Here is a 133991-nt window from a genome sequence, read left to right on the forward strand (position 1 = left end):
CACCAGGGGAGACTGTATATTAAACAAAAATAATGTCACTGCTCTGATCAGCAGAAAAATGCACTTCAAGTCGTTTCCTCTCTTCTTCAGATCTCAAAAGAGCTGTAACTGAGTGGAACAAAATTGAGAGCCTGGCAGCTAAAATGCCCGAATTCCACGGAATTCTACAAGATCATGAAGAGCTCCCATAGGAGAACACAAACCAGTTCTCAAATCCAGAATACTATAAAGACAAAGCAGTGGAACACTTCCTCGCCTCTACTTATTGCCGGGGATGACTCTGTTTTATATATATTAACTCCCCAAATCCCCACAATAATGCTGTGAGTTAAATATACCATCATCATTCAACAGATGAGGAGTAAAGGCACAAAGAGGTTACATGACACTTGCCCAAGGCCAGCAGCTAGGAAGTGATGGAGCTGGGATGTGAACCTATGCAGTGTCATTGCAGAGTCTAAGTTACTCTGAATGAAATATGTGCATTTAAATGAAACACGTACATTTAAACAACAAAGAAAGTGCTAATTCTTGGATTGGAGTGGGATTGGATGGATAATAACTGGATGGAGCTTTTCACCCCAAGGTATTCTACCAGTTAAAGACAGAAGCGTTTTGATAGTGCCATCCCTCCATACTTTTAAAGAAGGCTTCATAAAGGCCAGCCACTCCCCCAGAACCAGTCACATCTCCTAGTGACCCCCTGACAGACAGCAGACTGGTGCCCCAGTGCCTGACCCAGAGCACAGTTTTCATGTTCTTGAATGCTGGACACGGAGACAGATCTGCATGGGTCCCTTTATGTATGAGCAAGCTGTATTTTTGACTGGAAAACCACATGATGTAATTAGTACCTCCGGCAGCAGTGTCGCTGGTCCTAGAAGCCTGAAGCCCTAACTTCTAGACTGGACTCTACCAGCTACCGTCCCTTATTTTCTTCATCTGTAAATATTTATTCAGCAAACAATTTTGAGCACCTCTTTAATGCCAAGCACTGTGTGCTAAGCCCTAAAACCACTAAGATGAATTCAATAGTTGCCCCCGAGGAACTCGCTATTTGCTGGCAGAGACAGACCAGCAATGATTATGATGCACTGTGCCCTCCTAGCGTTCCGGAGAACAAGGGAGGGCCCCAAGGGAGGGCCCCAAGGGAGGGCCCCACCCTGTTCCTCCTCCCTGGGAGTTTGCAAGCAGCAGATGAGATCACACAGACGACAGCGCTTTGTAAATAGCAGAAGGTGAGAATGAGGTGCGGAGGTGGCGGGATTGCGGGGTTGGGGAATGGGACACACCTTAAACCCAGGAGCTCTCAGCCATGTCTGGAGACCTCAGGCAGCTGGCCAAGCTAAGTGCTGGGTCTGGGGCTGTGAGCCTGGGCAAGGCCTCCCGGACGTGAGGGGACAAAGCCTGAAGCCCTTGCACTCTTGCAGCAGGCCAAGTCCAAACCTTGCTGCCCTGGCCAGGCTGCTCTGGGCTTGGTCCTGGCAGGAACCTAAACTTGTTACGGTGCTTAGGACTAGGGGCTTTTGCAGCCCTGCGCCACCCACTGACCTCTTCAGGGTCCCAGCTCGAACAGCGACAAAGGCCAGGTCTTCCCACCATTGTGCAGCCTGAGAGGCCCAATTTCCATGAATCCCCTTATATAAATGCTATCCTTGACAAATGGTGGCCCGAGGCGACGCCAGCCACCGCCATTCTCTGTGCTGAAGCGCCACCTAGAGGCCAGTTGTAGCTCAAACGAATGTGGAGGCAAGTTTCAGAATTTGCCTCGGCGGGGGAAACGAGGAAAAGACATGTTCAAAGTATCAAAAGCAAGAAAATGGCAGAGGACCCTTAAGAGCACTCCGTCAGCCCCTTCCCCAGCCCCCTGTGGTTTGCTGATGAGATATTCAAGGACTGAAATGTCTCAGCTTCTCACTGGAACAGGACTTCCTCCATGGCTACGGACCAGTGTGAGAATGTCACTTTCTCACACAACCTAAAAATCCGGATGTGAAGAGCAAGCATGCCAAGAAAACTCTCCAGTTGGCCCTGCAGCCCAGACGCTGCCCCATCTGCTTCTCTTCCCTACTCCAAAGTTCAGACTCTGGGTGCTTGGGAAAACAGTTTTTCAGTGGATAAGGCCTCCTTTTGAGGAGTTTGCTGATTCTGCTTACACATCTGGAATCAGCCGCCTTACACTGAGCATGAACACACATTTATCATGGCCCATTTATTCAGAAGTAGCTGGATGAGTCTACAAAGGCATCAAAGATAAGCCAATAGTTCAAAATCAGCATGGAGTTATTTTTGCCTGAAGAAAATCCAAGCCAGATGGTAGTGGAGTATCAAGAAGAGCAGGCCAAGCTTCCAAACTGAGCAAGAAGTTTTTTAAAAAATACTCTTCCTTTAGGTTTTTCTGTTCATTCCTTTGCCAGGCCAGCAATTTAGCTTCCTACTACTAGACCTATTGAATTCTTAAATATAACTGGAAAACAAGATACATAAAATATTCAAGCCCTCACTGTGCATCAAAGCACCCAGTCCTCGGCAGCTTGGGGGCAGCAGCTGTCCGCAGTCCCCAGGGAGTGCAGAGACAACACGTCCTTGCCTGCCAGGAGCTGCTGGTCCCTCTTCAGACCAACGACAATTCAAACAAGGGGCTCCCTTTAGAGTCAACCCTGAGGAGCCTTGGGAAAACTGGAATGATTTTTCAATCTATTAACAAGCTACCACTGCTCCTCAGGGATAAAATGCAGGCACTGACTGGGCCCAGAGCAAGTGAAGCTGCCATTTCCTTTACCTATATTCCCAAATAAGTTAGATTTACTAAATCTGAAGTGTTTGCTGCTCCCCAGTAGAAACAATCCCACTCGGCGCTCACAGCAATCTTGACGTGAGATCTTGAGATGAGCAGTAGTATCACCACCGTCTTGCAGAAAAGGAAACAGAGGCTAAAAGAAATTGAGTAATTTTCCTGTAAGTAGCCAAGAGTTCCAGTTTTCCCAATGCCATCATCTCCCTTGGCATGAAGCCGACATATTAAGTACTAAAGAGAATATTCTGAGAAGCAATTTAGTTTGCCACAGATTGTTGCAAGAATTCTTACACAATCATTAGGACTACACTGTAAGGTGGAATTTGTGGACCAAGGATGACCCTCATTCAGGAATAATGCTCACTGGAGGTCAGTTCGTACAATCCACCTTCTGGGAGGCTCAAAGCTTCTCACTTAGACAGAAAGTTTTCTCCTTTGTTTCCCACTTCATTCCTTTCATTTAAGCCAGACAGGCTCTTTGTCCCCTATAAAATCCCATGCAAGTGTTTGTAATTATTCTTTTTCTGATAAAGTGAGTTCCCTCCTGGGAAAGTTAAGAAGAACCACTAAACAATGGGAGGAAACAAAGACACAATGGGGACAGTGGGGAGGATGGCTCTCTGTGCCTGAAAAACCTACAGTATTTCAGAGCTGGAAGGGGCCTCCGAGAGCATCCGATGACAGTCCAAATGCTCTCTTGGCAGATGACATCAAGCCCCAGCAATCACGTGACTTTCCAAAATCACACAGTGAGTAAGTGGCAGAGCTGGTCAGAATCCCAGTCCAATTGGCTCCTAGCTGAAGACACTTTTCACTGAATCAGTTTCAGGAGATTGTTTCTTGTTTCTAAATAAAATCCAGCTAGGAACCCAAATCTCCAGGGCTACCCCTGAAATGACTCTTTGGGGGAAACTGCTGACATTCCCCATCTTGAGCTGTTCCAGATACGGAAGGGAAGGGAAAGAGAGCGCTCTATTCTGAGCACCCAGAACAATAGCTAATAGCAGCCAAAATGTATTGAATTCTGTGCTGGACTCTGTGCTTAGTACATACTTTATATGCATTAGCTTGTCTAATCCTCTCAACAACCATAGAAGGTAGACATGATTATTTCCATTTTACAGATAAGGAGAATGAGGCACAAAGCACCTAATGACTGGCTTAAGCTCCCACAATCCATAAGAGGTGGAGATAGGATTGGAGTCCAGCTCTGTTGTACATCAAAGGCAGGGCTCCAAACAACTGACGTTTAAAAATCATAAGGTAAATGCAGGACCCAGGGAAACTCAAATTAAGTTTTGGCTGAGCACAGAGAATCCTCATACACCAGCCAGCTGTCCCTGCAGAAAACTACAGGCCCTGCCTAGTTGAAAAAGGGGACTTCCACCAGGGCTGGCAGATTGGGGGACTTAGGAGTTTAGTTTCTTGCTGCTTCTGCCCAAACTCTTTGAGGGGTCGGGGGAGAGTAGGAAGAACAAGAAGGAAGGAAACATTCAGGACTGGAGGTTTGGCGGGAACAAAGAAAATTGACAACAGGTTTGTTTTTTATTTTATTTTATTTTTTTGAGGAAGATTAGCCCTGAGCTAACATCCGTGCCCATCTTCCTCTACTTTCTATGTGGGACACCTGCCACAGCATGGCGTGCCAAGCGATGCCATATCCGCACCCGGGATCCGAACCAGCAAACTCCAAGCCGCCAAGAAGCGGAACGTGCGAACTTAACCGCTGCGCCACCGGGCCGGCCCCCCCAGGTTTGTTTTTTAAACCAAAGGTATTCTAAAAGCCACACCCTGCCTTTAAGAGCTACAGAAGGATTCTCTGCCATTCTTAGTAAATTCTTCCACCATCCTCAATAACCATTTCACTAACAGGTCTTGCATCAGCTTGAACTTAAATTAGACACAGGAAAGGACTTCTGTGCAAAATGAACCAGTCATCTCTGTAAACTGGGACTTCTCTTCACAGAATCCCTCTGCTGGAGTGAGGAAGGCAATGAACACACCTCCAAATTAGGGCTGCCCAAAGGAACACACACCAAGACTTTCAACAGGGGAGACAAGGGGCTAGTTTTCAAACTTAGTACTTCCGTGGGTATTAAAGTCTTCCATGCCCAAGGGACCCTCAGGAAAAGGTACACACTTGGTAGGTGGAACAGGCCACTAAGGTCTAGAAAGGGTGTGAGAGAAAGCTGGTGCTCGTGGAGGGGTGGGGCCCAGGAGGCAAAACTCCTGCCAACGTGGTGCATTGCTTTTCCCCCAAAGCTGCAATTTAGTGTGCTTTTGTGCTTCTCCAAGTCAAAACTTCTCAACATTATACATTTGAATCTTAACCTTTAGTTCCTTTTCAGTGAGAGTGTATCTGTGTGGTGCCTGAGCCACCCCCACGTCACAAGTATAAGAAAACAGGCCCCTGGAAACAGCAGTAATTGAGTTTGATGACAACTCTATTCCTTCTCCTCACTGTTCTGGGATGGAACAGAGCCCCATGCACTCGTCTCCGGAGCTTGCCCAGAAGAATGAATAATTCAAGCTAACCTCTATCACCGCCGACCTTAACCACATGCCTATTGTTTTTGAGACAGAATTCACATTGGCTTTGATGAAGCATTTAAAAAGAACACAAAATTAAACTACTTGATCTGGCATATAACTCGAGAGCACCCAGTCATTCCACATATGGGATTCTACTTGATTTAAAAACCTGGTTCCTCCTTGGGAGAGAATAAAATAAGAGCTTAAAAGCACTTACTCTTGAATGCTCCAACTACCTTGCTTCTGTGTTCCCAGATGCACTCAACTTACAATCATTTATGCCCTAAACAGATGTTGGTTTCCTGCCTTCTGGCGAGCATCATTCAGGGCTGCAGCCGTCTTTTGTTTGAACTTCTGTGAGGTCGGGGATGTGCAGTGTGTCAGAATTGCACGCATGCCAGCCAGCATGTCCATCAGCTGCATTTCCAGTTTCTCTACAGTGCTTTACACAACGCATCGACTGGGGTCAGAGGACAGTATGGCTCGGTAACACAGGCTTTGGAGCATGTGACCTTAGGCAAATCACATAGCCTGAGTTACCAACCTGGCTGGGTTATTGGAAGACTATTAGTTTGCTCAAGGCTGCCTTAACAAAATACCACAGACTGGGTGGCTTAAACAGCAGAAGTTTATTCTTCCACAGTTCTGGAGGCTAGAAGTCCAAGATTAATGTGTCAGAAGGTCTGGTTTCCTCTGAGGCCTCTCTCTGAGGCCTGGAGATGGACGCCTTCTCGCTGTGTCCTCACATGATCTTTCTTCCGTGCCTTACATCTGGTGTCTGAATTTCCTCTTGTTCTTGTAAGAACATCAGTCAGATCGGATTAGGGCCCACCCTAAAGATCTCATTTTAAGTTAAACAACCTCTTCAAAGACCTTATCTTCAAATGCAGTCACATTCTGAGGCAGTCTAGGTTAGAGCATCAACATATGAATTGGGGGGGACACAATTCAGCCTGTAAGAAAGACCAAATGACAAAGTAGGAGCTTGATAAAGGCTCACACTTTTCCTCTCTTTGGCATAGAGAAAGAACTTGTGCTTTAGAATTGTAAAGCATAATTTCAACTCCTGGTTCTATTGCTTGCTAATTATGCAACAGAGCAAGTTGCTTATCCTCTGTATCTGTAAAATGGGAATAAGAATATCTCCCTCAAAGGGATTGTTTTAAGGATAAAATGCTAAGTACGTGAAGTGCTTAACAGTATCTGGAAGAGGTAGGCAGAATGTATTGGCTATTACTGCATTATTTCTTCCTAGCAGTAATTGTGATTAATGCTTCTTATTTGCCTTTTGTCCAAGTGCTTTGGCAACCAGCCTTGGCGATGGTCTGTGAACTAAATAAACAAAGTGACAAATCTCTGTCCTAGTGATTTCCAGAAACATTTCTTGATTGGCTGAACAAAGACAGCAGCAGAGGTGGTAGATGACACATCCCCCAAGAAGCCTTACTTTAGCGAATACCCACAAGGCCACATCAGGCCCCATCTCCCTCCCAGTATGATGACCCATGTACTTCCTCTTCTCTTACCCTAATGACAGAAGTTCCCTTAAAACAAAAGTCAGAGGCAGCCCATTCCAAGAGCACTGGCCAGAAAGATGGGAGGACTGGAAAACAAGCATCATGCTACAAAGGACTCAACCCAGCAAGTAAGGAGCTTTAACGCAGGAAGTGGCTGAGCTGAAAATTGTTGCTTCTAGTCAGGGAGGTCTCTAGACAGAAGCCCAGTTCTCAGTTTCAACCATTCCAAACCAGCAAGGTTAAAAGGGAGCTCCAGAAATGAGTAAAACTAATCCCCACCATGACATACGACCAGCATTACACAGTTACAGCGGTGCTACTCCAAAAGTGGTCTGCAGATCTGTGCCAATCTGCAAACTGTTTGCTACTGTTTGGTCCATGACAAACACAGAAATCAAGAGTAGGCATTTAGGAACTTGAACAGCAGTTTGACAGAGTAATTTTATATCTGTTAAATGTACAATAAAAATTTTATGCTTGTATTTCGTGTCTTTTCATTTTTCCAGAAATTCCTTCTTATTGTATTTTACAAAAGGTTTGGTCCCGAGTAACTAGTCCCGCAGCACAGCCAGCTTAAGCACTCCGTTACAAGCTTCCAAATAGCTCAGTGTGAACAAATCCTTCTCATAACTCGGGAGAATACTACTCCCTGGGCCCTAGCACATCCCACTCCAAAACAAAAAGAAACAATAAAACCATGGTCTTTTTCTGCATTTTACAAGAGATGAAAATGATAGTCTGTTTTCCTATCAGGAATATAGTAAAAATCAGCTTCCAGTGTATATTCCAGTCCAAACTTTTGCTATATTAGAAGTGACCAACGTCCAGAGGACTTTTTATTGAAATGCTTATGAAGGCTACAGACACAATACTTTACTCAGAACCAGAAGATATAACAGTGGGGGAAAATCCTGAATATGAGTCAGAAAATCTGGATTTAAACCCTGCCTTTATTGCCTGAAGCTTTCTGACTTTGTGTAAGTGATAATCTCACCCAGCCAGTTTCCTTAACTACAAAAAGTGGAGATTAAAATTACCTGCCCGATCTACATCTTAAGAGCGTTGTGAGATTCAAATGAGATGATGTCTGTGGAACATCATCTCACAAAGAATAAAGGGCAACAGAAGTACACAATGGGATCAGTATTGAGCCCAGCCTTCAAAGAGCTGACAGTCTCAAAAGAAACAGCCCCTAACACGGTGCAGTACGGAAGCTGACCGGAATACGGCCATTCTTCAGATATTTTGTTAACCCAAAGTTTACCAATTAGAATATGCTGCCTTCAAATTCTTCCCTGTGCAGAAAGCACTCTTATTTTCGAATGAACTGTTAAGTATATTTGTTTCCATCCTGCCAGGACACCAGGAGGAAGGAAGCAGGAGAGCACACAGTGCCAGCCCTTGAGCAGCTCACAGCTGCAAGGCGTGGCCAGTGGCAGGCTCAAGGCAGAATGTGACTCCAACACGGCAGGAACCAGAGGAGGGCAACTCTTCCCCATTTTAACTTGTACAGCTATTTGGAGACCCTCTCAAAAAGATTACGATCTTAAAAAATGCACTATTTCACTCCTGTACTTTAGGCAAGACCAGAAAATCATAATGTATTTTAGCTTTATTGAAGACATATTACAGCAGACAAACAAATAGGACAAACACATGCTTTATAAAATAAACATTTTCATGTTTGAGAAAATATAAATAAATACTAGGAAAGGGCCACACTGAACAACTTGGCTTAGTACTCTCTTTAGGTGTATCTGTACCAGGGCTGCTAGATGGACATCATCTGATAGGGGAAGAAAGGGAGAACAGTGGGGAAAACAGGGTAGAAACTGTCTCTAGTAATCAAGGGCCATTTTAAGCAGCCAAGAGATATTCCAAGAGCACTTGACACCTCATGATCAATTTCTCTTTCAAGACTGTTACAGTTGATATAAGGTCACTGTACTCCTGGCATCTGAAAACCAGGCTCACATGGAGCTGCTTCTTCACCTGCACCCCCTAAGAAACACTCAACACAGCCTTGAGGGAGCAGGTCCAAATATTACTCTTACACACACACCCCCTAACATTACACACACACAGCCGAATATTACACACACACAAACACACACCCCCACTACTCACAAAACCTTCAGATGAGTTGTGGACTTTCTGGTGTTTTGTGAAGAGCAACTTGTAATATATTTCTTAATTCAGAACTTTGTTATTTTTGTCAACAAACCAGGCAGTTGTCCAAAGTATAAAGAAAGAAAATTAAGGCTAACTGATGCTGCTTTAGATTATATTACTCCAAACAAAAAAGTTCCAAGTTAGAAGAAGCAGGAGGGCAAAACATCTGCCAAACTGAACTGGGAAAGAGACCATGTAATAGAAAAATAAAACATTACTTGCAGGTTGCCAAAAAATCTTAGCTCAGCCTTCTAAGGTCCAACTATTTCACAATTACCTCAGTCATCGCATCAAGAAGCAAAATAAAAAATGGAGGATGTAGCATAAAATGACAGCAAATTTACCTCTCTGTTGCTCCATTACCCTTCTGGCATTTCTGGGGGTATTAAAATGATTTTTTCTAATCATTTTAGGCCATAACACACCTGGATAAAATATTGGATATAAAACTGAACATCACAATTCCAACCTCATTCCAAATGGAGTTCCAGGGGTAAGAAGAAACAGGAATATAAATTAAACAAAGAGTAAAAGGGAGGGTAATAATACATTACAGGCTTTTAAAATTTTTACCATGGTAATGGCAATTGTGTTAGTAACTAGTTATAGATTTCCTCAGAAGAATAAGCCCAGAGCTTCATGTTTTCAGCCATTAACACAGATCAGGCCCCTTTTATCAAACAAACACCAAAACTACTTAATTTTTAAAAGTTCTAAAGTGCTCTACACTTCCTATATATAAAGGATTCTGAAGGACAAAGTTTTAAGACTGTCAGACTGCTTCTTGAGACTTCCAATGATAACTGAAAGAGACCTTAAAGTTATCTTGCCCATATTCCACCTCAATGCAAAAATTTCTTCAGTGCTATTAACACACCATTATTTAGTTTCTGCATTTACTTTTCCCATGGAAGGCTGATCATTCCAATTGTCAGACAGATCTAATTGTTAGAGTTAGTTTATATAGATTTATTAGCAAGTATATACTGCATCTCCCTGTAACTTCTACCCCAGTGATATGACCCCTGTCCTCTGGAATAAAAAGAGTGAATCTAATCCTTATTTCACATGCAACCCTTTAAGTAACTAAAGACTTTTATCATACCTCCCTTTTCTTAGGAAAATGGCTAACAGATTCTAAGTTGCTTGACATCTTAATGCTCCTTTTACAACCTCCCAATGGGCAATGTAAAGGCAACTATTTTTAAACATGAAAGTTACCTTACAGAAAAATATACATTTAAAGCATTCTGAGATGGCACATTAGAGGGAACTGCACATTGGGCTAGGTTTCTGATATTTTCTATTCTACAGAGTAACTTGCATACTAGGGAAAGCACTTTAGACGCTGCTGAGTGACAGAAAGCCAACAGCTCAAGGGTAGACCCTGTGCTAGTAAGGCTTGGAGTTCAAGGAAAAGGTTATTTCTTCTACCAGGCAGACTTGAAGAATCCGTCTAAGAGGAGCACAAACAAATTAACAGAGTTTATGTATCCCTAATGATGTGAAATGGTAACCGGGAGGGGACAGAGAATATTTCTCTCAGCATTTTAGTTTGCCTTTCTTTGCAACATCCCTGATTGAAGGGACAGGAGGCAGACATTACACTGTTGGGAAGAAACACTGATGAGAATCCTGCTTATGGGAGAGGGTTAAATCGCTGCTTGGTCAAAAACATATGCAATAATGAAAAGCATCAGGAATTCCTTCTCCTAAGATTAGAATTTGTTAAATTTATTACTATATTTTTAAGGCCAGGGGTAGGCTATTCACATTTAAACAAATTCCTGATGAGTTTGGGGGGACAGTTTTTTAGTTATTTAGGCAAGCTAGCAATATCTGGGAGGGCATCTCAACCATCCAAGTTGACATAATAGAGAAGCTGGCCATGCAGGAGACCAGACTCTGACACCACTGGCAGGAGATCGCCCACAGCTGCAGCACAGAGGCAGCACTCATATACTGTAAGTTTTCTAGAGCGCTGCTTCACAGCCTGTTTTTGTCTCTCACATGTGACAGCTGACATTCACTCACAGCCTACCTCTAACTCCCCCTTTTTCATTCAAGAAAGTTTCTCAGAATTTGAGTGAGAGTACCATAATTATAGGGATAACCTTGAATACATTAGAAACATAAGTGAGTCACAAACTAGTTACAAATTAGCTGTGGCACACCTCTCAGCTGATTCTGACACACTGGTGTGCTGTAACACTAGCATTCAGACCTGCTGTTCTGGAGAGCAATGGGTGATTTTCAATTGAGTCAAGATTCTTTATGTTTACTGATACCATTTAGCAGAATATTTCTTCCCCTCATGAGTATTTCTTATACCATTACTCCTGCTGTAGAGGAAATAAATCTGGCTCAAGTCAGAGCAAGCAGCATCATTCCTGTTCTATTCTCACACACATTTGATGAAAGCAGCTTTTTATTAGAATAGCATAATCCTCTTTGGTTCCTGGAGGGATCACAGATTCATAGAATGTTACAGTTGGAAAGGGCTTTAAAGCATCTAGAAAAATGCCCTCATTTCATAAATGAGAAAATCAGGCTGAGAAGTAAAAGGATTTGCCCTTGATAACACAACCAGTAAGCAGGAAAGCTAGGAACTAAATTAATCAGGTCCCTTGATTCTAAGTCAGTCCAGTACAAATCACACTACAATCTAGTAAGTAAAAAGAGAAATCACAAATTGAAGGGATAGGAAAATAGTGATATTTAAGAAGGTCAAAGTGAAAATGAACAGAGGCTAACAATTTAAAAAGGAAAAAGAGGGGTTGGCGCAGTGGTGTAGTGGTTCAGTTCATGTGTTCCGCCTTAGCGGCCCAGGGTTCATGGGTTCAGATCCTGGGCACAGACTTTACACCGCTCATCAAGCCATGTTGTGGCAGTGTCCCACATACAAAAAAATAGAGGAAGACTAGCACAAATGCTAGCTTAGGGACAATCTTGCTCACCAAAAAATAAAAAACCAAGAAGAAAAAGAAAAGGCATGGTGGTACAAAACAGACAAAGAAGTGCTGCTGCCTATGGGAGAAAATTTAGGATTGAAAACTAGTATCAAATTCAGCTAATTTTCCTGAAAAAAGCTAAGGAATTAGGTGGGTTTAGAACCCTTGAAATGCACAATGACTTAGAAATAGATATTTTCATTTAAGTGATGGAAGTTATCTAGTAACTAACTAGCACTTACTAGATTTAGAAGACAGAATGTGAAAGCCTATGTAAGGAAATCCAAAAGCACGAAGAAAGAAGAACTTCAGTCCATTACATTCCATTAGAGTGTTAAGTCCTTTGTTTACTCAAGGCTTTTTGCTATCAGAAATTGGAGAAAAGTTTTTGGCTTAAATAATCACTTGTACAAAACAAGGACTACTCCAAAGCTTCATAGTATAAGAATTTCTGCACATTCTTCCACTCCCCAAAGCACTCTTCCCTTCTTAAGATATACTGTGCATTGGTGGAAGAGATATTACAAAAAACAAACAGAAAAGACACAATCTTTGGTTTACTCGTCAACTAAGTACTTTGCTGAAAGAAGACACTCCCCAAACAAGTTTTCCTCTATCTAGTTGTATATGGCTATGACTAGACTGCTAGGCTTTTAAAAGAGCTATTTTATGCTAGAAAGGTGGTATCAGCTGGCACTTGTAAGCAGATGGCAAACGATTAGATGTACGAACCTTTGGGTATGAAGAAAGTGGTTAATTACACCAAGATTGTGTTTCTGTGTACGCAATCACTAGGTACCCTGCCTCTATACACATACTTCTTAACAAATACGTTTTTAAAAGTTAAAAGTCTTTAGATCTCACTAAACCAAGTTATACAAAATCTGTCTGTGGTCTGAGAAGCTGCTGTCAGTGTTACAACTGGATTATTACATATAATTTTGGCATATCAAAAATATTTACATTGCAGCCAACACATAAAGTCAACGAATACAAAAATTATTTATAAATGCACATATATTTACAATGAGATGCCTGGTCAACAGGGACCAAAAAAAAAAAGAAAAAAAAAGATTCACAAGAATACAAAACCCCTTGGCCTGGTAACAGTTGGTCAACCTTGGGATTCTTGTCAAAGACCTTGAATATCAAAGCCCCGGTCTTAACTATATGCTTAAAACCAGCGAAGAATCCCAGGCACACTTCCTAGAAGGTTCCCAAGTTACTTTTGTTCCTAGGAAGGCAAAATAGAACAGTGATGTCTTCTCAGGATCATTCAGCGGGTTGAGACAATCAGACTCTTCCTAATAGGCAGTGCACACCTGGGCATTTTGCCGTGGAACCCACAGGAAGCACGTCTGTCCTGTATCTTCCTGTGCCCATGCTGCACATTTTTTATTTGATATACTCATTTCTGTCAGCCGTTACCCTTCTTCATCAGATATAAGCCCAAACAAATGCCTGGCCCACCCTGGTGTGGTCAGATGTAATTGCAGACAAAGAGTAAAGCACATGCTGACTTGGGGGTTTCTGCTGAACTCTGAGGTAGTAAATATAAAATTACTTAACTTGAGTCTTTGCCCAGATTTCATCCTGGAGTAAGTTTCATGTGCCCTCACTACCGTCTTGAACGTTCTGAGTCCTACTAAAATCAAAAGCGTGGTCATGTAACCTGTGACAGGGCATGGGGGAAGCAGAACAGTCTGGATCACTCTCTGCCAGGCCCTCATTTCGACGGAGTTGTGGTGACTCAAGGACTGGCTGCTGGGAAAAGGGAGCATGAGGCAGGCTTAATTCTTTGCTTATGTTCCACAGAGGCCGCTGCAGTATTTCTGAGAATGACAGACAGGATTATCAGTGACAAATGGAAGTTCACAATTAATTTTCTAAAACTTAATTTTCTTTTACCCAGATCCTCAAAGAAATAAAGATGCCCAATATTCCTGAATAAGGATGCTGAGCTCAAACGTATACTTCCCATCTTCTTAGCAACAACCAAAAAAAGAAAACAAAAACTGGATCCATTGTCTTTCAAACCCTTCTACTCAACAAACTTAACCAATTATTTACTGAAACCATGTTACATATCATCTACTTTCACCTATTCTTAGTGATTCTGCTGCAACAAAAATTGACAAATAAACCTCTTTAGACACATGGAAAAAAGTCTAAAAGAGACTTAATAGTATCCATATTGTAATGAAAGTTGCATGACACAGATAAAAAAGATTAATTCAATGTAGCCAATACATTTCTAAACAATTAAATGCTTATGTTTAAAAAATTGTTTTAAAAATCATTCCTCTCCAGCTTCTAGCATGCCAATAATTGTAACAACAAAATAATAACCAAAAGCAGTAATTTTAAATCAGATTATCTGTACTTTGGTTTCCCAAATCTGCATTCTCATTCTCCTGATTTACTTCAGTGATGAGGTGTTTCCTCAAAGATCCTTCACTGAAAGTTATATTAACTTCATGGGGATGTATTCTAGAAAAAGCTAACCAACCATTCTGGAAACAGACACTCAGAAATAAAAATAAAACCCATGTGAAAACTAAGCTGGAACAGGGCTTCTCAAGCTTTAAAATGCAAACAACCTAGGGATCTTGTTAAAATACAGACTCTGGTTGATTAAGTCTGGAGTGGGACCCACGATCTACATTTCTATCAAGCTCCTAGGTAATGCTGATGCTGACAGACCACACTTTGAGTAGCAGGGAGCTAGAGAACCTTAGTTAAGGATGACCAATGCACCAAAAAGCCCTCAATTGATGATTTCCTCCCTTACAGGCCAGATTAACAATTAAGATAGCCTGAAGGTTAGGAAAAAGATGCACACCACATTTGGGGTTCTACTTAAAGTTCTTTTGTATGTAACCTTTCTAGGACATGGGAAAATGGATTTAGTGTTGGTGCATTTTTTTCATGGACACTGAATGTAAAGACAAGAGATTACTGAATAACAGTATATTTTTCTCTGACCTGGACCCTCTTTAGAAATCTTTAGTCGGTCTCTTAATTAAGAACAACAGAGCACATCTTAAAAGCCCCATGTCAGATCATTTACTCCTGCTAGAACCACCCCTGGAAGACTGCTCTATGAACCCGCGGTTCTCACCCCACTCTATTTCCAGTGCTCTTCCATTTCAGGCTGACAGGAGGGGAATAGCTGATGAAAAGCCTGGATGGACAGGAAGACATACTCAGTAGTGCCCTTCATGGTCTAGAAAGTTTTGTTTTGTTTTACTGACTGAGTTGCTGTCAAATGCCTCATCTGCACAATATAAACGTGTACTTCTTTTCCTGGGCCATGTGGGACCAAGGACACTACCCCAAAACTGCTTTCCCACTTACGGCCCTGACCTTAACACCTCACAGATGAGAGCAAACCCCTGCCAAGCAATACTGACATTCAATATTTAAACCTTCTTAAGTAAAAGCCTTCACCAGATTATGCCCAAAATTATATTCTTAGCATTATGAATCTCCATTATTTAAATAAATATGGAAGGAAAATTGTTAACACCCACATGAAACTTTTTTAAAGCTTTTTCTATATGGCTTGTGAATTTTTAAAAGTGTGAGCTTATTATTCCCACAAAGGCCATTTTCATTCTACACATACAGACTTCTTTGTAACTCTAATCTCTAAAAATCTCTGGCTCTAGCTTATATCAGTTTACAGTAGATAATTACTCCTTTATACCATCTGGTTTGCCTCCCACCAAATGAGAGTGTTACCTATATAGCAGAAGGAAAAATCATGTACATAAAAGTGAAAACAAAACAAAATAAACAAAAAACACTGTGCCCTTTACCACTGCTCATCTGTGAGGATGAAAGTTTCTTGTCATTTATCCTCTCATGGTTGGTGGGAAAGGCAGACATCTCTCCATCTGCTGACGATACCAGGCTTTCCAGGGTCGTAGCATCTTGGGGAGGATATGTCAAATATGTCTCTTTGGGCATCTGGACCATGAGGCTGGACAGCGTCTCATCTAGAACATCCTCCTCGGCAATATAGGTGTACGGACAGTATTCTCGAGTCCTGGAGTAGATGTTGGCATTGTCATAACAATCTGAGCAGATAACCCGGGTACCAGTGCCACCTAATGACAACATGGGAAAGAAGCCAAACATCCTTCAGTTTAGGAATCAGCTTTGCTAATCCTGTTTTCTTCAACAGCTGTCATCATTGTCATCATAGCTGGCATTTATTCAACACCCACTTTACAAACTAGGTGAAGTTTCAAGGTCTTTCTGTGAATTAACTAATTTAATCCTCACACTATCCCTATGAAGTAGGTAATATTATCCCCACTTTACAGATAGAGTAACTAACTACAACACAGAGAAGTTAACTTGCCCGAAGATATACTGCCAGAGTAGAGAGCAGAAATTTGATCTCACTCACAGACAATGGCTCCAGGGCCCAGGCTCTTGAATACTACATGAAACCATCCCTGTCAAACCTGGATAAGGTCATGCTCAAATCAAGGGAGCCAAGATAAGGCTGGCACTCTGCTACAAGACACATGTTTGGCTTAAGTAAACTAAAGCAGAGAACAAGGAGTTATGATGACTTCACTTCACAAAAGCCCATTTTACCTTTGAGAGTCAAGAGGTTAAGCAACATCAATTACTAAAAGTACCCCTAGAGAAAGCCTCTGGCAGTCAAGCGTCCTGTCTGACAAACGTGTGTTTGGCAGAAGTAAAGGTTTAATAATGAGCTCCTTGGACTGCTCTATACTTTGAAAACTGAATGATGAAAGAGAGGAAAAAGTGTGAGAAGTAGAGTGAGCGACATTCATAATCAAGCAAAAGAATGTTAGAACTGGAAGAGACCTAGAAGTAATTTAGTTTAACCCAGAAAGCAGTGTTATCTCCAACAAATTTCTAAGAGTAGAGTCTTTTGAGTATTCTTTTAAGAGTTAGAAATACCCTCTTTTCCATGGAAAGCCAAAATAAAATCCAATTTATCAATTAAGTAGAGAAGTTCTGTTGATAGCCCCAAAAAAATTTCTGTAGAGATTCCTTTGTATGGTACTTGATGTACTACACAGATTTTTTTGAAAGGATCTGTGAGAATCTTGAGAGGAGTCCTTCATAAAATATTGTTTATTTTAAAAATGAGGAAATTAAAGCTCAGATCTTAAGTAACTTGTTCATGATCACATAGCTGGAAAGAGGAACTAGGAATCAAATCCAGTTCTTCTGTCCCTTAATTCACCTCCCTGTGGAAAGAATGGAGTGGGGAAGAGAAGCAGTGTTGAGAAGTAGAGTTCATCTAATTAGGGCACATTTTATCTCTCTCTGATGTTCTCCAATATATGCTGAGAATCATGATTGCCCTTTAAGCTTGAGTGAATATCTACCTGTCAGCAAGAGCAACAAACCTCCCCTGGATATGGCCTGAAGGGTGCTCATGACTGAAAAGGATAAAAGACACCTGAAAAGAGTTTCTAAAGCATCTCCTTCCTAGGATATTTTCATTTGAGAGCCTCTGCTACATACTCCAATCCCTTGTTTAAGGATGTGTTTCCCCTTTCTGTCACACGATTTTCATCTCTGTGAAGACTATGGCCAATTTTCACCCTATTTTGCTTGGGGCCAAATGTTCTCACGGAGTATCTTACTTTAAAATATTGCTTCAGGTTAACAGGGAAAACTATACACTGAAAAATAAACTCAATAGGGTAAGCTGAAATTGTGAACATATAGAAGAGTCATTACCATCAACGCCTTTGTGTAAATATCCGTTGGCAGGAGGCATAAGTTGCTGATGACTGCCTGCCTCAGAGTTGCTGTAGCCTTCCTGCGGCTCAGACAGTGTTCCTTGGGATGACAAGTAGCTGGGAATGTCTGCAGGCAGATTAAGCTCCTCTGTAAAAGAGACATCTGTAACTCTCGAATAAAGTTAGGTAATTTAAGTCAACACTCAGAAGACTATTTTGCAAATGTGTTCCACTTTGATACTTTTGGCCAGGAAAATGTTATGTACCCAGGTACTCAATGGCTCTCAGAACTTTCCCCTAAAACTATTTCTCACCAGAATTCTTCTCAAAGCTTCATTTAAAAAATATTACCAAAAGAAACAAAACCTAAAGTCTGAAATCTTATCCACAGACACACTTTCACAATCTGTCTGGCTGGACATCTTCTCTTGCAGGATTTCAGGGTGAGGGGCATGAAAGACTGATCTCACTCACTAGGGCTCCACTCTTGCCTATAAGGAAATTACAACGGAAATTAGCCATAAACATTAATGAAAACAGATGCACCGGTAATGTGCTTATAAGAGCAAAGTTTTGGGGGAAAGGTCTACAAATTCTTCAAATTATTTATCAAAGAGATTCCATTTTATCAAGGGAGTACGACATTTTTACAGAAAAACTCTTCTTTCTACCACACATAAGGTAAAATATCAAAGTTCCTTAGTTTTTCCTATTTTACAATAAATCCTATACTACATCCCTGATTCAAGTACAAGCCACACGTGTTAAATGGGTACCACTCACCTGTGTTTGTGATACTATAGTCTTCATTTTTCCTTCTCATGTGGTAAATAACAATGACCCAGATCAAAGAGGTGCCCACAACACAGCAGACTACAACAATGATGACAATGCCAACTGTGGTCCAGCCATCATCTTCATGCCCAATGCTACTTTGGGAAGAGTCACAATTAGGGGATGAAATGACATTTAGGTAAATGTGACCACGTTCTGTCCCAAGGGTGTTAGACATAATACAAGTATATTTCCCAGCATCTTCTAGCCCAGCATCTACAATGATGAGAAGCTGATTGGCTGCAGCAAAGAAGTGCCGTTCTGTCACCAGCAGTGGTCCATCATCTTTGGTCCAATTGAGGCGAGGGGCAGGACTCCCTCCAGCTATGCACTGTAATACTGCAGTTTCACCTCGGGTTACTGTCTTGTCCTCCAGAGGTCTAATAAATGAGGGTGTCTCTAACAGAAAGATATATAAAAAAAAATCACATTTAGCAATTTTATTCCTTAAGTCCTAATGAATTAGACTAATGAGGTTATGATGGAATAAGCACTTTCATATACTCATGGGAAGATTAGAAGTTAATGTTTCAGAAAAGCAAAAGCCTCAAAAAATCTAAATCTTATCTCAGTAATTCCACCTTGGGCAAGCTATCCTAAGCAAGGAATTCAAAGATTTATACACAAAGATGGTTATTATGAAATTAGTTGTAATTTCAAAAAAGAAAAGGAAAAACTCTAGCAGGAAAATGATTAAGTAAATTATAATACAGTCACATGACATTTTATGAAGACTTAACGACAGGATAACCCTTGTGATACAATATTAAGTGGAAAAAAGTAGGTATACATAATTACATAAAAATGAGTATAAAAAAAAGTAGGGAACCAAGGCCAGCCCAGTGGTGCAGTGGTTAAGTTCACACGTTCCGCTTCAGTAGCCTAGGTTTCGCCGGTTCAGATCCCAGGTGCAGACCTATGTACCACTTATCAAACCATGCTGTGGCAGGTAACCTACACATAAAATAGAGGAAGATGGGCACAGATGTTAGCTCAGGGCCAATCTTTCTCAGCAAAAAAGAAGAGGATTGGCAGCAGCTGTTAGCTCAGGGCTAATCTTCCTCAAAAAAAAAAAGGGGGGGGCAGGGAATACGCCAAGACTCATATGTTTGAGGGACTTCCTCTCCTTTTTTCTAATTTTCTGCGTATCCTAAATTCATAGAATGACCTTATTTTTCTGATTATACAAGTAAATAACACAAATCAACAAATTTTTTTAAAACCATAACCTCTAGGGGAATAGAGAACTAGAAAACAGAATTTGCCTTGGATTTGAGTTCCATGAAGAAAAGTATTCTCATAAGAAAAATACAGGCCTATCAGGGGAAATCTTTAGAGAAAAAACATTTTACCAGAGCAGAGAATTAAGAGGAGCACACCAGAAGAAAAACAGGAAATCTAACCAGAAGACAGGTCATTTTTTTGTACTAAACTTTTTTTTAAATGTACTAGGAGGGAAAACAGTTAAATTGTTTCAAGTTTCTCTGTGAAACTGTATGTGAAGTAGTATAAAACAGCTGCAAACTCACTTCTGAATAGCAGATAAAACAAATATATGAAGCAGAAACCTTACAAAGGGAGATATATTAGGATAAAGTGATAAAGGAATTTGAATTTTCAATTCATGCAATAAAGAACTCTAATTCTGCCCTCAGCATTTCCCCAAGTTTCAGTTATCTGATCCACTAATATCCTAGGCTGATATAACCCCAAACAAATTGGCAAAATAAGGTGACAAAGATGTAAGAATCACAACTGAAATCTCAAACTTAGACTTTTCTTGCCATTAAGATCAAGAGCAAATCCCTAATAAAAAGGCTCCTATGAAAGCAGGGACCCACAGAGCAGTAAACATACCTAACACTGTTAGGGAGGCATTTGCTGAGAGGCCTCCTGCTATATTTTGTGCCATGCAGCTATAGATTCCCATGTCTTCTATTTTCACATTTGCAATGAAGAAGACATCATCTTCAGGCATGACATGCATGCGTCTTTCTCGAGCTGCAGGGAAGTCAGTACCACCATCCTTCTGCCAGGAAATCTGAGGTGCAGGGTGCCCCTCTGCAGCACATTCTAATCTGGCCATGGCACCAGTGCGAATAGTTAGATCCATTGGCGTTTTCAGAAAAGATGGCATTTCTGTTCCAAAAAAGATGACCAAGAAGTGGTGGGTGGGGAAAAAAGAAAAAATATATATAAATACACACACACACACACACACACACATACACAGGAGAATCTGCTAGGCAAAATACCAACTGTTTTAATGCTCCATTTCTTTGAGAAGACGTTCTCGGGACTGATAGTAAATACAACTTCAGAGGCCATCTTTTCTCTCAGAACCTCAGAGCATTTGGAGTACAGCGCTGACTAACTCTTCTAGAATGGCATCACACACCTACCCGATCTCCCTGATGGGAAAAGGGAAAGCAGAAACCCACAAACCTTTCTGAATTCCATATTTTAGGAGCTGTTATTTACTATGACTCCCTCACTTAAGAGACTAAACAGTGCTTCCCAAACTAACATCTACAAAACTGTCAAGGCAACTGCATGATAAAAAAAAAAAAAATGTATGCCTTCAAAAACCTCATAAAACAACAAGGAAACAAGATATAAGTATATCTTTTGGTTGCACAAAGCCTAAAATGGTATAGTTATTCAATCTGATAGGTGATAGATAAATCAAGCTATTTTGAAGAAGTTTTTTTACAGCCACAGTAAAGAAGAGCATCAATTTCAAAAATGATGCTGTGTGACTACATGTAGATGATGATAATGATCACTGGACCCAGAAATGTCCTAAAAACTTCCAGTTATTAGAAGGTCCTATGAACAGTGTTCAGGAATAAATTTCATAGTTTTCGAAAGCAGCTTATCTCCTGGGGCCACGGAATTCACTTTTACCCCTTGACCAAAGACCAATTAGGGACAGTAAGTGGGCTAATTGGCAATCCAGTCTATACATTATCACAACCCTAAACACAAAAACAGTTAAGATCCTCCCTCAAACATCAAATTTGGCCTAATTTTCTTGGCCAAGTGGTTCAAAAATTGAACGTGATAAATCCTTCTAACTACAAAATCATCAGGGAGCATAACTCCTTACCATTCACAGTCAGTTTGGCTTTATGAGAATAATTAGAACCGAAGTGATTAGTAACAATGCACTGGTATTTTCCTTCATCTGTGAAATTCACATTGAAAAGATGTAAGACACTAGTATACTCCAGAGCTTCTCCAGCTTGCTGCTGATAACGAACAAAATTCTCAATATCGGCATCATACAAGATTTCACTGTCTTTGCGCCACACAGTGGACATGGGTGAATCGCTGCTGCTCACTGCAGTGCACGTCAGAGTCACATTCATGCCTCTTAGAGCCACTGTAGTTTCAGGATGTGTTCTTATCTGTGGCTTCAGAAAATCATCTAAGTGGAAAAAATGGGGCAGGAACAGAGTCAGTTATTTATATTTGCTACTACAGATTCAATTTTTTAAAAATCATGTAACATTGTGTTGCCTATTATGACTGAAAGAGACTATAGAGCTAGAATCTAATTCCCTTGTTTAAAGACGAGGAAATGAGGCCCAGAAGGGTCAAATGACTTGCTCAAAGACATCTAAGTCAGCAGGTGAGCCTGGACTGGAACCCAGGTTGTCTGCCTTCAGGGTTTAGCACTCTTTCCACTATCCCTTACTGTCACTTGTGCTTAGAATGCACTTCTGAAGCAGTACCAGTTACTTGGAAGAAAGAAAAACCTCTATCAGAATGAAGACAGGTTCTAATCCTATTACCCCGTGTGTGTGTGTGTGTGTGTTTATATACGTTACATATATATACATGTATATAATACCGGTTATCCTTTCCATGCCAACATAGAAAACGGGGATTATGAACTTACATTTTACAGGGAATATCTATTAATAAAACATATTATTTGAAACTACTTTCTATGTGCATAATTTCACCGAAAATAGTGAAAAATTCCAAACATGTCAAACATCTAACTAAAGATTGGCTTAGGACTGGCTAACAGATTTATAAATAATATATTATTAGACTGATTCACAGAAGCAGGTGTATGAATTCCTTACCTGTATCTTCACTGGATAACATTTCACTGTGCCATAAAAGTGATAAGTGAAAAAAGGATAAAATATACACTATGTTTACATTTAAAACTAAGTAAAGTCAGAAGAGAATTCATGGCAATGTAAGCAAAATTTAAGTGTTGTTAGATTCTTTGTTTTCTTCTTTAAAATGTGTAAAAACAACATAAATATGTTGTGGGCCTGAACTTCCAAGTGTCCCAAGCATCTTTAAGTAAAGGACATTGTGGAAACAGACCTGGCAATATACAGCTATCTAAATGATCAGACATACTAGTGATATGCAACACAGACCCACTGTTCTAAAAGTTCCACCATGTAAAGCTAAGAATGAGTTATTCTACTTTAAAGGAAATTTAAATGTAAAGAAAAAATTTTCAAGTTGAGAGAGAACAATAGATATATGCTTGAAATTATAAGTAAATGCTCTAATCAAGATAACTTGTCTATGACTGTCCCCCTTACCCTCCAAAAAACTCCAAACCCCTACCACTTAAAACAGAAACCATACAAAACTGGTACATTCATACACTGCTGGTGACAACATAAACTAGTGCTATCTTTTTTAGAAAATACCTGGTAGCACTTTTCAAGATCTACTAAAAAAATTAAAATTATACTTTTGAATGAATTCATGTAAAAAAAAATCATACTTTTTGATTCAGGAATCTTACTATTGGATATTTATTCTAAGATTAACAATCCTCCTAAAAGGGAAAGGCCTAGATTCATAAAGATGCTACTATACTGACTTTAAAAATGATCACTTAAGAACACAGAAGAAAAAAACCGCTTATGACATTATTAAGTTAAAGAACATGAAATTTAACCTACAACTACAAAAATATAAAAATGTTGGAGAAGAACAGAGAGAAACAGAAATAGATATGCTGGTGGGAAAGCATTCTGCTTTAATTTTTTTTTTTTAATTCTGTTATTACGATAGTGTTATTATAATGTACAGAATTTCAAAACAAAAATACAAACCACAGACAAAATCTTTCAGATCCACATTCAGGATGCTTTGCCCTGCTAGCCATTCAGGGTGTGCACAGCTTACATTCACAGAATGTTGAAAGTTATTATCAACCAGCCACTGAAGCAACCACTTCAAATGGCAGTCACAGAGCAAAGTGCTTGTGTTCAGAATCCTGCAGAAAGAAAAAAGAAAGACCCCTTCACTTTTCATTCTAAGTTTCTTCAGCATTAAAATCTTACTACATACCTATGCATTTCTCTCGCCAAAATGTTTAACTTGAATCTAACCATGAGAAAACAAATTCAGACTATCAGCCTCAATTCCTCAAATATGTCAGTGTCTTTCACACTAAAAAACGAGTGAGGGTGACAAGGGCAAGCGCCCCATTTTAGATTAAAGGAGACTCAAGAGCCATTACAACCAAATACAAGTGCGACTCTTGATGGGAAAAAAATATCTACAAAGGACATTTTTTGACATTGGGGAAATTTGACTATGGACTGGATAATTAGATAATATTATTTGATCAATGTTCATTTCCTTGGGTGTGATGACAGTGCTGTGGTTATGTAGGAATATGTACTTATTCTTAGGAAATACATGTTGAGATATTTAGGAGTGAAGTGTCATGATGTCTGCAACTTTCAAAACGCAAAGCAAAATAATAGTGTGTGTATATATATGCATGTGTGTGTGTGTGTGTGTGTGTGTGTTTGGAGAGGCAGGGAGGGAGAGAAAGAGGAAGGAAAGAAAGCAAGGAAGGAGGGAGGGAGGGAGAAAAATAATTTTTCAAAAAGCTAACAATTGCTGAATTTAGGTAAAGAGTAAATGGATGTTCATTGTACATTCCTTTAAATTTTTGAGGTTTAAAATTTTTCCCAGAAAAGTTTGGGTAAAAGCTTACTAAATATAATGGAGCATAGACACATCTTTGTTGTGGAGAGGACATAATTATTTTCAAATTATTTCACCAAGAATGAAAACGCTTCAGCCATGTGGTAATGTGAACTGCAACTTAAACTTAGAACCACTGAAAAATTATTTGTGCTCTATAATAGGCTTATAAAATATATCTGAAAACTCAGTGTTTTCTTTTAATGACCCTTAAATGAACCGTATGCTTCTGGAAACATTTGGGTCACATCATCACACTTTAAGCACAACAAGCATGGATGATAATCTAATTAGTGGCAGAAAAGACAAGTTACGTACAGTTCTTTCAAGTGAGTCTGAGAAAAAGCATTTTCTTGGATAGATATTATAGCATTGTTGTTCAAATCTCTGAAATGAAGAGAAATGAAACATTAACAGTCACCATTTCTATAATTAAGTTATCTTAACACTTTAAATGGTCATGAAAACCTCTACTAATAGCAAAGATTATTTATATACCGAGCAAAATGTATGCAAAATACTTACAGATGCTCCAGGGATTCAAGACCAATGAATGCTTTCTTTGTAATTGACTTAATCTGATTTCCTTGTAAGATTCTGAAATACAAACAGATCTTTCTAATAAAGCTCTTCACTAAACAAAATTACATTCATTAAATTAAACATTTACCTACAAAAGGTGAAAATAAGCTTAACATGCATTTGTAAGAAATTTGCAAACCTTTATTATTAACCAATGCAAAGCACAGAATGAAGGTTTCTATTAAGATGCTGGAGCTCAGTGAAGTACCTGTAAACAACCATCCTGACCACTGATACACTCGGTAGTTTTCACGTGACAAACTGGATTTTATTTCCAGTTTTTCCCTTCTTAGCAAAAGATCATCAGGTCAAAGAAATTCAGACAAGTGTGAAGGCTTGCAGAAATTCTCTTAGGAGAAGATCTAAGATCTTACTTGAGAGAATACTCTCTTGCTAGATAAATTACCCATAAATCTCATATGATTAAACAGATTACTAGTTCAACTGCGGTTTCTCAGCGCACCTCTTTCACTTGAATAGAAATTCTCGTTCCACAAATAATTTCTCTATAAGTGCCCACAGGAATGTTCTTTCAACAGAAAGTGCCCCCGACAAAAAACAAAAGTAAAACACCGCAAAAAACAAACAAATAATGACAACAAAGCTTCTCCCTTTAGTGGATGAGCCAGAAGGCTCAGACTTGTTAGCCATAGCAAGTGGACATAATCCAATCACACTTATAATTGGTTCCTGAAAATATACATTTGTAGACATACATAAATATTATAAATACATACAATTTAGTGAGACTTGTGAGTCCAGCAAAGACTTCACTAGCATCTTCTATGGCCCATGAAATTTCATTGTTTCTTAAGTTTCTACAAAAATGTCAGGGAAAGACAGCTTATGTTAGTCAACATGACCACTATACCATGGGTATCAACCTGGCACAGCAATGTCAAGATGCACATGCTAATTTTGATTCTTATTTTATCACTTATTTATGATGAAGACAACTCTCCTTTTCAAAGAATATCTGCAATAAGCATGTAAGAACTGATTCTCACGAGCTAAGATTTAAGCTGGCCTTGGTAACTAAATCAAGCAATCTGTTAAGAGTATTAATCTTCCTATCTAACAGCCCCTAATTGTGTTAGCATATTAAAAATTATAGTCAGTGTCCTGAAAAAGCAAGATGATTTCAAGATGCAGGGGATATGGCTTACAAATATGATTTCAGCCTAAGGGGATTTCTAGGTGACCCAAGCCTTCCCCTGGGCTCTTAAATCTAAGATGGCTGACAAAGAGTAATGTCAATACAGAGCTTCACAGCTTGACAGCAATTAAACACGCCCCCTGGGAAGCAAAAATAATATATCTATGTGCTAGAGTGATCATTCTGGTTTCTTTAAAAGGAAAAGTATGGATCTTTTAAAATCCACTGTTCCATTCTCAGAGGAAACGCAACTGCACCATACCACGTTGTGAGGTTAAGAAATACCAGTTAGGGGTGGGGGAGGGTAAAAGGGGTAAAAGGGCACAATTGTACAGTGATAAATGGCAACTAGACTTTTGGTAATGAACAGGATGCAGTCTACACAGAAGTCTAAATATAATGATGCACACCTGAAATTTATTATAAACCAATGTTGCCTCAATAAAAAAATTTAAAAAAATTGTTTTAAACATATTCATTTAAATAAGGTAGTATTACGTCCTAATATTGCTGATGTTAAAATTTTATAGCCAAGTTTCCATCATTTTGTAGATATCTTTTAGTATGTAATTATTTTAAATATAGCCTATTATTAAAAAAGAAAAGAAATTACAGTAAGGAGATAGGAGATCACTCTTCCTATTTAGCTGTATCTTTACTTGAAGTAAAAACCTAATAAAACTCATTTTATTTTGCTAAGGTATTAACACTGAAACAACTGATGGCTCAATTCTTGAGCACTTCCCCCTCTCCTCCACAGCACAACATAAACAGAACTCAGCTCACCAAAGTGAGTAAGAAGTATTATCCACTCTGGCAAGAGCATTGGGCTAAAGCCAAAATTTCTCAGATCTTATCCTAATTCTGCCTTAACTATCTCTGTGGCATTAGATAATCATTTACTACTGCAATTACTTTCCTAAACTTCAATATTAAAAGTAACAATCAGTGGTAAACTGAAAGAACCTGTTTGCCATCCCGTGACTTGCCAAAAGGCTGCAGGTGCATCTGATGTAAGTTAATGAGTTGGCACTGATCTAGTTTCACCTCTGATAATGTAAAGGGGGGGAAGGAACTCTGAATTTATAAGGCAAAATCTGAAGGAAGACTACCTCATTAAGTTAAAAAAAGATCAAATGCACGTTTGTGCATGTATATACATCTTCACAAAATTATCATGCTTTCTTCCTCATTGATGGTTAGGTCGCAAAGTTGGGAGCTGGGCTCTTTTCTGAGACCATTTTATCAATTCTGAACTCAATGGCCAGAAAGTCCCTTCTTCAGGAAACTTAACAATCCACAAATTCTACTAATTACTCTTTTTCTCTTATTCTGCTCTATGTTTGAGATTATTTCATTAAAATACCTCATCATACAATTATATTCTATGATCAGGGTAAAATATTAAACTTACAGAACCATGGAATTTTAGGACTGAAATTGCCTTTAGCAATCATCTAATCCTCTTCACTGGACAAAGAGACAAAGAAAATGACACCCAGGAAAAGCTAAGTGGTTTTGTTCATGTCAGTATGGTAAAAAGCACATGAGCTTCAGTATCAAACAAACCTGGGTTCTAATCTTGGCCCAAACATTTACAAGCTATGTGACTTTAAACAAATCATTTTAATTTCTCTGAACCTCATCCTCCTGATACGGAAAAAAGCAACAATATCCTAGTATTCTGAAAGCAGCTGGCACATATCAGATCATTAATAAATGTTAATTTTTTCTGTCCAAAGTTATGCAGCAAATTAGTAACAGTGAACAGGTCTCCTGCCAGAGCTGCTCCCTGTACACATCCTGCATCCTTTTGAACGAGAAGTAGTAGTGCTGGTACACCACTGGTAGTTCAAGGTTAGAGGAACAAGAAAATGTGCATTCCTAACACTAGCAACTATATTTTATTGCACTGTAACTGGCACAATAAGAGATGCTTTATTGTTTGGTTATTAACTCAGAATTAAAGTAGAAGGTGAACTGGCTAGAGATAAGTATGATTTATGTATGGGGATAGAGACAAATAAAGCTATCTTGTCCTGAGACACAACATAGAAGAACCACAAAATATTAAAATACATAAATTTGCAGATTGATTAGTTGTTTTAATTTATTTGCTTTATTGCTTTAAAAAAATTAGCAAAAAAAAAAGGACAAACATACTTACAGTGTCTGAAGATGGGAAAGAAACCTAAAGACACCATCAGCAATGTGAGTGACTCTGTTGTCCCCTAAATTCAATCTCTCCAGTAGGCTCAGACCCACAAAAGCAGATTCATCCAGGCGGGTCAACTGGTTATAGGACAAATCACTGAAAACAGAAAACATGCAAGGTAAGGAATGCATTGGATTTTAGTTCAATTGTCAAACTTTTATTCCATTTATATGATAAATTTAGAGCTTTCAATAAAGTTCTAATAAAGAGGGATGGAATATCTCATTACTGGCCATGGGACGATTTATCCCAACCTGCTCTAAGCTCACAGCCTCCACTGAAATGCCATCCAACACTTACAGTTCGGACAGTCTCTGGCAGAACTCCCATGCATCAGGGCTGATTCTTTCAACAGCATTCTGGCTCACATAGAGCTGTTGTAACATTCGCAAGCCATACAACCACCCCTTGTTCACTTCTGTAAGGTTATTATGCTCCAGATCTCTGCAGAATTAGAGAAAGAGAAGAGAAAATATGTTTCAGAATAAGGCACTGCAATGAGAAGACTCCAAAAATGTTCATTAAGTCTTGCTCAGAGAGGCATATATCTTTGTTCAACCCAAATGAACGAACAAATTCTATTCAATAAATATTGTTATCTTACTTAAGAGTTACTGCTAGAAGGTAGTAAGACTGTCTAAAATATCAGATCTATAAAATCAACACACCAAGAGTTATGGTATGCCTGTTCTAGATAAATTCTGATAATTTTCATCAGCCAAAACACTAAGGGAACATAAACTTTTTAAATAAAATATTTGTTAAGAATGACGACAAAAATATCAGTTAGATAACAAAGCCAAAAGAGATTTGTGTACACTTATTTCACATCAGAGATGGGAGAAAGAATCAATGTACTTTGGGATAATTAAAGCAATAATCCTAGCGATATGGCACTGAAAAGTCCCAGTCCGATTCCTTTCCTAACAATCTCCAATTCTAGTTGATAGTACTTACAATTCTTCCATGTTATCCAAGCCAAAAAAAGCTCCATCCTTAAGTTTGCTAATTCCATTCCGCTGCATTTTCAAAGATCTTAAGGAGTCAAGCCCTTGGAATGTTAGACCTTCCACAACTTTAATCCTGTTTCTTTTAAGCTCCCTTTAACAAAAATAGTTTTACAGTCAGAAAATTGCTTTGCTGATTTCCTCTAATAATAATTAAAAAGAAAAAGACACTGTAAGAAAAAAATGATCTTCTTATAATCCACTTATTTAGTTACTCACAAGAATTGGAGGTGAGGTAGCTTGAAGATCTTGGGTGGAATCATGCTAATTCTGTTCCGGTTTAACTTTACCACTAATAAGGAACTCGATAAATTATCAAAGCAACCAGCCTCCAAGACGGTTATCCTGTTATTACTCAAATTCCTAAAATGAACAAGGTAACAACAACAATGAGCCCCAGCTCTACCACTTAAAACTGTATACGACTTTACAAATCATTTAACTGGTCTGTTTCTTCAACTACAAAATAAGGACAATACCTACTTCATTTGGGTTGAAACAGTATGTGTCAATATGCTTTTGGAAACTGTGAAAACTCTGGCACATGCTAATTACCATCGTTATATAGGGTAAGCTGCTGTTTAACAAATCACTCCTATTTACCTTTTACAAAACCTTTAGTAAAAAGCAATCCAGAATTAAATCTCAAAAGTTACCCTGGATACTTAACAATATTTTCTGACAATAGTCCACTCTTTCTTTAAGGGGAGGAAAAAACCAACAATCCAAAAAAACTAAAAAACTGACCCTAGGCTTCTTTCACATAAGCATATCAAAATCACAATAAATAGACATTTCTGGAAAGTATCAATGAATAATAAACATGTACTTTAAAGTAAATCTAGCTTAAACTTTATTTCACTTACAGGTATTTAAGTTGCATTCGAGGAAATGAAGATGTCTTGATTTCCGATATTATATTTGAGCTGAGATCTAAGCTCTCGAGAGCAGAGTAAAACTGGAATGTCTCTGAATTTATTTCTGGGATTATATTATGGACTCTACAAAACAAAAATTATATTGAAGCTATTGCCAGTGATCTACCCGAGGCCACAAGGTTGTCAAATAATTAAGATCAATAATTAATAAGTGTACCTAAAACAAAAAGACAGTGTAGTATTTATAATTTAAGTAAAAGATCTAAAATCTTATTTACTTACAATGAGAGTAGAGTAATATTAGAAGTTGACTCTCCAAAATATGGGATTTCTGTTAGCTCATTATAATTCATTTTCCTAGGTAGGGGGACAAACGGATTTAAAAGTTTAGTGAGGGAAATGTTACCTCTTGAGTTCTGGTTTCTTGCTAACACATTCTTTAGGATAGGTGCTAAATTTGAAAAAAGCCTATGATTCAGAATGAGTTAAGACTAAATGTAGTATAGTTAGTAAAAATTAGAGATTTTAATAAGAAATGATTTTTCATTGTGTAGATCTACAATTTTTATCAAAATTAGAAAGGTTAGGAAATATTTTGCACATTAAATATTTTTAATCCCAGCAAAAGGTTCTCTGAAGAGTTACATTTATGACAGTTAATTTGAGTCTTTCTTAAACAAAGAAGAAATAATTAACCCATCATATCTCTTTATATGTATATTTATAATACATAATAAATTAATTACATAAATTTTTAAAAGGTGTGCAATCACACACACACACACATTTTTTCAAAGCTAAGCGAAGTTGGGGAGGGTTGCTTGAGACCACAGATGAAATTAACTTGCCCACCTAGAGATGAAACCTACGATTGATTTTACAGATGACATGAGATGTCACCATCTAATTCTAGCAGCTCTTTAAATGGATTGTCTCAAATGTCTTAGTAGCTAATCTAATACAATCACATTTCATTAACCTGGTTTTCAATCACCGAACAATCTCAACAATCTAGAATACAGAAAAGAAACCAGAAGTAAATGGCCTCTAAACAAGTCCATGAAATAAAGCTCATGTACTTCCCATGGAAGCATTTTTGGGGCTTTCCTCAGTGCCTACTCTCAGCTAATAAGCTTGTCACTTTACTGAGTCCAAAGCAGATCAGAAGTAGCCAATGTGGGGCAGGAGAGAATGCAGAGACAACGAGAGCATGAAGAAGGAGCCCCTGTCAGCAAGAAATTAAAAAGAAAAGTAAATCTCAGGGTTCTGGGGGTGTTCACTGTAGAGGCAAACAGGCCTATATATCTCAACAGTTGTGTCTCTGGGAACATCACAATGTAATAACTGACAAATAATAAAATTTTAGAAAATTCCCTCCAAAAAGTACATAATAATACATCTCCATATTAAATGAAAAACTTCACTGAGGTGAAAAATTGAATTATATTAACCACCACATTCGTGATATCAAAAATACTGTATTTCATATAAATCCTTAGACATGATGCTTCCATCTTAGATAAGTCAAGACATAAAAAAAGTTTACACAGCAGAGTTTCACTGGCTGAAACTTTGGCAAAAAACAGAACATATTCACTCTGAAGAGGGGAAAAATCTTTACTTTTGGCCCCAAGGAGGTAGAACAGTATGTCTACATGGTTTGCAATTTGAAATCACCAACCCAATGGCACAATGCCCAAAGAGTCTACGATAGCAACAAAGTCAAAGATAACAGTTAAGGTTTACACACAACATCTTTTAATTAAAAAAATTTTTCCCTTCAATTTTTTGACATTTCTAGACTGAACATCCTCAAATTCGTAACTCATCAAATCACCTCAAGGAATTTAGTGTAAATTTAAATAAATAAAAATAACTTACACTTCTTGTAATGTTTGAGATTCCAAGCTGATGTTCCAGGTAGACAACCGATTATGACTCAAGTCCCTAATGGAAGACAAGAGATCATTCTTAGTTTAGTATTGGAAAGGGAACTTAAAAAAACAACTAAACAAACAGAGGAATACTAGAAGTCCTATCAAATGTGAATTTGTGTAGTATAGACAAAAAGAAGAAATGTTTATAAAGGACAAATAAAAATTTATCTAGAATTCAAAATAGCTATTTTACTTTTTCATTTTTATGAGGTTCTTTTTACTAACTAGGGAACACATTCACATGGTTCAATAATCAAAAAGTATACAAGGATATACATTAGTAAGTCTCCCGCCCTTGTCTCCAGCCATCCAGTTTTGCTCTGCAACAGTAATAAAAATGTACCATTACCTGTGCAGTGTGCCAGGTATTTTATGCATGTACCAGCAAATTTTTACACAAATGGTAGAATAATTTACACATTATTTTGCCCCTTGCTTTTTTCACTTAACAATACATCTTATAGGTCATTCCATAGCAGTATTATAAAGAGTTTCTTCATTCCTTTTAGTGATATCACTCTTTATTATAATGTACTATACTTCATACATTTTTAAAAGAAATATACACTTTTTAAAGTAATATAATATAAAGTACTATATACTTTTAAAAGTAACATCCACTTTACATAATATATATTACATAATATTGTAATACACCCTACACTTTAGCTGTAGATAAACTTGTAGATTTCAAAAGTCAAGACAGTGAGCTTCTGTATCAGAAGTAGGGTTGGCCACATCCTTGATAGTGATGTGGTCTTCCTAAAAAAAAGCAATCTAGCTTCAGGGAAGGGAAATTAATCTCACTCCAAATTATGTTAATGATGATGACGATGACAGTAGTGGCAGCTAACATTTATTAAGTGTCAGGCACTCTTTTATGCACTTTATACCTATTAACTGCCTGAATCCACACAACAACCTTATGCGGTGGGTGAATACTTTTACAATCCTCACTCTCCTGATACAGAAACAGAGAAATTAATAATTTGTCAAGCCAATATCAAACAGCTAATAAGTGAAGAAGCCACAAACGTGAAATTCCATCTCACTTCTAGCAAGTAGTTTATTAGATATAGCAGAGATTTCACTGAAATTAGTCATGAGTCTAAATATTTAAATAGGCTTAAAAAATTCACCTTGATGCTTCTTGGCATCTTTACAAGGCTGAGGTGGAATCCAGCCCACACAAGCTGTCTGCCCAAGAGATGTATTATACATTACAATATGGCTAGCAATAGGGACACATGAGAGCAACATTACAGATCACTTTATCTCACTGTGCCACTACAGGCAGTTGACAGATGCATGCGGGTTTGAACGATGTCTCTATCACAGCAGAACGATTTGTTCTCAGCCAGATTCATGTCTGTCCATCTGTAAAACCTAGCCACCTGCATTTAAGAGCTTAATTCACACTATAACATAACTAAGGCTAAATCAAACCATCATTTTTCCACAAGAGTTCTAAAACCTTTATTCTAAGATATCTGGCACTAGGTATCAACTCAAGGATATTCATGAATAAAGGGTGTGTTGGGAAATGTAAGAGAGAAAAATACAAATTCGCTTCACACAAAAATCTTATATTCAGGGGCCAGCCCCGTGGCCAAGTGGTTAAGTTCACGCGCTCCGCTGCAGGTGGCCCAGTGTTTCGTCGGTTTGAATCCTGGGCAAGGACATGGTACCGCTCGTCAAGCCATGCTGAGGCGGCGTCCCACATGCCACAACTAGAAGGACCCACAACTAAGAATATACAACTATGTACCGGGCGGCTTTGGGGAGAAAAAGGAAAAAAATAAAATCTTAAAAAAAAAAAACTTATATTCAGATATTTCATCCAATTCACTCTTGCTACTAGACAACAAACACAGAATTTCATACAAGTAAAAAGATGTTTATTTACTGTGGTAAAATTTCACCTGAAGGAGAAATTCAGCTGTTGTAATTTAAATTAGACATTCCATATTCTGCCCCAAGGTGGAGGGTCTGGCAAATAGAGAGCTAACATCATCTGTGTAGCAGCCCAGCATAGTATGATTTAATTCTACATCTCATGCTTCCTGAAATTTAATTTTTTTTTCCTTTTACAGATTAAGGGCTTTCATTTTCATCATAACAGTGATTCTAATGCCTTTCCAAGCCCTAATACCCCTGGCAGTCTAACTCTTGACTGTACTCATCCCCTACAGTTCTCCCATAGATGTCAATGATCGCCAGATAATCAGTTTTAAAGAAAATCATTATTTCAGAAATCTAAAGCAATCAAATTAAACTCAACTTACACCTGTTATAAACGACTTAGTATCAGTGAAAACTGTCTAGTGTCTCTATTAGAAAGAGTAATTTTCTATGTATCTTTGAAGAACTTCTAAGGCTTTTTGATGAAATCCAAAGGATACCTGAAATACTTTGGAGCCTCTCTACAGGACAATCCTGCCTTAAGAATATACGCCTCACAGACCAGAACTCTATATAATAAGGCTCTCTGGACCCTTCTGCAACACATCCACATCGAATATTAAAAAGCACTGACAGTGAACTGAAATAGACTCCCAAATTAGTACTATCATAGAAAGCAACTAGGATAAATGAGAATAGCTATTTAAGTTACCAAAATACCAGGTGTCTGGATAGAATTATACAGATTGATTTGATCATCATGCATTCAGACAACAAACATTTACTGAACCACATGTCAGGCACTGTGCTAAGTGCTACAGTTACAAACACTGTGAACCTTACTAACCTTTTTCTTTGTCTTTTTTGAAAGCAACACTTACTGTACTCACGAGGTGGAATCACCCTATAACTGTAAACACAAATTCAATATCAACTCTACTATTCTCCTTCACTGGAAATGTGTAAATTAACTTTCTTTTATACTTAAATTTCACTCTGGAATTGAATCATATTACATGTGCTTATGGGGGTGCAAAGACACACTCTTGCTCTCCATAAGCATGCCTTTCCTATTTTTTTTTCTTACAGTACTCCAAAAAGGATGAAGACTGAAATTTGAAGACTTCAACTATCAGGTGTAAAACTCTGAGATTAAGAATTTGGATCACTGTTTCAAATAAAGTCTCTCACAATTCTTCCAGTGGCCAATCATTAATTCCATTTAGTTTGAATAAGCTAATACTGGTTTGTCTGAGTTTTTTTAAAGTGAGAGTCCTGAAATAGAAAACTGTCTTTCAAAGATTTTCCCATTGAAATATCCCTAAAATATACTTAAAAACTTAATGTAATCTAATGCTTGATAAACTTAACCTAAAAAGTCTAGCTTTCTAACAGTCAATAATCTTTCCTTTATTTTTTAATACCACTAATATCTGAATATTTGTAGCTATAATGAGTGGAGAGCAAAGGTCTCAGAGAGGCTTCATCTCAGTGCTGCAAACTCAGCTCCCACTTGTGCTCATCTACAGGGATGGAGCTGTAATAAATGATGAATTATTGAAGTTCTTGATATCATGTGGAGCCAGAGGTGCCATTAATGTAGTCATTTAGTACCATCAGGGTGTAAATAATTTATAGGATGTACAGAGAAATCACAACAGTTTTAGGAGAAGAATCAAGTTCTGCAAGCTAATTGCAAAGAAGTCCTGCAGCAACAGAGATGCAGGGGTTTTCTCCTACCCAGTCACATAAATACACTTTTGAGTCACTGTCAATCTTGTTTTTGAAAATCTGCAGCGCTAACAGGCCAAACTGCAAACTTCAACAATATGAAACCTCTGATACAGGGGCCCTTTGCAAAAGTTAAAAAATAAGAACATGTTATACCCAATAGTCTGGGTATGACAATGCTTTCCATATTTATCCAGCATAACTTGCCATTTATGTATAGAAATCCATGTATATCTAGCATAATTTACTTTTAAAATAATACTCAGGATTAGCATTACGATCAATTACAGTACTGTGATTTAACATGATGATGATCTTGAGTACTCTTGAAGAATACTAAACACAAGGATTCCAAACAACTCTTAAACTTCTGTCTGCATTTAGGTTTGCTTTTCCTTTACCACTAACAGCTTTGCACCAAAAGCTATCCATTCCTGGAGCTGTCAGCCTTCCTGTCTATAAAAGCGCCACTTGCAATTTTTCTAATTTGTTGCTTCTAATCGACTGTCATAGGCTAGGAAACCCCAGTGTCTGTTAGAACTGTCTGAAACAGGAGTAAATGAGATCTGAGTGAGAGTCTGAGAGGCTCCTTTATGAATAAATGCTTCCTGGAGGCATTTTTGCTTTTTGGTTGAACTAGAGATGGCTAGAGATATTGGATAAATATCTTTAGGATAAATAAGATTTTATTACAGCATGAAGCATAATGCTACTCCAAATTAAACTTCCTATCCTTCACTTGCACTAGTTATTTGTAATACACTGTACAACACCTTTTATATGAATCCAAAAAGCTGGAGGTGGCAGGAAGATGGGAGCATCCATTTCAAGAATAAGGGGCATATGTTATTTTCTTCCATTATTTTTCCTTGGGTTCTTAATGATTAAAAATACTGCTTCACTGGGGGAATACAACAACAGAAAAACAGGAAATATGGATTCTACAGTTCCATTTAAGAAAAGAGTGTTCACATGCCAAGTTCTGGGACCTTGGGTGCGTCATTTAACCTCTTTAACTTCAATTTCCTCCACAGTTAAATGAGAAAACTAGTACCAACCTCAGTGGATTGCTCAGAAGATTAAAAGAATATACATAAAATGTTTAGCAGACAAGTCAGTGTGTAAACAGGTTATTACATAATACTGGATTTGAAATAGGATAATGGTCCAGCACTATCACCTTCTCTGAGTATTTATCTATTGTACATGCAGGCATAATCCACTTGCCAAGGAAAAACTTTAATAATTGGAACTATTTCCTTACATTAACTTATTAAAGTAGTAAACTAAATATTGTTTCTGAATCCCAATTTCATGAGAAAGACACCAATAACAAGGCGGCCCACCAAAGATTTGGTCAAGTTATTGAGGAACATACCTATATCACAAGATATATAGGTATTGATGTTTTAGAATAACCCAGTGATACTCCTAATAATCTATTCTACATATATATTCATGTTATTATGAAGAGGTATCTACCAGGAAGTTACTGTAACAGCAAAATCACAAAATGAAAAGCAATCTAAATGTTTATTAAAATGGGATCAATTAAATACCTCATGAAAGTTTCATACAATGGAAATCTCTGCACCCAGTAAAAAGAATAGCATAAATATTTATACATACTTCATAGTATGGCTTCACATGTGTGTGTGTGTTTTAAAGAAAAGGAAAAAGATATACTGTAAAACTTCAATAAGTATACCCAAGAAACAGTTAACAATGGGTTTTCCTTAAGTAGGACAAAGGAACTTGTTAGTTTTCCACTTTATATGCTTCTGTACTGTTCTAATAGTCTACCATGGGAAAGTGTTACTTAAAAATAAACTTGGGGGCCGGCCCAGTGGTGCAGCAGTTAATTGCGCACGTTCCGCTTGGAAAGCCCGGGCTTCGCCAGTTCAGATCCCGGATGCAGACATGGCACCGCTTGGCACGCCATGCTGTGGTGGGCATCCGACATAGAAAGTGGAAGAAGATGGGCACGATGTTAGCTCAGGGCCAGGCTTCCTCAGGAGAAAGAGGAGGATTGGCAGCAGTTAGCTCAGGGCTAATCTTCCTTAAAAAAAAACCAAAATAAAATAAACTTGCATATAAAATCTACCTTTAACCCAGAATGTGATGGGAATAAGATTTTAATTGTTACTTTTCTAAGAGATTAGAATTCTTCCTACAGAATGTTTTCAGAATAATGCCATCCATGGACCAAACTAGGTTAATTATGACCCTAGACAAGGGGAAAAAAAAACCCCTAACAACTAGATGTTCTTTTATATTCCTAATCAGTAATACAGCTCAGAAAAACAGTGGGAAATGCAAACATGCTAGACTGCTTATGGACTGATTTATGAAATAATAAATCCCATTTTAGAACCTAGTGTCTGGCCTTCAAATTTCAAGCCAGTGAAGAGTTGAATTTTTAGCAAAGAGTACAAAACTATAGCACACTAATCTCATGTTTTTAATGTCTTTTTTTCCATTTAGAATAAAATAATAATTCAGCAATAGCAGAACAAAGGCTATTGCTTATACATGAAAATATACAGAAAACTATGACATTTTCCATCATCATTAGTGAGCTTTTCTGGGTATCAACTGGGTTCACATCTTTCTACCAGATTATTTATATTTTATTATAATTATTAAGTTATTCTAAAGATTTTTAGAAGTGAATGGATATTAAAACAAGTCGTATCACTTACATTACTGGCAGAGAAGGAAGGTCTAATCAAAACGAAGCATTCGTAGGGTTTACCATTATTAATGTAATCCATCATTCCCTAATACCCATGTAGTTTAACCTGGCACCAAGTCTAACATCTCAAATAAGCATACTTATACGTAGGGTTGGCTATGCTTTTCCTGCTGCAACCCGCCAAGATTCTGATTATGTAACCAAGATGTCATGGTGATTTTGAAACAGATACATAAAAAATAAAAATATGCAAGAGAAACCCAAAGTTAAAAAGCATTTATTTAAAATTTATTTACAACACACTTCACTAAAGCGTACTGTTTAACTTTAAAACTGCTAATCCCACCAATAGTTATCATGACTATTATGACTATTCCAACAGTTAAATCTGCTACAAATAACATAAATGCAGTCTCTTTTGGGAGTGGGGGGGAGTTGGGGAAGTACAAGGGAAAGAGAGGTAAAGAACACACACTTAAAAACAAACAGGTTTTTAGCAAAGTAAAGCTTGCATTAACTACTCTGTCCATCTAGTTTCTGTGCCAAACATGAAATTAATAATTTGGATGGGATAGAATTACTTAAATTGTTTTATTTTTTTATTTTCATCAGCTGAACATCTTAACATTTTTGACATCTGGAATAATACAGAATAAACTGAGTCATCTACTTTGATGTAGAAAATATGGCATAAGAATGCATTCAGATTTTTTTTTAAACATCTTTGTTAAGCTCTTAATATGATGTATTTTCTCTACTGCTTAAATGCCTGTGTTCCTTTAGAATTGAAGGACCTTCAAAAAGTAAAGTGTACCGCATAAAATGTCATGGACCTAAGATGAGGGAAATTTATTTTCTAGCATCAGGAAGCCAAAGGATTACCTTAATATATAAGTAACTCTTTGATTATGCATGTGGTGACTATATATGTTGTATATCAGGAAAGGCAAAATATTTTTAATATAATGAAATATAATTAGGACAATAATCTCAATAAAAATACAAGTGTCCACCAAAGCATAAAAGACTTTTAAAGAATTAAGCAAAGCACAGATCTCAATTAACATTCAGTAAGCAACAAGTGTTTATGGCTCAGTGGCTCTCCACCACTGCTGCACATCAGCATCAGCAGGAAAGATTTTAAAATACTGATGCTGGGGTCTCACCCCAGACCAATCAAATCAGAATCACTGGGGGGTGAGGCCCAAGCACTGGTATTTTGTACAAGCTCTCCAAGTGACAGTCTAATGTGTAGCCAATGCTGAGAACCGTTGCACTAGTCCAGAAATCTAATAACCCAAAGCCTGATGGCCAGAGGATGCTCTGTTAGAATTTTTTCAATTCTTTTCCTTTTCTCGCCTTACAATAAACCTGCCTGTCAACAAAGATTTGACACTTACTATATGCCAGGCATTGCACTAAGTAGTAGCGAACAAAACAGACATTTTTAGTCTACACAATCCCTCTGGGAGTTTATAGGATCACCTTCCACTAAAGCCTTACTGACACTAAAATGCCATTAAAGTATATTTACTATCAAGATAAAATGCCTATAAAACAAGTTAACTATTTGCACCACAGACAGGTGGGATAGAGGGGGTAGAGGAAGGAATGCTTTTATCTCTATTTAGTACATTTCTGTTTTGCATGATTTTTTTTAAAGAGCACATATGCTCATGAATAAGCCCTTTTATAATTTCTTTCTGTATGTTTTCTCAAATAAGATTTTAAAAATAAATTCCTAGATAAATGCAGCAAAACATATTGGTAGATTCTGGGCTAGGTATTTCACTGGGGAGGAGAGTCAGGATTTGGGTTTGGGTAGCGAGGCTAACAATCCTAGATTTCTTTACCTCTTTCCAGTAGTAGTCTTGTTTGTCTTTCCTAATCCCTTAACTATTGTTCCCATGCCCGGCAAGATTTTATCAAAACAGGCAAAAGCTGAAGGTAAAAATTCTTAGGGATATAGCGCACTCTCTTTTTTCTTTCCAAGTGGTTCTGACATCTAAAATTAAGTGCCATTCAGGGCAAGGGAACCAGTGGAGGCAATGTTAATATTAAGAGAAGCAAACAGATTGTGCAAAGAAAAGCAATTAAAACAACGTGATAATTTTTCCCCTACCAAATTAGCAAAAAAAAAAAAATAATTTTAATGATAACCAATACTAGAAAAAGTATGATAAGACAGGCAGGCACTCTCACAGTGCCAAAAGGAATTTAAACTGGTAAATTATGCAAGACTCAACATAAAATATCAAGACATTTCAGGGTAAACTTATGTTCACAACCAGCCCTAAGTGACCTGTATCAGATATGCACTAGATCAGATTTCTTAAGGCTCTCTCATTGTAGGCTTTCTTGTTTAGGTATCTTCTGAACTAACAAAAATGCCTTGAAGATTATTGTAACAGATTTCCTGAGGTCACATCTGTTTAGCACTTCCCCAGGTGGCTCAGGATAAAGAAGATGAAATATATTAAAATCCTTAATACAATGAAAAACAGCATATTGTACATGCTTTGAAATGATGTTGAAAGCAAAACAGCTCATTCTAACAGTAGTATGCAAGCGAAGGTCAATGCATATTGGATTCTGGAAACACTATAGCAGCATATTCCCATTCCTCCCAAATCTGCTTTAAGGATTTACCAGTAATTTAAACGATTGAAACTGGTTTTTCTGCTAGAGCTTTGAAAGACATGCTATGTGACCCTGTCTTTGCAGTATCCCAACTTTGGAAATGGGTGGCTGGTGTACAGGTTAGAATGAAGTTGTGCACTATTAAATTCCCCAAACTACAGCTGCAAGCCATGACATGCTGTGTGCAACTGATTATTCACTATTATTCAGTAAATATCTAATAGATGCTGCAAAGCCCTATAAAAACAAAGATGATTAGAATAAATGTAAGATTATTTGTGCATGCAAAAGTTTTTCTGAATTTTGGTGCAATTAGACAAAACATCCCAGACAGACTGAGATGGGAGCTAGAGTTAGCAGTAACTTAATGTACCTAAATTTAGAATTTTTCTTTTCTTTTTTCTTTAAGATGATCTTAAAATGCAAAAAACTAGTCAAGATAATGCCCTAATTCATTCACAACGTTTACTATGGAGAATGAAGTACCTTGAAAAGAAACCATCTAAGAAGATATTTAAAAGACCAGAGAAGCAAATGAGAAAGCACTGCTTTAATTTCTTTGAGAGTTCCTCCTGATCTCCCTCAAAAAGCACAGCCGCACACTTTCTTTAATTATTTAATGCGTGCATTCAACAAATATTTCTGAGCACCTACTACTGGTCACCGCAATCTACAGCAATGAACAATAGACAAAAATTCATGCCCTTGTGATATTTACATTCTACTGAAAAGAAGACAAAGCCAAATACGTAGCATGTCAGAAAATGATGCCTGCTAATGACAAAAATAAAGTCAAGAAAGGGGTCGAAGCTGTCTCTGGGAGAGGAGAGAACATGAACGTCCTGAGCTTCTAGAGGAGACAGTATAAACAAGAATAAAGGGCATAATGAGACTCATGCTGATGGACAAGGGCAGATACTGCCTCTTAGTGAGGATGAGGGTTAAGGGGAAGGGGGGGGGAACTTTCCAGGAACAAGCACAGTTTTTTACCACTCTGGTAAACGTGGAACAGAGTGACATTATCCAGAGAAGGCAGAGCTTCCTACACATTCCCGCCTACGGAGGCCAACAGGCCAAGAGATGGAAATCCTACCTGGGTTTGATCACAGAGTAAACTAGGTTTCTAAACCCAGTGTCTGCTCAGCCCATAGCCAATCTCATTACTCTATAAGACATATCATGAATATCATGGACATACGATGGAAGGAGAAGTGGAAAACAAAGTAGATAGTAGTAATTTAAGTAAACATTAGGGACCTTAGTAGAAAAGAAATCTAACCTGTACCTTTTTTAAAAGGACTCATTTTCAGTTCACCATCTTGTTGTTTAACCCAATTAAAGTGGATTCTTTTCACATTCCAGCTGGATTATGGGACTGAAAAGCAACAAGTTATGTCAAAATTATGTTTCTCCTTCTCACAGTTTTCTTCACAATCTTTATCCTCCACATGCAATAGAAAAGCGAAAGAGTTCATTTTCAGAAAAACGAACATCCGGAATGAACTTAAAAGGCCCTCAAATCAACACCCCTACCATACCATCCTTCTAAAACCTAAGAATGTTTTCCAAAGTCTCTCTCAATCCTGACCAATATCACTACAAATACAGAAAGAAAGGATACTACAAATTATCTGCCCCTCTAGGAAGGAAATGTGAAGTAGAGGGAAAGCTATGCAGTTTTCGCTTGACATCACACAATTCACTGGTAGTGCGCTCAGGACTTTTGAAGGGGTCAAGGCTGGCTCAACCCATTAACCAACAGTGAAAATTGCCAATGTCAGTTATACAGAGCCGCAGCTAAAGAGGCTGAGGGTCAAGTCACATACAAATTTGGAAAGACGTCCCTAGAGTTATTCAATATAAGTTAATGTCCTCTGTGTATGCGAAAGAACTAATGTGTTCACAACTATTCTAAATAAATGCAAGCAAATCTTAAACAGTTACTATAATGAGAACAGAAGGAACTGAGAAACTAAAGAAACTAAATATACATGAAATCCAGTTAATCTAGTACAGCATGGTTCCCAAATACTGATCCATGATAAGTCTTCATCAGCCCAAAAGGAAAATAGTAAGCACAAGGTTACAAGTTTTCCATAAAGCTAAGTTTATTTAATCTACAGAATTGTCATTAACTCTAAAATTATGTACTCCTAATTTTTTGGTGCTATCATGAAATGACCATGACAACAAATAATTGGAAGAGAGGGGTTCTAATGTCCTTAGCAAAACAAGAAGTTGACTAATCTACCTGGTCCTCCAATTCGTGTGTGTGTGTGTGTACGCACATGAGCGCAAGCACGTGTGTGTAAAATCAGAACAATGTTACATACAGAGCTCTGCACCCATGGAGAATCCAGCCAAGTTTTGAATAACCAAACAAAATTTGCAAGAGTTTCTGATATAGAAAAGCAGACAGACAGTATCTAAACAGGTTCCTCTCCAGGAAAAATTCTCTTTCTATCTTAACTCACACACACACAAACTCCTGACACCAGATGTGTGGTTTTTCCCCACATCAACCAATTCTCCAACACCAGCTGGATGTCCTACAATTCAATTCAATTCAATTCAATTCTGACACTACCTGGAGTTAGTGCAGACTCCACAAGATAAGGGCTCAGTCCCACAAGACTGTTCCTCACTTCAGACACCAATCATAAATAGTAGGTCCCCATGATACGTACAACTTCGGTCCAACTTGGCTACAAATCAGAGGTTCCTACGACCCCCTCCTTGGAGTCAATCACTTCCTACAGCTCACAGAACTCAGGGAAACACTTACTTACATTTACAAGTTTATTATATAATAAAAGATGTGATCAAGGACACAGATGAACAGCCAGATGAAGAGAGACATCGGGCGAGATGCAGAAGGGTCCAGTGCAGGAGCTTCTGTCCCTGCAGACTTGGGGTGCACCACCCTCCCAGCACGCAGATGTGCTCACCAACCCAGAAGCTCTCCAAAACCCATACTTTGGGGATTTTTACGGAGGCTTCTTCACAGAGGAATGATCAATTGTTAACTCAATCTCCAGCCCCTCTCCCTTTCCAGGAGGGTGGGGGCGTGCGGCTGAAAGATCCAAGCTTCTAATCATAGCTTGGTCTTTCCGGTGACCAGCCCCTATCCTGAAGCTATCCAGCAGCCCACCAAGAGTCACCTCTTTAGATCCAACAGCACTCCTATCCCCCAGGAAATTCCAAGAGATTTAGAAGCTCTGTATCAGAAATCAGGGTAAAGACCAAATATAAGAACAAAAGATGCTCCTAGTGCTCTTATCACTTAGGAAACTAGAAGGGTTCCAAGAGCTCTGTGCCAGGAAACAGGGCCAGAGTCCAATACCTACATTTTCTATTATTTCACAGCCCAGCTCCTTGGTCTCTTGCCACAGACCCCTTACAGGAAAATGATGTACAACGCAAAAGATACCAGCACATTATTAGAATGCCATTCAGTCATTAATAATAAGTCCAGTCCATCACCATTTCATATGAAAAATGCCTTCCAGAACAAGGCCACTCAGGTTTGCAGGCTTCCATTCAATCCTGTCAGGTTACAAAAGCAGGAGCAGTCTAGGCAAACACAGTTTCACCCTTTCAGTCATGTGGCATAAGTGAGTTAAGAGACATATCATCTCTTACCCTGAGCCTCTTCTGAGGTGCTAATATTGGATTTCTCTCATTATACAACCCATTTAGTCATTCCTTTACCCTCAGCTACTATTGCTCCTTCTCTCCAGTTATATCCGAACTCTTCCACCTTTGGAAGGGACATCAGGTTCGGCCACTGTGCTGGTCCAGATTGCAAACAGCAATAATAATCCAGCAAATATCTCCCCCTCGATCCACTCTGTTCAGTTAGGGTAAGGTTACATAGGCACAGAACTAGTGAGTTATTTTTACCACCAGGCAATATAGCGGCATTCACTGTTAACCTCAATTTTACCAGATGGAGTGAAGGCACAATCCACTCCTTCAGGGCCTTAGGAATTCTGGTCCAAAGTTTAAAAATACAGTTACAGTTTCTTGCTTAGGAATCATGCTTGTTTCTGGCACTTGTAAGTGCAGCCCTCATCCTATGACCACTGTATCAACTAGGAAAAAAAAGTTGAAGTGATATGGGGAAGAAAGAAAAAAGTATGGTCATTCCACCAGCAAACTCCTCCCCCGATAAGAACTGCACAGTCATTCCAGCATCCTTCCTCACCCTCTATTCCCCAAATCCACCAGAAAAAGAGGACTCTAATTAGTAGGGCCCTTCCTTTAGCCCCAACTCATGTTGAGTGTGAGCATACTTTCATGAAGGTATTTAAGCCAGCCCTTCATGTCTTTAGCTCCCCCCATTTTAGACAACCAATGTTTTAACTGCCTGTTCCAGTTCTCAAACTAGTACTCTGAGGAGGATATCTCTCTGCCCATTGTTGGACATTATGGGCTGTAAAGTGTATTCCTTGGTCTGAAGAAATAATGGCCAGCCATCCAAAGTGGCATATGTTATCTTTTGTTCCGGTTCTTTTATAGCACTGTGAGCATTTGCATCTACCATCAGATAAGCAAAGCTCAGTCCACAGTCAGTGTCTATCCCTGTCAGGACCCATCGGTAGCCCCCAAGGGCTACAAGCATCAGTCTCACCTGCCAGCTATGCTCAGGGCCTTCCCACCAGGGGATCTCCCACAAAGCCATCTGCAGTCTCTGTCTCTTTTGCTTACAGACAGAACAGTTCTTATTGGCATTTTGTGCCTCAGAGAGTGCAAAAGGAATATGTCTAGATTCAGCCCATCTCTGCATTGCTGCAGTGCCCCTGTATCCACTCATTTCATGGACCCAGGTGGCCACCACAAATGAGCACACAAGGATATTTGCTGGTTGATTCCAATCACCTTCCAAACTTGGAAGAGGGTTCTTCCGATGGGCATTGACATGTCCTACTTTAAGGCAACCCTCAAATTCCCACAGTGATTTCCAGAGTACTGTGTCCCATATGGGCATCCCTTTAATAGGCGAGGTTTCCACTGCTCTTCTGCCTGACCTATGGCCAGACCACTGGCCACTGCCTATGAGTCAGTAAAACTCCAAACATATGGGCTTTTTCCAATGTTCAATTCTTCCATCATTGCTAAGAAAACAGCATGCAACTCAGCCTACCAAGCTAATTTGTCTTTATATTTATCAATCAGAGTAGTGGCCTTCCAAATAGGATGCTGCCCATTCACCCTGGAACTCCCATCCACAAACCAAGCAGCTCTTTTTTAGTCAGTTATGAGCTGTACAGAGGACACTACCCAAGTGACAAAAGAAATCAGCAGCTCCTCACACAGTTCCAGAGTCAGCCCTGGGGAAAAGAGGCTCCCTGCTCGAGTTTCTCCTCCTTGCATTCCCCAGGCAGCATGATCCTGTACACACCTATTATGGAACTCTTATGGGCACTGCCCTCCCCATTTGAGTGTTTATCTGTCATTATACAAGACATTATGAGTATTTCAGGTTTCAAGATTATTTTATGACTTTTAGTCATAGTGGCAGTTTCAATTAATGTCCAATAGCAAGCCAATAACTGCCTTTCAAATGGAACTTCTCTAGTCCAAAGTCCGAGTAGTCATTGCCGGCTTTTGCCATAAGCCCCAGTCCACAGTACACACATGGCTATCACACAGAGAATTTGTCCATACCAGCACTCCAATTTCTATTCTATACTGTGTGGGCTTGCGCAATTTTACTGGTTCCCATTTAGCATGTCCAATTAACACTGCTTGAAGGGTGGATTTACATGCCTTCTGTTTTATACTAGGTAGAGGAAACATTCCCCAGTCAGATACAACATCCATCTCCATAATAATTAGGTAAAAGCCTGTTCAAATATAGCAGTTCTCCTACAAACTTTTACCTTACATTCCTAACTGTAGCTTCCATTAGGACTTCATTAACAGGTTTTGGTTTTATAATACTAGGTAGGGGAAGTGCTCCTCAGCCAGACATAACATCCATTCCCACAAAAGATTCAGGTAAAGGAGACACAACCTCTTTACATAAAGCCTGTTGAAACATTCCAACTTTCATAATCCTGTCAAACCTTAAATAGTTTGAAGTTCTCTCACAGTTGCATCAGGGCTTCACCAATGGGTTTTGGTACCACAGTGCAAAGGGCTCCCATATAAAGGAGTGCTAAAAACTTCTCGTCACCTCCTGACCATTTTACCCACTCATGCACAAAAGGCTTTGGGTCCTCCCCGGGGTTAAGCCAAGGGACTCTGGCCTTTTTGTCAATCTTGATCTCATTTAATCTGCCTAACCAATGCCCCAAGGGATTGCTGGTCAGGTTTCTCACTGTAATCTCCGCCTTGGGATTTTTCATTTTCATTATTTTTTTGCTGGGAAAGATTTGCCCTGAGCTAACATCTGTTGCCAATCTTCCTCTCTTTTTTTTTTCCCTAAAACCTCCCCAAAGTCCCAGAACATAGTTGTATATTCTATTTGTAGGTCCTTCTAGTTCTTTCATGTGAGCCACCACCACTGCATGACAGATAAGTGGTGTGGTTCCATGCCTGGGAATTGAACCTGGGCTGCCAAATCAGAGCACACTGAACTTTAACCACTAGACCATCAGGGCTGGCACTCTGCCTTCAGATTTTTAAATTTCTCTAAGCTAGGGTAAACAGAGTGGACTTGTTTGAGGCCCTCTAATGTTGGCGGCCACAAAGAGGTCCCTTTGGCCAGCCCAACCTTGGGTAGTGCTGAACTAAAACCTTTGTTTTAATCCCATCAATGTCTGTTTTATTCATCCTATTCCTTAATAACCATGTAAAGTTTTCCATTATGCTAGGTCAAGTCCTGTGATTCTTCCTTTTCTTTGGTCCTAGCAATATCTGTTTTATTCATACCTTCTTAATAACCATTTAAAAATTTCCACCTTGTTAAGACCAGTCCCTTGACCCTCTACTTTGCTTTTCCTCATTCTCTTGTTAATTAACCTAAAGTTTTTATTAACATTTGTAAAATTCAGGAGGGGAAGCTGAGACAGCAAATATATAAGGCTTTCCCAACTGCCCCCTGGTTTGGCAGCAGTGAGGTCATATGGGGTGTTCATGTAAAAGAGTCCCCCTTAACCACAGCATTTACCATGAACTGGGTAACAGGCATATTCATTAGGTGAATATCCCCCATTAACATAAAGATAATCCCATATGGCTTATATAGGAAAGAAATCATCACTTCATCAGGAGAGTTCCACTTGGCATTCACAGGGAGCGGCAGGCAGTCCCCTTTCTCAGGGTACACAGACCTTACAGTGGCTTTTACCCTGTCCACCAGGCTGACTGTTCCCTCAGGAATAACCTGCTTTGTGTCTGGATCACATATGGCCATCTGCGGTTGTTCCATAGTGAGCTGTGGATCTTACATGAACCCAAACATGCTCTTCCCCGCTGCAGCATTTAAAACCAGATACTGCTCCTCAATTAGTTACTTTCACAACCCATTTTAGTAAGGGTTCTTCAGGAAGTTGATATTAGCAATCCACAAAATGAAACAACTCCTTCACACTATACTCCTTGGTTTCAACAGTTTTTCGGTTTTGCCTTCCTCTACACCAACTACCTTCTTGGTGACCAGGTCTTAGAGGTGCTTTCTGTTGTCCTTGTGTAATTTTTCCCTTGGGGAGCAGCTTTGAGGCTAGCGGCCTAAGCTGACTCACTGAAATCTGAACTTGCTAACATCAAACTCCAACTCAGCGCTCTCTTTTAATTTCATTTTAGCTATTACAGGTAACAATAACCAAGGGATTGAACATTTCACCTTTTTCTTATTAGTTTCCATTTCCTTATGCATCCAGTGAACCAAAGTGCTGAACCAAACCAAACCATCTCTAAATCCCACTGGTAACTTTTACCTTTAGTAACTGAGAGCAGCACAAGTGCTGTTCCATACCATGGGTGACCACATGGCCATCCAGGAACCAAAGGTTCTATATACTGCACCCTTTTATTTGTTCTCTTCCCAAATCACGTGTTTCCCTGAGCCAGGGCCATTCTAGCAAATCTCACTCCTGTGACACCAAATATCTAAGAAAAACTCCCTGTGTTCAAAGAAAAAAAAATATTCAATGACATTTGTTAAAACACGGAAAGGAAGGCTTTATTCAAGGTGGTGCAGGTTATCTCTACAGGTATAGGGACCAGTGCAGTGAAATTCTACAGTGAGGGAAAGAGATTGGGCTCAACTCCGAATACTGCATGGGCAAGTGGGAATTTATAGCTAAAAAGTAGCCTTACTCCTTACTCCTCATAAGAAGGAGCCTTACTCCTACAGCTAAGGTCAGCCAAGGTGAGTGAACATAAAATTACTAAGAGGAAACATCAGGGGTAGGGGGGATCCAGCTAAACAGACCTTAGTGGATTCCTGCTGAAGACAGGCCAGGGTGATTAGACATCACCTAGGGAATGGTGGAGGATGAGGAATTGATCATACATTAAGGGGGTGGCAGCTTCTTGCTAAACTGACTTAGCAGGGTTATTGCTAAAACTGCATTTTGAAGGAAGTATACAGATGGGTCTAGGAAGAAGGTTCAGGAGTCTGACTAAAAGTTGGTCAAGCAGAGAATCTTTGTGAGTTCCCACCCTTGTTCACGAAAGAAGAGACTTTCTTCTTATGATGGACCAGGCGAACCTTCTGTTGGGGCTTGGTATTAGAGGATATTTGCTCAATAGTGCCAGCAGTCAGGCATTTAATGAGGGAGTTTCTATGAAAATAAAAGACAAGCAAGAATTAATAGATAGAAATCCAGTTTCTGAGTCCAGAGGACAGCCAGTTTCAAGATTTTTAGACTTGAGCTTGAAGCATATTGAGATGGCAGAGTGAGGACAGCAAGTGGTTATCTGAAGAATTTTCCTCGTTTGCAGTGTGAATGTCTCTGATGATGGCAGTGGGTGTTCTGATGAACTCCATGAGTGGTCCACAGAGCAGAAGGCACAAAGGTTGCCATACATGATCTGTTGTAGTAATTTTTTTTTACGTTTATATCAAGTCATCCAGCTTCAGCTTGCGGGGTTTCAGGAAAAGTACAGTTTTAGTTCTCAGCACCAAGTCAGAAGGGTGGGGAAAAAATTGGAAACATTAGTTTGGAGAGTTATAACCAGATACAGAGGGAACTAAAATTGAGAATGTGGTAAAGACTGGTAAAATGTGCAAGACAGAACCCAAAAGGGTGCACTAAAGTTTTGCATTGAAACAAAAAAATTTCTCTCTTCAGTCAACTTTATGATTCTTGTTTACAAAATAATTCTGGTCTTATTATATTTGCCCAGATTATTTACATATGTGCAGCAAGAATAGTAACTGACCATATAGCCTCTTTTTGAGTTTGCTTTGCTGGACCTTTTCACAAGGAATGTCAGATTAGACATTTTCTTCTTTTTTTTTTTCCTTCTTCTCCCCAAAGTCCCCCCAGTACATAGTTGTAAATTCTAGTTGTAGGTCCTTCCAGTTCTGCTATGTGGGACACTGCCTCAGCATGGCTTGATGAGCTGTGCTAGGTCTGCACCCAGGATCTGAACCAGCGAAACCCTCGGCCGCCGAAACAGAGCGCACAAACTTAACCACTCAGCCATGGGCTGGGCCCTCAGATTAGACTTTTAAAAAAGCCTCTCAAACACAGGAAGCCAATCCAGGAACTAGCCACCAGACTTCACCTCCCACACCTATAGATTTGAGTGAATTCCTCTCTTTTTGAGTTCCCTAAGATATCCTGAGGTCCTGAGCCTGCCAGAAAGTGACCTTCCTTACTCACCTATAAGGCTGGGAAACCCTATAAGCCAGGTTACCAGGCCAGTTTTTCCAAGAGTACTGGCTCCATGAAGTCAACCTTAGTCCCTTAAACCAGATTCTCTGCACATCATTCTCAAATATAACATTCCAGACAAAGCCTTGGTGATAGAAACAATGTTTCCAATTGTATCCTGTTACAAAAAGAGATTCTTATTGAACTTATGCAAATAACTATATTGTCAAGACAATAAAAATACTAGGAGTTTCCGAATTCTGGAGAGATGAGGTAGAGAGCAAAAGCAATTGTTTCATCTTTGTTCATAAAGGTATAATCTACCAGACTACTGTAAGCTATAGACAGCTTAAGAGAAAAGTAAAAAGGGTTCTTTAAATCTGGAAAACAAAACATTAAAGAACCTGCAATGTTTCAAACACAGAATCATAAAAAAATTATAATCATCCTCATCAGTTCATTCAGTCCCATGTAATTAGTTAGTTCTTGTTCTGCTTGACCTTGGGTTAACAGTTTTATGAATCCATGAGCTTCTTCATTAGTTCTGGAAATTCTTACTCAGTCCAATGGCATGGTCAAAAGTTATTTGACTGATGCCATCATGGAGCCTTCTTGCCTGTAGCTAATTGTAAATGCTTTCAGAGAAGAATGAGAGTAAAACAATTTGTCTGTGAATGACAGACTTAAAATGGCCATGGTTAAGGTTCTGATGAGAGTTCATTTGATAAGGAAAATTAGTTATTTGTGTGGCAAACAATATTTTAACATAATAACCGGACAACAGTATTGACAAATTTCTATCAACCTCATATATTTCTGGAATACCTATATTAGTAACATATATATATCCATACACATATAACCTAAGAAGGTTTGTTATCATTTCTTATTTGACAATGCTTCCCACATAATTTAACATACCAAACAAACCTAATTAGTGTAACATCTCTTTTACAAGATGAGACAAATCCTTTGAGATTTTCCAGAGGCCCTCTGGAATATCCCAAAGTCAGTTTGTAGTCAAAAAGACTCCTTTTAGAATTTGATTTGGAGGAGGTGACAAAAATGTCAAAAGATTTAAACACTTGACTAAGATCACAAGTCACTGTGAAACAATACTTAGCTATCTATTTAAATAAAGTGACAAACAAAAGATTTCAAAGGCAAATATAGAAAGTTACATAGTTGTTACAGAGCACAGGCAGAGTAGATTTAGCCTAATTCTTAAGGGCCCTAGGATTTTTGGAATGAGAAATGAGCACTAGCTTCAGCTTAAAGTCACCAGTTGTGTTAGTCCCCAGCAAGAGAGTCAGCCTGTCCTTTGAAGCCAAGCACTGACTTCTCCTCTTCTGCTGTCAAAGTCCTAGGTGGCATCTTCTTCCAATACAAGGCTGTCTCATCTACACTGACAATATGTTGTTTAGTGTATCCACCTTCGTTACTTCTCTTAGCTAGCTGTTCCGGACAACTTGCTGCAGCTTCTACACCAGCACTTGATGCTTCACTTGCACTTTTATGTTATGGAGACAGCTTCTTTCTTTGAACCTCATGAACCGACCTCCACTAGCTTCAGACTTTTCTTCTGCAGCTTCCTCACCTCTCAGCCTTGATAGAATTGGAGAGAGTTAGGGCCTTGCTCTGCATTAGGCTTTGGCTTAAGGGAATGTTGTGATGTGGCTGATGTCATCTTCTATCCAGACCACTAAAACTTTCTCCATATCAGCAATAAGGCTGTTTCGTTTTCTTATCATTGGTGTGTTCACTGGAGTAGCACTTTTAATTTCTTCCAAGAACTTTTCTTTTGCATTCACAGCTTGGCTAACTGTTTGGAACAAGAGGCTAGCTTTAGGTTTATCTTAGCTTTCCAAATGCCTTCCTCACTAAGCTTCATCATTTCTAGCTTTTGACTTACAGTGAGAGATGTGTGACTCTTCCTTTTACTTGAATACTTAAGAGGCCAGTGTAGGGTTATTAACTGGCCTTATTTCAATATTGTGTCTCAGGGAAAAGGGAGGCCTGAGGAGAGGAAGGGAGAGAGGGGAACACTGGTCAGTGGAACAGTCGGAACACACACAACATTTACAGATTAAGTTCACTTTTTTTTTTTTTTTTTTGGTGAGGAAAACTGGCCCTGAGCTAACATCTGTTGCCAGTCTTCTTCTTTTTGCTTGATGAAGACTGTTGCTGAGCTAACATCTGTGCCAATCTCCCACTGTTTTGTATGTGGGACACTGCCACAGCATGGCTTGATGAGTGGTGTGTAGGTCTGCACCAGGCATCTGAACTGGCAAACCCTGGGCCGTGAAAGTGGACCATGCAAACATAACCACTATGCTACCAAGCCAGCCCCTAAGTTTGCTGTCTTAAATGGGTGCAGTTCATGGTGCCCTAAAACAATTATAATAGTAACATCAAAGATCACTGATCACAGATTACTATAACAAATATAATAACAATGGAAAAGTTTGAAATATTGTAAAAGAATTTCCAAAATGTGACAGAGACAAAAAGTGAGCAAATGCTGTAGGAAAAAGTGTCAATAGACTTGCTCAATGTGGGTTTACCATAAACCATCAATTTGTAAAAAATGTGGTATCTGCAAAGTGCAATAAAGCAAAGTACAATAAAAGGGTGTATGCCTTAATTTTTTTTCTACCTAGATTTACTAGTTGAACAAGCTTATGCTATCTCTATAAGATGTTTAAGATTATAAAACTATAAAACCAAACTAAGAATAAAATGTATAATAAAAATGAATTGCTTCATATATGTCAAGCACGGCACTATGAAAAAAGGGGCGGGGAACATGTATTTAATCTTTTTAGGTTTTTGCTTTTGTGATGTTTGCCTAATGCGTGTTTTGTAAAAATAAGTAGTAGGGAAATAATTTGAGACGATGGCTAACTCTGTTTAGTCTTACGTCTGCCTAAAATAAGAATCTAAGTCATTTCTAAGTAAAATAAACTACTGAAACATTCATTATCGAACCTAAGTTTAAGTTTATATATTTTTGGCATCTTGTTTTTACATGGTATAAAGAAGCTAAAGATACTTGGATTTGCTAGTAAACATGTCTTGCTACACTGAGAAACTGTACTATGAGGAATCACGTGCCCCCAGAAATTGTGAAATTGTATACAGACAGTCCCCAACTTACAACGGTTTGACTTATGATTTTTTGACTTTATGTTGGTGTAAAAGCGATACACATTCAGTGGGAACCATACTTTATATTTTGAATTTTGATCTTTTCCTGGGCTAGCGATACGCAGTACTATATACTCTTGTGACGCTGGGTAGCGGCAGCCACAGCGGTAGTGAGCCACAGCTCCCAGTCAGCCACGTGATCACAAGAGCAAACAACCAACACACTTACAATCATTTTGTACCCACAGAACCATTCTGTTTTTTACTTTCACTACTGTATACAATTAATTACATGAGATATTCAACACTTTATTATAAAACAGCTTTGTGTTAGATGATTTTACCCAACTGTAGGCTAATGTAAGTGTTTCGAGCATGTTTCAGGTAGGCTCGGCTAAGCTATGATGTTCGGTAGGTTAGGTGTATTAAACGCATTTTTGACTTACATTTTCACTTACATTGGGTTTATCAAGATGTAACCTCATCATAAGTTGAGGGAGTGCTGTATTCATAAATTTACTAATCTACTCCAGAATACTGATCTATGACAGACCACAGATGTTTACTTCCTAGTTTTCTCTGTAAAAGAAAGGTTATTAATGGTTAAAAATCATATAAATATGTGTAAATGAAACTACTAAAAATTCTAAGAATGAAGAGAAGCAACTTTGTATGCTAAGTATGCAAGGTATGAAAGATGTGCTTTTGTTCAAAGAAAAAAAGTAATTTCATTCTAAGGTAGACTTACTGGTTGTTCCAGGATGAGAAAGAAGAAAAATATAGGACAAAAAACTGAATGGAGGGGCCAGCTCCGTGGCTGAGTGGTTAAGTTCGCGCGCTCCACTGCAGAGGCCCAGGGTTCGGATCCTGGGCATGGACATGGCACCACTCGTCAGGCCACGTTGAGGCGGCGTCCCACATCCCACAACTAGAAGGACCTGCAACTAAGATATACAACTATGTACTGGGGGCGGGGGGGAGGTGGTGGTTTGGGGAATAAAGCAGAAAAAAAAAAAAGACTGGCAACAGTTGTTAGCCCAGGTGCCAATCTTTAAAAAAAATAAAATAAAATACTGAAACACTATTTTGAAAAAAAACACACAGAACTTTAATATCAAAAGTGCACTAAATCAAAACTATAATGCCAAAGTTTTCTTGGGTTATTGGTCTGCTCTTATTAGGAAATTATAAAAAGGTTTTTCTTTACCTGTTAAGTAATCTGCCTCGGAAACAAAGATTTTGTGTCTTATCAAAATAATTTCCTGTGTTTCACGTTACCTTTATCAGGTCTTTGATTATTTAAAAAAAAAAAGCTGAGTCCTCTCAATTTTAGAAGAGCCTGGATGACAGCACATCTGTTTACATTGTTTACTGAATAGTTCAATCCCACTGTTGAGACCGACTGCTCAGAAAAAAAGATTCCTTTCAAAATATTACTGCTCAGTGACAACACAGCTGGTCACCCAAGAGCGCTGACTGATGGAGATGTACAAGATTAATGTTGTTTTCATGCCTGCTAACACAACATCCATTCTGCAGCCCATGGATCAAGGAGTAATTTCAACTTGCAAGTCTTATTATTTAAGAAACACATTTCGTAAGGCCACAGCTGCCACAGACAGTGATTCCTCTAATGGATCTTGGCAAACTAAAGTGAAAACCTTCTGGAAAGGATTAACCATTCTAGATACCATTAAGAACATTTGCGATTCACGGGAAGAGGTCAAAATATCAACATAACAGGAGTTTGGAAGAAGTTGGTTCCAACACTCATGGATGACTTTGAGGGTTTCAAGACTTCAGTACAGCAAGCAACTGCAGATGTGGCGGAAATAGCAAGAGAACTAGAATTAGAAGCGGGGCCTAAGGATGTGACTGAATTGCTGCAATCTCATGATAAAACTTTAATGGATGAAAAGTTGCTTCTTATTGATGAGCAAAGAAAGTGGTTTCTTGAGATGGAATCTACTCCTGGTGAAGATGCTGTGAAAATTGTTTAAACGACAACAAAGGATCTAGAATATTACATAAACTTAGTTGATAAAGCAATGGCAGGGGTGAGAGGATTGAGTCCAATTTTGAAAGAAGTTCTACAGTGAGTAAAATGTTATCAAACGGCATCAGAGGCCTCAGAGAAATTGTTCGTGAAAGGAAAATTCAATCAATGCAGCAAACTTCATTGCTGTCTTACTTTAACAAATTGCCACTACGCAACTAGAAGGACCTGCAGATAAGATATACAACTATGTACCGGGGGGATTTGGGGAGATAAAGAAGGAAAAAAAAAAAGGAAACTGCCACAGCCACCCCAACCTTCAGCAACCACCACCCTGATCAGTCAGCAGCCATCAACACTGAGGCAAGACCCTCCACCAGCAAAAAGATTATGACTCGCTGAAGGCTCAGATGATGGTTAGCATTTTTTAGCAATAAAGCATTTTTTAATTAAGGTACATAAATTGTTTTTCAAGGCATAATGTTATTGAACACAATAGACTACAGTATAATATATACGTAATTTTTATATGCACTGGGAAACCAAAAAATTCACGACTCATTTTATTGCGGCAGTCTGGAACTGAACTCACAGTATCTCAGAGGTATGCCTGTGTATGTCTGCATTATATTTAATGCTGACAACTCAGAAGACACACCTGTTTTTATTTCACCAACAATTTTAAAATTATACTTATGAAAAATTATCCCTGATCATGTGAACTTAAAACATTGGGTTAGTTTCTTTATTTCTGAGAGTTTCAGCAATATTTAATTCATATAAGCGCTCGTTTATCTCTAAGCCAACTTGAATGGAACCGATTTAAGGAATTTTATAAATTAACTTGGTAATACCATCCAGAGGTACAAAAATATCACACATCTATAACATACATATATATTAACATAAATAAACATACAGACATAAATAGAGATCTTATGGTTTTCATTCTAAAATTTTAGCCATGAGTTAACAAAACATAGTAATATAAACTCACTGGTGTATACAAAATAATTAGCTCTTGTCTTTTCTCCACTTCATATTTTTATGCAAATTGTTTCTGGAAAATGGGACAAATTAAGGTTACCTGTTTACCAATTTTGTAGAGACCACCTTCAAGACCTTCCCTTGCCATGATATGTAATCTTATGGAGGCTGTGGACCAAATTTTAGGTGAGTCACCGAGGAGACATCTAGCAGCTATCTGATGTCTCCAAAGCCCATCCAACTGGCCAAAACATCCAGTCCATTTCCAATTAGCCTTTTTCCTTTTTAGCCTCAAGTGGTTGCTTTTAGGGGTCCCTAAGGCCCTTGACAGCCCCAAATGGAGGACAGGGAGCCCAAAGCCAAGTGGCTAGACACACTGAGGTGGAAAAAGGTCTGGCAGGGGTAGAGGGATAGAGGAGGAAGGCATTTGGAGGGGGACATATCAAATGATTCAAAGGAAATGGAGGGAAGACCGAAGGTGGTAAGAGGAGGAAGGAGAAGCAGAGGCAATGGGAAGGGAGAAGTATTAGAGGAGCCAGTTCGGGGAGATCTCAAGTTTGACAAAGAGGCCAATGAAGTTCCATATTATTCTCAGCAACATCATGCCTACAAGAACGGAGGTAGACACAGTTGGCAGAGAATATAGTCAGCAGGGGTTCAAAAACCCTTAGTTTGAGTCAACGAAGAAGTTCTCAGGGGAGAAGCAGGATCCAATAGAAAAAACTGAGAGGTGTCACAGAGAGCAAGGAAGAAAGACTTCCAGCACAAAGAGTCAAGGAATAATCAAAAAAAGAGACGTCCAGCCCAGTAGGTACCTTTCAAACAAAGAAGCCTAGGACTCTATCCCAGCTTCTTACAAACAGCTGCTTGCCTGGGACTCTAACTGAGCTTCTTATAAACAGAGAAACTTGGGACTCTAACCCAGTCTGAGTTTATCTGGGACTCTATCCCATCTTCTGGAGTACACTCAGACTCTTAAGAATCAAAATCTATCCTTACCAGCTTCCACGGACGTTTGTCCGGAGCAATGGTTCAGGAGTCGGACTCACCAATGGATCCCCGATCAATCAGTCAGGAGTGAAGATAAAGGCTTCAAAGGTACACACTTAGGGTCCTGGGTGAGAGGTCCGGGGGTCCAATGATGAATCTGATCCTATCCGAGTTGTGGCACCATAACTGTTAAAAGGAAAAAAATATTCAATGACACTCGTTAAAACATGGTAAGGAAGACTTTGAGGGGGGAGGCCTATCTCAATAGGTATAGGGACCACTGCGATGAAATTTTGCAGTGAGAAAAAGAGATTGGACTCAACTCCAAATACTGGTAAGTGGGAATTTATAGCTAAGGAGCAGGATGGGGTCAGTAGACAGAAAATTACTAAGAGGAAATATCAGGGGTAGGGGGGCTCCGATTAAACACATCTGACAGGATTCTTGCTGAAGACGGGCCAGGGTGATCAGACATCACCTGGGGGATTGTGGAGGATGAGAAACCCAATCAGATATTGAGAGTGTTCAGATATCGAGGATGGGGCTTCTTGCTAAACTGACTTGGCAAGGTCTTGCTAAAACTGCATTTTACGAGGATGTGCACAAACGGGCCTAGGAGAAGGTTCAGGAGTCTGACTAAAGTTTGGTAAAGCAAAAAATGTTTGCCACTTGTTTCTTCCTTTACTCACACACATAATATTTCTCACACCAGACGCATGTGCTTTTTCCCCAACACCAACCAATTCTCCAACACCAGCTGGATGTCCTACAATTCAATTCAATTCAATTCAATTCAATTCTGACACTACCTGGAGTTAGTGCAGACTCCACAAGATAAGGGCTCAGTCCCACAAGACTGTTCCTCACTTCAGACACCAATCATAAATAGTAGGTCCCCATGATACGTACAACTTCGGTCCAACTTGGCTACAAATCAGAGGTTCCTACGACCCCCTCCTTGGAGTCAATCACTTCCTACAGCTCACAGAACTCAGGGAAACACTTACTTACATTTACAAGTTTATTATATAATAAAAGATGTGATCAAGGACACAGATGAACAGCCAGATGAAGAGAGACATCGGGCGAGATGCAGAAGGGTCCAGTGCAGGAGCTTCTGTCCCTGCAGACTTGGGGTGCACCACCCTCCCAGCACGCAGATGTGCTCACCAACCCAGAAGCTCTCCAAAACCCATACTTTGGGGATTTTTACGGAGGCTTCTTCACAGAGGAATGATCAATTGTTAACTCAATCTCCAGCCCCTCTCCCTTTCCAGGAGGGTGGGGGCGTGCGGCTGAAAGATCCAAGCTTCTAATCATAGCTTGGTCTTTCCGGTGACCAGCCCCTATCCTGAAGCTATCCAGCAGCCCACCAAGAGTCACCTCTTTAGATCCAACAGCACTCCTATCCCCCAGGAAATTCCAAGAGATTTAGAAGCTCTGTATCAGAAATCAGGGTAAAGACCAAATATAAGAACAAAAGATGCTCCTAGTGCTCTTATCACTTAGGAAACTAGAAGGGTTCCAAGAGCTCTGTGCCAGGAAACAGGGCCAGATATAAATATTTCAAAAACCAGGATTAATGAATATTGTCTACGATCTTTTTGATAAAGGCCACAAGTTTAATCATCTGAGTTTGACTTACCAGTATATTTAAAACATTGCATGTGTTTTAAAAATTCAAAATTGCATAAAGAAAGCCATGTGTATCTAGTGGTTTTATAGTTCAAGCCAACTGCTGATGAATGTTAGATTTCTCAGTTTCATACAGCACAATCCCATCTTTTAATATTCTAAGAGTTATTCTGCTAATATAAGGCTTCTATCCAATTACATTTCTACAACAGAATTAATCTCCAAGGCATTTCACTTCAACTGAAAATGTCAATTTTATTATAGGACATTTAAAATTCTTCAATGCCATTTGGCTTTTGGCAATTTGTCTTGACTAAACAAAAATCAAACCTAGACACAAAATTAATGTATCTTACATAAAACTATTTCTAATTACTGTTTACCTAACAATGAAGGACCTTCAAAAGTAGGCCACACTTCACAGCCAGGCGAGCTAACCACTGGCTGCATTAGATGCCCATAGCTCTGCTGCAGCCCAGAGTGGGAAAGTGAGATCCAGCAGTATCAGATGGTAGCAGAGCTGCAAGTCTGGGTGAACCAGCTCACGGCTGCCGCAAAAGCCCATAACACCACTGCAGACCCTAAGGAGGGAGCATGTCCAGGCGGGTTGTGGGAGCAGGCACCAGCAACCCAAAGCCCCCATGTGATTATTCCCACAGCTGACAGAAGACCCCACATGGCCACTGCGATCCCAGGAGGGGCCCAGCCTCAGTCAGGACAGCTGACAGGGATCCTGGTCAGTGCAGATTACACAGCTGCTGCCCCCTCCCCCCAACTGGAAGCAGTAACCAAACTCTATCTCTATGTGGAGGCACAAATCCATGCCACCAAGCAGTACAAAAAAAATATTAAATCTCCAGAACAGAAGGAAAATGACAAGTACCAAGAAAACAATCCCAAAGACACAGAAATCTATAACCCAAATGACAAAGAATTCAAAATATCTATCATTAAAAAACTCAATGAGTTAAAAGAGAATACAGATAGACAATTCAATGAGTTCAGGAGCTACATCACAAAAGAGCTTGATACTGTAAAGAAGAACCAATCAGAAATGTTGGAAATGAAAAACACAACGGAGGAGATTAAGAAAAATCTGGACTCCCTGAACAGTAAGGCTGATAATATGGAGGACAGAATTAGCAGTCTGGAGGACAGGAATATAGAAATGCTTCAGATAGAGGAGGAGAGAGAACTAAGACTAAAAAGAAATGAAGGAACTTTTCAAGAAAGATCCAACTCAATTAGGAAACACAACATAAGGATTATAGGTATCCCAGAGGGAGAAGAGAAGGAGAATGGAGCAGAAAGCTTGTTCAAAGTAATAATAGCTGAAAACGTCCCAAACCTGAGGAGACAGTTGGAAATCCACGTGACAGAAGCTAACAGGGGCTGGCCCCGTGGCCGAGTGGTTAAGTTCGGGTGTTCCGCTGCGGTGGCCCAGGGTTTCAGTGGTTCAAATCCTGGACACAGACATGGCATCGCTCATCAGGCCATGCAGAGGCGGCATCCCACGTACCACAACTAGAAGGATCCACAACTAAAATATATACAACTATGTACTAGGGGGCTCTGGGGAGAAAAAGGAAAAATTTTTAAATCTTAAAAAAAAAAAAGTTAATAGATCTCCAAACTTTACCAATGTAAAAAAACCAAGCCCAAGGCATAAAGTGCTGAATGTTGCAAAAGTCAACAACAAAGAGAAAATATTAAGGGTAGCAAGGCAGAAGAAAATAACCTACAAAGGAACCCCCATCAGGCTGTCAGCAGATTTCTCAGCAGATACCTTACAGGCTGGGAGAGAGTGGAATGATATATTCAAAACTCTGAAAAACAGAAACTTGCAGCCAAGAATACTCTAACCAGCTAAAATATCCTTCAAATATGACAGAGAAATAAAAACTTTCCCAGATAAATAAAAGCTAAGGGAGCTCATTGCCACAAGACTCCCTCCCCATGCAAAAAATGCTCAGGAATGTATTTCCCTCATACACGGAAAAAAAAAAACAAAAAAAAACAGGAAAGGGGTTACAAAACCCTGAGCAAAGGAGATAAGTAGAAAGACAAAATCAGAAAATTGCAGCTCTCCATCAGAACAGGTTAGCAAATGCTAAAGGATAACATTAAAGATAAAGGGAAGATGGGGCTGGGGGCTGAGTGGTTGAGTTTGCATGCTCCACTTTGGCAGCCCAGAGTTTTGCCAGTTCGGATTCTGGGCACGGACCTAGCACCACTCATGAAGCCACGCTGAGGCGGCGTCCCACATGCCACAACTAGAAGGACCCACAACTAAAAATATACAACTGAGTATTGGGGGGCTTTGGGGAGAAGGAAAAATAAAAAATAAATAAAATCTTCAAAAAAGGGTGTGGGGGAAGGAGCGGCCTGGTGGTGCAGCGGTTAAGTGAGCATGTTCCGCTTCGGCAGCCCGGGGTTCGACAGTTTGGATCCTGGGTGCAGACATGGCACCACCTGGCAACCCATGCTGTGGTAGGCATCCCACATAGAAAGTAGAGGAAGATGGGCACAGATGTTAGCTCAGGGCCAGTCTTCCTCAGCAAAAAGAGGAGGATTGGCAGATGTTAGCTCAGGGCTAATCTTCCTCAAACAAAGAAAAAAAGAAAAAAAGGGAAGGGAAACACCAAGAATAAATATAACCTTGTCATTTTAAACACAAACTCACAACACAAGAAGACAAAAAGATGTGACAATAACAACCTAGAAGGGGAAGAGGAAAGGGAACTAGCTTAGTCTAAGGAAATAACAGACTATCAGAAAATGGACTATCTCATCTACGAGATGTTTTATACAAACCACATGGTAACCACTAAACAAATAATTAGAATGGAGACACAAATTAGAAATAAGAAGAAAACCAACACAGAAAACCACCTAACTGAATTGGTAGTCCAAAATGCATGGGATGAGAAACAAAAGAAATGCAGGAGAACCAGAAAACGAGCAATAAAATGGCAGCATTAGGACCCCACATTTCAATAATCACTCTAAATGTAAATGCATTGAATTCTCCAATCAAAAGACACAGAGTGGCAGGATGGATTAAGAACAAGACCCAAGAATATGCTGCCTCCAGGAAACACCTCAGCCCCAAAGACAAACACAGACTCAGAGTGAAGGGATGGAAGACGATACTCCAAGCTAATAGTGACCATAAGAAAGCAGGTGCTGCCATATTTATATCAGACAAAGTAGACTTCAAGGCAAAACAGGTAAAGGAAGACTAAGAGGGGAAGTTTATAATGATAAAAGGGACTCTCCACCAAGAAGACATAACACTTATAAATATATATGCGCCCAACACAGGAGCACCAAAGTACGAAAAGCAACTATTAACAAAACTAAAAGGAAATATGAACAACAATATGATAATAGTAGGGGACCTCAACACCCCCTAACACCAATGGATAGATCATCCAGACAGAAAGTCAACAAGGAAATTGTACAATTAAATTAAAAACTAGACTAGATTGACTTAATAGATATATATATATGACACTCCATCCAAAGACAGCAAGTTACACATTCTTCTCAAGTGCGCATGGAACATTCTCAAGGATAGACCATGTGTTGGGAAACAAAGCAAGCCTCAACAAACTTAAGAGCACTGAAATAATATCAAGCATCTTTTCCAACCATAATGCTATGAAACTAGAAATAAATTACCAGAATAAAGTTGAGAAAGGGGCAAAGATGTGGAGATTAAACAACATGCTACTGAATGACCAATGGATCAAAGGAGAAATCAAATATTATCTGGAGAAAAATGAAAATGAAAATATACCATACCAATTCATTTGGGATGCAGCAAAAGCCATATTAAGAGGGAAATTCATCGTAATACAGGCTTACCTCAATAAACAAGAAAAATCTCAAATAACCAATCTCAAACTACACCTAACAGAATTAGAAAAAGAAAAACAAACAAAGCCCAAAGTCAGCAGAAGGAGGGAAATAATAAAAATTAGAGCAGAAATAAATGAAATCAAAACAAAAAAGACAGTACAAAGGATCAATGAAACAAAGAGCTGGATCTTCAAGAAATAAACAAAATTGACAGTGTCTTAGCAAGGCTCACTAAAAAAAAAGAGGGGACTCAAATAAATAAAATCAGAAATGAAAGAGGAGAAATCACAACGGATGCCACTGAAATATAAAAGGTTATCAGAGAATACTATGAAAAACTATATGCCAACGAATTGGACAACCTAGAAGAAATGGATAAATTCTTGGACTCTTACACTCTCCCAAAACTGAATCAGGAAGAAATAGAGAATGTGAATAGACCAATCACAAGTAAAGAGATTGAAACAGCAATCAAAAACCTCCCCAAAAATAAATGTCCAGGACCAGACAGCTTCTCTGGAGAATTCTACCAAACGTTCAAAGAAGACTTAATACCTAGCCTTCTCAAACTACTCCAGAAAATTAAGGAAGATGAAGCACTTCCTAACACATTCTACGAGGCCAACATCACCCTGATCCCAAAACCAGACAAGGACAACACAAAGAAGAAAAACTACAGGCCAATATCACTAGTGAACATAGACACAAAAATCCTCAACAAAATATTGGCAAACCGAATACAGCAACACATTAAAAAGATCATACACCATGATCAAGTGGGATTTATACCAGGGACACAGGGACGGTTCAACATCCACAAATCAATCAATGTAATATACCACAGTAACAAAATGAGGAAGAAAAACCACATGATCATCTCAATAGATGCAGAGAAAGCATTCAACAAGATCCAACATCCAGGGGCCGGCCCCATGGCCAAGTGGTTAAGTTCACACGCTCTGCTGCAGGCAGCCCAGTGTTTCGTTGGTTCGAATCCTGGGCACGGACATGGCACTGCTCATGAAGCCACGCTGAGGTGGTGTCCCACATGCCACAACTAGAAGGACCCACAACTAAAAATATACAACTAGGTACTGGGGGGCTTTGGGGAGAAAAATGAAAAAAATTAAAAAAATCTTAAAAAAAAAAAATCCAACATCCATTTATGATAAAAACTCTCAATAAAATGGGAATAGAAGGAAAGTACCTCAACATAATAAAGGCCATATATGACAAACCCACAGCCAATATCATACTCAATGGGGAAAAACTGAAAACCACCCCTCTAAGAACAGGAACAAGACAAAGATGCCCACTCTCACCACTCTTATTCAACATCTTACTGAAGGTTTTGGCCAGAGCAATTAGGCAGGAAAAAGAAATAAAAGGAATCCAAATGAACAATGAAGAAGTGAAACTCTCGCTGTTTGCAGATGACATGATCTTATATACAGAAAACCCTAAAAAATCCATCAGAAAGCTACTAGAAGTAATCAACAATTACAGCAAAGTTGCAGGGCACAAAATCAACTTACAGAAATCAGTAGCATTTCTATACTCTAATAACGAACTAGCAGAGAACTCAAGAACACAATCCCACTCACAATCCCAACAAAAATAATAAAATATCTTGGAATAAATTTAACCAAGGAAGTGAAAGACCTATACAATGAAAACTTCAAGACTTTCCTGAAAGAAATTGATGACAACATAAAGAGATGGAAAGACATTCCATGCACATGGATTGGAAGAATAAACATAGCTAAAATGTGCATACTACCTAAAGTAATCTACAGATTCAACACAATCCAAATCAGAATCCCAATGACATTCCTCATGGAAATAGACCAAAGAATCCTAAAATTCATATGGGACAACAAAAGATCCCAAATTGCTAAAGCAATCCTGAGAAAAAAGAACAAAGCTGGAGGCATCACAATCCTGACTTCAAAATATACTACAAAGCTATCATAATCAAAACAGCATGGTACTGGTACAAAACAGGCACACAGATTAACGGAACAGAATTGAAAGCTCAGAAATAAAACCACACATCTATGGACAGCTAATCTTTGACAAAGGAGCTGAGAACATACAATGGAGAAAAGAAAGTCTCCTCAACAAATGGTGCTGGGAAAACTGGACAGCCACATGCAAACAAATGAAAATACACAATTCTTTTATGCTATTCACAAAAACAAACTCAAAATGGATCAAAGACTTAAAGGTAAGACCTGAAACCATAAGACTTCTGGAAGAAAATATAGGCAGTACACTCTTTGCCATCAGTCTTAAAAGGATCTTTTCGGACACCATGTCTTCTCAGAGAAGGGAAACAACAGAAAGAATAAACAAATGGGACTTCATCAGACTAAAGAGCTTCTACGAGGCAAGGGAAAACAGGACTGAAACAAAAACACAACCCACCAACTGGAAAAAATTTTGGCAAATCATATGTATCTGACAGAGGGTTAATCTCCATAATATATAAAGGACTCATACAACTCAACAACAAAAAATCAAACAACCCGATCAAAAAATGGGCAGGGGATATGAACAGACGTTTCTCCAAAGATACACAGATGGCCAATAGGCACATGAAAAGATGCTCATCATCACTGAGCATCAGGGAAATGCAAATCAAAACTACACTAAGCTATCACCTTACACCCATGAGAATGGCTAAAATAACCAAAACAAAAAATAACAAATGTTGGAGAGGTTGTGGAGAAAAAGGAATCCTCATACACTACTGGTGGGAATGCAAACTGGTGCAGCCACTATGAAAAACAGTATGGAGATTTCTCAAAAAATTAAAACTAGAAATACCATACGACCCAGCCATCCCAATACTGGGTATCTATCCAAAGAACTTGAAATCAGCAATTCAAAGAGACCCATGCACCTCTATGTTCATCGCAGCATTATTTACAATAGCCAAAACACGGAAGCAACCTAAGTGCCCATGGACTGACGACTGGGTAAAGAAGATATAGTATATATATTTATACATACACAATGGAATACCACTCAGCCATAAAAAAGGATAAAATCATCCCATTCACAGCAACATGGATGGACCTTGAGGGTATTATGTTAAGCGAAATAAGCCAGATAGACACAGACAATGTCTGTATGACTCCACTCATATGTGGAAGATAAACACACAGACAAAGAGAATAGATTAGTAGTTACCAGGGGAAAGGGGGGGCTGGAGGGGGGCACAAAGGGTGAAGTGGTGCACCTATGAGTCACAAATAAGAATGTACAACTGAAATTTCACAAGGTTATAAACTATCGTAACCTCAATAAAAAATTTTTTTAAAGTAGGCCATATTTACTTCAATTACAGCTAATGAAGCTGTGTTGTTTTTAAACCTGCACCAGATTTATGCTGTCATAATCAGGTAACTATTCGAAGAATTTCTTAGAAAAAGGCACCTGCTGAATAACAAAGACAGCTGTAGTAGGTTTAATTTAGACTATGCTGCACATTGATGTGAATTTTTAAATTGTATTTGTGTCAACAGAACTGGAATGAGCTACAAGTGTCACGATCACAAAATGACAGAAAGCGTCTTATTATATTGCACATCTAAGCTACTGCAACACTTGGTTACCTTAACTTTCTCAATGATTTATGACGCAGCTGTCTTTCCCATCTATCCTATTTGCAAATGTATTAATCCTTTAATCTCTGCAGCAGAGGCCTTCTGTTTGTGTTCTACTTCCAATGAAAATCCAAACAGCCCCTCATATTTTAATTGCACCTCAAGCTATTCTTTTTTGTGACGACTAGAAATCTGTCAATTAATAAATGCGTCGCTCAGTTAGCAGCAAAGAAATAACTGTAAGATGGTGGTTAAGCAGCTCCATAATTGCAGCATATAATACCCACTGTTGCTCCTAATGCCACCAGGTTGACTCAGACTAATGAGCTCTCCAGGGCCACTGTCTAACACAGGCCTTTCAAGATGAGCACTCAGCAGTGGAGTCTCCCGAAGAATGCATCCAAACATTGTACTTGCTTCTCATACATAAACACAGAGGACTGATTTTTAGGTTCTTCGACACACAGAATTGCACTGAAAACAATCAAAGCATCACGTGATTTTGGAAAAGACTATTCCTTCCCTTTTTTACAGTGAATCTTAAATTAGAACAAGAATGCTACTTATAAAGACATTTGTTCGCGGTACTACTGGATCTCCTAACGCTGCAGCTCCTAACACAGATTTTAACCTTGTTAAGTATCAAAACTATAGCACGAAATGAGCCAAAACGCTAACTGGGCACAAAAGACTGTTCATATGTCTTTGGCGAACCTGGTTATAAAATCACGTGCCCGGGGACCATTCCACTGGGTATACACTGGATGATATAGCCCAAAGCGGGCAAGGAGCCCCAAACACGCAAAGTCAATGCCGCTGCCCAGGACCAGTGAGCCCTTAACAACATCCCCGCCCCAACTCCTCCCCAGCCCAGGAATCAGACTCCCCGGTCCTAAGAATCTTAATCCTGGTCTTCACACAAGCCTCCAAAACCTGAACACCAGGCTTTCAGGCTTCCACCACCGCCAGCCTCGAAAGTTCACGACATCGTAAAGTCCTTTTCCTTGAGAACTTAGGCCCCCTCCACCCAGACCTGTCTCCCTCCGGTCCCCCGTGGAGGGGGAGCTCCCCTTTCCCTCGGTCCCCGCGCCCAGCAACGCTACTCACAGGCTGGCGGAGTCAGGGGGCAGCGGGCTCGACAGCGCCCTCCAGCTCGGGGCGGGCAGTTTCCTGCGACTGCAGTCCAGCAGAGGGATGCGGCAGGAGCAGAGCGCGGGGCAGACACCTGCCCGGGCGGCCGGCAGCAGGAAGAGCACCGCCTGGGCGAGGAAGAGGAGCCGGGAAAGCGGTCCCGACGCACACTCCAGCAGCGGCTCCTCCCGGACGCCTCGGGGCGCCGGCGCCATTTTCCTCCCCGACCCGGCCCCGGCAGAGAAGAGCCGCCAGCTACAAAAGGCGGCTCGGCGGAGACGCTTGGCGGCTGCGCGACCACCCTAGGCCCCACTGTCGCCCGCACCCTCTAAAGGCAGGCGAGGGGCGGATACGGCGCGGCAGTGGGGGCGGCGGCCGAGGACACACGGCTGAGGCCCCACGGACAACGCTCCTCCGCCCCGCCCCGCGACGCAACGTCTTCACGCACAGGAACCAGCCAATCGGTGCCAGAGGACGAGATCGCATGGGGGCGGGACTCCGTGAGGGGGCGGGGCCGGAGATAGCGAGCTCCTTAAGGAGGAAGCCTTTAAGGTGTCCTGCGCTTTCCGGCGTCCCTCCGGGGTTCCGCCGCCATTCCTCCGCTGGAGGGCGCCGTGGCTCCTTCAGAGGGAGTAGGTGCTGTAGTGCTGCAGAGTCCAATGTTCTGACTTGGGGTATATCTATTAGGGCGATAGGAAAGGACCTTTTCTCTTCTCTAGAGGCTCCAAGAAAAGAGAATGGCAGAAGGGCTGCCTTCCAAGTCGCAGATGCGAATGGGGCGCGGGAGCTTCCATCTGGACCGGTTGGTCTCCAGAGCCGAGCTGGGCCCTCCTCCGCCCGCGCCTGCTTGTCTGCAGCTCGTGGTGTCCTACAAATGGGCAGCAACTCTCACTCTCCTGACAGGAAACATCCATCACTATCAATTGATGGCCACCTAATCTCACGTAGATCGAGGCCCTGTTTATTCATCTTTGTACCTCCAGCTTCTGTTCTAGCTCGGAGTTCAGTACGTGTTGATGGGACTGCACCTGCTAGGCATGTCTCTAAGGAAAATACTCTTCTTTTCTCTGTTTTGGAGAATGGTGTTCTAGATACAATAGTCACTCTCAGAAAGGCAAGCGGGACATGTAGATAAAGAGGGTGTTGAACAGTCAACAAAGTGAAGGCTGGGTGTGAGGAAATTTTTTATTTATCCTGAAGCAAAGGTTATGGAAAACCTACTAGAAAAGGTGAAGTCTGGCCACTTTATGCTCACTCAGCCATGTATATCCAAGATTATAAATACTACTTTGAGAATGTTAACCTAAAAATAAAGAGCCAAAATGAAAGGCAAAGAGACATTTATGTTCTGGTCAAAGAGTTGCAATTTGAGGCACACAGATTTGGATAGGAACCCAAACAGTGTTCTGCTAGAGAGTAAAAGTGAGGGGGTTTTAAAGACAAAGAAAAGAGGTTGTATTACCAAGAATTTTAATTGGAGTTAGAGGCAGAGCACTAGTCTTGGCAAAACATTGGTCAATTATTGATTCTATCTTCAGAAAGTCCTTAATCCTCAGTCTTTGTGATCAAGATGTTCATTCTCCTGCTGACTTCTCAAACAATTGCTTGTAAACAATTGCTATTTTGGCCCAGTCCAAGGTTCAAGACACCAAGGAAGCTTCTCTGGAAAGACAGCTCTGACTCCATTTTAAAATTACTCCACTATAGTCAATTTTAACAAGAATAATAGTGATGGTTCACTTATATGTAGTGCTTTTATACTTTTCAAAGAACCTTTGCATCTGTTACCTTGTTTGGTCCCTCAATGACTGTGAAATTGGCAAGACAGTTATTGCTGGCAAGGAAACAAGTTTAGAGGTTAAAATAAGTTATCCAGAGGCAGAGGCAGGCTGGCATTATTGTGGGTTTTCTGAGTCTTGTAAATTAGAAACCTGAGCAGGTTAAAAATGATAATGCTAAGTCATAGAGTTGTCCTAGAAAGTAACTGAAATCAATCTTTCCATGACAGGTTTGGAGTCACAATTATACTTTTAAAATTCTTCTTCCATTTTTTAATAATGAAATATTTCTTGGAATCAAGGCCAAATACAATTCTCCAATCTAAACCAAACTTTTAAAGCCAAGGGAGCAGAGTTAAACTTATTGTTAGCCTCCCTTCCCTGGCTGCTGAGCATGCTTAACACCTACTCTAAGAAACTGGGCATAGGCAGGAGCCCCACAAAAAAAAGGGGCATTTTAGTATGTATCTCTCTGCATTATAGTTTTATAACCCATTAGAAATTCACACTCTCTACCCTGTGTCCTTTCCAATGAGTAGTGCAGATCATACCAGCTAGGAGTCCCTCCCAGCTCTTAATTCCTTCGGCACATTATTTTTCCCATTCTGATAGCACATATATGCACCTTATATATCTTGTATTTTCCTTATGGGCTAGCACAGCATCTGGCACATAATAGACACTCAATAAATATTTGATAAATGAATAGATAATGAGATATTATCTTACATTCTACTGTTGAAACTTTTTTATTGTGAAAAATGTGAATATACATAGAAATAAAGAGCACTCATATAATACAATAAGCACTCATATATCTAAGTTGATTTAGCTAATACACATTTTTAATAAAGAGTTTAGTGATCTATTTCTCATTAACAATGGAGCAAAGAGTTTTATATTCATTGCCCTAGAATTGTCTAAAAATCCTTGGGTACCAAAGTACATGGGCAGAGTTTTTAGAGTTCAGCATAACCCAAAAACAGAGAATAGCCCAGCTCCAGACTCCTAAAGAAAACTACTCACTTTGGATTCCTTGTTCTAGACCTTCATATAACACCATCCCTTTAAAATTTAGCTACCCCATATTATCCCATTATCTCAGGACTTTACTCTTTGCTAAGTCATAGCTAACTAATCTAGTCAATTCCATTCTCCTAAACTAGAAATCTCAGGGTCACCCATGCTTTCTCATCTTTCTTTCCTCCTGCATCCGGTCAGTCACTAGGCTCTATTGATTTCCACTCAAGGATGTCCCAGATCTTTTCCCACTTCTCCATTCCCACTGCCACTGTCTTTATTTAGATCTCCATCTCTCGTAGGTATTAACGCAATAATCTCTGAACTCATTTCCTGTCCTCCAGTCTCTCCCCTCTCCCAGTATCACTAGAATTGTTTTTCCAAAGCATAATGATATAGGTATGTTGTTAGCTTCTCCCTATATAAAAATATTTGGTGTTCCAGTGGCTTTTATTTTATTCTTTGTGTTTTCCCGAATGTTTTATAATGAACATGGATTATTTTGGAAAATAGAAATTTTTTTTTAGTTAATGACTTCCCATTGCCTATAATATCAAATTCCAAATTCTTTGTCCTACCATTTAAGGCTCCACAGTCAGGCCCCAGCCTAACTACCTCCCACATTTCCCGTATCTCCTTATCATTTTCTCCGTATTCCAGTCACAGGAAACAATTTGCCCTTCAAAATTGGGCCGTGCATGTCTATACTTATTTGTACATGTTTTGCTTCTACTGGCTGCCATTCTCCACCTTCTATGGCCAGGCATTTCCTACTCTCCTTCTAGTTCTTCCTTTTTTTCTTCTTCTTCTTCTCCCCAAAGTCCTCCAGTACACAGTTGTGTGTCCTAATTTTAGATCCTTCTAGTTCTGCTATGCGGGACGCTGCCTCAGCATGGCTTGATGAGCGGTACTAGGTCCGTGCCTAGGATTCAAATTGGCGAAACCCTGGGCTGCCAAAGCAGAGCGCACGAACTTCACCACTCGGCCACAGGGCCGGCCCTAGGTTCTTCCTTTATAATGATTTCTCTGACTATTCCAGGCATTTAGTGGCTTCCACTTCAACTCTACAACCACCGTTTATGGCATTCATATAAATATCACTTCCATGCCATCTTATTGTGTTGAAAATACCTTTTTCTGGTTGGCCTCCCACGAGGTAAAAAATCTACATACTTGTTTTATATCCCTGTGCTAAATGCAGACAGAGTCTGGAATATGAGATAATAAATGAATATTTGTTATTGAATAAATTATTGTTAACTTCACGGCTTCTCTATTGAATAAGCCTAAATGTTCTTAGAATAACTTTGACTCCTTCCATCTCTTCCTTCCTCCATCTCCTTTTCCCACAAAAGCAAAGAAGGAGTAATAATAATAATTACTATTCATTGAAGCAAAATCTAAAGCCAAAAAAATAGATAAATTGGACTTCATCAAAATGAAAAACTTTTGTGTACCAAAGGACACAATCAACAAGTGAAAAAGCAACCATGGAATGGGAGAAAAGATTTACAAATCATACGTCTGATAAGGGATTAATATCCAGAATGTATAAAGAACTCCTATAACGCAATAACAAAAAAACAAACAAACAAATTGAAAATGGGTAAAGGACTTGTATAGACATTTCTCCAAGTAAGATATGCAATGGCCAATAAGCACATGAAACAATGCTAAACATCCCTAATCATTAAGGCAATGTAAATCAAAACCACAATGAGATACCACTGTACCCCCATCAGGATGGCTATTATCAAAAAAACCAAACAAATGAACAAACTCAAAATCGCAAGAATTGGCAAGAATATGGAGAATTTGGAACTCTTGTGCTTTGCTAGTGGGAATGTAAAATGGTGCAGCTACTGTGGAAAATAGTATGGCATTTCCTCAAAAAATTAAACATAGAATTATCATATGATCCAGCAATTCCTCTTCTGGGTATATACCCAAAAGAATTGAAAGCAAGGAGTTGAAGAGACATTTGCACACCCATGTTCATAGCAATGTTGTTCACAATAGCCAAAAGGTGAAATCAACTTAAGTGTCCATCTACAGATGAATGGATAAAGAAAATGTGGTACATACAAAGGAATATTATTCACTCTTTAAAAGGAAGAGATTCTCACACATGCTACAACATGGGTGAAATTTGAAGACATTGTACTAAGTGAAATAAACCAGTCACCAAAGGACAAATATTGTTAGTTCCACTTACATGATGTACCTAGAGTAGTCAAATTCATAGAGACACAATATAGAATGGTTGTTGCCAGGGCCTAGGGGGAAGGAATGGAGAGCTATTGTTTAATAGACACCGAGCTTCAGTTTTGGATGACAAAAAAGTTCTGGAGATGGGTGGTGGTGACGGTTGCACAACAATGTAAATGTACTTAATGCCACTGAACTGTACATGGTTGAAATGGTAAATTTTATGTTATGTATAATTTACAAAAATTTTTTTAAAAATATAAAACCAGAAATCTGGAACTCAACTTTGAGTCATTCCTTTCTCCTTATTCTCCATCAGCTCTCTACTGTTAGCTCTCCACACCAATCCATCAGCAAATCCAAAATGTATCTTAAAATTGATTGTTTCTTTCTATCTCCGTTACCACAACATCAGCTGAAGCCACAGTTACCTCTCACCTCTACCACTTCAGTGGCCTCCTAACTGAACTCGTTTTTCCAATCTTGTTCCCCTCAAAATTATCCACACAGTAAACAGCATAAATGAACTCTTTAAGAGGTAAATCAGAGAGTGCCAGCAACTCACTACTTTATCAGATATAGTATATGTGTGTTATACATATTACATATATCATATAAAATATATGTCATATATATTTTTTCATATACTGAAATAATTGTATGGTTTTTCTTCTTTAACATATATATGTACTATATGGTATATAATATAGGTCACATACCAAATAAGATATGTGTAAATATCTACCATATGAGATCTAATATATATGTGTGTAAAACATAATATTCCAGACTTACTCATTATAAAAACTCTTTGCCAACTTGGAATACAATGAACTTCTTTAAGCTGATAAAGGGTATTTACCAAAACCTGCAGCAAACTTCAAACTTAATAGAGAAACATTAAAAATACTCATTTTACATTGGAATCAAGACAAGATGCTTATCACTGCTTCTATTCGACACTGTACTAGTGCAGCAAGAAGTCCTAACCAGTGAAAGCAAAGATATTAAATGGTATAATGATTTTAAAGGAAGAATAAAATTACCCTTATTCACACAGGATATGCTTATCTAAAGGAAAAATCCAAAAGAATGTTCAAGTAAACTATTGGAACTAGTAAAAATGTTCAATAAGATTGTGACTACTAAACATAGTATGTGACATACTAAATCTATATTATTCTAATAAATTAGCAATTTTAAAATATAATTGTTTAAAATATAGCATATGCAATAGCAAAAAAGCTAAAAGATATCTAGAACAAAAGATACACAAAATAAAACTTAGAGTTACCTAGGTCAAATAAAGAAGTGCAAGAGAAAAAGTATACAGAGAACATTATAAAACATTATTGAAAAGCATTAAAAAAAGACCTAAGTAGATGGAGAGTTATACTATGCTGTTAGACTGAAAGAATCATTATTGAGCCAGCCCTCAAGGCCTAGCAGTTAAAGATTGGTGCTCTGTGCTTCGGTGGCCTGTGCTCGGTCCTGGGTGTGGAACCACACCACTCATCTGTCAGTAGACATGCTGTGGCAGTGGCTCACATAGAAGAACTAGAAGGACTTACAACTACGTACTGGGGCTTTGGAGAGAAAAAAAGAGAAGAAGATTGGCAACAGATGTTAGTTCAGGGTGAATCTTTCCCAGAAAAAAAAAAGAATCGTTATTATTCTCCCAGGTTAGTTTGTAGATTTAAAGCAATCTCAATAAAAATCCTAAATGTGCATGATATCACAAGGGGAAAATAATAGCAAACATCCTCTTGGGAGAAAAAATCTAAAAGAACCTGCTTTATCATATACCAAGATAGTTTTTAAAGCTATAGTAATTAAAAAGTGTAGTATTGCCACATAGAAAGTTAAATAGTCTTTTGATATCTATCAGAGACTTAATTGGACATTTGATTTATGACACGGGAGTCCTTCTCAGTGGAGAAAGGATAGACTTTTCAATAAATGGGGCTGAGATTGTTAGACAATCATATGGGAAAAAATGAAATTGGATCCTTTCTCACACCATATACGAAAATTAATTCAAGACCTAAAAATGAAAGGTAAAGCCATGAAGCTTTTAGAAGAGAATAGTCGAGACTATCCTTTTCACTTTGGAGTAGAATAGGATATCTTGAAAGGGAAAAAATCGTTAATCATAAAAGAAAAGAACATTAAATTTGAATACATTAAAATAAAATTTCATTCACCAAAGATACCAAAGAAGATATTTGTAAGACACATAACCAATAAAGTATTCAGAATTTGCAAAGAATTCCCTTTTTTTTTTATTTTTGAGGAAGATTAGCCCTGAGCTAACATCTGCTGCCAATCCTCCTCCTTTTGCTGAGGAAGACTGGCCCTGAGTTAACATCCACACGAATCTTCCTCTACTCTATATGTGGGACGCCTGTCACAACATGGCTTGCCAAGCGGTGCCATGTCTGCACCTAGGATCCGAATTGGCAAACCCCAGGCGGCCGAAGTGGAAACTGCCAACTTAACCACTGCACCACTGGGCTGGCCCCAAAGAATTCCTATAAATCAATGAGATAAAGGCAAACAACCCAAAAGATAAACGGTCATCAGCTTTTAACAGGCACTTCAAAAGAAAAAGATATATATATAAATAGCCCAAAAGCACTTGAAACATTGCTCAATCTCATTATTTGTCAGGGAAATGGACTATTAAAACTACAATGAAATACCACTACAAAATCAGATTGACAAAAAATTATAAAACCTGAGCAAAGTAACAAAAATCATAGAATCCGGAGTGTTGGTATGACAATGGAGCAATGAAGTGTCTCATCAAAATCTGGTGGGAGGGGCCGGCTCTGCGGTGGACTGATTAAGTTTTCACACTCCACTTTGGTGCCCCAGGTTTCATTGGTTAGCATCCTGGACGTGGACCTAGCCGCTCGTCAAGCCATGCTTAGGCCAGTCAAACATAGCACAACTAGAAGAACCTGCAACTAGAATAGACAACTATGTACTGGGGGGCTTTGGGGAGAAGAAGAAGAAAAAAAGAAAAGATTGGCAGTAGACGTTAGCTCAGGGCCAATCTTTCAAAAACAAGTCTGGCGGGAGTGGGAATTAGCAAAACCACTTTGGAAAACAGCATGGCATTATCTAATAAAGGTGAGGATGTACATATGTCACAATTCAGCACTTCTCTTCCAGATGTATACCTTAGCAATAGGCATGCTTGCGCAACTCGATATATGTAACAAAATGTTGATAGCAGCATTATTATAATTGCCCCAGACTGGAAACAACCTGAGCATAATGTTGAACCCAAATCTAAATGACAAAACAGTGCGTACTGTATTGTTCTTCTCATACAAAGCTTAAAAGCAAGGAAAATTATTTTATTTAAAGATGCAATCACAGACAGTAAAACTATAAAGAAAATAAGTCCTATAAAAGTTAAGGGTAGTTACCCCCACAGGGGAGGAGCACGATTGTGTTTGGCAAGGAATATACACAGGACGTCTGGAGTTCCAGTAGTATTCTGTTTCTTGACCTGGGTGGTGGTTACATGGGTTTTGCTTTACAACCAAAATGTAGGGTTTTTTTTTTACACTTTTCTGTACGTTGTATTTTATAATAGAAAAGTTAAGAATGACAAGTCTGCCAAAATGAATCCATAAGTGCAATGCAATTCTAATAAAGTCTTCTACAAAACGTAACAAGTTGATTCTAAAATTGTAGAGCAGAGCAAAGGACCAAAAAGAACCAAGACTAATTTTATTAAAAAATAACTAAGTCAAGGAACCTACTCTTCAGATAATAAGGCTTATAGTAATACTCTAGAAATTAAGAAACTGGGGAAGAGGTATAAAGGTAAACAAATAGAACAGAACAGAGAGTTCAGAAATCGAGTCATGCACACAAGGAAACTTGATGTAAGACACAGCTCACATTACAAAGCAAGAAGAAATGGATGGATTAATCAACAAATATGCTGGAACATAAGAAAAAATAAAATTAGACCCCTAATTCACACTATAATGAAAAAAAACCCCTACTAGAATACAAACCTCAGGGTAGAGAAGGCATGACAGAGACTACTCCTTGCCCATGAAATCCATTCTCCCATTCTTCCGTAATAATCACATTGTAGCTGGACACGTTTCCCAGCCTGCCCTGCAGTTGGGTCTGGTAATGAAATTAACTTCTCACCGTGGGCTGTGAGCAGAAATGATGGGTGCCACTTTCAGCTCTGGGACTTGACGTTAGGTATGCTTCCTCCAGGCTCTCCTTCTCTTTCTTGCTGGTTGGAATTTGAATATGGCAGTGATGCAGCTTTGACTATACGAGATGGTGATATGCCCAAGAGGATGCTGCAAGATGCCGTGAACCTGCGACCCAGAATGCCTATGTTCAGCAAAGCCACCTCAGCAATCAAGACTGTTCATCAGGTTCTGTTTTGTGAGGGAAAAATAAATGTCTCTGTTTTTGAAACCACTGAATTTTGGGAGTTCTTTATTACAGCATCTCAGTCTTCACTAACATAGAAATATTTTGTAACCATGACTCAAAGAGCACCAACCAGATGGAAAAATGTTGATAACTTCGACATTAAAATGAAAAATGTCTATACCACAAAACACCATAAATAATGTGAAAATGCAGCCATGATTGAAAGATATTTATAATGCCTAACCAGAGTGTATTAGAAATTCCTCAGATCAGTGGAGAAAAGATAGAAACCCAATAGAAAAATAGACAAAATAAATAAACATGAAATCACAAAAGAAACCAAATGGCCAAATAAACATATAAAAAATGTTCAACTTTAACAGTAATCAGATAAATGCAAAATAAAACTACAAAAAAAATACCATTCAAATCCAAAAATTGACAAATTAACAAAAATATGAAAGTCTAACTATCAAATATTTGCGGTGAGCAACGGGAACTCTTGTACCCTGTTTTTGTAGCAGCTTAAATCAATATAAGCACTTTGGAAAATAACTTGCAAAGATCTAGGAAAGTTAAAGATGCACGTTACTGTGATCCAGTAAAATTCCATTGCTAGGTATATATCCTAAGGACACTGTTATACATTGGTGCAAAGGGGCATATGTGTACATGAGTATTAATTGCAGCATTATCTATAACAGCTAAAAGTTGGAATCAACTTAAATGTCCATCAGCAAGAAAATAGATAGATGTAACAGCACCAAAGATAAATCTCAAAACTTAATGACAAGCGGAAAAAAGCAAATTGCCAACAGATGGGTATAGTATGATCAAAATACACAAAGTTAAAAATATGCAAAAGATAATATATGGTAAAAATATGCTTGCGAAGGATAACGACCAATTCAAGAATGTTGTGGCCTCTGTGGATAAAAAATGGGTTCGTGTGCATGTGTGTGTGTGTGTGTGTGTGAGAGAGAGAGAGAGCACATGCTTTGGATTGTCTTCATATGGGAAGAAATCAACCTCTGCATGTGCGCATCCAGGGAGGGAAGCAAAACTCCTTGAAAGGCCCTTTTTTATATTCCTGTAAACTTGCAAACAGTCCTATTTACAATTGTGTCTTAATTTAGTCTCCTTCCCTACCTTGCAGTTTTTTCATTATCCCCAAATATACAACAATGGTTCTTAAATTTCAGAATGTATCAGAATCACTTGAAGGGCTTGTTAGCACAAATTGTTGGGTTGGCCCCCAGTTTCTGATCCAGTAGGTCTAGGGTGATACTTGAGAATTTGCATTTCTAGCAAGTTCCCAGGTGACGCTGAAGCAGCTGGTCCATGGATCACACTTTGAGACCTACCATCAAGTCTATTATACGCAGCACAAATGTTTTGGTGTTTGTGGGAATTAGGAGACAAAGCAGTGAAAGAAAATGTGACATTCTCCACATTCGCCTTGGGCTGAGGCCAGCATAGAAGCTCATAATTCTAGGTGGCGAGTAAGAGTGCTGACAGTGCCGCAGGTAGGAGTCAGGTGTCAGTGGAATGCGTTTGATATGAACCCCTTTTTTCCTAAATATATGCCTGAACAGGTATGTATGATGTAACTGGCTGAGGAAATAACTGGGCTGACTTCCTATCAAAGAATGCTCCTTCACCGCAGGGGGCCCCCCACCCCACACAGCATAAACTCCAGTTTCACATACTGATGGTGTGGGGGGGAGGGGGTTGAAAATGCTGACTCCATTGTGTACCCAACAAACCAACTTGTCCCTGGGCCGCTTGAGCCTCTGAGCTAACTTGTTAGTCCCATTTTCTTGTTTTCAGCTAGCTGGGCCATTCTCCAGGGCTGCTCTTTTATCCTTTCAAGATTGGGAAGGAACCTGCCCTCACCCCGGATGAGGCACTTGTGATGGTTTAATGGGTTCTTGGGAACCTCAGGGTTTGGATATTCCCAGCAATCAGCAGGAGCAGTCGTGCGTTTCTGGGCCCTCCAGCTTCACCCTGTTTACTGGCCTTCCAGGCCTGGAATGTATCCACAAACTCTTTAGTTGACTAAAAGCCCAGGGAACTTGCGTGCATGCCTGCATGCGTCTGTGTGTGTGTGTGTGTGTGTGTGTGTGCGCGCGCGCACATGCCCAAGGGAGAGTTGAAGGCCAGTGCACAGAAGAAAGCTAGAGGCCTCTGGCTGGTCATTATCTCTAGGCCAGAACCTGAATGAGACCCTGGTGCTCTGCCAAATAGCCAGACTTTCACTCTGTATAATGAAGTTCTCACTGATTATCCTGATGATGTCCCAAGAGACAAGGCCTAGGGAGGTCCATCTGCTGCCAACCCTGGTTCCTTGTTCCACTCCCCTGTAGAAATAAGGATGTCCCTGTACTTCCCCCACTGCCTTACTTCCCTAGCATAACACACATCCCCAAGGGACCCTGCTCCTGGGGCTGAACTGAAATGACAGCAACAGTTTATTAATTGGACTAATGAGAGGCCTAGGAAAGAGTGAACGATAAGCTGGAAGAGCGAGAAAGAAGGAGATGAAGACAGGAATATCCTACAGCACAGGAGTTCAGGAGTAGAGTTCAGATTGGAACCAGCAGCTCACTTCCTGAGTGTCTGGGGAGTGGGCAGATCAGAAGATGGTTTTGTTAGTGCCTACAAACATACGTTCCTTACCCGTGACACAAGAGGGGCCAAATAAAAACTGGCACGCCAGGCTTACGGCAAGGAAAACATTTTTATTTCAGATGATATCAGCCAAGAGATAAGAGTGAGCCTTCAGATTTGTCTTGTCTCTTCTTGTCTCCCCAAAAGATGGGACATGAGGGCTTTTAAAGGTTGATGAGGAATGTGGCTGCTTGTAGAGTGGGGGGAGTCAGTGGCCTTGCTGGTCAGAGCTTTCCCATCAGCCTGTGTTCAGCCTTGGGACACTGCTTTCAGGGAGGAGGAGGAGATGATAAGGAATCCAGGTGGCTGTCCTTGGCCGTCTGTCTCCATTGTGAATAGTGGATTCTGGAGCCAGGAAGCCAGGGAGTAAACAGGGAATGAATGCTTTGGTTTTAACCCCATATATGCTGGGTTTAATGTAGGGGGACCAATATCAGGGCTAGTATCAGTTTTACAAAACTCCTATTTTTTATAGAAAACATGCTAACTTTTCATCAGCAAATTGTAACAGCCCCATTTCCTGAATGCTACGTCCCAAGCACTTTACTGCTTTATGTGCATTATCTCAGTTAATCTTCACAAGACCCATATGAGATGGGAATCTTTATATTCATTTTGCCTATGAGAAAATTGAGACTCAAAAGGGTTTGCTCAAAGTCGCACTTGTAATAAACAACAGAGCCCAGACTCTTAACCACTGCCATTTGAGGGTGTAACAGGAAACAAGGATCCAAGCATAAATAAATGTCGCTCTTACTGAGCATTCCTCTATTTCAGGCAAAAGGTGCTAAGCCCTTTATAGGTCGCAGCACCTCCAAACCTATAAGGCAGGTAGGTTTATTTGCCCTATTTTACAGATGAGGAAATCTAGGCTCAGAGTGGTGAAGTAATTTGCCTAAGGCCACACACTTAGGAAGAGTCAGAGCAGGGGTCTGCTATCCATCTACCTGAGTTCTTACCTTACTTCATTGCCTCCCTTAATCTCTCTGCCCTGAGCTCCTGCAGGCATCTTGCACAAGACAGGGCTAGCTGCAGGAATGGTGAGACATTTTATTTTGCTATAGAAAAAGCTCCAGTTTGACATAGGGGATCAGGATTGCCGGGAGATTTAGCCTGTGGAACAGAAGCCCTAACCAAGTGTGGAGGACAAGTCACCAGGACCTGGGGCTGGAGGCTTGTAATGCAGGCAAATGCAAGGATTCCTTCAAGGCAGTCTAGATCCGGCTCACCCGCTTTGCAAGGCGGAGGCTCGAGGGAGTTGTGGAGAGCATGAAATTTTCCTCAACATTTTAAGATTTAAATCTTTTTCCTATCAATGAGGCCAACGGGGTAATCTGCACTGGCAGCTGTGTCCTTCCTGTTTGTCCTCCTAAAGCAGTTCCAGCTGACCAGCCACCGGGAACCTGCTGCTTAAGCAGCTGGTAAAGGACTGCAAAACAGCACGAGGAGGGCCTGGCAGGCAGGGGTCAGCGCCCTCCTGGGACTCTGGGCCTGCCTTGCCAAGTGGAGCCAAAGGACACAGGAGCACTGCGGACGTGTGTATATCGAGCTATTCTCTGCTCTGGGTTTCCTTTGTATTTTGCAAAAAATAATAAATGCTTGTACACAAGTTCAAATCATCCAGAAGAATATAAAGCAAAAAGTGAAGCATCCTGTCCCAGACATTCCCGCCCACTAGGGATAGCCGCTGCTAACTATTTGTTGTTTATATTTTCATATCTTTTTCTGCTAAATCTTGGTATAAATATGAGCTTACATTTTTTTTTTTTTTTTTTGAGGAAGATTAGCCCTGAGCTAACATCCATGCCCATCTTCCTCTACTTTATATGTGGGACACCTACCACAGCATGGCGTGCCAAGCGGTGCCATGTCTGCACCTGGGATCCAACCTGGCGAACCCCAGGCCACTGAAGCAGAACGTGTGCACTTAACCACTGAGCCACCGGGCCGGCCCCAAGAGCTTACATTTTTTATTTTTTATTATCTATACAAAATGGGATTGATATGCTGATCTTCAATTTGATAACTAACTCTCTAAAGTTTTATGTCAGTTTACACTCCCACCAACAGTGTATAAAAGAGCCCATTTCCTCCTATCCTAGCAACAGTGACTTGTTTTGTAGTAAAAAAAAAAAACCGTGCTGGTATGTAAATTGCAAAAATGTGTCTCCCACTCCTTCCCTTTTCTTCTGTCCTTTCCCCTGCTCTCTGTTAAATTCACAACCTCTGACACATGCACGATATACAGAATTCCAAAGGTTTATTAGTAGATGAGAAAACAAGGAGAGGGGGAGTTTATGGCTCATCAACTGGGATACACAGAGATGCAACATTACTTTGTAAAAGGTGATGCCAACCAACCCTATATATGTGCTAGAGTTCATTTGAACAGCTTGTTAGCTGGCAAAAAATGTGTGGTCAAGATTCTTTACTAGGTTTGGGATCTCATTTGATCCTCAGATAATCATGCAATTTGAAAAAGCAAGCATTATCTCCCCACTTTAGAAGTGATAAAAAGGAGACTAACAAATTCAGGTGATTTGCCTAAAGTCACAGTGCTAATCAAAAGTGGGACTCTAAATTCGTAATCTTGTATTCTCTCCCTTATACTTTTATACTCCCATAACTTTTATATGTGTCTAAAATATAGGGGGGTGTGTGTGTATATAGATATAAAGGCTAAGTGCACAAGATATAATTTGTGAACACATATTTAGATCCCACCCCATTTTATACCTATAGAGATATACTAGGTGTAATCTCTGTGTGTATGGTACAACGTATATAAAAGGTGGTAGATGAGCAAGACACACTAAGAAGTGGTTTGAAAACAAAACCCCACCTAAATGTCCCCTGGCAGGTTCCAACAAAGCTCTAACAAAAGTGTGTCAGGGACTAAAAAGGGTTGGGAAATGAACCGTAAATGAGATGTCTTATAGTCACGGTTCTGGGCCAATGCGTAACAGGGGTTAAGTGCATGGAAATTTGGAGTTAGATACACCCGGGTTCAAGTCCTGTCGTAACCACACACTAGATACATGAACTTGGACAACTAAGTTAAGTTCTCCCAGCCTCGTTTTTCTCATCTGTGAAAAAGAGATAATACTCTCTATCTCATGAGATTATTGGATGGATGAAATGAGATAATGCATGTAAAATACCTTGCAATGTGCCTGGAACATATAACTCTCATAAGTATTAGTTATTAATTTTTATTTTGTGTTTGTCTATGTTCTTTTGGTTGGATCAACGGCGTTCAGCTGTGCATAAAACCAAGTGTATGACTGAAGAAGTGGCAACAACGAAAGATTAAAGCAGTGGTTACCAGCCCTGGCTGCCCGCTGGAATCATCTGGGAAGCTGAAAACAAAATACTGATGTCTAGGCCAATGAAATCAGAATCTCGGAAGGTGCTGAGAATCTCTGGATGAAATAGAGGCTGCCATGAGGGTGAAGTTCTGAGGGCTGCTAAGAATCACGGCACGCGGTCATGTGAAATTCAAGGCTTTTTAACTGAACGAGTCCTCTGAGTCTCTGGCACCCGGCTGTAGAGGGTGGCTGTTGGTGGGTCCTTTCCCACTTTCCCAGTAGTTGATGCACGTAGTCCTGGGAACACCGACTCCTTCCTTGACTTAAGGGGTCAAGCAGGACGCCCCTGAAGGCTAAGGAAATTATTGTATTTTATCCACCGCCACTATGATAGATTTAAAGCATGCATGTGGGGCCGGCCCGGTGGCGCAGCAGTTAAGTGCGCACGTTCCGCTTCGGCGGCCTGGCGTTCGCCAGTTCGGATCCCAGGTGTGGACATGGCACCGCTTGTCAAGCCATGCTGTGGTAGGCGTCCCACATATAAAGCAGAGGAAGATGGGCACGGATGTGAGCTCAAGTCCGGTCTTCCTCAGCAAAAGGAGGAGGATTGGTGGCAGATGTTAGCTCAGGGCTAATCTTCCTCAAAGAAAAAATAATAAATAATAATAATATCAATAAAGTGTGCATGTAGCCAAAGCTGTTGTAATCAGGGTGACTCTCGGAACTGCTGCTGAGAATACTGGGACAAAGATGCTGTCTTTCCTGCTGAATGTGAATGAGAAAGCAGTAGCCCTGGGAGCTGTTTTCAGCCATCTTGGGACCCCAGAGGGAGTCAGCTTCAGTAAGAAGACAGTAGAGAAGAAAGAAAGCACTGTTTTGCTGCTGGATCAAGCCTCATCTAAAGTTAGCTGCCTCTGGACTTTAGCTTCACGAGCTGATAAATTCCATTCAAGGCTATTTTTCTTTTGGTGCAACTGAGAGCATCCAGATAGGGTATTCCTTATGCAAGTATCAATAACAATGGAGAAGGATGCATACCCGGTGTTTCTTTCTATTTCACAGGAAAATAGCAAGTATTTTGCTAGAGGCTCTTCCTGCCCCTTCTAGAACCAACAGCCCAAGACTGACTTCCCTAAGCAGAAGCAAATAAACAATAAATAAACAGAGCAGTAACTCCTCTTCTTTCAAAGTCATAACCAGCTTGAGCTCAGAGTCTCTTGAACTTGTGGCAAAAGTCTTAGGTTCTGCTTGTGATGTTGTTGAGGTGGAATTACACCAGGATCATCACCGCAGCTCTGACCTTGTTAGTCTGCTCACATACTTTCTGTGGCTCCTCAACACCCATCAGGGGTTCCCACAAGCTGGATCCATTCTCATCTCCTGCTGCACCACTCTATTCTCTCTTCAAACTATTTGCTTTTCTCCAAATCTGATCTGCTTTCATGTTTCATCCTCCAGTGCCTTCTGTATATGCAGTTCCATTTGCCTGCCATACCCTTCCTCCCTCACTACATGGCAAATCCCACCTATCCTTCAAGGTCCAGCTCAAACGTCACTTTCCCCATTTTCCTGAGGCAGGGCAGAGGGTGCTTCCTCAGTCCTTTCATGGTACAGTGTACACAGCTTCATTAGTGTTTATCACATGGTAGGGAGAATGTGTTTCTGTGCCAGTCTCGCCCACCAAACCATGGGTGCCTCAAGACCAGGGCCTCTGTCTTTCTCATTTCAGTATCCCTCGAGAGGCGGTATAAAGCGATGGTTAAGTAAACCGGTTCTGGAGGAAGGCTGTCTAGATTAAAATCCCAGCTCTACCACTTATGAGCTCTATAACCTTGGGTAAGGTACTTAACTTCTCTTCGCCTCAATTTCCTCAACTGTAAAATGGCAATTAAAAATAATATCTATAGGGGCTGGCCCCGTGGCCGAGTGGTTAAGTTCGCGCGCTCCGCTGCAGGCGACCCAGTGTTTCGTTGGTTCGAATCCTGGGGCGCGGACATGGCACTGCTCATCAAAACCACGCTGAGGCAGCGTCCCACATACCACAACTAGAAGGACCCACAACAAAGAATATACAACTATGTACTGGGGGCTTTGGGGAGAAAAAATAAAATAAAATAAAATCTTTAAAAAAAATAATAATAATAATATCTATATTAGATGACTGTTGGGATTAAACAAGATACTGCATCTCAAGTCCTCTAGCAGAAAGCTCTGCACAGGTCGGCTATGGCTATGACCGTGATGATTATAACTGACAACAAAGACCCATCCTAGTGCCTTGTATGTTCTAAGTACTAGTACACTTTGTTGAAAGGGAACAATGACCCGACTTCTTAACCTAAAGACCTCTAATTTAATCCCAGAGAGGCAGAATGCTATTCTCTGATTACTGCTTAGTAAGTAATTTGACCTCACGGGAAGAGGAACGCGAGGAAAACTCTGAGAGAGCTTCAGGTCAGCCTGTGCAGTTCTCAGGAACGAAGCCACCTCTGAACACTCTTCCGTATGGCTGCCTTTTTTGTTCTATATGCAGCCATTTTGAAAAGTTTTTCCAAATCCATTAATTTCTGGGCTCAAAACAGCCTAATTTTCTTGCTCATGTGAATAGTTTTATTTTTAAAACATTTTGTTTTCCTTTTATTGTTTTTTTCACAAAAATTCAAAGAACACAATAAGGGAAAATTGTCATCCCTTCCCCCCTCCTAACTTAGAGGTGTTTACTGCTTATAGTTACCTGTATCTCCTTTCACACATTTTCTCGTTTCAGCTTTATTGAGGTGTAACTGACATATCATAAACTGCCTGTATTTAAAGTATACAACTTGGTGAGTTTTGATACATGTATACACCTGTGAAACCATAACCATGATCAAGATAATGCCCTAGCCATCATTCCCCAAAGTTTCCTAGTGCTCATTTGTAATCCACCCCTCACTCCCCGACCCACCAAGCCTGTCCACAGGCAACCACTGGCCTGCCTCTGTTACCATAGATTAGTTTACGTATTCTAGAATTTTACATAAATGAGATAGCATAACATGTACTCTTTTTTTTGTCTGGCTTCTTCCACGCAATATAATTATTTTAAGAGCCATCATGTTATTGTGTGTATCAATATTTCCTTCGTTTTTGTTGCTGAGTAATTATTCCATGGTATGGATATTCCTCTATGTGTTTATCCATCATTATCAATGAACATTTGAGCCATTTCCAGTTTTTGTGTATTACAAACAAAACTTCTGTGAATGTTTGTGTACAAGTCTGTATAGGCATATAAACCAGTCTGATTTAAATAACTGTTAAAAGAGCAATAGCGACAGCTGTGAGTGACTGAGGAGGAGACGTGGAAAGAAAAATAGTGGTACTGTGAGCTATTCCTTTTTAGTACATGTAGCTAACATTTGCATAAAATCTTAAACATCAAATAATCCAAATATTTCAAATAGGAATCATTGAATTGCTTGTAAACTTAGATTTCATCAGTCCAAGTTCCCACTTAGTGTAGATCCAACTCAAATGTCATCACTTCTAGGAGGAATCCAGAGTCAGTTGCCAGACATCTTGAATACTTTGAAACACTGGCAAGAAACGCCCTGAGAGCAGGACCGTTGGTCACTGCCATGTACCAGCACCAGGAGCCTGGACACACACACACACAAATATTTTTTTCTAAGCAGCTCATTCCCTTTGTGGACAGTTCTAATAATTAGAAAGTCTTTCCTCCCGTGGAGCAGATACTGATCTACCTTTTGGTCCTAATTATGCCCTCTGGAGCCATATCTTCCACATGAAACTTTCAAAATATTTGAAAATAGCTACGACGCAAGCCCAGGCTCTTTAACCATTTGTGTTAAGGCACAGTTTAACTTAAGACCATACTTACCCGGTCATTCTTCTGAAAGGCAGGGTGCACAGTAACCAAGCATTTGGGCGGTTAAGTCTGCCAGGTCTGTGTTCGTATCTTAAGGATAGCTGTATGATTTGGGGCAAATATTTAATCTTACTATGACCCAGTTTGTTTGTTTGTGAAATGAGGACAGTAATAGCTATTACACAAGATTGTTGCAAGAATTAAATGAGAAAATGTTTACTAAAGCCTCTTGCACAGTGTTATCATCATTGACTATCCCCCAGTTTTTTAGGATCCTCCTAAAGAATAGCATACTGAACCATATCCAGAGCTCCTGATGTGGCCACCCAGGGAAGAATTCTTTTGTTTTTTATATATTTGTTTATTTAGCAGTTATACTAAAAATAATGAAGACCCACCCCACCCGGGAGTTTTCATAGGATTTACTTTTGAAACATTCATGCAAAAGCTCATTTTTCTTTTTTGTCAAGAAGATTGTCACTGAGCTAACATTTGTGCCAATCTTCCTCTATTTTATGTGGGATGCCATCAGAGTATGACTTGACTAGCGGTACTGTGTCCGTGCTCAAGATCTGAACCTACGAACCCTGGGCACCAAGGCAGAGCATGTGAACTTAACCTCTACGCCACCAGGCCGGCCACTGTTTCTATACTTAATTGCAGGATGCAATAATATTCTTATTGGTTTAGGGTAATTATCCAAAATAACAAGATCTTTTTGGATCTTGACTCTCTTATCCAATTCATTAAATATTGCTTCCAAATTTGTCATCTATAAATTTAATAAAAATGCTTTCCTATGTCCTTAATAAAAACACCAAGCAGACCAGGATCAAAGGCCCTGTATCAGTTTACAGTGACATGAGCTGTTTAACTGATACAATCCAGCAAACTATGTTAGAATCTTGTCACATTTTTCATCTTTTCCATTATGATATGGAAATGATTTCCAAAGGACTCTTTAAATGTCCTTCTAAAATCAAGATAGCGTGTAACTATTGCATCCCCCTAATTTACACATCTAGTAACTTTATTACAAAATAAAATAAAGATAATTTGACATGAAGTATTCCAGAAAACTCATACTCATTCCAAGTGTCAACATCTTTCTTTATGAAGTTTCCACAAAACGACTATTTAATACACTATTCTGGGTTTTTTTCCTGTGATCAGCATCCGACTTCCTGATATAAGGTTCTGAAATCTGCCCTTTTCTCCTTTATGAAATTTATAATGTTTTCATGTTTCCAGCCTTCTGACACCCTTTTATTTTTACCACAACTTCTCAAGGATTTTTTTAAGTGAAAATATGGGTAACTTTATGCTCAAAGGTAGAAATTTGCTGGTAGATCCATGATCCCATCAACAAATCATTTTACTTCTTTGGAATATCATTCTCTGGGCCCAGAGATTTTTGGAGGCATTTTCTAAAAAGCTCATTTCCCATCTGCCTACTCTCTCCAACTCCAGTTTCCTCTCAGCATTGTTCTTCATTTGCACTTGTTCTGCTAGTCATTTTTTACCCTGTAATGTCTGCAGTGCCTAGAATTTTGGCCTCAGTGTCTCTTTAGTTTGGGAAGGAAAAGTAGAAAACAAACAAATAAACGAAAATCAGTCCTGGCCCACACTCCTCCTTGCTATATCTCTCCATTAATTTTAAACTTGATACCTTAAAATTTATTCATCAGGTATTTGATGTATAATTTTTTAAAACTTTTTAATTACTGGCATTCAAATAAGTAATAGCATGTTAATATCTAGTGACATTTCAAAATATATTAACCATGAGTGACTTTATGCAAATTACTTACCTTCTCTGTGTCTCAGTTTCTTCATCCATAGAAATGGAATAATAGTACTGACTTCATAGATTATTATGAGGATTAAATAAGTTTGCATGTGTAGAGTACTCGGAATAGCATGTGATAAACAGCAAGTATTATGTGTTGTTCTATTAATTGTTAGCCCAAGGCATTTGTGTGTGTGTGGTAGACTTTACTGAAGATCTGGGGAGAGGAAGGAATTTACATTATAGAAACACAAACAACACAAACTCAATTTGATCATCATTTCTTCCCCAAAGCCTTCTTGGTAATCCAGTTTTCAGGCCCTCCTTCATTTGATCTCCCAGAAACTGGGTTCTCCTCACTCTGTTACGCAAAACAACTGACCTCTCCATCCCTTGCTCAACCCCAGGCCTCCTCTGCTGAGCTAGACTTGCGGCTGTGCTCTGCTAACCTGTGAGCATTTACCCAGAGCCAAGCCCTCAGGACCACTTAGAAATCTCTTTTCCTTTCTCCTTCCCCAATAGCTGCTGGGAGGATGGGGACCAAGACAGAGATTTATTCCCTTATCAACATGCATTTTGTTACCTTCTTTAGAAGGAAGAAACAGGGGCCAGCCTGGTGGCACAGTGGTTAAGTTTGCACGTTCTGCTTCTCAGCAGCCTGGGGTCCGCCGGCTTGGATTCGGGTGCAGACATGGCACCGTTTGGCAAGCCATGCTGTGGTAGGCGTCCCACATATAAAGTAGAGGGAGATGGGCATGGATGTTAGCTCAGGGTCAGTCTTCCTCAGTGAAAAGAGGAGGACTGGCAGCAGTTAGCTCAGGGCTAATCTTCCTCAAAAACAAAAACAAAAAAAATACACACACAATAATTCACTAGAAGAAACAGCAACAATCAATTATTGCTTTAAATGGCAATTTCAATCATTGAGACTTATAAACAAACATTTTAAATACATATTTTAAACATATTTTAAATATATTTAAATTTTACCATCTTCCTTCATATCAAATTTGATCAGTGTGTTGCCTAGGTCTTGATATTTTAATTACTAATGTCTATGAAAGCGAGGTTTTGAATGCTAACCAAGGTTTCCTAATTCTGAGAAAGAAGTCAGGAAGTGTGCAGTAGTTATTCACCCACAATACAGCACTGATTCTGCCCAGGAGAGGAAGGAAATAAAGTAGAACTTGGGGGGTGCTGCTTTCTCAACCTCCGTGGACGCTTAGGCATCATCTCCTCCACTCTCTGAGCCACTCCCTGCTGCCATTTCCCCTTCCAAACAAGGCCAGACCTGCAGAAGCCCCCTGTTCCTGGACAATTCAGAAGGGTGATGGGAAGGTCTCCAAGGAGACCTTGCACTTCCTGCCATTAAAGGTATTTTAGGGACTCAAGTGATTAATGGATAATTAAAAGATGAGACTACATTTATACTCCAAGCTACAAAGCATGTCACGCCAGTTACACCTGACTATGCAACCACAAGTGTCCCAAGACTTCATTCACCCAAGACTACGGAATCAGGTCACATTTCTTTAATATGCACATTTCAGTGACTCCAAGCCATCTTCTCTAGACTATGAGAAGCTGCTTTTCATTGGATCCCTCCCCTCTTCTTTCTTGTTCAATTGTGGCAGGAATTCTGGAAAAAAAGCCAACATGAGCCTGCCATTTGCAGGTTTCCTCCCCAAGTACATTTGCCCCCACCCCCACCCCCCAGCCGCTCCACAGCTCCAAAGCCACCTGACGCCATCTGGGAACTGGCTCCTCCCTGATACTGCTGTTGCTCTCCCCCAGGTGTGTCTCCCTAACCTAGACACAGGCTCTACCCTTCTCTCCCCAAATACAGCTAAGACCAGAAGTGAGTGTTGATAAAAACCTGACAGAAGTCTTGACAATTGCAGAAGGAATGACACTGAAATGGAGGGAACCCTAAATGGAGGGGACATGTCACAGCTCCTTGCATTTGTTAGTCCACATCCTCCCTAGGGGACCTCCTACCAGAGCCGGCTCCATGGTCCTTCGACCGGTGCAATCACACCGGCCCCCACACTTACAAGGGTCCCACACAATGTTCTGCTATTGTCATCTGGAAATTCTTAATAATTTTTGAAGAGGCCTTGTATTTTCCTTTTGCACTGAGCCCTGCAAATTGTGTAGCTACTCACACCCTCTACTTTTTTTATTGAGATGTAATTAACATATAACATTATATTAGTTTCAGCTGTACAATATAACGATTTGATATTTGTATAGATTGTGAAATGATCACAATAAATCTAGTTAACATCCATCACCAAACATTGTTACAATCACACCCTCTATTAGCCATTCTTTTCCTTAACCCCCTACCTGCCTGTGTTTGTAAAGGCTGTATCACTCTCACCAGCCAAAGTGGCTACGATTATGCCTCTTCTACTTTGAGTTCTAGTCCAACTCTAGGCACAAAATTGCTACAGAGATACAAGCCTGCTCACAATGAAGACAACCAAGCAGATTACTTACAAGAGATGAAATTGTCCTTCAAGTATCGTAACCACAAGGCAGTGTATAAGGTGCTTCAATTTTAATACCAATAGCTAACCAGCATATATCTCGGGTCATATAGATAAAATTAGCCAAATGTGGTTATCTACAGATCCAGATATTTGGTTCCAAGTAGACCAAAAACCAAGGAAACAACCACATTTTAATCTAAAGATATCTGTTTTGGTTCACATAGATAGACTACTGTGTACATGAGGATGTTTGGGGGAGATGCCAGAGGGTTTTGTGACACCAGAACATGCGGAAAAATGTGGCTGCTGCTCTTATGTCCTCCCACCTACACTCCCGTTTCTATCCCCCACTCTTCATCTCTCCAGTCTCTCCTCCTCTCCTTCTCTTCCCTTCCTCCACTCCATCCTAGCCCCTTTTGGGCAGTTTAAGTAATTTTCCAGACTTGACCATGCGGATATCTCCCCAGCAGGAGTCCTACACTCGGCGGAAGTCCCAAGCGGGGGTGCAGGGGTGATGACCAACCATGGCCAGCTCCAGTGAGAGCTGGGAAGAGGCAAAAGCAAGAACCAGGAAATGGGTCACCGCCCCATAGCTGGCAGAAGCAACTGCTGTGCCTGAGCTTTTATTCTGGAAAAAAACTTTGCTCTCTTCACCAGTGACCCACGTGAACCATAATCCCCAACAGCAATAAAGAGAGGCAATAAAGAAGGGCTGACTCCACATCTGTGGGATAAGACCTCCCTGGCAAGAGAAGAAAGATAGAAAGACATAGTGCTTTCAAGGAGACAAAAGAAACAAAAGAGACTCTGAGAAATGAGATTTTTAAAAAGTCTGAGCCTTGACTAACTGCCCCTAGATGCCTCCACACCAAAAAAAATCCATCTTTTTTTTTTTATCCCCTTTCCAATTTTAAACAACCCTTCTTTTCAAGGTGAAGTAAGGGTGAGCAAGAAGGGGAAAGAATGGCTGCAGAGTCAAATCAAGCTGGGAGCTTGGACTCATGCGAGCCAGTGGAGGTCTTGGCAGAACCTCATTGTTTGTTGGATGGCTCCTGGAAACACCCACTGAACCGGCTACTTCTTCCTCCTACAAATAAGAACATAATGAGATTATTCTACCGGCTGAAGCGGTGACTTTGTGACCTCTTGGTCTTAGTCACGTCCTCTCTCCCACCCCAGCCCCAGGGACTCTTCCTCTTTTTCCTGGCAATTCCCGAGTCCAGAGTATTATTCATCAGTCGGCAGCAGAGGGCGATCTCGGCCCTGGAGAATGACCTGGTCAACTCGAGCCATGTGCCGGGATTGCTAATGACTTGCAGCTCCATCAGCATAAAGCTAACTCTTCACAAAGGAACATTGTCACTAAGGATTTTCCTTTTCATTCTTGAAAGCCCCACTGCCTGAGCTAACCCCAGTCGCCCTCCCTGCTGCCTTCATTCTTGCTCTCTTTCCTCTCCCAACCTCTTGGAAGCAGCAGGAAATGAACAAGGTCCACAGTGGAGAAAAACAAATCCTAGGGCCCTGCTGAGGGAAACCACAGGGAAACAACCAAGTGGCACTAGCAGCTGCAGGAGCTTGTAGGCAGCTGTGTGTGTGTGTGTGTGTGTGTGTGTGTGTGTGAGAGAGAGAGAGAGAGAGAGAGAGAGAGAAAGGGAGAGAGAATGTGTGTGTGTATCTAATACAGCAGTACTTTCCAAACTTCAGTATACACAAAAATCACCTGAAGTACATGTTAAAAAACAGCTCCCTGGGCGTCACCCAGGAATTCTGATTTACTAGGTCTGGAGTGGGGCCCAAGAATTTGCATTCTTAACACTCCCAAGATATTCTAATGCTGCCGGTGGTAGACCACACTTTGAGCAAGCACTGCTGTACACCAAATGAAGTGAATTGATCTAGGTCAGGGGCTTGCTTCAATAAAATCCTGATAAGATGAACTCCTCAAGAACAGTCAGTCCAGATCCTTCTAAGTCCAGGCCAGAAGATTTCATAGATCAGCCTAGTGCTGTTCTCTCCTCTTGGAATAGGAGCAGAGAATGTATCAACCAGAGCATTGTTTGGAGGGGGCTGAGTTCAGATAATAGGCTGGTTCTCCATGGACTGTTTCTTTCATCCCAGTTGGCCAGAGAATCACAATAGGCTCCTCCTTCACCCTTTGGGCAGGAGATTAAAGATTCTACCTTCACAACTGGGCTATGCTCAACAGCTCGTGCCTAGCGGCCTCTGTCCCCTCCTCAGCACCCTCTAACCGCTAGAATCTCCAGAGTCACAGAGGCCAGGGGAGTGAGCTGGATCTTCAAGAGAGTTGAGCACCCAAACACACTTAGACTGACTTAAGGAGAGCAACTCACTTCTGTTTATGCACCAGAAGATAATAAGAGGGAGCAAACTCTCAATGGACACTTCTTATCCCCTCCCCAACCCCAATTATGACACAGGCCAAAATCAGTGGGATGCTTCTATTATCTTTTTTCACTCTAAGTTTCTCCAAATGGCACGACATTCAATTCAACAAACATCCTTTGAGCACCTACTCTGTCCACACCCCATGTTAGATACCAGGGATGATTAGTCTGATAAACTTAATCCTAGCCTTCAAGGAGCCCATAGTTAATTGCAGACAAAGACTAACAAATATGTAAGAGCAAATGTACCAACATGTAGTAAGAGCATGCAGAATAGCAAAAAACCCGCAAGGCCACCAGAGGGAGGGAAGGGGAGGCATCCTGAAAGAAGGGATTGCACTGAGATTTGAAGGGTGAATATGAGTTCGCCAAGGGGACAAAAGGGCAAGGACAAGGGAATGAGCCCCTTGAGTGCTGGGGTGTGAAGGAAACTGAGGTAAAGCTGAAATACAAAGTGCAGTGTGGGATCAAGGCCCCTCTCATAACGACTGGTACTTCGGCCCACTTGGAGCATTATCACTACTCCTAAACCGGAGGGGCGACCAAATGAGAAGACCTGTGCGAACTGTCAGCAGGAGGTGCTCTTCCTGCTAAATCCCCCTCATCCCAGGGAATGACACCAGGTGGGGATGGGGACACCTTTCCTTCTGGAGAGTTTGAGCCCGAAGGGTCCCGTGGGTCTGAAGCTTGATTTCTTCATCTGGAACAGTCTGCTCGCCTCTGGCAGCTAAGGGGCTAGCAGCTTTGCTGCGCCAAGCTACAGAGGATGGACAGAATGGGCAGAAACCACAAAAGGGATAAGGAACCCAGTTTGTGAGCACAGGAAAGCCACCCCCAGGGACTCCAGAATGACTCAGGAGGACCTTGAAAGGGCTGGAGGTTGCGCAAATCCTCTGGAGTAGGGAACAAAGAGAATTGCTTGGTTACTGCTACTATGACCCAGTTTCTTCCCCTAGGCGGGGTGCAGCAACGTGGATCCTTTCAAAGGAATCCACCTCCAGACCCTCAGTTTCCAGTCGTGTTCTTCCCTAAAACTGATGTGGCTCAGGGGTCATCTGCAGCCCCGATTTTCTTTTCCCATCTCTTTTTCTCGATTGCCCTCTTCCCACTTTACAAAAATAAAAAATAAAAAAGTTTACCTGTCATTCTTCTCTAATCCTGCCAAATGATGCATTGCTTTAGGGTATACAAACTTCTGGGACATCAAAGGGACGATTCCATAATTGTTTTAATGAAGGTACCATAAACACCTCCCCACTCTTTCCGTCTCCTTAAGAGACAAGTTCTCAATAAAATTTCACTTTTTAAGAAGTGAAACAATGCTTAGTAATTATATAAATTTGTTATATCTGCTGTTTTGATGAATGCTACTAATAACAGTAATATTTTTTAAACAATTAGAATCTGTCACTGAAAATGTTTTTCTATTTTTTTAAACTTTATTTTTTTTTAAGAAGATTAGCCCTGAGCTAACATCTGCTGCCAATTCTCCTCTTTTTGCTGAGGAAGACTGGCCTAGAGCTAACATCCATGCCCATCTTCCTCTACTTTGTATGTGGGACGCCTGCCACAGCATGGCTTGCCAAACGGTGCCACGTCCGCACCCGGGAGCCGAACCAGTGAACCCAGGGCCGCCGAAGAGGAATGCGTGCACTTAACTACTGCGCCACTGGGCCAGCCCCTTGAAGATATTTTTTAAATGAATTTATGTATTTTTGTTACTGAAAAGTATGTATAATACAATGATCAATAAAATGCTTTCAATCACTACATTATACTAAGACAAGATTACAAGGAAGGGGAATTGAAATATGATTTCAAAGAAAAAAGAAACAATGTAAAATTTCCAATTTAGAGAGTTTAGTCATGAATTAGTTAAATTGATGATGCTAGTATCAAATTACCATGATATTTATATTCTTCTGGATTCATTAAAAGAGTGATTTCATAGTTTTACTGTATCAATATTTATAAAAGACCAATAATAGTGTTTTACTGCTCTTACAACTCCATAAGCTTATGATGAAAAATGTTAGCTGTCAACTTTAAAATCTATAAATGGGTTCATGGTTTTTCAAAACTCTTAGAAAGGCACAGGAGCAAAACCAGTTGAAGACCACAGCTCAAGGCCAACGTCATTTCCAGAGGTGGAAACAGAACTGTGACTCAGCACCACTGTAAGACTCTTCCAGGGCAGGGCTAGACCAGTCTTCAGCTTCCTTGTCGCCACTTCCACCCCCATTCCCAGCAACCAACACCGATTACTCACCTTGGAGTCATACCACCTTGGGTGATTGCTCACTCAGCCACTTACACAAATATCTGGACACCCTTGGGCAGGGTGCTTTTGGCCTATCTGTGCCTCAGTTTTCTAACATAAAATAAGAATAATATTTACTGCTTCTTCTATTTCTTCTACTACCACTACTTTTTAATTTGTCTAAGCTACCTTAAAAAGTGCTTGGCAATAGAAGCCATTATTGTTTACTTGAATATTCACTTAACAGAAGAGAAAAAATGAGAAACAGAGAGGTCAAGCCAGATGTCAAAGTTCATTTGATTGGTCAGTTGCAAAGGACTAGAACCCTGGAATGCTAGCATCTAGCCCATTCACCTTTAATTTCTGAGCAGTGACTCTGTCTAAGAATCTAGAGATACGGTCCATAACATCTTTTCCTGACACTGGCATTGAGAATAGTCCATTCTTTCATGGATATCCACTAAGCACTGGCCAGAAGCATCCACAGCCGGAGCAGGGGGCATAGGCTCATACACTAAGGTCTCTTGTCTCCTTGTCCTGAGGCTGGGCTCCTCTGATGATAACAGGACAAAGTAGGTACCTACTAAAATCTCCTATTGCTTCTCATTTGTTCATTAAATCCTAAAAATCTTAGTTTTTCAGAATCTAGTAACTAGAAAGGACTTTAGAAATCAGACTGCCCTTGCTTTGAGCCCCAACCCCTTACCATCAGCCATTCTGCCCCAGAGTTTCAGAGATGCATTTCCATCTCTCTCTAGGTGGATCTCCTCCATCCTGGCTGGCTTAGTCACCCTGCAACAAAGACAGGTGATTGGAGTGGGTGGGTAATGGGAGGCACTTCTGACTCTATTCACTAGTGCTTTTCAAACTTTTAAAACTCATGATCCATTTATGTATTTAGTTATGCTTTTTTTTAATTGAGGTAACATTGGTTTATAATATTACATAAATTTCAGGTGTACATGAGTATATTTCGACTTCTCTATAGACTGCATCCTGTTCACCATCAAAAGTCTAGTTTCTGTCACCATACACATGTGCACCTTTACACCTTTCACTTTCCCTACACCCCGTTTCCCTTTTGGTAACCACTAATCTGTTCTCTGTATCTATATGTTTGTTTGCTGTTGTTGTGATCCCTTTTGATCGAAAATAATAATAATAGGGGTTGGCCCCTTGACGTAGTGGTTAAATTCAGCACGCTCCACTTTAGCAACCCAGGTTCGCAGCTTCGCAGGTGCTGCGACCCACATATAAAGTGGGGGAAGATAGATTGGCACAGATGTTAGCTCAGGGCTAATCTTCCTCAGAAAAATAATAATAGTAATAATAATGATAAAGTCTTACACCTTCCTTTAATATGAATTGAAACAATGTTTGGGATTAAAATATATGTTTTCAATTTACCTCGATCTACCTCCTTGGGAAGGTTTGGGTTCCTGCAGAGAATCATTCCCCCCATTTTCCCCCTCCCAAGACCCCACATTTCTACACACACTTCTTGGCTCCAAGGGTGTATGGAGCACATGCGGCAGACCACCAAAGATGAATAGAAAGAGGTGTGAGCCAGACACCCAGCAGTAATTAGGCCCAACACCTGCACACATATGTGGGTGCACGGGGATGGGGGTGGGGAAGAGTTGCAAAGGGGCAGGAAGAGGAGTTATGTGTAACCAGAGGAGGAGAAGAGTCAGGGTGGGCTGCAGGGAACAACCCATAAAAATGCCAATGTTCTTCCCAATTCAGAGAAATAAAGGCAAGGGACAGGTCAGAGATTTAAGGCCCTGATGGTGGGGAAGGGCCAAACTGAACGATTCTCTTAAGAATTTCTATTTTGTATCTTTCTGGTGCTCTTCTGTCAGTTTCTCCTATTCTGTAGTTTGCTTACTATTTCCAGCTATTCTAATTGATCTCTCTTTAATTCTTGCCAGTCTCTCTTTCTCCTCTGTTTTAGGTGCTCACACTACAGTCCTGCCAAATTCACACAAATTAAGATTAGAGGGGCCTCATTTATCATCCAGTTCAAATTTAAAATTTTTGACTGTGATAACACAGTAAGAAGTACATTTTATACCATGACTCAGTATCTGTGTAAGTATAACCAAAACTAAGTTTCATGAAACAATACTTACCTTCCTACAAAACATACAGTTTGATTTCAATTTTAATTTTTTTTTTGAGGAAGATTAGCCCTGAGCTAACATCTGCCACCAATCCTCCCCTTTTTGCTGAGGAAGACTGGCCCTGAGCTAACATCCGTGCTCATCTCCCTCTACTTTATATGTGGGATGCCTACCACAACATGGTGTGCCAAGTGGTGCCATGTCCGCACCTGGGATCTGAACTGGCGAACCCCGGGCTGCCGAAGCGGAAAGTGTGCACTTAACTGCTGTGCCACCAAGCCAGCCCCTGATTTCAATTTTAAAATGCCAGTTGCAACCCACTATATTGATAATACAGCCTACTAATGGATCACAACTCACATTTTTAAACACAGACTCATTTTATAGATGAAGAAATTGAAGCAAAAGGAAAGTCCCAAAGTCAATACCAGCATCAAAAACGGAGCTAGAACCATCAACAGAATGAAAAGGCAACCTACTGAGTGGGAGAAAATATTCATAAATCATTTATCTGATAAGAGATTAATATCCCTAATATATAAAGAACTCATACAATTCAACAGCAAAACAATAAACAATATGATTAAAAAAATGGACAGAGGATTTGAATAGACATTTTTCCAAAGAAGACGTACAGATGGCCAACAGGTACAGGAAAGCATGCTCAACATCACTAATCATCAAGGAAATGCAAATCAAAACCATAAGGAGATACCACCGCACACCTGTTCAAATGGCTATTATCAAAAACACAAGAAATAACAAGTCTTGGTGAGGATGTGGATGATAGGGAACCCTTGTGCACTGTTGGTGGGAATGCAAATTGCTGCAGCCACTATGGAAAATAGTATGGAAGGGCCTCAAAAAATTAGAACTAGAACTACCATATGATCCAGAAATTCCACTTTTGGGTACTTATCCAAAGAAAACAAGAACACTAATTTGAAAAGATATGTGCACCCCCATGATCATTGTAGCATTATTTACAACCACCAAGGTATGGAAATGACCTCTGTCCATCGATGGATGAATGGATAAAGAAGATATACACACATACACACACACACACACACACACACACACACACACACACACACACTGGAATATTATTTAGCCATAAAAAAGAAGGAAACCTTGCCATTTGTGATAATGTGGATGGATCTTGAGGGCATTATGCTAAGTGAAATAAGTCAGACAGAGAAAGACAAACACCATATATGTGGAATCTAAAAAACAAAACAAACAAACCGAGCTCGAAGATACAGAGACCAGATTGGTGGTTGGCAGAGGCAGGGGTTGAGGGGTGGGCAAAATGGATCAAAAGGTACAAACTTCCAGTTACAAAATAAATAAGTCCTGGGGATGTAATGTACAGCCTGGTGACTATAGTTACTAATACTGTATTGCATATTTGAAAGTTGCTAAGTGAGTAGATCTTAAAAGCTCTTATCACAAGACAAAAAAATTTTGTAGCTATGTACGGTGATTGACGTTAACTAGACTTATTGTGATGATGATTTCTCAGTGTATACAAATATCAAATCATTATGTCGTACACCTGAAACTAATATAATGTTATATATCAATTATACCTCAATAAAAAAAAACAAACAGAGCTAGAACTCTCAGCTCTTCCTTCATGGAGCTAGATTCAACTCTGAACAAAAGCTTTGACTGGAATGGGAGAAGTTTTTAAGCCTCCTATTTTGGTGCATAAACATTTTGTCTGTTTTTGTGTGGGCTCTCTGCCACTCTCAATTATTTGGTGCCAGGTTGTTGAGATTTAGTAAACGGAGAAATTTTGATGAATGGGGAACTCCAAATGCATTTGCTTTCTTTTTTGTTACGCTGGTGTTGGAGGGGGTGGTGAGGGAGTGAAAGGGATTTCTTTGCCCTTTCTTCCTTCCTACTGCAAGCAAACTGGTATTAAATACCTATTATATTCCAGGTTTTCCGCTATTTCTATAGATAGGGTGAAAAAAATCTCTTGCAAAATACATGCTCTGGCAAAATAATCAACTTGTAATCTGTCCGTTGCGATGCTACACAAGAGGTTAAGGCAGCGTGAGAAAGAAGTTTTAAGCTTGCACCCAACCCAGACAGATGCGGGAAGAAGCGACAGGAAAGGCATCCCTGAGGAGGGGTTGGCTGAGCTGACTCCAGCCCAGTGAAGAAGGGGAGGGATGTCTCAGGCACAGCCCTCGTCTGCCCATGTGATGGTCTGGCTGTTTCATAGAGCTTCTAACTAATTTTAGGGAAATCTGCCAAATATTCACTGATTTTCAACTCCCGTCTCTGGAATACCCTTGAACTGGAGAAAGAAGTCTCCAGCCTCTCCCACCCAACCAAACCAAGGGGACAGCTCCCTGTGGGGCAGTGAGGAGAGACAACATACATCCACCTTGCTCATTCTTGGAATTTTAGAATTGGTTACAACGGAGGTAGTTTGTTTTATTTCATTTTACACTCTCTGAAATTAAGGGACACAGAAATCCAGCAAGAATATCCTTGAATCACTTGAGGATGCTTAAAACACACACACGCACACAGACACACACACGCACATACACCCCAGCCTCGCTTAGGAGGCACGTACAGTGGTGCTAAGAGAACCAGCCTCTACCCTCACCCCCATATCTCCTGGAGAGATGGCAGACATAGGGCCATTGGTTTGGATAAGACTCTGGGGCTAGGGCACAGTATCTGGGCTCAAGCAAGAAAACAAAACAAAAAAAAACAGGAAGAAGCTTGGAAGCTAAAACTAGACCCTTGAAATATCAAGCCTCCAACTTAGTAGATCTTGGAAGGAGGGCTCTAAAAACAGAAATAAACAAAAATTATGTCTCAAGATCCAATTTGAAATAATGCCATTTAGTATGTCCTTTGTGATCTTTATGTTGAAAATAATTACTTCTAAAACTGATCAAGATGATGTTAGAAAAGCCAAATGAAAAATTCTGACAGACAATTTGGTGCCTTCATCAACATTCTATCTTCCCTAAGGATCAGCAGATTCATTAAGGTCATGCTCTTGCTTGCCTGTCCACTATCGTCTACTTAAAATATCTGAGGTCTTTCTAGTTTATTTCAACCATTACTTCCTAGAGACAACAGACTTGAAACTCATAAGAAAGTGTGAATTATGCGAGTTGTCTAATTCTGAGGCCTCTTAAGTCAACAAAAAATGGTATTTCTCAAGACTTTTAATAAATGACCTTCATTCAATGCCTATTAATACCAGGGTCTTTTTTTTTTTTTTTTTACATATCGTATCTCATATATAACAATCCTAAGAAATAACGATTTTATTCCATGAGATTCGGAAGTTCTGCAGGGAGTGAGAAAAAGCAGGAATTGAAATCCAAACGTGCCTGTCTTCAGAATCCACGATCTTTCTGTCCTAGCACACTGTCTTCTCAACTGAATCAAAGCAGGTTCTAATTTAGTTAATTGGCTAAAAGCTACAAGCATCATCCTCAAGGTAGGAGAATACCCAGAGCAGCTCTCTTCCCCTCAATTTCTCCCTCCCTTTCGCTCACTATCCCTTCCTCTCTCCCTCATTCCCCAGCTGCCTTGCTCTCTTCCCTTTCTGAGCTCCCTTCCTAAATGGAAGTCTCTAAAATGCCAGACACTCAAGCAGTCTCACATCAAAGGTCGGAGCAGGAAATTTCCAACGGCGCTCCAGGACTTTCACTGCCTCCTACCACGAGCTCCCTGGAAGCTCCAAGGAGGTCTGAGTGGTGTTCTCTCCATTTCAAAGGAGCATAATAGAAATTGTCCATTCTTTTCAGGCTACTCAGATTCTTTTGTTTTTGTCTGGAGGTCCATCAACTCAGTGTATTAGGCCTGGTTGTCTTATGGGAAATGGAGTTAATTAATAAATGAATTTGCCCTGCAGGCTAAAATCTTTCTTGAAGCATTGAGATCCACCCCTGAGAGCTACTTAGCAGTGAAAAAGTTAGGGTTTTGAAATTTAATCTCCAGTAACAACGTCTTAATCCAAAGAGATCAACTCTTTCAGTAAACATTCAAACAACAGTACCATTGTGTTGGAGGAGAAGAGTGTGGATTGAAGGGTTGAAGATATGTTGATCTTGATATCTAGGTCCAGAATGCAGAAGCACCAACAGACTACAATGGGTAAGACAATGGGCTTGGACAGCAGCAAGACACCCTTCAAATCCCAGCTCTGTCACTTGTTATGGGTTATTGACCAAACTATTGAATTTCTCTGTGCATCAGTTTTCTTATTTGTGAAATAATAGTAACTGTCTCATAGGATTGCCAACTGGATGCAATGAGATAATGTATTTGAAGTGCAAAAAGGGGGGCTGGCCCAGTGGCACAGTGGTTAAGTTCACACCTTCTTCAGCGGCCCGGGATTTACCGGTTCGTGATCCCGGGTTCGGACCTATGCACCACTTATCCAGCCATGCTGTGGCAGGCGTCCCACATATAAAGTAGAGGAAGATGGGCACGGATGTTAGCTCAGGGCCAGTCTTCCTCAGTAAGAAGAGGATGGGCAGCAGATGTTAGCTCAGGACTAATCTTCCTCAAAAAAAAAAAAAAAAAGAAGTGCAAGATGCCTGACATATAATAACTGCTCAACAAATGCTGTCTTAAAATTTTTTAAAGAAGCATAACACTAAGTTTTTCACTATGACACAGGCACATCTCCTCCTCCCCCATCTTTCTACCAATTATTATCCTTTTTGCACCCTCTGAATTAATTAGATGTTTTGGATGATGTTGAAAAATGCCTGAAACAAAAGCAGAGGGAAAGTGTAGCCCGGGTCCGAAGGGCGTGCGCCAATCTTTTCACCCTGAGTGAGGCTACTGCCAGGCTGGTCACAGCACGGAGGGAATTTGGGCTGCTGGCACAGAGAGGAGGAGAGGAAAAGAATAAATAAAGACCCCGTTCTCAGGGAGCCAGGAGTCATGCTTGGGACAGAAAGAGACCCACCAAAAACAGATTTGGGGGAGTATAACTATTAAACATGTAAGTGCCAGGAAAGAAGTTCTTCCTTAAAGGCATTGGAAGCAGAGATTCATGGGGAGGGATAGGTCAAGGGACACTGTGCCATCACCCTCACTGAAGCACCTATTCCTTTTATCCCTCAAATTTGTCCCCCCATCACCACAGCTGCCTATAGTAATTGCCCTAAAGCAGTACTTTAATCGTGCTGCTCTTCAACTAAACATCTGTGACACCTATGGAATTAAGCATAGACTTCTTAGCTTCTCCAAGGTGAAACCAATTTATCCCCCGTTGCTCCCTGATAGGCACCAGATTGCTCTCCTCATTGTCCCCTGAACACATCCCGAGCTTTGGCTCCTCTTACCTTTCTTTATTCTTTACTCTCTTATCTGGAATGTCCTCTTGTTCCCTCCCATCTCAAATGCCACTCCTCCCTTAGAAGCTTCCCCTAATCTTATCTGAATTCCCCGAGCATTCCCTCATCTGAAATTTGGGGCTCTTATCAGTTACTGCCTGAGGTTAAGGTTCTCTGTAAATTTGGGGGTTTACCACTTATCAGATTAACTCCTTCAGGGAAGGCACAATGTCTTACTCTGGATGGTACCCTCTGCCAGCACTTAATATGTAGCACTCAAGAAGTGATTATTGGGAGCCAGCCCCGTGGCACAGGGGTTAAGTTTGCACATTCGGCTTCGGCGGCCCGGGGTTCGCCAGTTCGGATCCCGGGTGCAGACATGGCACAGCTTGGCAAGCCACGCTGTGGTAGGCATCCCACGTATAAAGTAGAGGAAGACGGGCATGGATGTTAGCTCAGGGCCAGTCTTCTTCAGCAAAAGGAGGAGGATTGGCAGCAGTTAGCTCAGGGCTAATCTTCCTAAAAAACAAACAAAGAAAAGTGATTGTTGAATTGAATCAGAGCTGAATAACCTTCCTTCCCCCTCAAGACCTTATTCATATTTATTCTCCTATCAATACCTTTCCAAGTGAAACAGAATTGATTCTTCCTATTTTACTGAGCAGGAAACTGAGGCCTGGGGAATAAACACAATTGGTCCAGAAGCGGTTGAGGATGGGGGATGCAACAGAAGCTGATTTGGAAACTTCCAGACCAAAGCAAAACCAGTGATGACTCTGCTTGTCATTCTCCTGTCTGTTTAGTGTCTCTTGTCTTAAGGCTATGGTGACAGCCTCAACTGGATTAAACCCTGAATAGCAACTGCAGTGCTCTGGGCCTGGGATGAAGTCATACTTCTCTTTAACTCTCTCCTGAGAGAAAATTTTAAAAGTATAAAGAAAGAGGAAAAGGAAGTTTAGCCCCCAGACAAATTTACCACAATGTAAAATCATACACAGCTTTAAAATTTAATGTTTTCCTTCTCTTAAGATACTCAGGACAGTTTGCCTCCGCTGTTTTTCATCACATAATGGCTTTGCTTGGAAGGCAAGCGGGGGTAAATACAGCAGCAGTATCTCTGATGTAACGTTCTCTGACCTGGCCCGGGCAGATTCTTGAGATCGTCCTTTAGAAGGGAAATAGAAGGAGAGAAAACGTGTCCCTGCCACCGTGTGTAAGAGAAAGTCCTATTCCCGGCCATTAGCAGAGTACAGGGTGACAGATGAGTATAAAGAATAAAAATAAAGAAGGGAAGGATGCTAGATTTGTCAGGTTTCCTGTGTTTGGCTGTCTCTGGGAGGCGGGCCATGGCAGAGCCAGTCAATCAGCACTATTTACCAAGGCGGAGGTGGCCGGATGCCCTGCGCTGGCAACCACACGTGGTTCAACTTCCACTTCTGCCCGTTGCGTTTTGAAGAGGGTCCTGCCTAAAATGCTCTGTAGGGTGTGGAGTTCCGCTTTCTCCTCGCTCGCTCTTGTCTCTTTCTTAAGGCAACAATTTAAGGATAGCAATACGGAAACTAATTTGAATAGGCCTGGAACACACATCAAAATGGTAATTGTAGTTGTCTCTGGTGAGAGAACTGAATGGGTGGGAGAGGGAGGTGAGGGGCTGGGGGCTGGCAGGAGGGCAGAGCAGAGAACGGCACAGAACTCTTTGTTCTGTATTGTCGGGCTCTTTCACAGTGAGGATGATTTAGTGAATTACATGTGAAATTTTTTTAAGTAGGGAAGGAAGGAAGGGAGAGAAGGAAGGAGGGAGAGAAGGAGGGAGGGAAGAAGGGAAGGAAGGAAAGAATGATTAATAGTGGATTGAGAAACATCTCACCTGTGATTTATACTTGAAACTTGATTTAGACATATTCTGTTCTTTCAGTTAGCCCCAAGTAAAGTATCTGGTAGGTTGACTGTGATTATCTTATTTCCAGTGTCTCGGATAATGTCTCAACTCTTTTTTAAAAAAATTTTTGTACCCCTAATGTAAAATGTAAATTATGTACCACATATAAATACATAATTTACACACGTATAAACTATAGTAATTATATATATATATACTTCTGAATGTCAATTTCTGTCTATTGAGTACTTTCTTGTTTTCGTGATAAGCTAGAAATAAGAGAACCTTGTGATGGTACTGCTGGCATGTGTGTCCACCCCTGATTTGAAGACCACTAGTCAAATTAGCAGAGCAATGCTGTGCTAGGAGTTAATGTATATATTAATGTGCATAAAATTCCTCACACAATGCCTGGCTTATGCTAGTTGCTCTATAAAATCTTTTTTCTCCCCCTTGTCCACGGAAGAGGACAGGGTTGACACTGAAGAGTTTCAATTTGTAAGCATCTGGCCTAGGAAAGTTAGAGCTAGGAAGTGTTAAATATATTTCACCAATTCTCCTCATCCTAAAACAGGGAAACCGAGGCCAGGGAAACCTCTAATAAAGGTTACAAACCACTCTTCTAAGCTTCCATGTGTAGCTCTGGCTCATTTCTAAACTAAGTGAAATGATTAGAATTACTAATTTTTAGGTTAACTGTCTTCTTTCTTCCCTTCTGTTAGAATATCTAGTTAAGAATTTTTATTTTACACGTAGAAGTATCTATAGGAATAAAACTTCGGAGGATATAGAAATGCAATAAAAACTTTAAAAGCCCAATTAAGTACTGGGCTGAAGGCATTCTGACTTCTCCCAGAGCATAGTATACATGGTGAGTATCAGGTGTGGTTTGTTATTATTGTTGTTGCTGTTATTATTATTATTAGCATCATCATCCTCATCAGTTTGGCTTCCATGTAAGTGTGAATAGGTTTTTAATAATGCATTTCAGAAGGCTAAGCAGCTTTTCTTGTCCTGAGGGAGTGAGCCAGCATGCAGGTGGCTCCTAAAAACAATACCCACCCCTGGATCCCCAGGTGGCTCCTTGACACTGAGCCCCTGGTGCAAAGGGTGGGGAAGACTTACCTGGGGAAGGCCCTGGGCCCCGGCTTGCTGCCTGGGCGAGCTCCTGGAAATGCATACCTGATTCCCACCTAGAAAAACAGAGCTCTCCTCTGGAATTCCAACACAACTTAGAGAGGTCAGAGAAATTCACAGCCTGGACCCCGTGTCTGCCTGGTGCCAACCACATTTTCTGCTTTCTGCTCTGCAGTTTACGAAGCACTATGAGAGGCAGAAGATCTGAGTAACAGGTCGATTTTACAAAGCTCACCATTCCCATTTTACGAAGTTAAAATAAAACAAAACAAAAAACAAAAACAGAAGGACAAAGGTGAAGAGGAAGGAAAAGACACTAACGCGGCTGGAGAACCCATGTGTCCTGGACACCAGGCATCTTACATCTTATGTCACTTTCACCAGCTCCCTGGAAGTAAGATTTATCCCCATTTTATAGAAACTGAAGCTCACAGGCCAGGCAGTGTCCACACAGCAACAAAGTGGCAGAACCAGAAGTTGAACCCACACCCTTTGACCTTTGATCTAGTGAGCTCACTTTCCACAGCCCAACGTGAGGAAACCAAATCTCACAGGCTTTAGTACCTTGCAGAAGGTCACGTAGCTAGTAAAGAGCAGGGCTAGCATCTGCCTGTAATTCAGATCTCAAGCTTAAGCGAGATAGTCTGTGTTTAACAAGATGGTTTGTTTGCTGATGGGAAACAAAAAGTGGGTGACAGAAAAGGAGATGCCACACAGAAATTAACCTGTTTGGATTAGGTTAATTTTGGTTGAGGGCATGGTTTGCAGGGAGAGGTCCCTCAACTAAAATATGACACTGTGAAATCACAAACCAAATGAAAAAGTAGGGTGTGAAATGAAGGAAATCCCGGAGGCTATGTGGACCAGAGAACAAAATTTTCTATTTCTCTTCTCAGCCTTAATCAAGTATTTAAAACAACTATTTATTTTTTTGAATAAAATGATACATGTTCATAATACAAAGTTCAAAAGATATAACGTGAAAAGTCACTTTCCCTCTCTCCTCTGACCTCTGACCCTCAGCTAGCCTGACCCCCACAGAGTATCCAGGGGCCTTGATTCAGCCTCAACGGAGAGAGTGTTGGCTATTAGAGGAGAATGCTCTTTGCACTGTGTGATTTGAGAAATGTGGAAAGTTCCAATGCTTTGCCCAAAATATAGCTCCACTGGCCTGGTACCACTTTTCCCTTCAACCTAGCAGGAAATTCCTCCTAGTGAGGGATGATCCTTATGTTAAACAAAGATGGGGACATACTTCCAGAACTACACAAGATAAGGGTAACTGTAATTTTCCTTAAGGTGTTTTTTGCCTTAAGTAATTTTGCCTTAAGCTGTTTCTGTTCATCGAGTCATTATTTTCTCTGGTTATTTTGTTGTCTCCGCTCTCTTCCTCAAAACATATAACCATCTGGGGAAGCCCTAAGAGACCCTCGCTAAGGCAAATCTGATTTCAGCATTTTAAATGTGATACATTTTTCTATGGCCTCACATCTTCCAGAAGATCCAGCCAGCTTGACATGAACTAGGTTTTGCTTATGGGTAAAACCTGAGGGATTTACAATCAAGAGGCTTCTTCCCCTTCCCCATGTCCTGTCGCCGACCTCTCAAGAACATAATTTATGAGGACCCTTATCCTCCACTCCCTTTTTACAAAGTACAACAATGGGAAGAAAAATGTGAAGAAGCTCTCTTAGGATGCTACCAACTCTCCATGGTTAATCAGTCTTCTTTTTTTGTTTGTTTGTTTTTTGGTGAGGGAGATTAGCCCTGAACCAACATCTGGGCCTATCTTTCCTCTACTTTGTATGTGGGATGCCCCCACAGCATGGTTAATGAGTGGAGTAGGTCCACACCAGGGATCTGAAACAGGATCCAAACGTAGGCCGCCAGAGCAGAGCGCACAGAACTTTAACCACCAGACCACAGGGCCAGCCCCTCATCAGATCTTCTTTAGGCTTACCATTGAAATAGCTGAGGAGGCAGAGCTTACACTTGTTTTGTCTGTGCCTTTGTCCTGTTTCTACCCTTCTCTAACAAATTAATTATCTGCCCTGATAGTTATCTCCACCTCTTAACTTCCAGTAATTTGGTTTTGGTCGCTAATGAAAACATGATTAGGGGTCATTATGTATCTAATCATGAATGGGTGGATTCAAATGCACCTTCTCAGTCTTTACTGACTTCCAGAGTCCCGTTGAAGTTGTTACTGCAAACCACCCCCTAAGGATGGTTCTTTTTCTTTTTTTAAATTAAAAGAAATTAATTACACGAACAGTATAGCAACATTAATACAGTTCTAAATAAAAGGCACAGAAGTCACCCACAATGGCACTATCCCCAAAAAGATAAACATTCTTAGAAAGTTATGTTTATAGGGCACTAGATCAGCATGTTATAGTTCATCTTGGGGAATCTTATGCAACATTTGCAAACAATGAGATGAATCTATAGGTATGAAGAAAAGACTCCTGTAGTAATTACAAAGTGAAAATAGCATGACGCATAACAATATGCATCATGGAATACCATTGGGGTATTTTTACATATGTATATTATGCTGGGATACGTACACAAATTTTCTAGATGGACAAGACACTGTCAACAGTGGTTGCTTCCAGCTCCAGAAAATGGAAATGGCTGATAGGAAAAAAGGATTTTACTTTTTGATTTATACTTTTATGGATTAACTGATTGATTTGTTTACCAAGTGAATGTATTTAAAAAATACTAACATTTAAACAAAAGTTATGTTTGTGCACACTTTTTTTGAAATTAATGAAAATTTTAATTAAATCTCAACATATATAACATGTAAGGTTCATTAATTATTAAATTAATACTCAAAAGAAGTTTTTTACATCTGCAAAGTATTTGAAGATTATATTTTATTTTATTCTACATAAATTCACAAGACTGTATGATAATTTTTGAGAAATGATAACCAAACATGAATTAAATATTGCTTACTCATAGTTTAAATAATAATTTCAAAAGAAAAATTATACAAAATTCTGTCAAAATTTAACAGTGAAATTTAATACTTGAAAATTATGATTATATTTAAATATGCATATATGATACTACAAAGAATCTTCAAAGGTGACAAAACCAGGCACATAAGAAGCTCTTAAGATAGATGGACCTGGGTAGCATAAACTCCAAACTACATAAAAAAAAATTTGTATCTAATTCTGACTGATACTTGATGTGAGTAAGAAATGACAAACTTGTTATGCAAGGAAATTGTTGAAAGAAATTCACTACTCTTCGCTGGTTAAACGGTCTGTGCTTGCATTTTCCTGCCTCTGCCTGTCTGCTCTCACTATTTCCCTCTCTCCTTACCTTGGCCTTGGAACCCAGGCCATCCTTTAAGGAGGGCAAGAGACTCTTGCTTCTAGAAAGCCGTAGCATGTCTGCTGGTGAGCCATGTAAGGTCTACTTGTCTTTCCATCTTCTTCATCAACAAAGATAATTTTTTTTTCTGCTTTTTCTCCCCAAATCCCCCCAGTACATAGTTGCATATTTCAGTTGTGGGTCCCTCTAGTTGTGGTATGTGGGACACTGCCTCAGTGTGGCCTGACGAGAGGTGCCCTGTCCGTGCCCAGGATTTGAACTGGTGAAACCCTGGGCCGCTGAAGTGGAGCGTGCGAACTCAACCACTTGGCCAGGGAGCCGGCCCCAAAAGATACTTTTTTGTAAAAAAAGTGAATTTTTGGGGCCTGCCTGGTGGCACAGCAGTTAAATGCATACGTTCCGCTTCGGCGGCCTGGGGTTTGCCGGTTTGGATCCCGGGTGCGGACATGGCACCTCTTGGCACGCCGTGCTGTGGTAGGTGTTCCACATATAAAGTAGAGGAAGATGGGCACAATGTTAGCTCAGGGCCACTCTTCCTCAGCAAAAAGAGGAGGATTGGCAGCAGTTAGCTCAGGGCTAATCTTCCTCAAAATATAAATAAGTAAATAAATAAAAATAAAAAGTGAATTTTGAAAAAGATAATCTTCGGGGCCAGCCTGGTGGCGTAACAGTTAAGTTCACATGTTTCGATTCTTGGTGGCCCGGGGTTCGCTGGTTCGGATCCCGGGTGTAGACCTACACACTGCTTATCAAGCCATGCTGTGGTAGGCGTCCCACGTGTAAAGTAGAGGAAGACTGGCATGGATGTTAGCTCAGGGCCAGTCTTCCTCAGCAAAATGAGGAGGACTGGCTGTTGTTAGCTCAGCGCTAATCTTCCTCAAAAATTAATAATAATAATAATTTTCATGCTGGGAGAGGAAGAACAAACATAGGTAAGAAATTTGAAACACCACTGAGGTAAGATAATATGAGATATTCTGACACTTTTAACAAATCAAGATTTCTAGTCCCAAATACTGAAAGACAGAGAAAGAAATTGCCACATGATTGCAAACCACGAATGGACACATAAAAATTATTGACAGCAGGAAAAGCGTCAGAAGGTGAAATGTGTTGATTTTCAACTGTGAAAAATAACTTCTTTTAAAGATAGAGGACTGACCAAACCTGCTTAGTTTAAAGTAGTTACCTATCTACAGAGTAAGACTGAGGAGTAAAGCAGGGTTATATATGGTTTTCATTATAAATATTTGCTACTACTGTAAGATTACATCCATATATTACAGTAACTAAGTTTTACCAAAAAAGTGTTTTTCATATGGAAAAATGAGATCTTAAAAACTATAGTCTGAAATATTCAATGACCTCTGAAAGATTCTGGCATGGATTATTAAAGGATGTTTTATGAGCACCTAGAGAAATTCCCGCTAGGCACCAACGTGGGTCCAGTCCATTAAGGGCAACTTCATTCATTTAGCAAATATTTATTGTGCACCTATTGGGTCCCAGTTACTGTGCCAGGTGCTAGGGATGAAGAGAAAACAAAACAAGCACATTCCTGCCCCTTGTGGAATTCTAGTAAGGAAGACAAATAATAAAGAAAAATTACAGCATAATTACAACTTGTGATAAGTGCTATGAAAGAAAACACAGGATTTATGTGAGCACACAATTAGAGGAACCAGCCTCATTGCAGAAGGAGGCAGTGCTAGAGAAGTCTGTGAGTAAGCGGTGTGAAATCTGAGCCCCGAAGGATGAGTAGAATTTAGGTAGGCAAAGTGTGGGGAGTGCCACAGAAACAATCTGACAATCCCATCTGAGAAAAGCATGAGGCAGCAATAAACCTGGCATGCTGGAGGAAAGGAGAAAAAGCTGAGGTGGCCCAAACAGTAAACAGGAGGGAGTGTGAGAATGACATCACTCAGTTAACAAGGGGCCAATTTACACAGGCACCAACTAACACTATTTCCTTTTTTGCTATGATTACTGGACAGGTACAAAGACGGGCTAAATTTGTTTTCAGCAAAACAATTGATCAAAATGCTTGGGATGAACCACAGTTATCAGTCCTACAACAAAACTCTATCCAAAATCCGCCCTCTTCTCCCTATCTTCTCTCTCCTCCCTAGATCAGGCCACGACCATGTCTCCCTTGGGCCACTGTTTTCACTTTCACCTCCCACAATCCATTCTCTATACAGCTGCAGGGATCTAAAATCTAAGTCATACCATTTGAATTCTTTGCTTAAAATCCTTCAGTGGCTTCCCATTTGTCACAGGTTGGGTTCTCCACAAATGTGGAGACCAAGTTGGGATTCATGACGTTTATTGGGGTTTAACACCTGTGAAAGGAAAGGGGAGGAAGCAGGAGGAAGAAATCAAACAGTGATGGAGACCCAACAAAGCCTTGGCCAACCCATCAGGGAGTTCTGAAATGAGTATTGTCGGTCAGAATGGTCCGGTGCCTGATCCAAATAGTTTATATCCCCACTCACTCAGTCTCAGTCATGGTCTGCCCGAGGAAGAGTGTGTCCTCAGGCAGCAAGCCTCTCTGCAACTGACGCATACCCTGAAAGAGCTGTCAGCTCAGGCCTGTTGGCTGACCACACTCTTCAGTTCTGGGCATCAAGTCTTTCCTCAAAGGGCGATCTGGGTGTTGCACCTCCTTATCCATCTCACCGTTGCATCTAGAATAAAAGGACTTCAAGACTCTAAGTGATCTGGCTCCTGTCTACCTCTCCTCCACTTGCTTCTGTTCACAATTTGCTCTGGTACGCTAGCCTCCCTGCTTCTTGAAGCTCATCCCCTCCTCAGGGTCTTTGCACTTGCTGTTCCCCTTGCCTGGGGTGTTATACTCTCAGTCTTCACTGGTCTTCCTCCTTCTAATGTTGTCTGCCTCCCTCCTCATTGCTTCCTCATGTTGCTCTGTTTCACTTTTCTCATGCACTTAAATAAAATTATCTAAATTGTTTAAGTTTTGTTTACATCTGTCTCATCAACTAGAACGTAGATTCCATGAGGGTGAGGGTCGGTCTGTCTCCCTCCCCGCTCTGTCCCCGTCAGCACCTGGAACACAGCAGACCTTCGAGGAATATTTGTCATTTTGAATCGGATGAGGTGCAGAAATGTACTAGATAGCTACAGTTTTAGCTAATTGAACAACTTTGACCAAATAATATTTATTAGTGTATTAAGGTTAACCTGAAGGGCGAGCTCTAGTTGGCTGACACAAATCTGTCTGATCCTGTCAAATGGTTAAAATCAATGATTTCTGTAGACAGAAATGGCATAATCATCCAAATTGCTGATGCCACAAAGCTGGGAGTATTGGTGGCTAACATATTGGATGACAGATTTCAGATTCACAAAGACCTGAAAGCCCAGGAAAAATGGAATGGATAATTGTGGTATATTATTCATACAATGAATGACAATAAAAATAAGTGAAGTACTGCTATCTGGAACGTGGAGAAACTTCAGAAAAATAATGTTGAGGGAAATAAACTAGACACACAAAAAAGAGTATGTACTGTATTATTCTACTTCTGTGTATTTCAAAACCAGGCAAAACTGTCAGTGGTGTTGAAAGTCAGGACTGGGGGTCTCTTGAGGAAGGAGTGGGGGGCGTGGTTGAGAGGGGCTTGAGGAAGGCTTTCGAGGTGGTGGTAACGTCTATTTCTTGACCTGGGTGGTGGTTATATGGATGTGTTTACTTTGCAATGATTCATTGATCTGAGCAGTTATGATTTGTGCACATTTTTAATATGTGTATTACAGATCAGTTTTAAAGTTGAGTGAAAAAGGACTCGGAGATATACTTAATTTATCAGTGTGTAATTCCCGATTTGAATGAAAGAGTTTTAAAACTATTTATTTTTATCTTTTTATTCTATTTTCTCCCAAAGCCCTGGTATATAGTTGTATATCTAGTTGCAGGTCCTTCTGCTTCTTCTATGTGAGATGCTGCCTCAGCATGGCTTGATGAGTGGTGCTAGGTCTGTGCCCAGGATCCAAACCCGTCAACCTCAGGCTGTTGAAGCGGAGTGCGTGAACTTAACCACTATACCACCAGGCCAGCCCCTAAAAGAGTTTTAATATTTGCCAGTTAGGATTATAGTTACTGTTGATTTGCAGTAAATAATCTTTATTATATTTAAGTCATTTCCTTTGATCTCTGGTTTCACAGGTTTTGTAGAAGGGCTGCTGAGTAGGCTCTAAGACCTTTCGCTGCAGGGATGTGGGGTAAAGGATATTTTCATGTGCTGCTATTGAAATGTAAAGTGTTACAGCCTTTTTGGAAAGCAACAGCTGGCAACAGCTACTATTTAAAAAATACATATACCCTTTGACCTAGCAACCTCAGTTCTGGGAATCTATCCTACTGAGATAAAACCACTAGTTTCAATAAAACTATTGAAGTAAAAACATCATAAGGGGCCGGACCTGTGGCCAAGTGGTTAAGTTCGTACACTCCGCTTTGGCGGCCCAGGGTTCACTGGTTCCAATCCTGGGCACAGACCTACACATCACTCATAAGGCCATGTTGTGGAGGCATCCCGCATAGAAGAACTGGAATGACTTGCAACTAGGATATACAGATATGTGCTTGGGCTTTGGGGAAAAGAAAACAAGAGGAAGACTGGCAACAGATGTTAGCTCAGGGCCAATCTTCCTCACCAAAACAAAAAACAAAAACCCCATAGTACACATGTACAAGGATATTTATTGGAGCAGCAATTTAAGTGGCAAAATACACACACAAATTGTAAATACTATGCACTCCCATCAATAGAATGGTTGCAAAAATTATAGCACAACTACATTTGGGAATATCCATTAAAAGGAATAAATTTGTACTCTATCAGTTGATTTAGAGGGATTTCACATAAGAAATTGTTTTAAGTAAAAGAGGCAAAAAAGTAATTACTTCTTAAATGGCAAAGAAAATCTATATTGAATATGTGTGCATTTGTATTTGTCTATATGTGATTACATGAACATGGAGAAAAATGTTAACATCTAGGTTGACAAAATGGTTACTGGAGGGGAAAATGTTAATGGGGTGGCAGAGGACAAGGGAGCAAGAGGGAGTCAAGGGAAAAAAAAAGAATCAAAGAGTTTTTGGAAAGCTCTACGTGAGCCAATAATCTCATCTCACAGGTGAAAAATCAAATGCAGGCTTAGGGACATTAATAGATTGTTCTGTGTCCAAACCAAAGGACATAATAATTGCAGCATACTTTATGCTCTTCAGATCAAATCTAGCATGCTGTATCAATTTCTGGACATGACACTAAAAGCAAAAACAAATATCTCCCTCCCCCCAAAAAGAAAGAAATTGTTTTTCTTGTTATAAGAGGAATGGTTAAGAGTCAGGCAACCCTGGGTTCCAATTTCTTTTCAACCACTTAGCTGTGTGGCCTTGAGCCAATTACTTAATCCCTTTAAACCCTAGTTTCCTCGTCTGTACAATGGGGATAATTATAGTTTCTATCTTTCAGGGTTGTTGTTGGATAATTATATGTAATTACTGGGATCTGGCATCTAGAAGAAACTCAATAAAAATAGTGATTGTTGTCATTGTTATTAAAGTAAATACTTATTGTGAAAATTAGAATTTGCATATAAGCAAGAAAATGAAAACTAAACTGTTGTTTACAAGAATAAACTATTGTTAACCTTTGGATGTTCATGCATTTACTCAATGTGGTCTGAAAAATCACTCTGAGGCCTCGTGATAGCTTAGTTAGGACGAATTACCAGCCTCCAAATATGTGAAGGGTTGTTGTATGGAGGGGGATTGGACATAGTCTGTGAGGATCCAAAGAGCCACAGCAAGAAGCAAAGGTTACAATGAGAGCTGTCCAGCAAAGGAAGGGGCTGCCCAACACCACAGGGAGCCCTTGTTCTAACAACTGCATCTTGGCTGCCGATCATTTGTCAGAAAAGTCATGGAAGAAATGACTGTGTTGAAAGAGAGGTCAAGCTAAATGACTTCTAAAACTCTTCCTGACTCTAATATTTTATGATCAAGAAATATTTGCTGGACGTATATATATTAGATTCACAACTCACATAAGACAATTTGTGTTGTTCTTACTATAATACTAGATGGTGTAATAATAATAATAATAATATAATTATTGTGTCCTTTAGGTGGTAAGGACAGTTCCAAATTTATCTCATGAAAGTTAATAGGAAATTCCTAGCATAGGTCATGTACAGGACCTCTCCCTCATACAAAACCGAGGACGTGCAATTCCACCAATTAATCTCATTCAACATAGAGAAAGAAATCAAAAGAAGGGGCGGGCCTGGAAAGAGTTTATGTCTTATCTTCAGGTACTGTTTGCCTGCTTTCTTATTACTCGGGGTCTCTTCCTGGGAAAAACTCGTGATCTGGCAAAAATTCATAGTAATTACTCAGGGGAAAGGAAAAAGAAGGAACAAACAAACAAAAAATACGTTACTGTGGTTAGGAAAAATATCTAAGAACATGGTATTGGTGGGAGAGAAGACTAAATGTCTATGTAAGACCCACCCAAGGGCTTTTGATGTTTGACCAATTATTATCTTATTATTCTTCCTGCTATAGATACAGCTGCAATTTATGTAACAGGATGTTTAAAAAGATTAAAGAGAAGCTGTGGTAGGGTTCTGAGGTGATAAGAGTCCCCAGAACAGGTATTTATGGACGTTTAGAATATAAGTTCCTGTACATTCTTAGAATAAACCACCTATTTGTTTTTCTTTTTCTTTTTTTTTAAAGAACCAAGTAAAATTTGTATTTCAATATGGCTGCTTCCTGCCCACACGTGATGTAGAAATAACAGAGCAAAGAGAGCAAACAAGTAATAGAGCAAAGAGAGGTTGGTGGTGGTTCAATCTGTGATCTGTGCTGGTTTCTAATCAGCTTTGACTTTGGGGTCCAAAATATTTTATGCCTATATTATATTAGATAAGTGTTTGCAATTTATTTGCATTAAACTTGTTCATCAGAAAAGGGATTATTCTACTGTTCAAGCAGGAGAGTTATGTAGAATTTGGGACTCCGATGACTTAAGGTGAAGATGAAGGTTAAAGAAACAACTTTCAGTAGAGGGGTTTGTGGAATTGAAGTTAAGATGAGTTGAACTGACTTTGGGTTAGAAGAGTGATCTATAGGTCTTTCAAACCAGGGAATGATTCACCGGCATTCAAGACTTTTTGCCATGTGGGCTGCTATCTTATCTTACATCATAAATTGGCACTGAACACCCAGTAAAAGGGCTTTGAGGCATATTCTCAAAATTTCTGATATTAGTCATGTATAAATTGCTTGTTTATTTCACTTCTTTCTCTTAGCAACCTAGACCAATACCTAGCATATGCTCATGAACTCTCTCTGTATGTGTTCATTTTCTGAACTTTTTTGTTTGAGAATAAGTTGTGGACATGATGCCCTTTTCCCCTAAGGACTTCAGTGTGTATTTCCTAAAAACAAGAACATTCTCAGCCACAGTACAACTATGCCACTTAAGAAGTCAATACTGATTCAAGAACATCTAATCTACAGACCTCAATGTTCAAATGTTACTCAGTAGCCCCAAAAATGTCCTTTATAGTAAAAGAAAATTCCAGATCATACATTGCAGTCAGTTGTCAAGTATCTTTAGTCCTTTAATCTGAAATAGATTTTCCACACTTCGTCTTTCACGACCTTGACATATTTGAAGTTACAGGCCGGTTGTCTTGTAAAGTGTTCTTCCGATTGGGTTGTCTGATGTTTCCTCATGACTAGATTCAGGCTATGCATTCTTAGCAGGAATACCACAGAAGTGATGTGATCTTTTCAGTACATAATATTAGGAGTTGATTTGTTCCATTACTTTTGAAGTTGCCTTTAATGATTTGGTCAAAGTGGTGTCTGCCAGGTTTCTCCACCTTAAAATTACTATTTTTCCATTTATAGTTAACAAGTATCACATGGTGAGATACTTTGAAACTATGTAAATATCCTATTCCTCATCAAACTTTATCCACTAGTTTTAGCATCCATTGATGATTCTTTTTTTAATTTAACTATTTTGCTGAGGTCATATTGGCTTATAATGATAATTCTTGCCTGAGTCAATTATTATGATGATGATTGCCAAATGATGACTTTATAATTCTGTCTTTCCTTATATATATATATATATATATATATTTTTTTTTTTTTTTAAAGATTGGCACCTGAGCTAACATCTGTTGCCAATCTTTTTTTCTTCTTCTTCTTCTTCTCCTCAAAGCCCCCCGGTACATAGTTGTATATTCTAGTTGTGTTGCCTTTGGTTGTGCTATGTGGGATGTCCCCTCAGCATGGCCCGATGAGCAGTGCCATGTCTGTGCCCAGGATCCGAACTGCCGAAACCCTGGGCTGCCAAAGCAGAGCACGTGAACCCAACCACTCAGCCATGAGGCCGGCCCCCATTCCTCTTATATTTTTTAGTTGGCACTCTACTGTAAGGAAAAATTTTCTCTTTTCCGTGATTTGTTTGGCTATTTATTTATACCAGTGTGAACTCACAGATTCCTATTTTATTCAATGGGTTATAATCTGTTATTGACACTATTGATTATGATTCTCAAATTGTGCCTGATTTCGATAGTAGGAATCCCTTCAAACTATCCTTTTGTCATGTCCCTAAGATTCTTTGAGCTTCATAACTTTATGACACAACAAGATATTTCAGGCTTTTCCTGTATTTTCCTAACCCTGAAATCAGTCACTTCTCTAAGAAGCCCTGGTTCCTTTAGTGGATAAAAGTATTTAGAAAGATTTGGGTTCTAGGTGTGCCGATTTGTACTGGCGTGTCATTGCTTGTAGGCCCTCTGAGACGACAGGTGTGCACGCTTTCTCTCTCTCTCTCTCTCTCTCACACACACACACACACACTTATAAAACAACGTGGTCAGACTGATATTTTCAATTCCAGTCCAGCAGCGGAGAGTTCCTTTTAGCCTTCCCCCTTTCATATTTATAATCTCCTTCTCTGACAGTGAGACATCTATAGAACCACAGTCTTAACTATTACACTTAACCACACCTACATGCGCTCTCTTTCCTCTCTGGTTCACTTCGGTGCTATCTCCTGTCATCCTGAAGCCAGCCTATACACACACACTGATGCCAGGGCCAAAGCACCTGAGCCACTGGTGTCTGTGCTACATCTCCCAGGCTCACTGAGATCTGATGCTGCCCTAGCTTCCTTCAGGGGCCTGATGGTGGCTGTTTCAGCCTGTTATGCCTACCATAGAAATTCCAACTGCCAAAAGCACTCTCCACCCCAGATTTGCTCCACACAGTGACACGGTCAATCTGGAAGGGCTGCTTTAAGGTCGTAACAGCTCACAGAGATTTTACGGAAACTACTCTTTCGGGTTTTACATGCCCTTTATTTTAGCTCCCTTTCCCTAGGATTCAAATATGAATCTGGTCTGTGACCAAAATCATTCCTCTCTTCTAACCCTGTCTTGTGGTCCTCTCTTCCCTTAGGATGAACTCTTGCTTAATCTTTTACATCGATGGAACCTTGGCAGCCAGGTCCTCCAGAAATGTCTGAACACCAGAATGTGTCAGCTTAAATTTTCAAAACATCCCCATCACATTTGTTATTCTCTTAAATTATCTGCATCAATAGTTTAATTCAAAACTCTCTTGAAGACAGAGGACTATATCAAAGCAGCAGCACAGAAATGAAAGGACTGCATCCCACCCTAAGGGTCTCATCCAAGGAAAAGAACCCCCTCATCATCCTCCTGGCTGGTAGAGACAGAGGGACCTGGAGAGTTTCCAGTTTGAAGACTGCCCTGAGCCACACTTGATCACAATGACATTACTGTCCAGCATGCCTCTTAGGACACCACCATCACAACATGGATGTGAAGTTGTTTTTCCAAGGGTGCTAACAGACACCTCATCTATCATTCCCTGATTTCCCTTTTCCAACTCCATGCCTCTGAAGGAGGACAGGCCAGGCTAGCAGAGTAGTCCGTGACTGTGAGACTGAAGGTTAGTAACCAATTTGTGCAGAGTAAGCCCAAGAGTTAATGACCTTGATATCATTAATACCTTTCCCTGTCTACTGAGCTAACTGGTCACAGTTAGCTTGGTTACATTTGAACATTTTCTTACTAAATGAGTATTTAATAATATGCAATTAATTTACTTGAGTTGAGATAATATCTCCTGATTACATGAAAGATATCCGTGCAAGACAGATAATTCTAAATTAAAGCCAGATGGGGCCGGTCCGGTGGCGCAGTGGTGAAGTTTGCATGTTCTGCTTCTCGGGAGTCCGGGATCACCGGTTTGGATCCCGGGTGTGGACATGGCACTGCTTGGCAAAAGCCATGCTGTGGTAGGCATCCCACGTATAAAGTAGAGGGAGATAGGCATGGATGTTAGCTCGGGACCAGTCTTCCTCAGTAAAAAGAGGAGGATTGGCAGTAGTTAGCTCAGGGCTAATCTTCCTCCAAAAAAATAATAAAATAAAATAAATTAAAGCCAGAGTACATTACATCTCCAGCATTACAGACATTACAATACGCTCTCTACTGCAGATACTGAAATTGTTTCCTTTACTAGAATGTAAGCTTCATGACGACAGGGAGCTTTGTTTTGCTCATTGCTGTATACCCTAGTATGAGTAGGCCTGACTCAAAGTAGGAGCTCAATAAATATTTGTTGAACAAATGAAAACATTTAGAGATATTATAAGAGAAAATCAAAAATTATTAAACTAGGGGTTGGCCTGGTGGCGCAGCGGTTAAGTGCACACGTTCTGCTTCGGCAGCCTGGGGTTCGCCAGTTGGGATCCTGGGTGCAGACATGGCACCGCTTGGCAAAAGCCATGCTGTGGTAGGCGTCCCACATATAAAATAGAGAAAGATGGGCATGGATGTTAGCTCAGGGCCAGTCTTCCTCAGCAAAAAGAGGAGTATTGGCAGCAGTTAGTTCAGGGCTAATCTTCCTTAAAAAAACCCCAAAATTATTAAACTAAATCCTGAAAGAATTATTGCCCAATTATCAGTATTCCAAACAATATCAGTGAGAAGGGTAAGGAAGAACTTGGAAAATGACTGCTACTAACATGGCCTGAAGAATCAAAGCTCCCTCCATCTCTAGTATTTCAAAGGCTGAGGGAGAGGATAAGTCTTGCTAAGAACTTACCTAAATCCATAAAGGAACATTGAAAAACTTCATGTGGTTTGAGAGTAGCTAAGAGAGTGACCTATTATAACTTGAAGATCCAAGGGGCAAAGTTTAAAAGCAGAAGGGGAAGGAAAGAGATATGTTCACATATTATAGGGTAATTAGGAAAATGTACACCTTCCTCCTTATGGGTTTAGGTACAGGGCTTTCAAGCTCAAATGCTTTCCGAGGGCAGGCCAGTACTATAAATGGGTGAAGCAGTTGGATGTAATATAACAGGGAGGAGTAGAGACTGGCGGGAAATGGGAATTGCATGCCCCTTCTAAAGACATTAAAAATCATTTAAAGACAGCAAGAACATGGAATCTCAAAAACAAAATAAATGAACAAACAAAACAAAACAAAACAGAAACAGACTCGCAGATACAGGAAACAAACTGGTGGTTATCAGAGTGACAAGTGGTTAGGGCAGATGGGTGAAATGAGTGAAGAGGTTTAAGAGGTACAAACTTCCAGTTATAAAATAAATAAGTCATGGGGATGTAATGTACAGCATAGGAAATATAGTCAATAATATTGTAATAAGGTTGTATGGTGACAGATGGAAACTAGACTTATCACAGTGATCATTTTGTAATATCCATAAATATTGATCCGCTATGATGTACATCTGAAACTAATAGGATATTGCATGTTAATTAAACTTAAAAGAAAAAGACAGCAGTTACAACAACAACAAAACATCAGGCTGATCAGACATGTCTGTGGGATGTTTTCACTTTATAGGCAGTTTGAGAGCTTTAGTTTAAGTTTTCTTGTCTCTGTGATTTAACATTTTCCCTTGAAAGGTGTGTGTGTGTGTGTGTATGCGTGCATTGGTGTTCCAACAGTTACTGGCCAGACAATTTAACAATAAAAAGGCACATTTGCTACTCACAGCGGTGAGGAGACAAGCAGGGTTCACACTTGGAGGGACAATATGCCCACCTGGACTGTTCTGTGGGGCTAGAGTGCCAAAGGTGGCCGTGATGGTCTGTGAGAGTTGTCTGAAGCATTTGGGTTTTTTGACTGAATAACTCAGACTCAGAGAATGAACTACTGGGAGCAGCAAGAGACAGTCTCTGAGATGAGACCAACTCCACAGGTAATCACTAGAGCTTCCCGAGGACAGATGGACAACCACACAGCACAAGTTCAGAAACGTAGAGCTCGCAGACTTGAGGGTAGGGTAGAAAGATGATAGTTTGGGCTGTCTACAAGGCAGTCTCCTGGGAAGGGTGTAATGTCTCGTTCGCTTTTCTGAGACTATTGGAAAGGTCAGTTAGCTGGACTACCACTGATATACTGAAACCAGGATGTACAAAAAACTACATAACTTGATCAATTAGTATCGCTAGTCTCATTTTGTTCTCTGACCCCTGACTTTCGCTTATGGTGGTGGTGGGAAGTCAGGGCACTTAATTTTGCTGGCCTCCCTTCTGCAGCCTTTTGTGGGTTCACTAGTCTGAAACCATAGTGACATGAGAGATTCAGGAGTGGAATATGGACTTAACTCTTGAAATAGCAGGTCTATGAGGCATGAGTCTAAATTTCTAATTAGTTAAGTGGAAGTCTTGATGGGCCTTCGAAGAAGGCAGCTTAAATAGAGCTTTTACCTATCAAATGCTCTGTGAGTTGTATGATTATAGCACATTTCGTATTCAGTTTAAATTTTTTTCCCTTCCTACACTGTGATTTCCTTAAGTTACTCCAGCCATTCACTAAGTTTAACAGACCTACACTACCTTGTGTGATGGAGGTGTGGAGGATAAAGGGATGAAACTGTAAAGAGAATTGTGTCCTGCCTCACTTTTACTCTTATGCTGCACCCATTACAGGCAACAGCATCCTACAAGAGAACTGTGTCCAGGAGTTCAGGGCAGTGATCTGCGATTAAGTGAGTGGTGACCCATAATGGAGGAAATGGTGAAGATCCCATGATGCAGTGGGCACCTGGGAAGAGCATGCAATTAACAACTAGGAGGAGGACAGTCAGAGGAACATAAACCCATATCCCCCTCCTTCTTTCTCCACTTACCCTAGAGGAAAGAGAAGGTCAGGATAATTCTAGCAGTAATTGTGATAAGCCCTGTTCTTTTGGTGTGCTTTAAAATCATATAGAGGACATGACTTGATGTTACCTTGGTAAGATGTCATAAGGGGGTAGAAGATGACTATTTGTTCTTCAACAGCCTTCTCTCAGCCTAAAACAACTTTGCACATCATTGCTGTTAACAGAGTTTATGAGGCTATAGCTAAAACAATCATATTTCACAGACTGAAAAATTTCTAAATTTCATGGTCTGAGGAGTAAAGGACTTCTGAGATAAAATATGTAAAGATCTGGACTTTCCCAGATAATTTAGGACCCATGGTTGCCACAGCTGGAACACACAAGCAAACTCATGGACATGTAATTACCTCCATACTCTTGAAATAATAATTAATTTTGGCCTCTTCTAACTTAGAGTCTCATTAATTAAGGATTAAATTTGTTTTTCTGTCTCTTAATGGTTAAAAAGTAAGGTTTAAATCAGGGGATGGGTCAGACTGGCTATCTTTTCTTCAGTTCTGGGTGGTTGTCATAGTAATCTATAGTGGAATTGATACAGAGCCATGGGAGTGGCAAAATTCCTGCTACTGTCTTCCTTTTGCTTTTTCTTTTTTAAAATTATTTTATTGTGGTCACACTGGCTTATAACATTGTAATTTCAGGTGTACGTTACTATATTTCAGTTTCTGCATAGATGGCATCATGTTTACCACCAATAGCCTAGTTTTTATCCATCATCATACATATGTGCCCTATTACCCCTTTCGCCCCCCTTTTTGCTATTTAATCATTAAAAATGATTCAGGAGGTTATTTGCCAAGTGAAGATCAACCCTGCTGAAATTTGTTCCCAGATTTTCCTAGACCTAGATAAATGCCCAATGCTGAGCATAGTATTTTCTAATTGACTCTCCTGATATTAAAGATCAACTTGCAAAGTATTCTAAGAGGTGAATTAAGCTGTGTCCCGTTCTCCCAGGAAAGAGGCCAGCAAGGGTGCAGTGACATGCTCTGCTTTAAGAATGAAGGCCATATTCCACTCTCAAATGTTTCTATTGTTTCAGCTTAGTGAACTTTTACCGACAAAAGTCTTTCTTTGAACAGTCTGATCAAAAACAAGGTCTTTAATTTTTTTTTTTTTTTTTTTTAGATTGTTTGCTTACAGCTAAACCTTTAGACAGGAGGCCAACTCCCAGTGGCCAGTTTCAAACAGGTTAACTTTGGACTGAACAGATTTTTAAAAACGCCACAACTTTCAAACAGACACGTGAATGATGCCAGTAGGCTTGAATTTATCTGCTCTTCTGAAGCATTTCCTCTCTCCCAGGGAGTACCTCAGGGGAGTGCTATGGGCTTAAGAGAACAACTTTAATGGGTCATCTTTGTCCAGTCCTGAAGTGAGGAGTGCAATTGATTAAATGGTGACTCACAGATTTGGGTTGGAATGGTTAGGTCTGCAGGTGGGAGGAGGAGAGAGAAAGGTGGGGGAAGTCAGTCCAGCTATGTTAAGTGCACCTCCATGTTCCATTATTCATATGGAACCTTCTCCTCTTGGATCTCACATGCATGTTTTTATCTCTTGCTTTTTTGGTATAGGATCAAGTTATAAGGGAAAATCACTTACTGACTTAAAAGTCTCATTCTTGTGCTTTAAGAATGTTCCTTTCCTGGACTTCCCTGAGAAAATTAACAAAGTTAATTAACAAAATTAACAAAGACAGATTCACATTCTGTCCAGGCAGTTCCTCAGTATTTCAGAAACCATAGAGAAGAAGAAGGATTTTTTGGACAAAATGGGTAGTAGAACAAAGAGAAGAGCCTTTGTAAAATTATGTTTGAAAATGATCATTTTAACTTCAAACTGCTGGTAAAATTGGCAGACTGATTTTTTTTTTTTGTAATGCCACACTTTACAGGCAGGTAATGTTTCTAATACTCCCAAGTATTTAGAACACAGTCCAGGGACTAGATATTAATGAGTAAATAGCCATCAAAAAGCACATGCACTTTGCTCCTTAGGAGGTTAAAGTGCCCTCACACAGTCATTCAACTGTGTATAAAATAAAGGGATCAAGTATACAGACCAGAGATACTGATAGCAGACCCTAGAATCTGTTCAGGTGATCTAGAAGACAGTACAATTGGTTGGAGATATTTAGCCCAGACAGTAACTCTGGTGGTTATTAACAACAATGTTAAAACACCCACCATTTATTGAGTGCTAATTATGGTCTACCGGGCACTATTCTATGTGGTAGGCACAAATGCTATTCCCAACTTACAGCTGAGAAAACCGAGATACAGATCAAGTAACTTGACATGTTGTAATCGACAGAAGCAAGTTCAAAGCCACCTCTGTCAGACTTCAAAACTTAAATCTTACCTATTTTGTTTTATTGCCTTATATTCCAATTCTAATTTTTTCCTAATATGTATTTTTTTAAAAGACAAATTTTTATATCATATTATCTAATAAAGAGCATAGGGAACTATGTAATATGTTTTAGGACATCTTAAATCTAATATGTATAAATTTGTTGGTATTTAAAGAGTAAGCTTCAAATATCTAGAAATTTCATTTATATGGAAGAGAAAGGACAAAGCCTTCACTGATTCATGTGTTGGTTCAATGAAGCTTTGGTTGCTTATCTTTTATGTTTGTCCCAGTCATGGCTTAAAGGACCCATTTATTTAAAACTCCTTCAGCTCTGGGGTGATTCACTCATCGAGGTTGCATGGGACTTTTGCTAGTTTTAGCATTCTAAGTCCCACACCCCAAGAAACGCCTCAGTCCTGGGAAAATCAGGATGGTAGATCACTCTAGCTTTGCAACACATAGTGGGTCTTTAAGGTTGCTTCTGGGTGACAGTGATGATTATAAATAGGATCTGGTAGACTTGAGTCCTCTTTTGGGGAGAAAGACAGAAGCTGTTCAGGTTGCTTCTGTGGGAGCACCTCAAGTGATGAGGAAAATTTTCTGGAAAGCTCACTTCATTTTTACTTTTCTGTCACTTTTATACATTTCTTTTGCATTCTGAACTAAAAATCTAAAAATCTATCTCAGTGAAGCTCCCACTCCTTTTCTTATTCTATCCCTTGCTACCATATGGAATGAACTGAATCCTTTCCCCATGGGATTGCACATTCAATATTTAAAGAAATCAATCTTGCCCCCCAATATTTTCACCTTCAAACAACACATCTCCTAACCATTCAATTTTTCTCATATTCTTTGCCATCATGATCACTCTTTTCTGAATACACTTTGGTTTGGCCATATTCCTCTTAAACTGTCGTTTCCAGAAATTAATCAGCAGAGTAGGGTAGATATGTCACCTCCTTTGTCTAGAATCTATGCTTCCTTTAATTCAGCTTAATATCTTAGTATTTTTCTTGGTAGTCATTAACTTAGATTAAGTTCCAATCTACTAAAATTTCCATTTTTCTTGTGTGCTTCTGCTAGGCTATATTGTTTATTCTGTACATGCAACTGTCTTTTTTCTACCTTGAAGTTTAATGCTGTTAAACTTAATTTTTGATGTCCCTCCCTTTTTTTTTAAGATTTTTTATTTTTATTTTTCCTTTTTCTCTCCAAAGTCCCCTGGTACACAGTTGTGTATTTTTAGTGGTGGGTCCTTCTAGTTGTGGCATGTAGAATGCCGCCTCAGCATGGCTTGATGAGCGGTGCCATGTCTGCGCCCAGGATCTGAACCAGCGAAACCCTGGGCCACCGAAGCGGAGTGTGTGAACTTAACCACTCGGCCATGGGGCCAGCCCCCTCCCCCCTTTTTTAAAATTACCCATTCCCAACTTCGTTTGGTTCACAGGTTTGATGAGCACACTTTCATGTCAATGACAGAATTGTTAAAAGGACAAGGCCTTTCTTGGCAATCTTTCTTTATGTTTATAGTAATCCAGTAATTAGTGTTTAGTTACACTAATTCAATCCATTTGTAGTTAACCTAATTTATTAATAACAAAAATTAATTGTTATACAGATGGTCCTTGACTTACAAACGTTCGACTTAATGATTATTTACTTTATGATGGTGCAAAAGTCATGTGCATTCAGTAGAAACCATATTTTACATTTTGAATTTTGACCTGTTCCTGGGCTACTGATATGCAGTCCGATATTCTTTTGTGATGCTGGGCAGCAGCAGCAGCCTCAGCTCCCAGTCAGCCACATGAACACGAGGGTGAACCACCAATGAACTTATGACCATGCTGTACCCAGACAATCATTCTGTTTTTCACCTTCAGTACGGTATTCAACAAATTACATGAGATATTCAACACTTTATTATAAAATAGGCTTTGTGTTAGATGATTTTGCCTAACTGTAGACTAATGTAAGTGTTCTGAGTACATTTAAGGTAGGCGAGGCTAAGCCATGATGTTCATTTCCGTAGGTTAGGTATATTAAATGCAATTTCGACTTACCGTATTTTCAACTTACAATGGGTTTATCAGGATGTAACATCATTGTAAGTTGAGGAAAATCTGTATATATTTCCTTACTTCATCCCATACAAGACCAGTGTGATAGGAAAGTGAAGTTGGCAACAATAGAAAATGCTTTGAGATGATGAAGTATTTGCTACTTTGGTCAAAACTGTGGAATTGCCTTCTACGCCACATGTTTTTCCACCAAAGATGACATTTCCCATTGTAATTCTCCACTTTATTTACTAGGTTTGGCACTGAGTAAGTTTTAGTTATTAAGAAAGATCAAATCTTTTCTTAAAGAACAAAGATTTGCCGTTGTTAAGGATGTTCAAAAAATATATCACAGACTTCTCAGGTAAATCCAAAAGAGGAGTTCCAAATAGGCTTAGGAATAAGTATACGGTCTTCAAATTTATTCCTTTAAAGGAGACGACACTTTTTGGAAGTGCAAGTTTTGCTGTGTTTGTTAAACCATCAAAGACAGTTTAACCCAGTAGTCAAATACATTAGCTTTGGCCTGGTTCAACTCCCACTTCTATCGCTTGCCAGCTGTTTGACTTTGGGCAAATACATCAATACTTAGCACAGTGCCCGGCATCTAGTTAGAACTCTAAAAATAAGAGTAACTACTATTTATTAAGCATTATTTTGTGTTAGGTACCACATGAAGTGCTTAACATAGTCTCATTTTTTCCTAACAATTTTATGACGTAGACACTTTTGTTATCCCCAAATCACAGATGAGAAAAATTGAGACACAGGAAGATTATATAATTTGCTTAAGTTAAAAATAGAAGAAATCGGGGCCAGCCGGTTAAGTGCATATGTTCTGCTCCAGCAGCCCGGGGTTCGCAGGTTCGGATTCTGGGTGCGGACATGGCACCGATCATCAAGCCATGCTGTGGTAGGCGTCCCACATATATAGTAGAGGAAGATGGGCACGGATGTAGCTCAGGGCCAGTCTTCCTCAGCAAAAAGAGGAGGATTGGCAGATGTTAGCTTAGGGCTGATCTTCCTCAAAAAGAAAAAAAAATAGAAGAAAGGATATACATCGAGTCTATCTGACTCCAGACCAGGATCGCAACACGATTCTATCCTGCCAGTCCCTAAATACAGACAAACCCTCACTAGGCCTGATAACTTTAGGAACCTGAGTAGGAAGGATACTGACCACCACCTAGTCAGGGAGTTTCTAGGGACTCTAAAAGGTCCTCCATAGCATGATCTTAACTTGGTGCTTCACCAGGGTGAGGCTCTGGTCCTCAGCCCTATAGGCTTAAAAATCTAATCTGTCAACATGTAGATGGTGGATTCATCTCCCAAAGCAGACTCAAGCTCCCAGAGACTGGTATTCAAAATCAGAACACTAGTTTATTCATAATAAATATTATGAACTGAAATAGAAAGAAATACCATAGCCAAGGGCCAAAACATTCATGTCTTGTGACCAGCACTTGGAAATCAAGTGGCAAAAGTAGGTTGCTTGCAGAGCGTGGAATCAGAAACAACGGAGTTTCTGTATGAATGTTTGATAGAACCAAACTCATCCAACTTGAAATCAGTAATTTACCTGCCCTCAGAACTGAAAAAGCCAGTGTAACCTCGCACCTAAAAACACTTGGATAAACACCACCGGCATTTGCCTCTCAGATCCTCTTTCTTCCTAAGTTTTCAGGGCTGACCAGCCCTAGCCCTGATTCTGATACATTCTTTTTTGAATTTAGGTTAATTTTTTTTAGGCTACAGCATAATTCTTCTTTTTTACTGAGATTTTGAACAATTATACTTTGATCTATTATGCATTGTTTGGAAAGTTTAAATCTTTTAGTTTAGAGCAACTTTAATTCCAGCTTCGTCGTGAGGAGTCCTCTCACTGAGGCCCCAAAGTACGAACAGCAGCAATAAGAGACAAGACCCCCGTGGTGGAAGCGGCCTTCTCCTTTCTGAAGGTTTTGCTGGTTGGCGCTCCAGCTCAAGAAACAGAGACTGTTGCCATCAATCTCCCCATCCACCCCCCCCACCATGTCTACTGAAAACTAAAAGGCAACAAACACTGTTTATGTAGCTACTGAGGATACAGACGGCTTGGAGGAAGATTCATGCCTCTGTAGTCTCCCTGGCTGTGCCAGCTCTGGGGGAGTCAGTGCACATGGTGTGAAGTGATTTTTTTTTTCTTGGCTCTTTGCTGTAGGTCCAGGCAGCTACAGCAACAGCAGCAGTTCCTACTCTCATGCAGAGATTCCAGAATGCCTGGGAGTCTCCTGCTGATAACAACATGGAATGCCTGGAACTAGTCAGAGATCAGCCAAGACTAGCTGCCCCCCGAACTTTTGGGCCCGGGGTAACTGCAGAACTTAGAGTGAAGGAATGGATGCCTCACTGCCTGCATGTGCTACACAATAGCCGTGCGCAGCAGATGACAGGGAAAGAAGAGTGTGGACAAACTCCTCTCCTCTTCTTCTGCAGCTGAAGGGTTTATACAGCTTCAGGGCACAAGGAGAAGCAGGAGGGTCCTGGGGGAGCAGAATTTTTCCAGCATTATTGAGCTGCTGCATTGGGAAGGCACGGGAACTGAACCCTCTACTTTCCAAGGCCCACCATTCCCAGTTTCTTTCTGCAGAATGGAAAGAATCTCAGGCAGACCGGAGCCCCTAGTGCCTGGACAAAGAACACTGGATAGATTCAATTTTACCCACAGCCTCTCCCCGAAGAGATTTCTTGATGATGCTAGGAGACAGGGGTAGGGCTGAACAGGGAAGTCAAGCTGCAGATATTGAGTCTCTTCACTGAAGGCCAGCCAGGGGACTAGACTCTCAAGTCCACTCACTCAAGGTACTGTGATTTCTTACCATATCCCACCTCCCTCCAACATTCGTACATTAAAATGAAGCTCTTACTAGTGTTCAGAGGTTAACAAAGTAGGAAAATTTGACCCCTTTATGACTCCAGATTCTTGCAAGAAGTTTGTTTTCTGAACATTCTCCTCTGTGCACTCCTCTCTTGTCTTAATTGGCCCTACCCATTGAGGTAGATTCCAGATCTTTCTCCTGTATCTTTGGATTGGCTCAAGCCTCTGACCTCTCCACTTGTGGAGTCTGAAAGCAGGGAGATGGCCAAAATAGGCAGTCAGGGGAAAGCACAGGCATTCCTATTGCATCTGCTCAGTCTCTCAGCAATCCTCACGTCAGAGAACCTCTCAAGTTTACAGGCTGGGGCCAGAGAGAGTCTCCCCCTCTCACTCACTGTGTGAGACACGGAGCAAGGTCTCTCAGGCTGTCTGCTGAGTGCTGAAAGTCAGAGATACTGTTGTTGAATGTGGGTGTTCTGGATGTAATTCTTCAGAGCTGCTTCCTGGGTTTGTTTGAGCTAGAGTCTGGATGACTATGCTCTCAGCATGACTCCTTGTCCTTTCTCTTGTTGCCATTGGCTCTCAGGCGAGTTGCTATTCATGGGTGCCACAGGTAACTCCTATTATTGTTGTTGTTGTTGTTGTTATTTTTAACACTTAGCGAGCTGGCACACAGAGTTGAATGACTTCCACAAAGCTAGGCAATAGTAACAAGTTACCACTTTAGCAAGGCTTGCTTGACTGACTGATTCAAAACCATCTGTTGAGCATTGACACGTGCAACGTACCACTTGATGACGTGGAAGGGGACAAAGGTGAATGAGAAAACAGATTCTCTCCTCGAAGAGGCTACATTCAAATGGAGACACAGGTGTACACATAAATCACTGTCACATAAGGTAAGGAGAAAAGTTACATTCTTGACACCTGGAAAAGTTGAAGGAGAGCATTTTCACCCACCAGGCCACCAGGCAGATGTCTATTGATCTCGTGGGGTAATGTGATTCTGTTTTGGCCTAAGAAGCCAGCACGAAGGTTAATTGTAACATGTTAATAAGGACCGTAAAGCCAGCCCTGGTGGTCTAGTGGTTGAGATTCGGTGCTCTAATCCCTGCAGGACAGGTTCGTTTCCAGTCAGGGACCCATACCGCTCATTTGTCGATTGTCATACTGTGCAGGCTGCAAGTTGCTGTGATGCTGAAAGCTTTGCCACTGGTATTTCAAATACCAGCAGGGTCACCCATGGTGGACAGGTTTCAGCAGAGCTTCCAGACTAACACAGACTAGGAAGAAGGACCTAGCCACCCACTTCTGAAAAATTGGCCATGAAAACCCTATGAATAGTAGCGGAGCATTGTCTGATACAGCGCCAGAAGGTGAGAGGATGGCGCAAAAAGACCAGGCAGGGGTCCGCTCTGCAGGACACAGGGTCGCTAGGAGTCGCAATCCACTCAGCACTAACAACAAAGCACCATAAAGTAAATATTTCCTAATGCTCTATGTGCCTATAACAGGAGCTCAGTGTATCATTTTCTTTTAAATGGATTTCTTTTAAATTAATGAAATCAATTGACTGTCATTCACTTCCCTGTAATAGTAAGAGAAAGAGAAATTGCACTTCCCTTCCCTGTTCCTCAGGGCAACTAATAAGAGAACAAACAGGATTCAGTACCAGGAATAAAGCTGACTCATACTCTTAGGCTTTCTCTCCTTTTAGAACACATTGATTGAAGACTTGGAATGGGATAACATTCATTCTCGTAGGGAAACAGATGAAGTCGCCAAGGAGAGAGGGTAGGGAGGGAACAGGGAAAATGAGGTGAAGGAATAGGAGACAGTGACTATTACACTGCTTTCAACGAAGTCTCTTCACCTCAGAAGAAAAGGCTATTCCAGGAAGATTACATTCTAGGTAGAATGATGAAGATGAGTAGAAATCATATACATTCTGGCCCAACATCCTAGGGGAAGAGAGTAAGTCTTGTAACAACATCAATAAATATATCTTTGTGGCCTGGTCCCACAAAAGTCCCCAGGTCTAGAAAACTTAAAAACATCAAGAGTATAGGCTCTAATATATAGAATTTGTAGTAAAGAGAGGAAGTAACTCTTGCCAAGACAGGAATCTCAATGCATGCCATTGAGTAACCTCAGGTCAAGAGGTGAGAATCTAAAACCCAGGAGGTGGCCCAAGGTACACAAAAGCTTTGTATGGGAAAACGACACCTTTTCCCTAAGTGTACTTCAAAATAGTGACATGAAGGGAAACAGGACATGGGGAGCTCCTATACTGGGCTCTTGGGTTTCTAGATAGAAGGGGTGGAAATGATGTCTCGTCCTCCTTTGAATTCTTATTTATTTTTTGGTGAGGAAGATTGGTCCTGAGCTAACATCTGTTGCCAATCTTCCTCTTTTTTTACCTCCCCAAAGCCCCAGTGCATAGCTGTATATCCTAGTTGTAAGTCATTCTAGTTCTTCTATGTGGGATGCCACCACAGCATGGCCTGATGAGCAGTGCATAGGATCCGAACTGGTGAACCCCAGGCCGCCAAAGCAGAGGACATGAACTTAGCCACTTGGCCATGGGGCTGGCCCCTCCAGTGAATTCTTATAGTTACTTTTTCTGTGTCATTGCCTTTGCTATCCCTTCTACTATTCGTAACTATCACTTAAGTCTTTACCTGATATTTAAATATTCATATGTTTGTTTTTATATAAACTATAAACTAGTTGAGGGCAGTGATCATATCTTTATACCTTCAATGGCAACTAGCTCAGCGCCTGTTCTTATTAGGTCATTAAGAAATGTTGCTTGACTCAACAACAAAACATCAAACAACCCAATCAAAAAATGGGCTAGAGACATGAACAGACATTTCCCCAAAGAAGATATACGGATGGCCAATAGGCACATGAAAAGATGCTCATCATCGCTGATCACCAGGGAAATGCAAATCAAAACTACACTAAGATAT

General features: G+C 40.1%; 1 protein-coding gene across 6 annotated transcripts; it reads right to left on the reverse strand.

Moving 5' to 3' along the window:
- Positions 1 to 8440: 8440 nt before the first annotated feature.
- LRIG2 (leucine rich repeats and immunoglobulin like domains 2) lies at positions 8441 to 68855 on the reverse strand. 6 transcript variants are annotated; one of them, XM_070607927.1, is made up of 19 exons: positions 68380 to 68851; positions 58172 to 58348; positions 32246 to 32311; positions 30647 to 30721; positions 30353 to 30487; positions 29706 to 29849; positions 29437 to 29580; positions 28780 to 28923; positions 28432 to 28575; positions 25846 to 25926; positions 25052 to 25123; positions 24845 to 24913; positions 23641 to 23804; positions 21651 to 21971; positions 20399 to 20680; positions 18491 to 18940; positions 17706 to 17834; positions 15791 to 16081; positions 8441 to 13801 (listed from the first exon to the last, which is right to left on the reverse strand). In XM_070607927.1, exons 4-19 carry the CDS (start codon positions 30715 to 30717, stop codon positions 13575 to 13577), a joined length of 2868 nt encoding a protein of 955 aa, XP_070464028.1. In that variant the 5' UTR covers positions 30718 to 30721; positions 32246 to 32311; positions 58172 to 58348; positions 68380 to 68851; the 3' UTR covers positions 8441 to 13574. The 6 variants fall into 6 exon arrangements, with proteins under 6 accessions (XP_070464028.1, XP_070464026.1, XP_070464027.1 ...); XM_070607925.1 differs by having other exon boundaries at positions 17706 to 17855; XM_070607926.1 differs by having other exon boundaries at positions 17706 to 17855; positions 58222 to 58348; positions 68380 to 68849.
- Positions 68856 to 133991: the final 65136 nt, after the last annotated feature.

Source organism: Equus przewalskii, unplaced genomic scaffold, assembly GCF_037783145.1.
Source record: "Equus przewalskii isolate Varuska unplaced genomic scaffold, EquPr2 ChrUn-13, whole genome shotgun sequence".
NCBI classification, from domain to species: Eukaryota; Metazoa; Chordata; class Mammalia; order Perissodactyla; family Equidae; genus Equus; species Equus przewalskii.

Bases quoted from the DNA above. Each gene is read 5' to 3' on its own strand.
- LRIG2 (XM_070607922.1), bottom strand. From the start codon at position 68,618: ATGGCGCCGGCGCCCCGAGGCGTCCGGGAGGAGCCGCTGCTGGAGTGT. The intron at 28,924-29,436 runs GTAAGTACTATC...CTAATTCTGCAG, and splicing joins TTGGATAACATGGAAGAATT to AGATCTGGAGCATAATAACC. The intron at 21,972-23,640 runs GTTTGTATTTTT...TTTTCCACTTAG, and splicing joins TCTGAAAGATTTTGTCTGTG to ATGATTTTCTGAAGCCACAG.